The following is a 144,179-nucleotide window of genomic DNA, read 5'->3' as shown; positions in this document are numbered from 1 at the left end:
AAACATAAGGGAAATGGGAGATACACATGCACGTCACAGAGGCAACTCATCCATCTTTGAGCATGTTATTCAGATAAGACGTTGAATGACCCGCTGCCCCTTTCAGCTCTGAATGACAATGAAGGGGCGGTTCTGTTGTGCTCCACTGGGAGAGCAAAGGCTCCAACACAGATAAATTACATATGTGCACACATACACATTCACATATACACATACGCACGCACGCACGCACGCACGCACGCACGCACGCACACACACACACACACAAGTGTAGCATTGCAAGCTCATTTATCTGGAAGAGACATACTAACTATGCATTTAATGTCAAATTTATGGACACACACAACCACATGGACAGGCTGTCTAGACGCAACACTAATTTGATGCACTTTGGTTTCAAGCAATGGACAGCAGCCATTAGCCCATATGGAGGAGCTCTAGACTGAAACGTTTCAGCGCTGTGTGTTTGTGCTGTACACTGCTTGGCAAATTTATTTTTGCAGCCTTATTTAGTATGTTTCTTTTACTATTTATAAGTTGTTTACATTCTTAAACTTTTGTTTTCCTTTTTTTATCTTCAAGACCCAATGTTTTTGTAAACATAAAAATACATTAATATTCAGGTTATGTTTTTTTGCCTGTCATCTAACTTGGCGGCACACTTTGTATCTTCATTTTGACAAGTTTAGACACTGCAGCATGCATGACAAATGGAGGACTATCAATAACAACAATTATTTCAAACAAAGAAACCATCTATGGTCAAATTACCCGCAAACAATTGTGCTTTTATGCGAACAAGATGATAATGGACACTGATGTGGCCGGATACTGGTGGGTGTGATGTTTGGCATACATATGCATGTGTGAAAAGGAAGAAAGCTGATTCCTGTCCTGTCTGACAACTGTGTACAGCAACCCATTATTACTTGAAAAATGACAAAAAGATGACAAAACACCCTTGTGTGGGTGTGTATGTGTGTGTGTGTGTGTGTGTGTGTGTGTGTGTGTGTGTGTGTGTGTGTGTGTGTGTGTGTGTGTGTGTGTGTGTGAACTCGCATAACGGAGGAGATATTTTATCCTGGCTCACAGGGCAAGGCACTGACTCAGAGGCAAGAAACAAGATAGATTCTCAGCCATGGCGCATTTATCTCGATTACTTCCAGCAACACCAGGCATCTAAATTCTACTGATGACAGCCCAGGGACTTTATACCAGTTATCAGCATGATCCTCTCATATCAAATATTTAACACGCTCCTTGCTCAAACTTGGTTATTTTTTCAACAGAAAGGAGAAGATGGTCTTCCAACCTGCTCTTTACAAACTGCCGGTGAGACTGCCTTATTTACTCTTAAATTTAGTAGTGATGCGTGTTCAAGTCCCTAACATCCCTCCCGCTCGTGCTCAGCATTCTCAATGACCAACAACTCAAATTGAACACCTAAAAAATCAGGCACATAACAAGACAGTGGCTTTGAACTGGGCCTCACTAAATCCCATTGAAGCCACTCTCTTCTGTTTTATCTACGAGTGTGACCTTTTGAAGGACTATAACTCTACCTCTGTGTGTGGAACAGTCACCAATGTTAGAGTACTCTTAAACTGTCTTGCGTCACAAAACTGCTCACTTTCATTTTAAAGGACACAAACAAACACAAACTCATTTACATACAACAATACTACAATAAATAGAGTTGCAGAGTTTAGTGTCCGACCTACAAATGTTCCCAAACGCACCTCATTGCAACTACCGTACACTTTAAGATAAGCCCCCCGGTAAGCTCTTAGTTGTATGTTTTCCATCCATCCTGCTTTAATAAGATCAGCCACTTATGCAGAGTAAGAATGCTTACATTCATAAACCTTTATTTTACACACATCCATATTCATCAGATTCATATAGACACACAGATTCAGAACCTAGCTCAGCCTTAACTTTGATACTGTTACTGTCAGTATTGTCATTGAAGTGCATTTATCCTTAAGAATCTGAAAAGGTATTGCGTGATTGGTGAAAAGTACTCTATACCCAGGAGTAAGTGCTCTTGACCTACTGTCAGATGAATGATGAATGTTTATCCACAGTTTTGGCTATTTAATTCCAATACTGATACATGTCTTTGCCAACAGCTATGTATTATTCTTTTATTTTAGAGCCATTTTCAGTACACTGTTCAAAATAAGGAGTTTGTTTGTTAAACCATATCTGCTTCTATCCTAAATATCTTTTTATTGTTATTTATAGTTATTATGTAAGTTACTTTAGCTATTAATGTTATATATATTTTAAAAAAAATATTTTTAATCATGCTTTTTAGAAGGTCACTTACAACTTTTTATATTTGTAAAAGACATAAACATATCTGCCCGGTTTTTAAAAGCTATTATCACTCAAAGCTGTTCTTAACGTCCTTTTTTCTTCGTCATTTTCTTCTGACTTATTGTGCATGTCTGACCACAGATGGCACTTCAGTGTCATAAGAGAGCATCTTGAGACAGCAGCTTCAGTTGTGGCAGTCTGTGAAGAAACTGGTCTCACCCTCGTGAAGATACTTTACTCCAGTAACATGATTTCATTAGCATTGGCTCCAGCAGAAAAGTATTAGTGTCACATGTTGGTCTAAATGCTGTGGGTTGAAGATTGTTTTGAAGGCTTTTGATTAAATTATAATAATACCTGACACCATTGCTTTGATCCAAGAAACTTCTATATGAGCTCTGACAACTCTTACCAGTCTAATAATAGTACTGACACCCACCAGGGCAGGAAGGTCACTGGAACCCATATGTGAGGAAACAATGAAGAAACAGAAAACAGGGGGGAAAAATGTAATTGTCCTTTAAAGATAAACAGCACTACCTGTTGTAATCATCGTGCCAGGTGGTGTTTCGACGTCCAGGATTGCCCATGCCAACAAAGATCAGAATCTGTAGGCAGCGGTGGAAGTTGCTCTGTCTCTCCAGCAGGCAAAGGCGACCTCTGGCCCCTGGCGCCCGCCGAAGCGCAGCGGGGCCCTTAGTTGACCCTCCTCCCAACAGGCAAGCTGCTACTGGCAGTAACATGGCCAAGAGAAAATAATATCCCACATGGCGAAGCTGTTATGGAGAGACAGGTTAAGATAAGGACAAGTATGCATAAGATGTTAGGTGGCAACACTGTTCTGCGCGGCATAATGTAGTACAATCTATGTAAAATAGCTGCAGGTGGATCACAGAGATGAAGTAGAAAGGAGAACAGGCAGGGCAGAATAGATGTGAAAGGAATAAACACATACATCCCAGTATGTTATGTATGTATGTGATAAGAAGAGAGAAAATACTGTATGGTCTAAAGACTAAATGTATTCAAGGTCACATCCCATGGATTTGTAAAACAGCAAATCTGCATTCAAGGATATCTTCAGCCAAAGCCCACAGGGAGAGTTGGTCAACAATGGCAGGGGTAGCTAGGAGATGTGAAATATATGAATAGAATGGGAAAACAAAATGAGGAAAAAGCAACCAAAGGTTAAACTAAAACATGTTAAAGGTCATAGACACGGCAATTTGTGAGGGCGGTGGTGAATGGAGCTGCATCAAAACCCTGCAATCAATTAAATCAAAACATTTTTTTTGCACAGTGCATACGTACATTTACAAAGGCTGCAAGCCAATTTATTTTGACATCTTTTGAATTATATGTACGTTTTCACTTGTTAAGATGTTATCTTTGATATACCGCATTTTCATTGTGATCTCAAAATTAAGGAAATCTTTTTTTTCTTTTTTTAGTCTATGCAGTGAAGCCTTGCAAGTAAAGCACTACAGGACAAGAGACAGTACCATAGCAATGTCATGGATAACAAAAGGAGAGGAGGAGGACAAACAAAACAGACAATGCATTCCCACAGGAAAGATGACAGATAGGCACAGTTTGTATGACAAAAAGGGTACGGGCATGGGTAAACTGTGGAGGAGATAAAAAAAAAGAAAACATCAAGCATTCAGACAGTGTTTCAGATATATTCAGGAGTATGACACAAGTGGCAGTAGCAGCATGAAAACATGAGTTGAAATGGATGACACTGAACACTGACACCTATTCCAACAGCACGAGCCTGCAGAGTCAAGAATGTGGACTCCAATCCTGTGTGTGCAGGTGTGTGTCTGTGTTTGTGGCTCTGTGTGTGAGAGAGAGCAATTCACCTCAAGCAGGTCTCTGAACCTTTGAACGGAGGCATCAACCAGAACAAAAAGGCTGGTTTGGTCCAGGACCCAGTCTTTGGAGAATACCTGATGGAAATACAGATGATAGAGAGAGAGAGAAAGAGAGACAGTACAAAAGATGAAGAGGAGGAGAGAGAAGAGAAGTGGGGGCAGAGAGACCGATAAAGAAATAATGAGAATGTTACACTGACAGAGACATACACAACAAAAGTAAATAGAGAGTGAAGGAGAAAGAGCTGCACAAAAAGTCAAGCTGTCTTTCAAACAGATGAGCACCTCAGCATTTTAGAGCTGGGTCTCCAGCTGTCACAGAATTGTAAAGTGCACGAAAACAAAAAGCAGGCTGTCACAGTGGCAAACCGCCATCCATACAGGCTGAGGGATAAAGGTCAGAAAATGATCTGTCATTGGCATAATTGCATCCGCTGAAGTTGTGTATCGGTGGCCCGGCGTTTTCTCAGATTGCTTTTCACACTTCATTCTTCCCCTGATGGAAAGGTAATCCTGAAGACACAAAAGTTTATAGTTGCAGGCTGCTTACAGTAGAAATGGGGAAGCTGAAAGAGGGAAGAGATGGACTTCAATTGAAGCCAAGGTGACAACAGGTAGACTAGAATGGGTATGTCACCTCAGCAAGTTAATACACTAAGATATGACTTCCCAAATACATGTGAAAAAAAAGTGACGATTTTTACTAGGCTTACAGTAACTCGTGCAACAAAACAACATGCTAACACATTGTAATTGCCATCGAGTTGATGACCTTTTGCTCCACCCCCTGAATCGTTTCTTTTCACGAGTGCTTGTGTAGGCAATACTGAATGATTTACCACATATTTTATATTCTGTTCATCCTTGGGGGAGGCTTTATTTTTTAAGTAACTTTGTAGCTTGACAGCAGCCAGTCGAAGCAAAACAATATAGTATATAAGGAAAGTGTGCAAGTCTTCACTATACTGTCAATGTGCAAAACACAGGAACTCCTAAAATGCCTGTCAGGGTGTCCATAAACCTTTATGTTGCAGTTACACAGAGAAAGAGAATCACCACATTATAAGGCTGACACAAGGTAAAGATATGATGTATCATAACTGTATTAACATGTATAGCCTCAAGGCTCAATATACATATGACACATATACAGTGTTACATTGCATTTACTAGTAAGACTGGATTACCGAACAGGTAATGCAGGAAATTAACCCCGGCTCTCAAGGGACTCCGAAAGCACCAAAATCGACCGTGTCAACTGGTTTGTTATAGTTTTATCAATTATAAACTACATAAACTTAAGTAATATTGCACTTGTCCAAAGTAAAAAGTGTGAGTATCACACTAATGACCTAATGACGACTAAAAAGTAGAACATTAGTGTATTTGTAGCTAAATTTATGGTATTTAAAACAACAAAACCGAACAATAAAATAACTATTCACAGATCAAGAAGGAAGAAATAAAATACAACAACAAAAACTTAAATAAAGACCTAAGGCTGAAACTTTGGTTAAAAGGTCCACAAAACCCAAAGACAGCAGGGGTTGAGCAGTCTCTAGATAAAGGGTAAGGGAAGCTCATTTAATCACATCCTGGTGACTCCCACCACACAGCTAAAGCCTATTGTGAGGTTGCGTCTCCATGGCAAGTACTGGTTGATCAGTGATGTGTAGGGAGCTGAGAGAGTTGCTCAGGCACATGCCAACTGTTCTGCAAATCTCAAGTACACAAAATTAGGAACCGAAATTCCTTAACATACCTCGTTACATCACAGAGGTACTCCTCAGTGTCGCGCTCCTTGGTCCCTTTGGTTGGTCACTGGTTCCCATTAGCCATTAACAAGCATCTTCCTGAAACACTGCTATTCTGGTCGTACATCGTAATCACCTCTCTTCCCACCTGAGCCTGCTGTGGTCACGTGACTGCTTTTTCCCTTTATACCTTGTCTGTTGTGTGGGCATCCCCCCTTTGTCATCTTCCATTTACACTGTTGAGACTGTGTCTGTTGTCATGGTCACCATCCTCATCATTATTGTTGAAATCTTTTTTCATTATCCGCCTCCATGGTGGGGAGTCACCGTGGTCCTCTCGCTGTTGCTCTGGTCTCTCTCGCTGTTCTACACGCTCTCTTTCTGCCTCTGCTGGTTTTGTTTTCCTTATCTCCCATCCTACCGACTGGGGCACCCGCAGACTCCAGAGGAATACTTTTTGTCATATCTCACAGGTGCTTTTTTCTATTATACCAATATTTGTGTTCCCGATGACTTCATATTATTGTTTTCTGTTTCTGTTTTCATTTGTCCTTTTACAGAATTAATGTATTTGGGTCCTGGGAGACCACAGTCAAAAGTGCCCAATTCTGCCTGTGCAGTTTTAATAGAGGGAACTATTTATTGAGTTTATGTTGGAGTTCATTTGTGCCAAGGCTCATAATTATAAATATTACATATTGTCGGGGGGGATAGGGGCACTATGTCAGTCATTTTGAAGGAGACAGTGGTTAGATGACATTAATTGCATAACAGATAATGTTATGTTTTAAGATAAAATAAGTTAACATTTTGCTATGATGTTGTCTCTTATAGAAGTTTATTCTTGAGGTCCCTTGGTCAGTCGGATACAGTTTACAGGGTTTTTTTCTGGATCTTTTGGCAAAGTATAATAAAGTTGCTACATCAGATCTGCTGTGTTCACTGTACTAGATGATTATTTGGAGTAACAGGGTACATAAACACTGTAATCCCAGTGGCCCTCTATTGGATGATTCTAGTAATTAATTAATTCATTTAGTAAGTGTATTTGCTAAAAGAGAGAATAAAATAAAAACTACACCATACACTTTGTTCGGTCTCAGTGGATGCTACATTGAAACACCAGACGTCAGCACAACAGCGGGAAACAGATGACTTAAGTCAGTGTAATATAATTAATAAGAGTAATAAAACAGCCAATTTGAGTTGCTGTTTAATTTGCCCAGAAGCCTTGTATGATTCACTTAGATAAACTAAAGACTAATATTTTAGCTGAAGCAGTGTATAAGCAGATAAATGATAATCATGTAATTTAACACTCTTCTATCTCATCCCTTACAGTATATACAAACAGACGCATGGCCACATAGATGTGCTGCACGTACATTTAAGGTCGAGCAATGAAGAATGGGGCTTTACATTCATTTTAACAGCAGAGAATACATGGGGTATTAAGAAAATGTGCAGGAGAAATTGAAACAAGGGGAGAAGGTCCACATCTGTGACTATCCCTCTGTAACTGCAGATGAAAGGAAGTCGTTTGAAGTTGATGTGGTGCTATTTCTCCAATGACTCAGATTAAACACTGATGCCTGTGCCTAGCAGCACATTCATCACTTCAATGATACTTTTAGTGGCCGTTCCCCTGCTCAGGCGGAAATTAACAGCACTCTGGTGCCCTGTGTGTGCGCCAAACCTGCTCTCTCTCTCTCTCTCTCTCTCTCTCACACACACACACACACACACACACACACACACACACACACACACACACACACACACACACACACACACACACACACACACACACACACACACACACACACACACACACACACACACACACACATACACATGCACACAAATAAATGGCCAATTCTGCTCACATACAAAGACATGCAGGTGTTTTGGGTATGTAAAGGCTATGTTTGTCACTGCTTCTACAACTTTGTTCCACTCAAGGGACGTAATGCTTTTTTAAAACTGTGGCCTCTTTACACTCATCAGACTCATTCACCGGAGGAGTTCCAGACTCTTAAATTATGCCATTAAAGCATTATGATGAATCATTCACTTACCAGGTTGATTATAATTTAAATAACAGATGATGCTTGTGAAAAATGTTAACCTTGTTATGGAGAAAGAAAATGATTACTTGCCAGAATTTTCATCATAGGGGTGTAAATAGTGATGGAGGCTATGTCAAATACCTTCCAGAAACTGTAGAAAAAGTATAGTCTGGGAATTTTATTTTTGTTACATTTGCAAAATAAAATTATTAAAAGAAAAACAATCTACAATTCTGTAATTGTATCATGTCTATATGATCTTAAAATCTAAACATTTTCAGTGCACACTGTCATCTCCAAATAAATTTCCCCCAAATGCACCAGTGGGGGTTGTGCTTATTCAGTAATGTCACCTGATTTGGGGCTAATTTAAACCCTGCTCACAACAGTCTAGGGGTCAAAGCATGGTAATAAATAGCAAGTCTGGTCTAGTTCGGTGTAGAAAGAAGTCTGGCCTCTAGGGGTCTCTATTGCAGTTTTAAGGCCCTTACTCTTGTTTTAAGAATCAAATAACATATTTCCACCATTACAGAATGATGTGTTGTATGCTTGTGCACTAAAAATGTGCCCATGCACAGAGAACATGCAGTACTTAGCAGAGTAGTTAGCTATGCAGAAGTCTGAATCAGAGTAATTTGATCAGTGTGGCCTTAACCTCATGGGATAAATACCCAATAAAAGACATTTTGGCGTCTGGATAAGCGTAAATCCATCCAATTTGGGGCCTAATTAAGTGGGACTTACATAGCACACTGGGACAGTCGGTTATAAGAGACAGAAAAATGACCGGAGGCATCAACGTCTCTGCTGTCTCAGGAGAGCACTAGATCCAATAAGGATGGAAATAAAAGAGGGGTCACTGTGGCTTACGTTAGTGTGGAAGCACATCATCAGAATACGCTGACACACACACATAAACAGTAAGCATGCGCAGGCTGTAGCACAGACACAATGCCATATGGCAAAAGAAAGAGAAACGTTGACAGATCTTAGAGTGAGTCAAAGGTGCAGGATTAAACCTGCACTAATTGATTTTTGACATCTTTTGACCTACTCCCTTCAAGACAAAAGACAAATATTCCTTCACATTCAGAAACAGATCATCCCACTTATTTTTATATCGCCCTACATTATCACATCATAAGCTACAGCAGCTATTAAACTGACTTTAAAACACTATTTCCCATAGGCATAAAAGCACAGCGTGTTGCTTCCGCTATAAACAGCTACGGTTGCACACAAACATAAACTCCCATGATAAGCGCTATCTCATAATCATAAAAGCATTGCGGGGGGAAAAATATGTCCGCTCCTACATGGACAAAGATATGCATGAGTCACGTAAGGCCACAAAACAAATTAGTCTCTGTCAGAATCCCTTCAGATGTCTTCCTGTGCATTTCCAGATTTCACAGGCAGAGCGAAAAAAATAAAGGCCTCCTGCGATAGAAAGACAGAGAGCCATATCAGGAGGTCATCTGTGCTTCAAAAGGGAGATATATTAAATTCATTCATCTCAGTCAGTGGGAGTGCCAGTACTGTAGCTTCCATGTGATGAGGGATAGAGAGATCTCCCCCTCTCATTCGGCCTGCCTGGCTTCACCGCCTTCTGAGGCATTGTCTGGGAAAATATCCCCTGTAATAGAGCCAATGATTAAATAAAGACAGAGAGGTGTGTGTGCGTGACTGTATTTGAGTGTGTGCCGTGCATGGACGCATGTGCAGAGAACACAGCGCTTGGAAGTGCTCCTAAAGGAAAGGAAAAGAGAGGAGGAGGGTGATGAAAAAGGAAAACGAGAGAGACAGTGATGGAGAGAACAACAGAGAGAGCAAGAGAGAAAAAGAAGGCAACAGAGAGGCCACCAGGAGGACAGAGAGGAGGGGAGGGCAGACCGCGGCCAACCTCACATTCATCATGTGTCACCACGCCATGCTCATACAACACTTTTATTCACATACAAGATAGATCTACTATCTCACACACATACTGCCATACACACACATGCAGTGCACAGAAACAAACCATATCAACTGCCACCCCTGAGGGTTATATAAACTAAATAAACTGTTCAGCGTGTGGCTGCGCGCACATACTGTATCGCCTAATATAAACATATATGTTCTAACAGTAGAGGAGAAGCTGCAAGAGAAGCTAACTGTGATTCATGGCTGTTTTCATGGCAAAGTCTCAACTTTGATCGATCTATGAATGTGTTTTGCACTCCGGTGTCTCCTTGAGTCGTAAATTGGCTGTTGAGTGAGAGACAGAGAGCGGGAGAGTGCGCGGAGAGGAGAAGGGAGGTGAAGGAGACAAGGAGGGAGAGGAGAGGAAGGGGTGAAGGCAAAAGAAACAAAGGAAAGGAGAGAAGGGAGTGAAAGGGAAGGAAAAAATGAACAGAGGAAATAGTTCAGGGCAGATGAAGAGCTCAGAGCCTGGTTTTTTACCTTATGAAGGCGAGGTGTCGTGTGACAAGAGCAAAAGCTATTGTCTGTAGAATTCATCACCATGGCTCCTGATTATCCACTGCTTCATAGTCCTGATTTAAAAAAACAATACAAAAAAAAAACACATACATTAGTGCCCATTTCCAGAAAGTTATTTAAAATTGTATGTATGATTACATAGTAGGATTTATTAACTGCTTTGTAGCCTGAAGAAAATGGAGTAAAGTGAGTTAAAATGTCAGCTCTTGAGAAATAGGGATTCATACATCAAAAACGATTTACTTAACTGCAATTACAGCCTGTCCTGCTGATGTGTCCTAGAATCACTTTATTGCACTTAATACTGCGTGGGAGTGACCATGTGAAAAATGATGTGTGTATGAGTCTGAGCTGTGCTTTAAGAGCAGGAAGGTGAGAAGGACGCAAATGCTCCAGTCTGGCTACTGTGGTGCTGGTGACAATTTGCCAGTAGAGTTTCAATTTATGACTTTATTCCACAGCTTATTCAATTTGCCACAGAGGAGGCTGCATTCCCTGGCTGATACCTAATTCTGTGACGAATTCAGAGATGGTGGGATCCTTGGGGGACTAATAAATGGGTTTCCAAGCCGTCAGTATTGTTGTGTTGACATTGCATCTCACAGCACTTCACCAATTTCCCTGGATCGTGCTTTTCACTGCTGCAAATATGTACGGGTTCGCCAGTGTCAGAGCTAGTGAGGTGTATTCTGATGTAAAAGCCCTCTTTTGCTTATTCATACTGCATCCCTTCGATGCCGCCTTCTATGGCCTATCCAGCACTACTCCACTGGTCCTCTTCGTCTCTCTCCCTATTTCACTCGTCTCCCATTCATCTCTCTTTTTTGCTGGCAACTTGGCGGGAACTACTTGTCTCTATTTACTTATTTTGCATGTATTTACAACATTATATAAAGGGCAGACAGGAAAGTTGGGAGAAGGGGCTAAAACACACTGCATTGTAAGCATATGGCATGTGCCCTATTGCTCTGAGCCACCAGGACAAGCTATACTCACACATTTTTAGCCTTGTTGACTTCCCCCTTCTATTTTATCCTCCCTCCCTTCTGCTTTCTCTCCCTGCCCTGTGACTGAACCCAGTGTGTGGACTGACTGTGATATTGGCTGTGTGGGTGACAGGCTCGCTGGTGTGATATCTAAAGGGGAGAAAAACAGATCAGCGTCTCTTTACTTAACACTCTCCCCACCCTCACCAGCCGCTGATGAAGGAAGGACCGACTGGAGATACTGTAGCAGGGACTGCTGTTCATTTATTTTTAAAAAGATGGCTATCTTTATCTAAAGGCCTTGCTGAGTTCAAGGTCTCTTGTAAATTCCATAAACTGATGCAAAAGGAAACAATTCAGATTCTGAATGTATTATGACTCTTTATCTTTCTTTCCAATGTATCTCTCCTGCACTCAATACCCACAGCATCAAAAAGGCTTTCTCACATACACAATGTAGTGATGCAGTGATGTATGATGATCTACTCTGAATTCCTCTGCATGTGTGTACAAAACAAACCTACCCTTGGGGTCAGTCTTAGTCAGTAATGTATTTACAGTATGTTGCTGCAAATCCTTAGCAGAGTTCAATGCTTTTGATAACATAATTTAGACATCATTATGAAATGTAGTATTTAAATGTGATATTTTATGTCACAAAATAATTTGAGTGAGTGAATTAATGTCACAAATCGATTTACAAGTGGAATAATTCATAAACATTTAATAAAAAAAAAGTTTTATCAACACAATGGCTCTACAACAAAGTGATGCAACAGTCACTGATTTTCAAAATGAATTCCACTGGGGAGAGCAGCTGATGCCTTTGGCACATTAAGTGTGATCTTAAGGTGAGGAGCTTTAGATAGGAAGAGCAAATAAAAACTCATTGTGTCATGAAGTGGATCCTCCTCTCCTGCTGTCCTCATCTTGCCCCACCCCAACCTCAGCCATCGATCAGGAACTAAGCGCTGTCTTTAATTGGTTGGACGAGGTCGATTGCCCGTGCAGACAGCGAGAGGCCCGAAGGGGTATTGGAGAGCCTGGAATGTGTGTATATGTGTGTGTGCCAGCCAGTGAAAACACTGTGATCCCTTCAGACTCCCTCTTAGGGCAATCTAGTAATGAAGTGAAAACCTGCGGTTCAGAAAACCATTGACCCACTGATTAACTGACAAGTGAAGGAAACAAATAACTTGAAGCACAGTTTTTTGCTGGTCCCCTCCCACTGTTATACTTGTATTTTGTTTGTAATATCTGAATTGTTACATTTGGGTGTACAGTTTGTGTACTAAAATGGCTACTGTATGCAAATGAATTCAAAGACAGCAAGAGGAAGGTAACTAGCTGACAGGAAAAGCAGATGTTTGCAGTGATCTGCTGTCACCACAGTGCATTCTGTATCACTTTGAAGTAAGCAGGCGCTCACATCTTTTGTCATTATACACAACTGCTCTTCTAAGCTATCATTTAGTGAGAAGAATGTAGTTAAGAACATAACAATAAAATAAGAGCCATCACAACTCCTTTTGTATTCAGTACTGGTGATCAAAGTGGCTCAGTCAATAGTTACGGTGGTGCTTTTGCATTCCTCATAATTTTAAAATGCAGATTAGAGAGCCAGTTGATAAAAAAAAAATCTTGACTGACACCATATAGCTCTCCATCCAAATACAACATGTCGGCAAGCTTGTCCTAGCCATAACCTCGAGCTCAAAGGGTTGCTTTCCCTTTACCTGTTGTGATAAGTGATACTTTCATATGCAGTAAATGCGGTTCTAAACTTCCACTTAACACTGTCTCACATTTTCAACAGTCAGGAAAGTATTCTCTTCTCTAATCTTACAATAAGGGCAACATGACTGTGTCTCATGTAGTAAATTAAATTAAAATTAGTTCTAGAGAATGAGTTGAAGATGGCTAATCCGACACACAAGTTTACACTCCATGGCACCTTGTGTACTGATGGTAAACTGATCTCATGGATTATCTGATTGCTTCCAAACTTTTAGAAAACACAACAAAAAACCCAGCAGGATCAGATTATTTAAGAATAAACACAGTTAATGAAAGTACTGAAATAATAAATAAACAGCATGCATAAGAAAGGTTCTGCATATGGCATTTAGCCTGTCTAAACTACACTGGCCTTGTGGATTGGACGTGCATGTTAAACTTAACACGAGGAAGTGAAAATGCAGTGCAGCTGGGAACACACTAAACTATTTAAAATCCCACTGTAACCCCAATTTGGCTATGATGACTTTCTAGATTATAGAGTTTGTACTGGTCTGAACAAAATAGGGCCAAGGACAGTCGGCCCACATTAACTCTGACTGTGAATTCAAATACAAATCTCTTGCCTCCCAAATGAGTCCCCCTCCCCCTCCACACACTCACACAGACTCTGTTTTGCTTTCTGAAGCATTGTCGGAGTCTGTCATATATACTTCGTTGTAATATTCATAATGACTCATCACCTAATTTTATTTATTTTTATACAGGACCATTTTACTTTACTAAAGGCTAGTGGAAACTATTGTTGTACAGAGACCAATGGTTTTTGTGGTACTTCCAAGTCTGTAAAGAGTGTTACTCTGTTAGTCTGAATGACCTACATGTACAGTCTATATGCTGCATGTTTCTGATGTAAACTGGGGTCAGACCAGTCTCAGGCCTTCACACTTATGTAAAAAAAGTTATAGATTTTAATTAGCTGAAAACTGGCACTTTGAATGTGATTGTGTAGATTGTGCTGAAATCTGAATAGAGCATGTTCGGCCACAACTGTAATGTCAGTCATTAATTGTGATGTTCAGAGTTGATTAGGATTTTACAAGTCTCTCTATAAACTGTACCAGAGAATAAGAAAATAAATCCACACTGGCTGTAGTGTCCCATTGATTTACCATGGCTTTAACAGGGTTTATTTTTGGCTTACTTCCCAATTCTGCCTCAACTATCTATTTAATTTTACAGTTGTGTGAGAATGAAATTTAATTAAAGATAAATCTGTACAACACAGTGAAAAATTAAGACCTCTAATTACTATATTTAATACTGCAACGCTCTATACAGTTTTCGATGTATATAATTTAATTTACCATTTTAGACACTTTTTAAGGACCCTCAGTGTTTTCAGTCCCTACATGGGGGATATTTGTCTTACTTGTTTTGAATCTGTGAGGCATGCAGGTAAATTTCCTTCCAGGCCAGGCAGCACTGGATACAGTCGCTAAGGTTTTTCTTGCTGGATAACACGTAGCCCTTAAAGATCTTGTCCAGAGAGATGCTTTGGAAGCACAGGCGAATGATCTCATTACTCATCTGCAACACAGCAGAAAACAAACACTGTCTCGCACACTTGTCACAAATAATGAGCTTCGGGGGACCAAGTTACAGACACTGAGATTTACATTTATTACACGCTCAAGTGCTGAGCTATAATAACAAGTCACTGTTATACAAAACCCTGGATACGAAGTAGTCTTACAGTACAAAGTCATTAGCTACAAAAAGGGGACAAACAGCAGGCAAAACCAAGGTATTAGCTTATTCATTACTCGCTCCAGAGCACACGTTTTGGTTTTTATAAAGCTCAGCTGAAGAGACAGAAGTATCATACTGGTTGGAGTGGACTAGCTCAGTGTGAATTCTGGCTTTGGGTCCAGTAAGGTCCACTGAGAGTCTCAAGTTGCTTAGTGAGCCATTCGAGTTCTTAAAGTCAGCTAAAATGACAAAAACTAACAGACATTCCAACTAAATATAAAAGGCAAACCAAAATGAAAAATAATTTACCTAACTGGGAAAACAAATCCAACATTAAATTGGCTGCAACGCACCACAGCTGTTACTGTATCATTGTTCTGATCATTTCCACACTGATACAGGACACCGAGATGGAAAAAGACACGTTTAAGACAAAGTTCTGTTCCCTATCTGCCTGTCTTTCGAGAAGAATACACATGAACCAAAAAACACTCCGGACAGGCATCCATAGTGGCAAAAAATATTACAAATAGGCTCTACTATACAACAACTTCACAATTCACCAAATTAAAAAAAAACATCCTCAACAACAATGAAAATTAACAGATGAAAAAGTGAAGCTGAAATGGAAAACAAAATAAAATAAAAGAGAAAGGCGTAACAGTGTAATGCTACACTAAATCATGTCACTCCTCAGCTGACCCAGTCCTGGAACAGTGTTTGGGATATGTCATAGCTTGCATCCAGTCCTCAGCCTATGTGTATTCTCTGTAATTCCAGTGAAAATGGAAATTCCATAAAAATAGTCATAAAAAATGAAAGGGATCAATCTATGACAACTTGGATCTGGTACCTCTTGACTTTCACATCAAAGGTCACATACGGCATTGACTTAAATTGACAGACCTTAAACCTACTTTACACTTGAGGCCTTGCTGTGTAACACTTTGCTTGAACTGAATATTTGATCACTTTCATAAGCTTAAAGCCCCAGATTGAAGTAGTTAGTTGTATATATCCCCTGCAGGTTCAGTCTAACTGCCAGATGTGAGCCGAGTTGGGCTAGGCACATCTGTATTGATTCAAAAGGGGACGTTGCGCTTGCTTGCTCACGTGGGCACACACGCACGCGCACACACACGCAGGTGTGGCTTTATACCACAGAGGAAAAAAAGGGTAAGGTTTAAAGTGAGTGTAATTCAAGCAGGCGCACATTTCATAAAAGCCCCTATTTGATGTGCTGGGTGTCAGTCAAGCATGCTGTCTGTGACACACACACACACACACACACACACACACACACACACACACACACACACACACACACACACACACACACACACACACACACACACACACACACACACACACACACACACACACACACACACACACACACACACACACACACACACACACACACACACACACAGGTAGGAGGTTATAAGAGAGGAGGAAGTGAGGCGGAGGAAGGAGAGGGTGTAATTATTGAGGATGATGTGTATAGAGGCCTATGTGGAATGACAGCTTCCCTTTCATTTCTCTGATCACTGGTTTAATCCTAACAGAGCTACAGCGGGCCACGGAGCTGCTCTGTCTGCCTGCCTGCCTGGGCTCCAACACACTGCCTCTATATCTGTGTGTGTGTACTTGCACATCTGTGTGTGCACATGTGACAGGATGACACAAAGTAAATGTAGGTGAGTGTATCTCTGCGTTTGCTTGTGTCAAAGTATCGCTGTTTTTTTGTGTGTGCCTGTGTATTTTTCTGTTTATGTCTGTATATGCACGCGTGCAGGATGTGTAATTGTGTGTGTGTGTGAGTGCTCACCGGCCAGGAAAATGTGTTGTACAGGGTGATTGCAGTGGCAAGCAAATGCTGCTTTTAATGAAGGAAAGGGAGAGAGGAGAGGGAAACACAGGAAATTAAATTGATATGTAAATGACGGAAATTCTCATTTGAGCTGAAGGTTGAGAGTGCTACAGCATTAACCAGCTTATGAGTTAATAATGATTTTTTCCTCCCTCCCTCCTTTCCTTCTCAGTCTGACTCCCTCCCTCTCTCTCAGAAAAAAAGGATGGGTAGGAGAGGGAGGAGGGAGGAGATGAAGACAACATATGTCCCTGAATCCTAACTCTCCAGAGATTTCCCCCTAAGCTCTTGTATAATCAGTTTCCTCAGAATCTGGACCTCTTCAAAAAGCATACATTATAACAGGCCAGACTTTAGAAGTACATATCCACTGGACTTTCTGTTCTCCCCTCTCTTCTAACTACACATCTCATGTTTTCCCTTTGTAAAAACAACCAGATGGTGTTGAATATATCTCAGATGGACATGGAGGAGACGAAGGGTGTCGGACAGCTTGTAATAGTGGTGTAGCTCCATGTAGCGGGGAGTAACAAAACAAAGACAACATCAGCAGCAGCTACAGATAGCACCAGAGGCAAATGACTGCAGAATGATCACTGCAGCTATTATCAACCACTAGGGTTATTATTTTCTCTCCCCTCTTTTTGGTATTAGCTGGAACGAAATAGCTCAGTCAAAAGTCCTTGCCCTGCAGCCTTCAGTGATTGGAAAATGATATTAAACCAGACATTGTGTTCCCCAGTGCAAAAAGAGAAGAGAAGGGAAGGAAAAAAGAAGAAACACAAAGCTGCAACAAATGAAGAAAATGGTTGAGGCCCTGCAGGAGAGAGAGGGGGCAGTGACAAGTCACACACACACAAACTTGGAATACAATGCAGACTCATACAGCCACAGATGTGTACACAGAGAGACACACAGCCGGACACATTAACTGCATGCATTACACATCACACACACAAAAGACTCAGACAACCACACACGCTACCATGACACAAATGGACTCTGATTAGAAAGTATTAGCCAAAAAACATCAGACACAAATGGAAACCACATCAGTGATCTGGTTCTGCTCCAGAGAAGAAGGAGAGGGCCTTGTTGCCTGATGGATTCTTTTTTCTGCAGAAAATAAACAAGACATTTTCCATCTCTATTATTTCATACAACTGGAGGGGGAAGAAAGCCTCCCAACCATGAGAAGAGATGGAAAGCATAAAGTGAGCAATGCTGCAGGAGAGGCCGTGGCCATCTGAGCTGCATAAAACACGGAGAGCCACAGGTTTCCAAGTTCCTTCATGGCCAATGACAACAACTGCAGAGGGAGCAGTTGGTAAAAAAAAAATACACACACGCACTCTAATATGCAAACATACATGAATTGATCCAGGTCAGTGGTCATCAGTGAAGCCTGCAGACTGCTGACCTACTCAGCACACACAGGGTGCCTTTATCCGGCAGCACAGTCTCAGAAATGCACCCAAATAGCTGTAAAATGGCTTGCCTCCACCTCAGGTATGAGAAATAATGAATAAGTCAGAGGGCACAGAAAAGCCTTTCATGACACCACTGAAGAGCACTGGAAAAGATGAAAACATTAAGCCAGATGATGGACATGTAACCAGATGTGAGACACTCAAGGCTGGAGGTGCTGATATAGGTTAGGAAGCCATTACACCACTCAGCACATTTTCTGTCTTCTCAAACTGAGTAAACATTTCTACACGATTAATGAAATTCTACTCCACACGCCAACTAACTCCCCTGGAGTCTATCGTGGCAGAATTGGAAATGGAGTGCTCTGCATTGTCCTTGGTGTGAGTTAAGGGTACACATTTAGTGGTGCAAAAGGTTTAAAGCACTCCAGCCATTCTGGAAAGAAGCATCACCCTAACAATGCGTGGGCTGTCAGATCACTGCAGCCACATCCGCACTTATAATCACACCAAATGTTTTGTTTGAGCCAGTATGCCTTGATGTGTTATCAAAGGAGTAAGAGAGAGAGGGAGAGAGACAGTGCAGAAAGGAAGGGGATGAAGAAGCTGTTGAAATAGATGGACACATAAAAGAGTGAGAGAAAAAGAAAAGTCATGCAACAGGGCAGCAAATGATTGTAACAATGAGAGTTCAGAACATAATTATTTAAGGTTAAACATTTTCCCCATGGTCTGCGGAGCTGTCAATTGAAATGAAAAGAGTTGGGGTAATGAAAACAGTGATGGGGCCTTTTATTCATTGCACTCACTCTCATGGTATTGTAACTCTGTTGTCTGAGCACCCTGGATAAGTGGGAGTGGGCTTTAGTGAAGATGATGCTTTATCAGAACAAGACAAAAACCTAATCCAGCTGGAGAGCTGATCTACAGCTGAAAGGAGATTCTGAAAGCAAAAGGTTATCTGTTAATGTTGCTCCACTGACTTATCTGTGGAATACATGATTGCTTGTGTAAAGGAACTTGAAGTAGCACATCTATTAATTGTCTACAACAAAGATGTTTGATATATTATGGCTGGATTGCTGGACAAGGCTTGTGTAGTATATGCAGTATGTACGCATGAGCATCTGTGGGAGAGTAATGGGAGTTAAAGACATACAGAGCAAAATAAGATGAAGCACAGAAACCGTTGTGAAATGCAGGTACTTTGCCGAAGAGACCACTGATCCTCTCACTGGTTTTGTAGTGGGCGGAGTTGACCCAGATGATGCGAATGAGATAGACAATGTGTTGCAGACTGTGCCTGCAGAGAGCAATCCTGGACAAAACATAATACAGAAAGAGAAGCAATAAAATACACAAAGTATCGACCTACCCACTAGCAGGTAAAAATCAACAGTAATGTGTATCTATCCATCCCTATCCATCTCAAACATCTCTCTTTTCTGTACACTCTATCCTATGGACAGTTTCAGGCTGTAATCTACAGATATTTTGCGCTGTACCTCTAGTGATAAATGGCAAATGTCAAGCTCTGCTCCACACTTCACATAAAAGAGAAACATTGATAGAGTGTAGCGTGCTTCTGCCCCACAGCTTGCCTTGGCTCCTGTATGTGCACATACTGAGACTTTTCCGTTTCCCACCTAACTGCATTTAATAAACTCAAAACACTGGCTTCGTTCTACCATATACAGCAAGGTAACTGTGTGTGATTTGAGCATTAGCCAGTGTCATCAGTCATGGAGGGCCTAAATTCCACATCCAAGCAGGTGCAGTTGGACAGAGTTGGCCCTACAGTGTTAAATGGATTGTTTAGCTGGCTAAGCCAACTCAGAGCTGTAAAGCACAGTGGATAAAGCCTCAGTATTCACTGTTTACCCATAATTCATCATACTGTGCCTATATGGTGGGTTTATACCAGCTAGTATGCTGTGCTGGCCTAAGCTACATGCCGTGTCACACTGCACAATGTTGCAAGCCACACCTTGCATGCAATTTGAAAGTTGGCTAACTTCTGATAACGATCTGAAATGTTACCACTAACAAGGACACAATATAACTGTTAAACTGTTAAAGTGAAGACAGTGCAGAATAACATTTCCTACTCTAGGAATTATGGGTGCATTTTTGTTGCACAACCTTCAGCAAACACAGCAACTTGCAAAATACACCACTTTGATCATCCAGTATGACCGCAGTATATTTGCATGTTGTTAGCATATGTCACGTTTAATAAGAAAAATATATTTTGATGGCAATAGGAACAGAATTTTTTAGGAAATCAAGATGTGTACTGTCAAAGAAAACATTATCACCTCTGCAACTATAGTTACAACTCTCGACTATGTGTTATAGGCCTTTTAAGAACACAGTTCACAGTTCATGGATTTGCAGACTTTCTGTACCTGTATAACCTAAAACAACTTGAGATCTGCATGATAATCTTGACCTGCTTGACCTCTACAAACCTTTGCAGCTGTCGGCTGATGTGCCCAACAGATTGGCTCAGCAGCTCTTCCAGAAGCTCATCTCTTGCAGGAAACCATAATTATCCCTCATCCAAATCATTTTCTGAGTATTCAGTACCGTTTTGGTCTGAAGTGATGGAGGACAGGAAACAATGAGGTCAAATAAGTCTTCGTAGGCCAAAGAGAGCAAGGAAAAGGTTGAGATTATGTTGGAAACAATGAAAGGAAAAGCATGGGTTGAAAGTGAATGTTTAAAAATGGAAGGGGACAGACGATGGAGGTACAAAGAGCTGAAGACAAAAAAAACTATGAAGAATGTGGATAGGTGAAGGTGAGAGGTGGCGAGCCCAGTGCCTCATTAAATAAAAACTCTAAAGAGTCAGAGTCAGGAAGCAGATGCTGGAGCTTCAATGGTTTTTGAACAGAGAATCACAGATCAAAAGATAGAGTCTGTGTGACCTTTTAGACAGCGTCCCCAGAGAGACGAATGGAGAGACAAAGGCACCCACACAGACACACACAGACACAAACACACACACACACACACACACACACACACACACACACACACACACACACACACACACACACACACACACACACACACACACACACACACACACACACACACACAGAGCCCCTTAGGCTTACTCTCCATCCTCTGTACTGGCTTCTTGTCCTTGCTGGCCTCCTCAGGGCTCCGCTGTAGGCCTTCCTTTGGGATGTACAGCACTGTGTTGCCCATCTTCTTACACACATTATCTGTGCAAAAATAACATTATATGAAACGTTATACATCACACAGCCACATCAAGGCTGTCAATGGATTACACTGTGCTGTGAGATAATGCAAATCATGCAGAAAAAGGTTTGTGTTCCTTTCAAAATACAGCAGATGCAGTAAAAGTCATATATATCGTCTCATGAGAGCACTGCTCTCTGAGATTTTTATGCCTACAAAGTGCAAGAATAGGGACTGCAAAAGAGTGGAGAGCACAGAGAGAGTGGCACTCTTTTAGGTTTTCTATGTCTACAAAGCACTAGGAAAACAGCTGTTAAGTTACATGGAATGAAATATGCAACTTACTCTTTGCACGGAGATCAAATGCATTTCAATCTGCAACCCTCAGCCGGAGAAATTGAAAGTGTTTACAACTTCAGCAGCAATGGACAAGAGAGAGCCAAAGAAAAACGTACCTCTACTAAAAAGCACACCACATATGCAGTATTTACCACTCAGGGGTTTGAAATAAACGTGCAGAAGGTGAACTAACATGAATAAAACTAATGGTCATCTATAAAAAAACAGGTACACAAATGAAAACAAAGGGGAACAGTGTCTGAGGTCATAAAGAATAATGAGAGACTTTAAAGGCCAGTGTGTTGGTGAGACCACAGCTTCCTGCTATCAGTTTTCACTGAGGGAACAGTTCGGATCAGCATAAAGAACATAGCTGGGCATCATCAAAACACACTTTCATACCCAGTAGCAGCAACATGCAACCCTCCATTAGCGTTTAAACAGAGGAGCTAAACAAGACAAGGACAGGAAACGACGAAGGAAAAGAGAAAAATAATGAGCCAACTCAGAGCACAGAAGGTGAGCAAACGCACATAATATAAATCTGTGCCTATTCCTTTGCCAGCCTGTGGGTATCGTTTCATTCCCATAACTGCTTGTGTTGTATGTGAAAATATTTTAATGTTTCGATGTGTGTGCCTATGTGCTATGGTCACTTAACCTTTGTGAGCCTGAAGTGAATGGATGCAGACAAACTGATAGAGGTGCAGCATTGCTCAGAGCTATAAGTGCTTTGCATGATTGCTACCACTCAGTCTGACATGGGAGTGAAATCTGTATACCCACGAGCTATAATATTACCTGTGTTCTCAATTTACATACATATTTATTCTCAGCAGTCACTGGGGGCAAATCAGTGTGACTTCATTGTTATTGAATCTGGAAAGTTTAGAATAAAGTTTCTACAAAGCAACAAAAAAAAAAAAAAAATGTTTACCCCACAGGGCTGATTTAAGAGTCTAGGAATTTTAAATCCTTGAAAGGCCTTTGATTGTTGGTGTATTGACTGAAAATGATATCGCAAAATGAGAATTTGCAGGAGGCTGAGGGAATGAAAAGGATTTCTGTCAGGATTATCCTATCTTTGTCTGATTATCCGGGAAACATGGAGCTGTGTCAGGTAGAGGAGGTTGTAATTGTGGGTGTGCAGTTTCTGTTTACTACCAGCGTGGGTGTGTACACATGCGTCCGTGTGCCTGTGTATTGAGTGCGTGTTGCTTCTTTGAAAAGCAGTGGCGTTTTGTACACTGATTGAGATAATTAGCATGAGAATTGAACCATCACAACTCACCAGTACGCTATGTGATTACCCATGTGTGTTTTTTCAATTCAACTAGTCCGTCAGCATTTACCTTTCGGGCTTTGCGAACAACAGAGAGCGTCTCTCTGGCTGCAACATGAAAGAACAAGTCCAAATTGTAGAAGCGCCTGTTGTTCCACATGAAGCAGATCAATGGTTGGCTGTCAAACTGACATTTTGTAACAAGGATAGGACCATAACCTTTATTGCGATGAACTCCTCTTTCAAGAGGAAACGTTTTGCGCATATGACAGGGTAATTTTTAGGTAGCTTCAGGGAAACTGACAAAAGGTGCTGCTGCTGAGGAAGGTTTTGGCTAGGACATGGGATCTTCTAAGGGACTGAAAGAATGAATAAGAGACTATGTCAAAGGTTTAACCACAATAGCATGTTGGATTTGGAACCACACAGGGAGGGGTGAATCTAGGTTAACATTTTGAAATTAAATTTTTAAAACCATGATCACAGAAGTAATATTTTTGTATATTTTGTATAGCCCATAACTTCAGAAGATTCTATTCGCCACCCTGTTGCAGCTGACAGTAGAAACCAGCTGGAGGCCAAAAGAGTTAACATCAGAACAGTTACAGACCAGCCGGCAGGACAGAGCTGAGCTTCAGGAGGAGAAGAGCAAATGTTTATAGACGTGATGAATATCTTTGGCTAGTTAATGTTGGACAGAGGAGACCAATAAACATCCTCTTCAAAGGAATGAAGAAGCTTTTTTTTAGTATCGTTTGACTGTGAACTGTCTCTTCCACTGAGGTACCCACCTGTGAGGCTGATGAGGCAGTGGCACATGGTGGTGTAGCTGTCCTTGATGCTCTTTTCCCAGTAGGTGCTGAAGGCAACCAAGGGGGCATGCAAACCGGTCATCCTGCTCAGCTGTGGGTGGGGTCGCCCCGCACAGTGCCAAACTGTACGGCTGCATCAAACGTCCCCTCTGTGATTACAGTCTCTGACACGTGGATGTAGTAGCCCAGCTGCTCTGCCACCTGTCCATGTAAAAGAGTGAAGCAGAGGAGAAATGAATCAGAGTGGTGAAGCGATGCAGAGATATAAAAGGGAACACAGGGATAAATAGAAGGGGGTAAAAGAATTAAAGACAAGACAGAAAGGGCAGGGGGAAAATTGAGGAATGAGAAATTGGAGAGAAAGGACAAGAGAAATGAAAGAGTGAAGTAGCAAAGGGAGACAGGGGAAAGAGAAAAAGTTAGATCATAATGGGGATGCAAAATTTCCAAGAGGCACAATACATGCAGAAACACCCTAAAATACATAATTAAATTATGGCATTCAGTGATTCTCTTTTGTGATCTCTCGAAAGCAAGAAACCACTGCAGCCATGAAATGGGAGACATTTTTATTAATTCCTGTGGGCCTCTTTAGATGCAGCTCACTTGGTATTCAGGGACATCATTACCAAAATCTACAAAAGCTCTTATCAGTTATAATACTGCATAGCACTGCGCCTGTGTGTGTAAGGGTGTGTGTGTGTGTGTGTGTGTGTGTCTTTGACGCGGCTTGGCAGCAATCTCTGCTTCACATCTTTTGGCTTCTGAGAAGAATGGGCAGTCCAGCTTTTCTACAGTGTTTTTGACATTTCCATTAGTCAGGATGAAAGCTAAACAGGTATCAGACAAGCTGGACAAGGCTGCATAAAGAGCCTGAACAAAGGCATTCGAACATCTCTCTCTGATGGGGACATGCGGGTACAAGCATTCCAAACCAATGGCCAATTAAAAAAAACGCTAAACATCGTTTTGTCCATTTCTACTTTAAGCCACTATTTTCTCTATCAAAATGTGTTAGCTACTTGAACTTACTCATAGGAATTAAGCAGCCCCCTCCTGGGATTTTCAATGTCAGAACATTCATTATAGGGCTCAATGGGGCACAACTCTTTCATTAAGGGCTCCATAACACATGTCTCACTGGGGTTCAGTCGTTATCTGTCGGTGCAGCACTCCACTGCAGCTACATTTGGTTAGGGGCGGGAGGGGGGCTCTACCTGTGAGGGCACAGAGGACTCTAGCTGCCATGGCTATGATGGAGGTGTCCTTAGTGGAATTATACAGCTTCATTTTTCTGTCCTTCAGCCACAAGTCCTTGGTTACACCAGGAATAGTCCACAGAACTAATAACTTCTGCTGAATGGTGGGTCCAAGGACAAGAGAGAAGGTGAAGAAGAAGGTGGTTAGTTAGAGTGATAATGTCAACTAGAAACCGTGCACACTTCAGAGAAACGGCAGGGATTACACCCAGTAACATGTTTCCCCCAATTATAACGATGTATATCATAATTGGAGAAGGCTGTGTTCTAACTCTGTGAAGCCTCCCCACCCCCCAACACACCTGGCCGCATTCCTCACCAGAAATTTAAACATACAAGCAGGTGGTCCCTGAGCTACCTCCAATATTACCCAAATGATATCACTATGCAGATTATACATGGAGCTGTCTTGTTGAATAATGCTAAGAGGCAGGTACAGCAAAATGTGCATGTGCCAGTGTGTGACTGTAGGTGTGTGCATGTGTGTGATCTCTGCCCACGCTCAAGAGCTCTTATTTTCAAGAGGAAGGTGCATGTACACATACAAAAGCATACATAAACACTGCAGAGAATGCACTATGGGTCACCGTCTATAGATGCCAGCAATGTGTTCCTAGGCAGAGTGTGGTAATTAATTCTATTAATTCAATTGATGAGAGGACAGCAACTGTGCAGGTTCACTGAGCGCACACCAGCAATCTCAACCTGCACTCCATACTTTCCAAATCTGGTATTTTTCAGCTTTGTAAACCATTAAAATTTGAATGTCAAATTTGAAAGCTTGAAAAAAATAAAAAAAATTACCTACAGTACAAAGAGAACAAATACCAGTAAGGTATGGTAAATGAGATTAGATTAGAGGAGTTCAAAGAAAAAAACATGAACTGGGTTTGGTGTTGTATGAGAGTCACTGCTTTTACATGCACTTCAGTAATCAGATTTGTTCTGGCTTTCAGCTGTCACTGAATTTCTAAAACACCATGTGAAAGGAAAAACCTAATTTTGTCCATCAGGTCAAGAGATTAAGGGGAACCCAGTTAGCAGTGTTTGAACATAAGCCTAATGATTTGACCATGAGCACACTTTTAACAGAGCACATTTACACAACAAAGAGTCCAGACATCAACAGTATTGCTGTTACAGCTGTGTAGTGTGAGGAAGGAAAGATGACAATACAGTACATTGTGATTTTTGGAAGCTATAATCTACTGTTTGGCTTTTTTAGTTGAAATGACACTAATGTGATGCCTCATTTAAATCTTTGCTACTATATTGGGGCTTTTATTCAGATATATTCACAGTTGGTTAATAGACCAATTATTGCCTCAGAGTCATTTTTGTGTTGCTCAGTAAAATTATGTAAGGTAATGTATCATGTAACAATATTTCTAAATTATTGGTATATGTCATATCACAGTATATTGGTCTGCCTTACTTATATCACTGTTTTATGCTTAAGATGCTATAAAATCCAACTGAAACTGAAGGCAACTGTGTTAAGCTTCCTTTTATTAAGTATGGAGTTCAAGCATTGCATAATCTGATTTCTAGAGCTGAACAACAGGCCCTCTGTACATATAAATACTTTATCCAATTCCCTGCCCTGGCCTGATAACCTGCTGCTACCCTGAAACCAAGCCAGAGCTACAAAAGTAATCTCTAATGCAACCGATTGATTAGATTGTTTCACTGAGAGGTTAGGTAACAGGGTGACAACAGGAAAAACTTTCTCATTTGATCTCTGAAGTCATGTACAGTAGATTTTAAAATCAGTTAGAAAACAATGAAAATAATTTGCTTAGAAAGGAGGAATTATTTTCCAAGGAATAGGGACATATGTTCTGGTTCAGCACTGGTATTATCATTAAAAAACTCATCTGGTTCTAAAAGCTTAAACATCTGGTGGCTCACAAAATCCAACTTCCATTCACTACTTATGAAGCACTTCTAAAGACAGCACAGTGACACAGCAGGTGATTTCTGGAAGTCCGTTTTTTTGGCTTAGGATGAGAGTTGTTCATGTTCAAACATTGATTATACTGTAGTAGAACACAATAATAACATGTGTTTTCTTGAATTGAGTGGTATTGCAGTTAAATGTTGGTCTGTAATGTAGATAATGTTGTTCTAACCATGCAGAGTATCACTGTTGGTGGTTGGGAAACCTTGCCCATCACTTCTTCATTGCTGACAAGGTTTCCATTAACAAGTTGATGGCTTTACCAGGTTACTCATGCATTTCTTCCTCCACCAAAGTCTTCTCACTGCATTCAACTTCAGTTTTTCAATGGTTAACAGATACAGGCACAGAGATTTATATATATATAAAAAAGACTTTTGAAACACAGTGATATATTGAAGGACACCAATTTTCATAATTACATCTGGTTCACATTGTCAGAATAATCTTGCTCTTTTTTGTTGTTTTGAGCACAGTCATTATTTTTGACAGTAGTCTGGACTTCAGGGTTGATGTAATTGTGCTTTGACTTACTATAGCATAAATGAAAATATGAAAATCCAAATTCAAGGAAAAAAAAAATCACAATTACTTCCTCCCTGAGGTAATCACGTAATTGCATAATTTGGCATTTAGGAGAACGATACAGGATAATTACGTGATGCCTTGTCATTTGAAAGATTTGCTGGACACCACATCATAAGTAGATATTCATGGCATCAAGATGTGAAAAAGTGTTGGAAAGATATATATTTCACCTTGTGTGCACGTCATTATAAAACCTTTAATTCATTCATTCATTCCTTCCAAGTAATAAATAATTGTATTTGCACGTATATATATTTTCCATATCAGCATTATCCTTATATTAAATCACACACTCTTAATTAATAACCTTAGCATGAAGTATTGGAAATGAAACATAATTTATAGAGAGAATAAGGTTTATGTACAAATAATCACTTCTTGATCGACACAACGTAAGTTATGTTTGACACATGGAGTAAGTATGTCCCTGTATATAGCCATCATTATTATTGTTTACCCTCAGGCTGGACCTCCCGCAGTGAACATGAGAGACTTCAGGCCGTCAGAGAGGCTTCATTGTCTTCCTCAACCCTCATGAGTCAGCTTCAAAACAGAGGGGAGATGAAAGGTCAAATAACTAAAACTGGAAAACATTACAGCAGTCTTGTCTGCACTGCTGCAGCTTTGTCTTTTTCTAAGTAAAGCTGAAATGATTATATGGTATCATAATAGCTTTCATAGTTTTATCAAGATCCTGGCAAGTATCTGTGCACCTGAGCTCATGACAAACTTACAACTCCCATCTTCACCAACTCCTAATCCTGGGATTGACAGCTGGGGCCTGTGGGGAGCATGATGAATAATTTGTGGGTAGAAAGAGCTGCAGGCAGGCGGAAAATTCGGAGACAAAAGTAATAAAATGGTGAAGTCAACAGCTTCATGAACTATTTATCTTTCTGGAACCGATATGTCCTCCTTCAGTCTCATTCTGTACTGTTCCACTCTAGCCACCTCACTTGTCAAAGCCCACAGCAGTCCAGGCTTTATTGAAACTTTGATTCAGTTTCTCAAGTTGTCACTTTCTAAGGACTGTGTGCAATAAAGGAGACAGGTTATTGGGGAGAAGAACAGAGAAAGGGAAAAATGAAAAAAGAAACCTTTACTGGAAAGGAAAAAGCCATGAAAGCCCACAGTAGTGTGATCTGAGGTTGGAGGAAGCACAAAAGTTGACAATGATCAATAACATTAATATGGGCTGCTGCAGACAGTCTGCTTCAGGCAGATTAACTATCTGCTGCTGAGAAAGACAATAGACAATAGTGACAGAGTAAAGCTATTGTGTGATATTTAGCCTTCAAAAGTTTTCTGTAGGCTTGCGGTTTCCCAAGTGTGATCCCACTTATCACATATGGGTTTAAAGTTACATGCATTTATACAAAAAATATACAGTTCAAATAGTTCACGTGGTGGCACATGGAAAACTTTTATTTACAGGCGCAAACTCTTCCTGGAAAGTGTGTTGAGTGTTAGACAAAACCATACTGGTCAGGTTAGCCCTGCCAGTCACTGATAACAAATGAGAAGCCAGAGCTTGAAGATACTGCCACAATGGGAGTACTGTGGTTTGCCACCCAAATTTGTCATAGCTATATGTTTGAAAATCCTTAATATATATATCAAGCACTGAGTGAAAAGGTACTGTCTATAACCTGGATAACTGAATGTTGTGCAAGGTCTTCCAGTAGCATCATCAAGGTTTCTCTCTCTCTCTGATAACATAACCACACTCAATTATGAAAGAGCACAGGATTCAAGTGTACCCTGACTAGCAAGATACTAAACCAACCCATAAATGACATTTCACTCACATGTGTCAGTGCTGGGGCCGGTTACAGACTTGTTTTCACTGCAGACTTTCTGACTTGTCATAGCAGGAGAAGCACAGGTGGAACAAATGTTGTTAATGATGGCTCAGCTCCACCAAGTGTCCCAGTAAGCTACGTCAGTGAGCCAGCACGCACAATAATACCAACCCTGGAAGTAGCTCACCTGTATGGAATGGACTCGTTATATTATTAATTACACCTGTGCTGTTTCTGCTTTACATGCCGAAAAATATCTAGTGTGGAAAAGCTGTAATAATGCATGATGGTCATGTTCATGGTTTACAGGGAAACACAAGTGGAACAGAGCCATAATTAATATTATTAGTTATTAAGTTACACCTGTGCTTTTCCTTCCTTAAAGAGACAAAATGTCTGCCGTGAGAGAAGTTAGAGTAGTTCTGACATATTACCTTATGTTTTTCAGTTACTTGATGTGCCTTAATGAAGAATTAATACAAACTTTTGTTTTTAAATATTAAAAAATTATTGAAAAGATGTTTTCTGTCTTGTTCTTATGACTATATTTAAAACACTGAATCATAACTCCCAAAAACATATAACATAGTGAAACATACATTTTAGTATTACACACCTGAAATATAATTCCTTTGAATGTTACGTTAATGTTATGTCCAGATAATTATGAACTGAACTTCTAAATGTGTTCTTAAATGTAAAAATGTCTCACAAGCTAGTTTAGTTAGCAAACGTTAAAAATAGCTAACATTAGCTAGCTAGCTACCTCACTTGCTTAATACAATAAAACACAGAAATATTTAGTAAGTTATGTATATTCACCTTTTATAGCTCCACTGCAACAGCTTGATCGGTAAATTACTGTTTCACTGTAATAAAAACTGTAATTACTTGTTTATTAATATGTTGAATTTTTTTTCTGTGACCACAACAAGACGCTGATAATGTTAGCCTTGTAAGGAATGTACTTCTATTGGCTGACATTATATAAAGTGGCATAACTTGATAGATGTTATAATTAAATAAGAATAAATGATGTTACATTAAGGTTGATATCGAAGTAACGCTGCATGGAGAGACTTTCTCAGGAGGTAGAGAGGGTCGTCTGTTTATGGTTTGTCCTTGAGCAAAACACTGAACCCCAAGTTGCTTGTGGTCTTCATTTATCACATGCACCCAGACATTTCCATTCAATTATAGTCTACCAGTAGCATCAACAGGACTACACCAAGAAGTGTGTGTGATGTAGAGAGGGTGTTCCTGTCACAAAAAAATATTTTAGAGAAAATGCATTAATGTATTTATGTTACAGATCCCTGATCATTTCAGTCGTGGCACTAGTCTGTTTTAACAGGCATAGTTTTTGTATTTCTATCTCCATCTGTGTCGCTTTTCTTTCAATTCAGGTCAATATCTTATTTTTTCCATATCTGAAGGCTCATAATTCATTAATCCACAGCCTATTTGCTAAAATTACACATAACACATTAAACAATTCATACAAAATTAACTAGATTGGTTTTAATGAACTAAGTTTTCCTTGAGCCACTAACAGTACCAGAAAGGCATATCCCAGCTTTTTACCCAAATGTGAACTCTTGCTATGCTATACACACTTGTTAACTTTATTTATCTGAAGGCCATTTTGAGATTTAAATAGCTGAGAAAGTGCCTCTTCATTACAATCCTATCTGCCATTCCCCACGGAGGTTTAAATCCACATCTGAATGGAAATGGTCTGAAGCAGTTGGGTATCTGTGTGGCTTTACAGAATGTCAGTAAGCTGTCCCTACGGTCAAACACAAGCACAAAACATTGCTGCTTTTCATGTATCACAGGCCTGCCTCTTACTTTTGACCTATCTCAAGCTTTTAACAAGAGCAAGGCGAAAATGGAGGGGCCCCTGTAGCATCCCTATCAGCAAGTTGACCCCCAGTTGAGCAGAGCCACTTCTATGACTTCCTCTAAAGGGTAAGTACTGTACTGTAACTGGGATGACTCTGTGCTGAGTGCTCTTTCGCTGTCTCGCCCTCTTTTCTGCCGCTTGGATTGTCCAAGAGTTGAACCCATCACACCAGGCGGCAGGAACGACAGGAAGTTCATGGTCCCTCTTTTATCATGTTTTATTTAAAAACCCAGATTAAACATTAAATTCCCTTCAAACCTTTTTCTCATACGAGAGAGTGGGGGGGAAGTTACTGTTGGTGATAGTGTCAAGTTAGCACAGAGAGCTCATAATGCAGTTCACCTCAATTACCTGTCCAAAATATCGCTGCTTGCTGCTTGCCGAAGAGTGCTCCCGGACACAGTGTGTGCTGAAGAGAGACAAACACACAAACCGTCAATAAATAAAATAAAAAAAAACACTGCCTCAAAAACCACTAGGAATACAACTCATTTTGGAATATATTAAACACAGTGGCATGGCAACATTCAGAATGGCTTCTTTCAAAGACAAATCTATTTAATTATTTTGTGGATTACATTTTAAAACCTATGTATGTAGAACCTAACAGACCTGAATCTTACATAAGGTCTGTGTGCATTTAAAGGCTTACCTTCTGGCTTTAAAGTATTTGGTAGTGACTGTAAACAAAACAAAAAACAGCCTGTATCCAGTTCCACTCCTACAGCTGAAGTACATCCACTGCAGGGAATTGAGCACTAGCTTTTGGCCACTCTACATCCTGTACCTTGACAATGACACCAGCTGCTGCTTAAAAAAGTGGTACGACATAAACACTGGCACTGAAAGACAGAATAAAATGAAGCTCATATGTATTTATTGCTGCAATGCCTGTATAAAACATTGTATATTTTGACATTGGCATATATAACCTACGCTCATTCTTTGAATACTGTACATATAGGCGCTCTACACATCACTGAATTCTAGTTTTCTTAGCTTTTCTTTGTCAGTCAGATTATTGCTGGCTACATGTGGGTGGATGTGGACATGCATGTGTTTGTGAGTGTTCTGAACTGAATGAAATGTGAAGGTGAGTCAGCGGGGAGCTGATGTTGGAGTGAGCAGGATTGATGTGCGCACAGCAGACGGCCTCGGATCCATCATCAGCTTGTCTAAATTGAGCTCCCGGGTTTATTCAGTGTGGAGTATACCTGCAGTATAGTGCCCTTTACAAGTCTCCACTGTACAGGAGGCCATTGCAGAGAGGTCATTGTAGTAGCTTTGTTAACACATGAACGCATACATGAACAGTACACGAACACACACACATGCACTACACATACTGTTGCTGAGCAGACCTGTGCAGAGGGCTAAATTAGGAACAAAGCTGTAATACCGGGGTGTTACAGGAACAGATTCATTGAATGCTGTGTATCAGACAGACCAGCTGTGTGTCTAGACACTGTTACTTAGCACTATAACAGGACAGATGTTGCATGCATTTCCTTTTTTCCTTCAAGAAATACTGTATACAGCAAGTGTTTTGTGTGTGAAGACACATGAACAGCCAGTAGAACAACAAAGCACCTTTTGTACATTAGCTGGACAGAAATGTTGTAGTTATAATATCAAAGATACCAAAATGCTTAGAGTTTTAAGAGGGATGGCAAGGAGGGACTATTTTTTCATTCACTCATATCTTATATCTCAATTATTCATTGGTAAAAACGTTTGTTTGCTGAGAAGCCTTTGTGTGTTGACACAGCTGTTGCTGCACTTTATAGACACTACTAGCCTATTATGTGCTGCCCCTCAAAATTCAATAACTGGCTTTAAATCTGCTTACATACATCCATCAGGTTCAACAGCAGCCAATTCAGTTCAGGGTGGAGGTAATAAGGAAAAAAAATTGCCTTGTATCTTGCTGCATCAATCCCGTCAAGAAAGATGGAGGTGTGCCAATCCACACGTATTAATTGTACATTTCAATGGTTGATTGGTTTGTATTAAGATCAGGTTAAAACATTGATAAATATACTGTAGTGAAAAAAATAATTAAAACAAGGCTAGAAATGATTTATTAAAAAAAAAAAAAGCACCTCATCTAATATCAAACATACACTCAAACGGTAGCTACCGTAGTTCAAATATGTCAACCATCCACTCTTGTGCTTTAAAAACTAAATATACAAATACAAATTAATACCTCTTTGAATTGCTGTAGTCATCCTAAATATTAAGTTGTTACATTAAGTCAAGTGATGTCATTCATGTTTGTTTCCAGTGGCCTATCAGTGTGTCATCGATTCCTGATGGTATTAAGGGATTAAAAGGTTCCCCGTCCTCTCCGTGTTGTTGACAAGCGTTGTGACTCATTATGGCCATTAGCATTAAGCTGGCTCATCAATAAGCACTTGGCTGATCTATCAGTCTTCCTCAGATGTAGCCCAGGGGACCCCGCCACAGTCCCTGCCAGCTCCGAGAGCGGCCTCATGGGCACCCTTGATCTGTCGGTCACCACACACACACCCACACACCCATTCACCTACCCTGGTGTTTGCCTGACAAGGAGGATTCAAGTGTCACTGCGAGCCTCTCTGCGATAAGGTTCTTTGTTGATGCTGCTGTAAGTGTTGTGTCAGTGTAACCACTTCTGCTTGTCAGCATGTTAGTGTTAGTCAGTGCACTCTGGTTTGTCATTTTGTTTTGTATTGACTTGATCATCGAGGCCTTGAATGTGTGTGTGTGTGTGTGTGTGTGTGTGTGTGTGTGTGTGTGTGTGTGTGTGTGTGTGTGTGGTTGCACATGTGTGGGCGACAGAAAATGCAGGGAGTCTCTCCAAGTTAGTGTTTTGCTCTGTGTCCATCAACTTTAGTAATGTCTTGTACAGTATTTTCATTTAACGTCTGCCATGTAGGTGTCTGTATGTGTGCGACTGTGTAAGTGTCGGGTATGGCAGTGTCAGTGTCAGTCAGCGTGAGACTGTGCAGTGTCAATGTATGACAGCCAGCTGTAGTCTGATGCGATAGTGTGCCACTGTGAATGACAATGTCTCGACTTAGAAACCAGCGTGTAGTCTTTGAAAGGGAGTGTGTAAGAGACAGCACCAAAAAAAGACAGGAAAACTGGATGGATGGGTGGAGGGTGCTACAGTTCATCATGGAGGGCCTCTCCCTCTGCATGGTCCAGAGCTCCCATCAGCAGCAGGGCTCCAGTAGCGTTATCTCTAACGACGATGATGAAGGGGTGATCGGCGTAGAACATCTTGGGCTTGTCTATGTTCTCCTCCTCGAGTTCTGCGTCTCCTTTCCCAGCTTGAGCAGCCAGCTCCAGGGAAGCCCAGTGGAGGACTCCGCCAAGATGGAGTTTCCCCTTGCTCTTGTCCGACACCCCAGAGAAATCAGCTGCTTTCTGGTCCCACGCGTCAGTCAGGCCCAGAGCAGTCAACTGTTTCTGGAAAACACAGTGATGGGATTTATGGACTGCCCGTGAATCAGTTCTCCAAAAACATGAGACCGCCCCAAATAGAGACGTACCGCAAGTGTATGAGAACAAGCAGCTGCCAGGACACTGATCAATTATGCACGCAAGAAGACTAAACAACAAGTAGGAGGAAAAGCACATTTTAAAATTTCATGATGCTGTGACCTTCAGAAGTGGGAGACATGCGCTGCGCCTCGCCACATGCTTAACGTAAACATAAACATACCCTCCAAAACAGTCAATCAGTATCTTTTCTAAAGGAGTTTTTCACCATAATGTTTATTTACTTTCTATACCAAAAATTTTAGATGGGAAGGAGGCTGACAGTTGCCCTTGTTGTGAGCTGGCAGAACAAAGTGGGCGACAGGCAGAGAGGAGACGGAAGGAGGAAGCAGAGGATGAATAATTTAAGAGTGATGCCCCGTGACCTCAGCACCTCCTTTGTTTTGCCTCTGATATGAATTCCACAGAAAGTCGTCGTCATGACAGGTAGTTTATCCTCCCATGGCAGAGGGCCACTCACAGTGACAGGCTTCTCCAGGGGCCAGATGAGAGCATGTGTGGGTGTGAGTGTGTGACTGTGCGGACTTGTGTGTGGATGCGCGGAAGGCCACGGCTGGAAGAAAAGTTGCAGAGGAAGATGAGTGGGTGAGGATCTTGTTTTCTGGCAAACTTTAGCTGATTAAACTTCATTGGCAGACAATAATGCAACGTTATTTGGACGAGTTGTCAGGAAATGTTATGTGGATGATGCCTTGCTGGCTTTCTTTCCAAAACCACATTGTTATAGCTTAGCTCATGCTAATGGGCAAATGTAATAATCCATGTAGAATGCCTGCTTTCCTGCTTAAAAGTTGAGATGTGCACGCAACAAGAAGTTAAAACTGGATCATGTCAGCTTATGCCTGAACATGAAATAAGCAGATGTATATGCAGTTGTAGGCATCTGCCATTCTCTTTCCAATGTTTTCATGCAAAGCTCCCTCTCCACAAAGACACCACCCCCTGTTCTAATGCACTTCTATTGTCCTCATCCATTATTCCTCCTCTCTTCCTCTCTTCTTGCACCCGCTACCACTACATCACTGTCTTCCTCCGCTGCTCTGCCACTTCCCTGGCATCCCCATCCCTCATCTGCCCCGCGTGCCTCTATTTTATCCCACTCTGTCTCTCTCTCTCTGCTCCTAACTCAGTCTTTTTCCTCCCCGCCTCATCCTTCTCTTCCCTCTGACAGGCTAGCTCGCCCGGTTATACATTGCTCCCTCAACTTCTCGATCTACATCGGCAATGATTTCAAGGTTTTCCGCTTTTTATCTAACGGGGGAAACAGAAACAGACTTACGCCAGTGGATTCCTCAAATTGTTTAAGACAAATGTGTGCATGAAAAAAAGCAGCTGGTTTCTTTGTCTCTCTGTGTCACTCTCATCCTTGCTATTCCATTGTTCCTTGAGGATCCAGCTCACTTGGCCTACAGTAGTGCAGGTACAACTATGAAGAATATAAATAGTACCAACCAACCCCACATGACCTAGCACTTCTCTCCGACTCTCTTACTCTGCTTGTCAAGGCAAAAGCACTTGGTTAATTTTTTTTTTAAGCCGCAAAGTGTTTAAAAATTAAGGGACCTGGCTGCCAGCTGGGAAACAGGCCAGGGGTTTCAGAGGAGCCTATGGAGGCCTTGTGCACCACAGAGGTGTGGCACTGCATTATATGGGCAGAAAAACCTCCGGGAGGTGCTCTTTGGCTGCCCTTTCTCTCTGAAGCGCTACATGAATCTTAGATGGAACAGCACTGGGCGGACTGCTGATGCCTTGCACACAGCATCAACGAGCTATTTGTCTGCGAGTGAGAGCCACGGGCATTGTCAGCTGGTAGTTTCCTGTGTGTGTGTGTGTGTGTGTGTAGGGCTTACTTGGCCTACAGCGGTGTGACAGTCTAACCAGGCCTGAGGTAGCATGGCGTCAACCCTCAGGCGTGCAGCACTCCGCATCACATTATTTCAGCTCGATGGTTGGGCCCACTAAGTAGCTTGTTGGGTGTACCTGTGGGGGTTTTAAGTGGATAGGTTGTGGCAGCCAGGACATGTTACGGCTCCATCTGTGAGGGGTCACTGTGGCTGATGTTAAGAGACAGAGCAGCCTTAATAATGACAATGGGGAAGAAAGGAAGGAGAGAAGAAAAGCAGAGATCAAACGGAGACTACTGCTAAAGAGAGCTCTTTTATATTAGCTGCTGCTTCCAACTGTGGAACATGAACTGGGAAAATACTTTAACATTATGAAAACGTTGGAAAGACTACACACCACACATAATTTTTTTTGTCTACACAGTCAAATAGCAGCTAAAGTCGTAATAATGTATCACTAGGTAACTTCCAAAAACTGTGTATAGTCCTGAATGGGCTTGTGTAACTATTTCTTATAATAGTTTTTATGGTCTTATGGGACGTTTAATGTCTTTGAATTGCATATTGCATTTATTGCTTTTGGAAATGCAATAGAGCCATGTCCCCAAAGGTGCAATTAAGCATCTTCTTTTCCATTGTATTCCACAAGGATTTGAATATTTCTGTTCCTGTACAAAAACAGAAATGGACATCAATCAAAAACAGTCTACTTTGCTAATTACTGTTGCAATTTGCAAGAAGAGGCAAAGAGACGGAAAAGCACTACATTTGGATGAGATAGTGGATGAAGAGAAAGTGAGCGTGAGCAAGAGTGAGAGTGAACTCGAGCAAAGCTACGGACAAAATAATTCTCATGGCACACCGCAATATTATACTTAAGGCTGCAACTAGCACTTATTTTCCTTATTGATTATATTCTGGATAAATCATTGGATCTATGACATGTCAGATCATGGTGAAAAAATGGCCATTACAATTTCCCAGTGCCCAAGATGACGTCTTCAGATGGCTTGTTTTGTACAATCCAAAACTCCAAAATTTCCAGTATACAAAAACAGAGAAAAGCAGCAAATCCCCATACATAAGAAGCTGGAACTAGGGGCTATTTGGCATTTTTGGTTGAAAAACTACTAAAATGATTAATTGAATATGTGATGCCCGTGGTCTCAATTCTGTTGCAAATACCAAGTATGTTAGCACCCTGGTAGCCAAATGGTTACAGTGCATGCAACATCCCTGGTGGAAACTGTTGTTGCATGTCATGCCCCTCTTTCTCTCCAGTTGTTTCCTGTCTGCCTCTTCACTATCATTTCACTGCTGTACAATAAAGGGTGCATGTAAAGTGCATTTTTTAATTATTAATGAGAACATTGGGCATTAATGGGATCAAAAGGAAAATGGTTCAAATTCTTCAATGCCCCACATGGAATCATTTTATCTCCACACTGATCCTGACTAAAACAAACTAGGTCCAACCTGGTCTAATCAATTGTGACACCTACATTGTGAGTATAATCAGCCCAACAATCGTAAGAAAGCAGTAAAAATCTCCTTATCTACACTGCTTCTGCACAGTTTACACCTCCTGTTCCCTCTGGCTTACCAATCAAACCTACCCAATGATTCTTTTAAGGTGCTGTCACCTTTCACAACTACAAACATGTTCTGCTTAATTCAATACTGCCCTTAACATCCTGCGTGGGTGGTTTCAAGTATGTGGTATGTGTCACTGGCATCATCACAGCTCCATTTCATGGAAACATTTGATGCAGTCTTTAAAAAAAACTCCTTTCTTATTCTATCAGCTCTCTTGAGGCTTCAAAGCCTCTCCAGCTCTTTATTGAGTCTCATCAGCAAAACCGCTATTGGTATCTTATTTACATGGGCTTTTACCTCTTCTGCAGGGTCAATACGCTCTCTGTGTCTCATTCACTCGCTCATATATACACGAGCCGCCTTTTATTCCACAGGGCAATTTCACCACGAATGAAAAAGGAAAAAGAAGCCTTAGCTTTTAGTGAGATATTCAACTAATGGCCATTAAACACATCTGATTAATTCATATGATGCAGGGCTGTCGTGGCTGTGTTAAAACAGCTGTCCCTCGACACTGTATACTGTGGAGTGTGCTCTTGTAAATATTTGATGGCCTTTTGACCTCATTAGCCGTGATTGAGTGAGCTCTCCGGTGCACACTCATATGTCTTAGTCACCGACATGAGATACAGCCAGAATGGAGCTCAAGCTTGACCATTAGTGTGTACGTGTGTGTGTGGCCTGGTCAGCACTGGATCAGAGACAGAGGGAGAGAGCGATGAGGGTGGTTTATTCAGTGACCTCCGGGCCAGGCTTGTTAAGAGGGTTCTCCGTCTCTGGCTACAGACTCCGACACAGTCTGCCCTTCACCAGAGGAGAACACCACAAATAGGGAGACGTTAAGAAAGAAAAAGGCAGAATTCTGCAGCTATTTATAGTTCTCTGTGACACTTGTCCCCGAGCAATCATTGACCCCCCTCTCGTCCTCCTCCACCTCTCTTGCTCACTTGCCTGCCGAATGTCATTCCTATTTAGGTCAGCAGAGCCAATGTGATGCTGAGTGATGGCGCATTACAGTCACATGTGAGACCTACAAAAAGGAATTAGATCTCTGGGACTGATAAGACAGAGGGGACGGAGGTGAAAGAGGGAATGGGCACGTTTGCATGTGGCAAATCCATGCGACTCAGAGGTGCGTACGTTTGTTTGTTCTCATTTGCCTCACAGAGGACACGAGTGTTAGGGCTGACATACGCACACACACTACTATGATCTTTTGTTTGTCCAGATGCCGCCCTCTAATCTCAGGAATCCATGGCCATCCCAAGCACTGACAGACAGAGTGGTAAACAGTATTAACGCACGGTGATGAGCAATTATTTGCCCGACCCAATTGGAAAAATGATTGTCAGAGAAGACATGGCTGGCTGTCAGTGGCCAGAGGGGTTGGACAGACAGACAAAATGAGATCGGAGTGGGTTGAGGGTTTGTTCAGAGCATTAGCCCGTTCATAATGATTCCTCAAATTCACTTCTTTTTCTTGAGAGAGCAAACGGAGGGAGACAACACGTGACGAGTCGGAGAAACAGAGGTCAAATCATTTAAGTGCTTGTCCATAATTAGGTTACATAATGAGAGCACAGAACAGCTACTTCGGGTTATTTACAGGTAAAAAGTAAATGTTTTTTCTTCTGTCTGGCAGACTCTCCTGCAAGAGAAAAAAAGGGGATTTGTGCAACAGTATGTTTCCTGCTCTTTTCCCTGGCAAAGTCATTGCCGTGTCAAAAGCAGTTGTTTCAAGCTTTAGTTCTAGATTACAGCCTCCTCCCCAGAGTGTCCTGACAATGTTAATGTCAAAAGCTTGTTCTTCAGGGCATGGCTAGCAGAATAACATGGCAGCACAACTCTTCAGAGATGTTTGTTAAACTAGAAAGAGGGCAAAGTGGATTTCATCAGTCCATGATGAGGTTACAATGTACATGTAAAGAGGACATGGTATTAGGTTCCAGTCAGTGTACAGGGCCCTGGGGAAATGGGTTTTACTGGTATGCCCTCTGTATGTGTCAGGTTCAACTAACCTCTCTCTCTTTCTCTCCTTTTCTCGCCCTATGTCTTTGTCACTCATCCACAACTGTTATTCTACTAACTCCTGTATCCCTCTCTCTGAATCAAAGGGTGTGTTCAGACTGAACGTGATGCAAATTTAGAAGCCATGATAGCATACAAAGTCAATGGAAAGATGCAAGAGGACGCAAACAGACAGAAATGGCTCTAAGTTGTGAGGTGAGGATGCAATAATGCCATTTGAAAATGTTTAAACTTAATGAAAATAACCTGTGCTGATCCCAAGGTTGTATGGCTCTGCTTCATAACTGTACTGCCTTTACAATCAGAACACAGACTCTGTACAAAATAATCCAGTTATCAAATTTGTGCAAATAATGCAAGGTCACTTTGCATATTAAGGTCTCTTATTTGTGAGTAACAGCGAGTACTAAAGGTGTCCCGAGCCATATATTATAAATATTTTGATGGATCACCAAAGTCTTAAATACCCAATCTTTCTTTACTGTGTTTTGCTCATCTTATCCAGGCCCTGCAGCGTTCGCATTTAGCTTGCATATGCAAGAGAACAAGCTAACAAATCTGTTACAGAATCTTTTCTCCACTCTCTTTCTTATTAGCATAAAACAGGGGACAAAGCATTCATGTAGAAGCTCCTCATTTTGAGCTGGTGTTGACCATGGGTGTCACTTTTGCCAGTTTAAATGGCAAACATTTCCTTTGGAAGGTCATATCAGCTGCAGCTAATTTACAGGAATTCTGTAAGTAACTTGAAATTAAACTTGGCTGTTGTCAGGTTTGTCTGCTCTCTGCAAGCCGCTGTCTGTACGCTAATAATAATTTGTGAGGGAAGAACCTCCACTCTCCACTCTCTGTAACACCAATACACACCAACACCAACAGTGTCCATCTATTAAATCAGCTTCATAGTGTTAAACCATGACCATCAGCATTTGGATCATGTAGCTGATGAAAAATAAGGTATTCCAAATTTAGTAGACTGCACCTGTTTTTTTCAATGTTTCAAAAAAAAACTTGAGACATCCCCAGTGAATGCATTATTTGGTAAACTGCAAATGAAAAACCTAACCTGTAGAACTATGACTGCAACTAATGTCAGTACAATAAGCTTGGAAAGGAAACTTTCTTTTTGCCATGACCCCCATCAGCAGGCCAATCTCAGAGGCTTGGAGGCCTGTGTGATTCTAGCAACTTGTCTGTGCCTTTGCCCCTGCTATGGACCCTGCGGCCTGGACGAAAACGTGCTCTTCCTCTAGCTCGACAACTCTCCAACCTTCCAGTCAGCAGCCCAACACAGCCCCAGTTTGGCCTGTTTGAACCTAAACAACCCCTGTGCACTCACATTAGCATCAGAAGCCACTAAGCTACTGCCTGTCGGCTTGGTGCTCGTCCTGGCTTACTCTTTTCTGACTCAGGCCAGCTACCTGTTGCCTCTGGGGTTAACAGCAGCAGAAATACGGGCAGACTACCAGCTGGGCTGTGGCATGACCTTTGTGGTCTTGCAAAAGGAGATCTTTGGTAGACTTCTGAAGCCTACCGAGGAGCTACAGGCCTTGGTCATCCTCAGGCCCCTCTTAGACTCCTAGAAGCTAGGGTTTGATTCCCTGCTGAAGGCTGTTACAGCCCAATGCTGGGTGTACAGCTGTATGCCATCATCTCAAAGGAGAGAGGAAAAGTATGGCAAGGAGTGACATTCAGACTCTACTGAGAGAGTCTGCATTGAACTAAGAGGGACAAGTCAGGTCATGGCTTCACTTGCTAACCAAATTCCACCAGAAGAGTTACAGAAGCGACTCCACTCTGCCCTGCTTAGAATACGTGGCTGGTCTATTTTTGACGTAAGCCGCAACCCACTCGCGTCAAGCAGCACAGAGCAGATCGCACTGGCAGGAAGTCAGACACAGAAACAGCATAGAGATGGTCAATTTTAAAATGTCTGCAGACTCTGTATTGAGTTTCGTGCTAGATCAACATTGTGGCACCAGGACAGAAGTCAGAGGCAGGTAACAGGAGGTATATTTTTTAAGGACAAAATATACAAGTAAATAACGCTGGGCACAAAACACGCTCTGAAGACGCTCTGTTTCTGAAACGCTCTCGGCAGGATTTGAAAACACAAGGCTCACAGAGCCAAACTGCGTTGCAGACGTACACAAAGGCGTGCCCTGTGGAATTTGGGGTAAGAGCACTAAAGAGGCAGAGGACGACAGAAACAGTGACTACAGGTGAAGAATGCATGGAGGAAGAAATACACAACATAGAGGCAGAGCAGCAAGGCACAAGTACAGAGAGAGAGGAGGGGACACAGCCAAGTGAGGAGGAAGGGGAAAGACATATGAATAGAGAAAGAATAGGGGAAGAGAAAGAGAACCAAGATAAGCAGAGTGCAAGTCAGGAAGAGGAGGTGGCCAAGACAGAAGCAGGAAACAAAGAAGAAGAGACATGGATAAACCAAAGAAGAGGATGAAGAAGGCAAAGAAACAATGAGAATGATGACTGGATTTCTTGGAGATATGAGAAACCGTATCAGGTGAAGTGAAAAATGAAGCAGTGTGTGGAGACAGGAAATGAATGAAAGATAGAAACTAAAAGAAGAAACTACAATCAAGGCTGCATGCGGTATCCACTCTGTCAAATCCCAGTATGGTATTAAAAAGCTGAGCCACCACTTCTCCACTGCACATTTAATATGCTGTATAAGCACATCACCTCAGTCCACTGGTAAGTAGAAAAAGACAAACTGAAACAAAACAAGCAGTATGACTCCCACAGGAACACCTGTAGATGCCCCTAAAAAGAAAACACCACAAACCCCATTGTCAGGGCAGGTAAGGTGACTCTGAAAATTAGGCCAATTCAGGATGGGCTGTGTCTGGTGGGAATGGAGCACCTGGTTGTTCACACTCACTCCAAGGATTTGCCAGAGCCAGACAAGGCCTTGGGGGAAATTCAGGAGCTGCAGCCGTATGTGCACCACAGGGAGGGGAACAAGGGACGCAACAACAAACCTAGAGGATGTACCTCACATAAATACATGACCTAAAATGGAACAGGGTGTCACAGATGGGCTTCACTGTCAGTGACATAAAGAAAACTACTGAAGCCCCTCTGGTCACACTACAACAGTTTTTCAGCCCAACAGCCAAGTCTTTTATTCAAACATTTCAGAGTAGTTTCACAGATAACACTGTGCCTGCCATCCAACATAAGCATGATGCATTAGCCTGAACTATACAGTATGAGACTCAACATTTTATAGAGCCAAAAACATTACAATGTATTTTATATAGAACTGCAGAGTATCATGGAGCAAGTTGTTCAAACTTTGAGTTAATAATTGATGGAGGCTGAGGTCAAGTTTCTCCCATCTTAAAGGGTTAGTTTGGTTTTTGGGGTTGTATGAGGTAAAGTTTGGAGTCCTGGTACAGACACCAAACAACGCATTGCCGTGTAAGGAGAAAAACATATTTTAGCATCATAAAAAAGGCCCACTTAAAAATAGAAAAATAAAAATTATATCAATTTAAGTGTGCGCTATTTTTAGAACATTTCCACTGCTTTACTTTGCAGTTAGACAGTCCTTTCCTTTGGCACTGCATTTTCTCAACCATAGACCTTCCGTATTCCTACACGAGCCCAACTGTGTCACACACTGTATTACGCTGCAGATCAGCTGCGGTCCGGTCAGAAAGTTGCAAGATCAGATTGAAATCAAACTTTGTGTTGTGTTTTTCCAGGCTAATCAAATAAAGAAGTGTCCTGGTCACCATATAGATTTCACTGTGTTCTGTTGGGTGATATTGGCCTTATATAGCTGTGGCTGTAGTTACCGTGCTGAGACAGCACTGAGGAAATAAGTCTGGCTATGACAGACTATAGTTTCCCCTCTCTCTTTCAGCTGGTTCAATATCCATTTGCAAAATTTCTTCTTCTGTATACCTTTATTCTCTTGCCTCCAAAGTGAACGACATTTCATCGTCTCTGTCATAATCACTCATTTTTATTTTCCTGTATTTGTTTTCCTCTTCCATAAACCACTTTAAGTCTGGTCCAAACTGCTCATCTGTGGCGTAATATAGTGGGTGGCACAGTTGGGCTTATGCTTAGGAATACAGAAGTTTTATGGTTGAGAAAATGTAGTAATAGTACCAAAGGAAATGGCATGCACTTAAACTACCAAAACCAAACCATACTTGGGGCCTGCTGACCGCCACACACAGTAAAACATTGACTATGGATAACAACCCCACTTCAAAAAAACTGAACCCTTTAATGTAAGATGTCTTAATGCCTGTTTTACTATTATGACCGATGACTAGTATCACAATAACTTATCCTAATTTTAAATTCATCATTATAGTTTTGAGTTCTCACTTTACTTTTCAGAAGATACATGCAAGCATTTAGAAGTTTGTTATACTAACCTGCAGACTGAGTGTGCTGGTGATGTTCGCTATGGGCAGCGAGATAATCACACTAGTCATATTGGTCTTTTCCAGCCACTTGGACAGCAACTCAAGGGTCAGAAGCTTGTCCATCCTCGTCAGACTGTCAACATGGAATGGCATCAGGAGGACCACGCTGGCCTTACCTTCCCAGAGAGGCATCTCTAGAACCTGCACCATGTTTTCCATGTCTTCGTGGTAACGGTACTGACCTGGAAAAAAGGACAGGCAGAGGCATGCACAGAGTTGAGGAAAGATCAGATAGTCAAGAAGAACCTTTGCCATACTGTAACATTTTTGCAGCAGTAGTTTAGAGCAGTAGCTCCTCACAGCAGTTCTCCTGGAAGTTAGTTCAGACTTACATTTTCAGCTGTGTCACTGCCATTATTTGGTACCACCTGAGTTCTCACCTACCTAAATGAACTGAACAACAGGGGAAAACACTACAGCGTGGGATTAAATCCACTCAAACAATATGTGAATGCAACCTTACACAGGATGACAATGGATGACTAAAGTCATCTTTTTCATGAATTGTAAATGGCATCACATAACATTAAATAGAATACAATGTATCCTTCCAACATCTTTTACTGCTGCTGTCATAAAAGAAATTCACTCTCCCTTGTTGTTGTTTTAAGACAATACATAAAATATGAAAAGCGTGTTAAATAAATCATAAGGTACACAGTGATAAATAGGAGGGAAGCAGATTGGACCTTACAGATGTTCAAGCCATTTTAGAACTCAAATTGCTTTTCGCTGCATTTATTTGCTGGCAGGAGTACAGCAGTGACAGACTGTTTTTTACCTGCTCTGTGCATCATCATCACTTTGGTGTATTTCTTTCCCAAGAAGGTACGACGATCTGTGCTGTCCACGCTGAACTCTCTCTCCCACAGCCCTGAACAAACAGCCAAACAAACACAGAGGCATTTTGAATACCGAATGCCTGACATGGATGGGCAGTAAGAATATACCTAACGATTGAAATAGGCGAAAAGGTGGACGTAAGGTTAAACAATGCCATGTTCATAAATACATATAGACCTGCTATGCGGTGACACCTGCTGACACTGCTCGAGAATCATCAATATCTACTGCCCATTAAAAAATGTCTACTCGTTTCAAAGCTGCTGAGTTGAGAGTGCTATACTGAGGCAGTTATGAGGTCCTTAAGGCCACAGCGTCCCATTCTCTGTTCACCACATCCCACTTGGCCCTGCTAACCCCATGACAGCTGTCAATTTAGGAGGAGCTGAGAGCAGTGGAATTACTGTTGTAATAACCTCACAACACTTTCCCAAAGCCGCTGGCCCATTCAGTGGTGCAGGGGACCCTGGATGGAGCGAGGGGGTCAAGAGATTATGACTTGTACTTATGTCACTCTTTGTGAATGACACCTCGGGCCGGCTAGCACTGCAACTAACAATGATTTTCATTATCAATTAATCGTTGAAAAGATTGCCACACTCATGACACAATACTAAGGTGCAAGAAGACCAAAATGATTAAAGTCTAGAGACAGACTCCTTGGCTTTATCATTAAATACTTGCATTGGACAAAGTGTTCAGAGCCTGCTAGTCTCTAAATCATCGATATTCAATTAGTCTTTAAAATGTGAAATTGTGAAAAATACCCATTTCATCTTCTTTGGCTTGCTTTGTCGAACAAAAAATCCCACACAATTTAAAATACTCAATTTATGATATAAAATAGAGTAAATCTTCTCAAATGCCAACTATTCTCATTTTTTCATTCAATTGTAAAGCTAAAAATTGAATTTTCTTCAGAAAAAACAGAGCCACAGAAGTCATTATATAACTGTTTTTACATGCTGACTGGTATTCTTTATTACTAGTAAACTGAACTTTGTGTTAAATTGGAGCTGCTTTACATTGTTTGATTGATTATCAAAACTAATGAAGAGTAATTTTCTGTTGATCAATTAATGGACTAATTCCCAAAAAACCACCCAGCCTCCATTGGACCCAGCAAATCACAAGTCCCAACATGTGATTCTCCCTCGCAGGCATGCTAGTGCAAGTCACAGACATTCGCTCCGCTTCCTATAGCATCAGAGAGTGAAACATGATCACACTGGAATTTAAAAACAACTGGCTGAAGGTTACCTGAAGTGGCAGCCGTGTGGTTGAAATGATGTCCTAATGATGAATAATTTCTCCACGGTATATGTTCATATGTGTGTGTAAATGCCAAAAAGTTGTATCGAGCAGGGATTTAATGACCTCAGCAGCCTGCACAGCGGACTCTGTTGATCTCTGTGTGTGGCTGTGTGGGCTTTTGTCTAGACGAGCGAGCCTGCTTTGGGTTTGCACTACATTATCTTCTTTTATAGGACAGCACTGCAGCGGAGAGATCACTTGAAACCTGAATCCATTAATATCCATCAACAATAAACAATGAGACAATTGCACAGCTAAGAAATCCAATCGCACACAGACTTACCAATACATACTGTAAACTTGAGGCAACAACCAGAGGAGAATCAATGAGACAGACCGGCTCCCTCTCCTCCCTCATCAACTTTTGATTACAAGTGGTTGTGGTATTTCAGAAGCTATTATTAGAGGTTAAATATGTGGGGACTTGTTGTTCTCTCTCGCCTTTTCTTTCCTCTTCTACTTCCCCGTGTTGTTGCATTATCTTCTGTCGAAGTTTCTCTCTACTGTTTTTTTCCCCCCACAATCTTATTTTTCTTCTTCTGTCTCCAGTGTTTGTTTGTCTAAAACAGGAACAAAGCCTGAATTAATTAACTAGTGTGGACTAGCACTCCCTAGGTAGGCCTTTTACATCCCTCCACTATGTCTGTCAATCTCGCTCTCTCAGCAGGCCACCCTCTCTTTACTTTTCTCAGTTTTTGCTCTTTACTTTTCTCCCATTTCTTTCACGCTGCATCTCTTTGTCCCTCTTCCCACCCAGAAATCTCTCCTTACACTGCTCTTTCTCTGCAGTCCTCTTGCCATTCTCTTTGCTTTTCACATCTCGCTGCTAAAAACATGTTCCATTACTAATTGCCCCGACCTTCTCTTTCTTTGAATGCTGTGTACAGCTCAGGGAAGGAGGGACAACGAAGAGCTTTTTAAATTCTCCCCTTTAATAATTAACTAAAGGGAAGCAAACAAAAATGGGCAAGGAAGCAGATGCCTGATCGTTGCCAAAAGAAATTACAGCACCATCTCTGAAACATTACATTATCACACACTACGAATTGCCTTAGGACCCAGAAATCAAAGACAAATAAAAAAAAGTTACAACAAGCGAGGGGCAGCTAGCAGGAACAAGAAACAAACTATCGACCACTTTTAAATTATGAATCAAAACTAAAGGAATCCAATTTTCTGTAATCTAATTTGTGCGCTGCAATCTGCTGTATAATCTAATTTATATATTTCCTCCACAAAATTAATGAACCAACCAATGAGGGTTGGTTCACAGAAAAACTAATTTTGTAATGAAGTCAAAACATCAAACAAAGAAAATTAATTAAATTGCTTATCAATGTATAGTGTGTGTCAGGGAATGTTATTTTCAAAAAGCTGTCTATCTATTGGCAACCTGTTTTCACTTCCGCAGCCTTGCCTTCTTTGCACCTAATAAAAGGAATACCTGCAGGAGGAAACAGACAGAATAGAGGCAGATAGAAGCAGATAAGGATGTGAACAGGAGACATGTGGGATGAAGAAGAAGGAGAGGAAGAAGACAGGGGTAGATTAGACACGTGATAAACAATGACAAAAGCACAAAAAACAGAGAGAAAACGCCACAAAAAGAACAAGTGAAACAGAAGGATATATTTAACACATCATCATCTTTTGTGTAGACTGCAAACAAAAATGAGATACTACGTCAGCAGGCACACAAATGTTGGCTGTGCTCGGAGAAAGAGAGAGATGGTAGATTACATTCTTGAAAAGTTATCATGAAAATGGAAAATAAGCTATTTCTTTGACTCATGATGAACTAAAAATCTAGCTGTACGAACACGGACACCCTTTAACAGCCGAATAGAAGTTAAAATTAATCTACTTTTTAAAAGGGGCACAATGATGACTTCAGATCAGGATTATATGGATATGTTTTTGGAATGCAACTGTTCAATCACAGATGGGGCTTATAACTGACTGCATTCGTACTGAAACACTGACTAGTTTCCACCACTGCAGCCCGTCACAAAGAACAGATCTGAGCCAAGCTGTGCCGCCGCAGACTTGGAGCGCTCCAAGCACAGATGTTAGGCATGACACCGAGGGAGAGAGTCTGGACACTTGTTACTCAATTATTTAAGATGACACATCACCCCCCAATGGAAGATGAATAAGCTCTCAGTGATAGACCCCAGAATCATCCTTTATCTGCTGTGTCCACCAGCTGGAGTCCACCGCATGCACGCACACAGAAACACACACGGACACACACAGTCAAGCACACTGCACATGGGTGGGCATGCTGGCACACACAATGTAGTGGGCAAATTGGCTTGTAGGCTCTCCGTGCTGCCTGAACACTGAAAACGGTACATGTGCACGCCATATAAATATTCTAAGATTTCTCATCCGATGCAGCAAACAACTTCAATTCGGAGACATTGCATAACCGCAAATGACTCGACGATTACAAAGCACATCAGTCTATATTACAGCATTAGTCAGCCCAGCCTTTCTGCTGTGTTATGTGTCTACAGCCAACCAGTTATGCCAGTGGATACTCACCATAATGAAATATTCAGTTGGCTACAGAGTTGCTTCATTTAGGGTCACAGGCAGGACTGCTTTGGACACACTAATAAATGATGACATGTTTGCATACCATTTTAATATAATTTCCCATGATTACTCAACCAATGTCATATTTTCCAAGATGTAGTGACCGCAGACCAAACTCAGAATGGTGATCTGAGTGCAGGCAAGCCCACATGCAAACTACCTGTGTATTTTTACTCACCTTTAAAGCGCAGGGCATTGGCAAGTATCAGGGCTCCAGCCTTAGCCTGGATTAAAGCTGCTAAAGGAGCAACCTCCAGCCCACCGAGCACAGATTTAGCCCAACCATGGAGCTGCATCAGGTCAGCCTTGGAGTCTCCTTTCCCCAGCGGCTGATGCTGCAGCCTGAACTTGGCCTGGCTGTCCTTCACAAACGCCTGAGTGACCGCAGGCGCTTGCTTGGAAAACAGAGCTGAGGATGTGTGCAGGTGAAAGCTGGTCCCGTTGGCTTGAGTGAAACTCTTCAACGCCCCGGACAGGAGGTCCCCAGCGTGGGTTCCAGCCTTGGCAGGGGTTGTGGTCTTGAGGAGGTCTTGGAGTTGGCTAGCAGTGGTGCCCGCTGCTCCTCCCCCCAGCGCTCCAAGCGAGGAGGCCACAAGCAGAGGGGAGAAGAGGGTGTTCACTGAGCTGTAGTCGGAGCGGAGGGCTTGGTACAGGCGCAGACCCAGAGCCCAGCTGGGGTCACCCAGAGGAGGAGGCGGGCGGGGTGGAGGGCTAGCTGGGGCAGCAGGGGTCTTCTTGGACGAATCGGCTGTGTTGCCCTGCGCCAGGAGAACTGGCAAAGAAATAAGGATATAGACAGGAAGCCTGGGATGCATGGCAGATCTAGAGGAAAGCACAAATACAAAAAAAAAATAACTATTTGTGTGTGATACTAGGAATGAATCATATACATCCCTCTCTATTATAATACAAGGAATATAACTCCTCAATACACACATTTTTACCGATTTTTAGTAGTGTGGTTTTATTGCGCTGTTCATATTTGAGATAAAGCAATATACACACAGCCTAAAGGTCCCCTCTTTGCTGTCTAACACCTACTGGTGCAGACAGCAGCCCCTGCTCCTACAGAGCCACAGCAGTAAACCTGATTTTGTAAATTCCTCCCCACTTGACAACACGGTTATTATCTCACCCGCTGCGGAAAAAACAAGAGTGTGACAATTAACTTTGATGAAGTTTCAAAAGAAAGCACTTTAGTCTAGGACTGAAAAAGTGGGGGAAAGGAGAAAATAAAATACGTTTTTCCTATCTTGCCTCACAAACCCTCCTCCTCCTCCTCCTCCCGTACTCATTGATCTGCCGGTGACGGGAAACATCTGCTGTCTAGTTCAGCCTACTCTGTCATGATATTAGGAAAACCTCTCGGCGACAAGGAAAGACGGAAAGGCGTATTTGTTCAAATTTACCGTTAATTAATTCAATTTTTTTCTTCTTCCTCTCCTCCGCTGCTGTCCTTTAAGCTATGTGCTCCAGAGGAAGTGAGGTTGTGACTGGGCTCAGACATGGCAGCTCTCAGAGGAAGTTTACCGTCTCCCCCCTCAACTTCACCCCCGGTTAGCTGTCTGCTTCCCCGCGAAACTTCTAGGCGTCCCAGTGAGGCGGTGAAGGCTTTTGGGTAAAGCGATATTAGGCGGATTTATCTAACAAATAACACCCCAAATACCTCTGTAACCGCAGTGGGATACGGTTCTTATGAAAATATAAAAACTATACGACGGTTTAACAGTAACATACTGTGGAAAAGTCCCATAAAAGTCCGTGTACAAAGCTGAGTATATCGCCCGTGAATAAAACACTATGTAAACCCGTTTCACTGTAGTTACACGCAGCTAAATATACATCTCCGTGTATTAAAAAAGTACTTTGCTTCGGTTAGGTCACTTTAAAGTCAGTTGTGGTATCTGTATCCAACTGATTTATGCAGGCATAATCCATTTATTCTTTACAAAACCATAATTAAATATCACAAAATCCCTGTAGGGATATATTATAGCTGTTCCCAGGGAGTTTGGCTGTGGTTACGTGCGTGTAATGTTGGGGCCTGGTATAGGTTTTTAAAACGAACAAAAAAACCCACCGGTTGCAGTAAATGAGGCGTTTCTCCATACATTCAAAAGAGCGCTTTGTGGCTTTGCTTGGATAATCAGCCCTCTTGTTCTTGGCTCACTGGGGGTTGTAGTTCCCAAAGCCACTCAAGCGGGGTCGCTAATGGTCTTCTCATCGCCTCAGCTCAGTGACCCTGTGAGACGCTGCAGCATGTGGGCCAGGGCCTCCCAAACTTGACATGCAGCCCTCCCCAGTGGACAGGATATAGACCACAGAGCCAGCAGGAGGATGAGGCGAATCCATCTGAGGAGTTTTTCTTTTAAGTTATTATTTAGTGTGAAATCTGTCTGCATTTTGGGATGTTAATTAGGGAATGGGCTGTAACACTTACATAGTTTTTAGTAAATCAGATTAAATGTGCACGGGACACCCCCACACACCCACTCACTCCACCTCACTTTGCAAAAATGTAGTCTACTGTCAAGGAAAACTAGGGCAGACCACGCAAGCCTGTATTGCATCTGACCCTTCCAAATGTCCTCATTCTGTATTCCCCTCATTTTCCATTTTTCCTAAATTATTAGTACCCTCCCTCCCTCTCTACAGCAAGAAAAAGGAGTGGAGAGCAGATAACTTGTAACACATGGCTTCGGGATGGGGATTATTGCCCAAATTGAAGGATGGAGAATGGTCATATAGGGTCCTAATCAATAAATGTAGAGATAGACTAAGGAGGCTAGAGAAGGATCAGAGAGGGATATGGAGGGAGATAACTGCTCGAGACCACCAATGCTCGGCAATCAGGCCGAACATGACAGCTTGTAGACCCAACCAATTATTTACCACAGCCAAATCAATAGAGCTCTCTCCGAAAGATAACCATCAGCAGCACTATCTGGAACACATTCACAGCAGAAAGCACAAACACACACTGAGCACTCTCACTCTCTGTCTCTTTTGGAAACACACACACACACACACACACACACACACACACACACACACACACACACACACACACACACATCCCTTGCAAACACTTATCACGCTTCCTTGGTAATAAGACACAAATCATCTAATTATTGGACATCCACACTGAAATCAGGAACATTTAAACAGCATATGTCGAATCGCATCACAGTGTGACTTAAAAGAAATACACACACTTGCGCGCGCACACACACACACACACACACACACACACACACACACACACACACACACACACACACACACACACACACACACACACACACACACACACACACACACACACACATTTGTTAATGACAATGGGGCTGCAACAACATGCATGCTGATAGTGATGGGTTGATGTGTGCAACGTCAGAGGTCTTCACCCTCACCGGAGGAGTCGCCACCCCCCTCCTGGGACCCCCCTCCTGGGACCCCCCCGCACCGCACCGCATCACAGCCTGTCTTGTCTGTAATGAGCAGTGACACACGTTACAGTGCAGGAGATTCATAAAAAGCAAGGCTTGCGCCGCAGTTAAACGAGTCCCCTGGGGGAACTGTTTGGGAACCTGAGAAGCCCTTGAGTCAGCGGATTGTGCATCAAGGGATTTATAAAGGGATTGACTTTAACCACAGTGCACCTCCACATCTTACCTTTTACCCCCCCCCCCCCCAAGGACCTACCTGCACCCTCCCCTGTTCGCCCTCACCTCTCAGCACCTTGTCCAAGCCTCGAGCCCTGATTCAGTTTTCCAGCTCCAGATGTCATTGTCTTAGGCAGTAAATGTTGTATTTCACCTCACATGTTATCCGTTTATGCGGCTGTTAGCCATTGTTCTTGGCCGTTGTTGGGGTTAAACGCCTGTGGCTCAAGGGCTCGGCAACAGAATCAACACCTTGCAATGAAAGCCGTTATGTTCAATGCCAACTGGCCTAGAGCTATATCCACTCCATTCATGCCCTATACTTGCTCTCATTTTCTGTCTGTTTCTCCTCAACACACACTCACCATTTCACACATATTGTAGCGTTTATGTGATTCTCCCTTCTCTTCCGTCTTTGCTCTATTCATAATGAGATATGTCACTTCACACTACATTAACTCAGCTTCCTTAGACTCTTTTTTACTCCACAACTTCCTCTTCCCCTTCCTTTTTCATCCATCCCTCCATGTCTGTCCCTGAGGTTTGAGCAGTCCCTCTATACTTTTCCTATCTCTGGGGGCTCAGCACACACACACACACACACACACACACACACACACACACACACACACACACACACACACACACACACACACACACACACACACACACACACACACACACACACACACACACACACACACACACACACACACAGCTGTATCTATTTCCTCCTTATTCCCTTCCTGGAAAAGAAGTGACATTTGTAAGACAGGACATAAAGCAGGCAGAACCTTTAGTATAAAACCTACCTAAAACAAAAAGTCAAACTTTTCCTATGAATAGTGCCCTCCCACGGCGCTCTTTCCTCTCTCACCCTTTCCTCCACCTTCTCCACTGTCAACCCATTTCCTCTCTGCTTCTCACCTCCCCTCAATCTCATACTCCTACTCTTTTCCCACCTCCCCTCAGCTCCTTCTCCATTTCCAGTGCCGTCCAAACCTCTCCCCGTCCATCCATGTCTCACAGATTTTGGAGACTGTGCAGAACAAACAGTGTGTAACATGTGAGCCCCTGTTCTCGTCAGTTCTGGTCTGCCTGTCTGTCATCTGTTCTGGCCCGTTTCAACTCGTAGAGAGCTGGTTCAGACCCTGTCTGGACAGGCCCGCAGGGTCCTGTTGGTTTACATCAACTTCCCTCGAGGTCCTTTCACATTAAGGCTCTTACTTAATGTCTGGCCAAGCTGCTAAGCTCTGACCATGATTTTTACTGAGGCATTTCTTTAACCCCAGCTTCATCCAGGCTGGAGATCTGGTGCCAGACCTTGACCGTTAATCAAGGGGAAAAGCATAACAGGATAATTGACAGCATTATATAAAGGTCACCAGGACCTTGACTTTTGCAATTTTTATTATCAGAAGCTTATAATCTTGGGGATTTTGGATTCACATTTTATTCACTGTAATGTGAAAAAAAATAAAGAAAGCTAGATGAAGGCAAATAACTGGAGACAGAAGTGAAAGGACATACAAATATAAAGCAAAAAGTGCAAATAGAAAACAACAGCTACAACAGATGTTGAGGTGCTGCTTCACTAAAGAATAAAAAATTACACATTTTGGTGGAGCGGGAGATGAGTGTGGCCCCCTAAATGGTATACACCTCCCTTCACACACAGAGTTTGAATCTAGGGCAAAACTTTACAAGGCAACGGGAGGTATGGCTGGACAGATGGAAAAAGGGGTATATGTGTATTTAATCGATGCAGGGAAGAGAGAGGGGGCAGCGGTGGAAAGGTGAGGAGGGTCAGTGGCGGTTGGGGTCGGGGAGAACATGTTGAACAGTGCCAGAATCACAGACACATCTGCTGTTCATCTCCAATGTTCCCAATAAGCCTTAAATGTTTCCTGCAGCCCTGTGAAAGTGTACCGAGCTGCCAAGACAGAAGGGGGTTGGTGTTTGATTTTCTTTCTTTGTGCTGTTGAAATATGTGGTCTCTCACCTTTTTTTCATAAGAGGTTTCTATAAATTACCTAAACTTGAGTGCAATGCATCGAAGTACAAAAGCAAGGGTACACATCTCCACCACACAGCAAGAAAGGCAAATAAGTGGCTTTTAATGTGCTCAGTGAGTCAGGCAGAAAGCAAATGCCAAGCACCCACAAGAGTACACAGCTGCTTCAAGCAAGTGTTGACAACTATCTTTATAGGAATTAAATATTGCTCTTAACACCACCCCAAGTAACCGCCACACACCTGTGACTCAGATCACTCAGGCTCAGACTCCATGGCGTTAAATCAACATGTGACGCTTTTTGACGCATCACACTGAACACACGTAAACTCATATATAATGTGCTTTGCATGCAATCACACACACACACACACACACAACGAAATATGGGCACACATCTTCAAAAGACAGATAGGCTGACACCAACACACACACACACACACACACACACACACACACACACACACACACACACACACACACACACACACACACACACACACACACACACACACACACACACACACACACACACACACACACACACACACACAACTTATATCCTCTGGCTGTGAGTTTGCCAGCAGCCAGCTGGTACTGTCATGTCTGATAGGCTGGAACAGAGACAGAGACGGAGACGAGGCCGGGAGAGGAGAGAAGGAAGGAGGGAGGCAAGCTGGGAAAATGTCTACAACAGAATGCATTAGTGAGATTGGGAAAACTGTATCAAACCCTGGCAACTCATTACACTGTCTCATTTGGGTCCATAGGGAGTCGCCCCCCCCCCTCAGTCCCTCATCAAGATCCTTTAAACTACAGGACATTTTTGTTTGTCCTCCGCCGTCTTCTTTTCTTCTGTTTTTTTATCTCAATTTTGAACAACTTCTGTGATTTTTAAGTAAACTAAATATGATCATGACCATGATCAATGGCGCATTGCATAAGCGAGAGCGCATGTTTTTGTACCAGTTGGTCTAATTGTGTATAAGCAATGTTGTTTTTAATAAAAGGGAAATGAGGAACATTTTCCCTGCCCTGCGAGACAAAACAGCCGTGATTAAAATGTTGTTGATCAAGACAAATCACTCAGCAATTATTCCACGATGTGATTTCTGGCTTTCAAAAATAAGCTCACACTTCAAATAGCCAAAAAAGCACAATACAAAGCAGTGCTATTATTCCAGTATTTTGAAATGTCTTAATTTGTCTCCAGACTAGACAATTCTGACTGGGTAATGTGGTGATGTGAAGTTGTTGTTAGGAAGAATTAATGGCAACATAGATAGAGGCTGATAAAGGCCATAGATTTCTTAATGCAAAACCAACTGTCCATTGAAGATAAATGGTCCTTGAAATTCAGCATCTAGTGTCATTCTCCTATTTCAAACTTCAGTGCCAAGGAGACATGGGCATATCGACTGTCTATGGGACGAGACTTAATGGAGATGTGTACAAGTTAATGCTGTTACCAATACCAAAAGTGCCCTGCAAGCGACCTCTTTAGGTTGGCTCCCGATAGGAAAATAAAATGCCTTGCACATCATTAAGTCATGCAGACAGATGTCAGGGGGAATAATGTTGTGCCTGGTAAAGAAGAGAAAAAACTCCTACTCACAGCAAAAAAGAAAAACCAAAACCAAGGCAAAACGAAAGAGAAACAACTGTACTCTGCAGTGTTTCAGAACTGAAGACAACCAAAATGTAACCGCTCCTCTCAAATAAAATTGGTTCTAATTTCTTTAATCTTGTTTTAATTTTGTGGTGTTGCGTTGGAAGAGAAATAAAACTGGTGTACTGAGAAAGAGCTGAGGTGTGCTGAGTACTCGTATAAATAAAGACCAGGCAACATTTAACAAGTCTGAAGCAATGCAAGCAGCTCTGAGAGGCTGTAATGTTAATGCAATGCAACATCAAGCACCCAATGAGAATGTAAGCATGCCGATGTTTAGCAGGTTTAATGTTTACCATTTCAGCATATTAGTTTAGAATGTTAGCATGCTTTTTGATACTTAGCACTAAATACAAAGTACAGTACAAAGCACAAGGTATTTTAGTCTGGAACAAAGTGGAGAATGCATGGTCCTGTTTCTGTTCAGGAACAAGTTAACTTACTACAAAACAGTTGAAGTGCTGCTGGGCAAAGCATCTCACCGTAATCTGCTTGAAATGGAAATGATCAGTGACAAACAGCAGATTGCTTATTGCAGTAGCAGATAGTTTACTATGTATGATTAGCAGACATTATCTTTGGGGCATTAGCTTTTTTTGGACATAATATGTTTTTAATTTAATTATTACATTTTACAAAGTGAATTTCTTGTTTACATTTTACTCATTAGGAAATTATTCCATATAAGGGATTAATTGGTCAATCTTTCAGGTCTTTTGACAAAAAAATCTAAATCAGTGAGAAGGTCCTGGATTTGATTCCCAGCTGGGGCAGGGCCTCTCTGTGTGGAGTTTGCATGCTCTCCCCATGTTTGTGTGGGTTTCCTCCAGGTGCTCGAGTTTCCCCCGGCTCCTACTACTAAGGATGGGCTAAATGCACAGTACACATTCATTATACGTTGTACTGTATGATTGTATGTGACAAAAAGTTGATTTGATTCGAGCCTGTGAGTAAGTAAGAAAGCAATAAGAGGTCTTATTAGGGGCAAACCTTTATCTAATTTCTGACACATCCGTAAATCAACTAAAAACTCCAAATATTACCACAAAGTACCAAAAGAAAATAGAGAAGTAGTTGCATATTCACCTCACTACTCACACTAACACTGATGTATCCCAGATATGTTAATCAGGTGTTTCAACTGGGAGAAAAGCCTATCTGGGTCATTATAAGCATGTTAAGATGTTTACATCAACAAAAAAACACCAGTCTATCAAAATGAGTGATGTATCCAGAATTGAAAGTGGAAAGAATTGCATGTGAATGTCCTCAGCAAAGTTCTGAAGTTTTATTATAGAGAACTTATTTTTCAATTATAGTAAATCTTTATTCCTAAACTTTTTACGGTTGATGGGTACATTATATTGTAGAACTTACCAATCTCTTTTACACAGACAGAATATTCATATATTCAAAATTCATTGTTATTGTAATGTAATTCCTAACATAAGGAATAGTAATACAGCTCACATTCACCTGAGCATAACTTGCAGAATGCAGTGACATTTGAACAGGATATTGTGAAGTCCTCACAATCACAGCCAGGTAACAGCCTCGAAGATTAACATCCATAAAGAGTATAGTAGAGCTACCATCACCTGTTCCCATGTTTTATTCACAACCTCTCCCCGTGCATTACCATACATATTTATAGAGATAACTACATTTATATGAGCATGTACACACACACACACACACACACACACACACACACACACACACACACACACACAGAAGTTCAGCCTATCCCTTAGGGCTGTAGCTGTCATTTTAGTCCTTCACAGCAGTTACTGTACGCGTGTATCCAAAGGAGCACACACAGAGATCCATTGTGTGTGTGTTCAGACTGACTGATAGATGATGGCTGCAGGGCAGGTGGGCACTGAGTCATCTGCGGGTGTTGGGAGGTGGATGGATGGAAGGGAAATGGGTGGAAAATTTCAGGGGGCAGGGAGGGGTGGAAGAGATGAAGTTAGGTAGCCTGTCGGTCAGGCTGCCACTCAGCCTCATGGGAAACTGGCTACACCACCGCTTAAGGGCACGCTGATGAAGGGAGGAAACCGGAATAATGTGGGAAAGGGAAGCAAGGCAGAAGGGGAAAGGGTAAAAGGTCAAAATATGGGGGCAGAGGAGGGGATTTGACTAACTGAGAGATGCAAATGAATAGTGTCGCTGTTTTATTAATCACTCTGCCTGGGAAAGGTGGAGAGTGCAATAAGCTTAGGGGAAATCACAGGAACACACATAAAGATACATCCAAAAAGAGGGGGAATTCTGGTAAACAACAGGCAAAAACGAGAGAAAGGAGATGAGTCATGGCACAGGAATGAAAGATGCGGTGAGTGGCGTGCACAGGCAGAATAAACATATAAAAAAAGAGCAAAGAAAAGGAGTGAGAGGTGTAATATATCACCGTGGCTCTGCTACCAAATCAACAGGTGATGTCATTGGGTTGAATGCAACGCCGTCATGCTGGGTTTGGGGCGACAGAGATGAGCTCGGAGACAGGGGTCTTACTGCAACCTCGTAAAAGAGAGGAAAAAACCAGCTCTCTCCATTCTCATTATCCCATCATCTCTCCCTCTCTCTCTCTCTCTCTCTCCGGTTTGTATCAAAGCTTCTCTGTCTCTCTCTCTCACTCTCTCTCTCTCTCCCTTCCCCTCTCGCCCCCACCCCCCTTAAGCTGCTCTGCTATTCGCTCCGGCAGGGCTTAAGACGGAGGGATTTTGCCCTCTTCTCCCTCCATGTCGGTTCATTGGCAGTACAGACTGCTATATGCAGAGCCTGCATCTATCAGCAAGGAGATATAAGCTGCTCGGAATGTCAAGGGTCAACTTGTGATATTATTCTGCTGTTAATGGCCCACCGTGTTATAGGGCCTCTAATATCCCTGGAAATGACTGCTCAGACAGCTGCACAGTGTGTGTGCGCGCGTGTCACATCAAGTGGCCGTGAGACCACCTTGCAGTGAGTCATATGACAGCGACTAATAAAGCTCTTTCAAATAAGAAGCTGGCTTCAAACTCAAAGAATTTTTTGTTTGGCCATCCATTTGCACTTCAGCCAGCCACTGTACAGTTTTGACCTTTAGTTTATAGTTCCACTTTGGCCCTTTACTTTCTCTAAAGAACTACAAACACAGCGATTAATAAAAAAACATTTAATGGCATTACGCTGAAGAGTGTGCATGTGTTGGGGGCGAAATGCAACCATGCATTCATTCAGTTTGCATCCATCAAAATTACATTATTTACACAGCGTGAAGTCAAAAAATGTACACCGAGAGGCTTGTAAATATGACTTCACTGTAATTCCAAAGTGGCCACAGGTGCAGCCCTCATGCATTTATTAAAAGCACATTTGAATTTTTAAACTGTTGAATTGCATTGTGTTGTGATGCCGATCTGCAGATTCAGTTCATGTCTCTCCCTCCAGCTGAGATGAGCAATAAAAGACTCACAAGCAAGGATTTTAAAGGGGGGCACTGTCCGCCACATCCACATTTTTCCTCAGAGGCGAGATTTAGAGCAAACCTTAAATGCAGTATGATGTAGGTTTAACCTTTTCTTCTTGGGGCTGGTGAGACCAGTAGCACAAGACTACTGGTGCCATGTGGAACATTTTAACATCAATAATTCAGCCATAAAAACAATTACCATAAATAAAAAAAACATTACAGTTGGGCAGAATGCTGGCCTTCACTGGCCTCGGTGCTCCATTATACATCGTCTTTGCAACTAAAAGTAACAGCAATTATGGGAAATGTGGACACGTGCTAAAAATACACGAGATGGAGATGACATGAGATGGCAATCATCTCTGCTATTGTCTCAATTGATTACAGCATTTATACCAAGGTACTGTATGCATTAATTTGATGTCCATTTATTAATTAAGATCTCTACATGAAGCCGTTTTAGATGCGCATGAATACAATTTAGGAGAAAAATCTTGATTTTATATTTTAGTAGTAGTTTTTAAATGAAACTGTTCAAGCAATAACAGATGTCACAACTATCTGATTGGGTCTGACTCATTTCTTTTGCCTGAAGTAGCCCTGCTGCATTGTGCTCCATGCAGTTCTCATTTCAGAAGTTCTGTTTTTCATTAATCAATAAATGCAGTAGGAAGACCAGTGGTGGGGGAAAAAATATTAGATCTTAGATCTTTTGTGTAAAAGGAGCAATACCACAGTGCAAAAATACTTCATCGCAAGTTAAAGCCCTACATTTAAACTAAATGCATGGTAAGAACATGTAGTTACATATCAAAAGTTAAAACTTATTTTGAAGAATTGCCCTTTGGAGTATTACATTACTGATGCATTGATCATTTTAATGTTGTAGCCAGTCAAAGTGGAGCTAAATTTAACTACTGTATATACTATTTGGTAGGTTAACTTATTTTAATATATCATATTTATGGAGCTTATTATATGTTTTGCATATAAACTCAAAAAACTGCTCAGTAACTTGTAACCACAGATAAAGATAAATATGTAAGAATATATAATAACATTTATGTTATTATGTGGTTGGTTTGAATTGAGTAAGTTAAAATACTCACACTCAAATACAAATAATATTATATTCTACCTCTGCAAAAACCTATTAGCAAACAGGATATGGTAAAACCTGGTGAAACAGCGAGGGCCCTTACAATATTTTAGAGCTGTCACCATCATGGTGGCTGCTAAAGAGGCTAGTATAGATGTTGCTAGCATAAGTAATATTAGAAATGGAGAGTATTTCTTCATTGAAAGACAAGCAAAGAACAACACAAAAGGCTTTTTACCGAGGGAAAATGTTTTGCTCTTCTCACGACTGGCTTCAGTGAGAGTTTGATTACACTATATAGTTCATTGATGTGATTGGTTGAAAGTCATCTGTAAAAGACGGTGATATACAGATTCCAATGACGACTTCCCTGGTGGTGCTGTGTAACAAACCACCTGGCACAGTCAGGTTATTAATGGCCAGTATGGACAGAGGAATGATTAAAGCAAGATCCTATTCTTTCATGTGGTCACATGACAAAAAGTGGCCACAGAAAAGGGATGACGGAAACCCCTATCCGGGTTCAAGGATGGTCTCAGCCTCCTTGATCTTTCTACAGCCATCCACAGTCTGCTAGTCGATGACCTTGACTCCCTCCAGGTCAGCCACTTTGCCACTGGTGTTCTCACTGATGCTATCTGCCTCTGGTGTTTATTTTGTCCAGGGCCCTCGCTGTGTACCAGCAGTGATGGTTCCTGACTGGTTAGGTGTTCCAAAAGTCCAGACATAAAGACTTTGTTCAAAAGTTAATCTGCTCTTCATTGGGAATGGATTCACGTGGCTGCTTACAGATGACTTTCTAACAAACTAATGAAAAATGAAATACATTTTTAATCATGGTTCAATGTAAAAGTAAACCGAACTGTAATCTAATGTGTTTTCGAGCGTGGGACCACCTTGCAGGCCATCACATGACACCCTCTGAGAATAAAGCAACCTTTTTAGAAAATGACACCAATTCTAGTTTTTCTTTGCCCTCATCCTGTTGCACTACCTGGCTTGATTTACGGTCGCCAAGGTAACCACTCCATTATAAGCCTAATAGCTCGCACAGAACAATGAATGTCATCATTTTGACAAATTTCTGTGTGGCTCACTGGAAAATCCTTGTCACCATAATTGCGATTACATGTGTGTACCACAGCGTGAGCACGTACCTGGGCTCCTGGTATATATTTTTTAAACGGTGCGGTTCTGACAGCACAGACAAAGAGGGCAGAATAAGCTCCATACTGAAATCTTTTCTATGCAGCTTTTTCTTAGACTCCCACTGTTTGCTGTAATTCTTTTTGAAGGCGATTTAATTTTTTTCCCCCCTTAACAATTTCTTATTCAGACAGCAGGAGGCTGACACAGAGGCACAAGAGAGATGTTCTGCACGGTCAGGACTCTATGAGCTACAATGATACACACCAGTGAAATTCAAAAGGAGCAGCTCCTTTGCAGTGGGATCATATTCCTGCTTTGTAGAAGTGATGAGAGCAGCACAGAGACATGGTAATAAACCAGGAGGCTGTAGTATTAGCTATGCAGAGGCCTCTTGCATAATGAACAGTATAATTATTTTCTGTTCCTGTACTGTATTGTGTTGGGTGTTAATCCTAACAGATGAGAGCTCAGGTGGACAGAAGGCAGTAAAGAGCGGAGAGGCTGTTGCAGGGTTTAGTGTACTGTGGCCTCAGCTGTAATGAAGCAGGTGGATGCAGTGGAGTTAGAGGAGGGAGCTGTAATCTGGGAGGCTGTCTGCTTTATTACCCCACTGTCTTGTCATGAGGGCACTGCACACATATGAGGAAAAAGAGCAGAAAGACAGAAAGGGAAAGAAAGAGGGAGAACAAATCTGAATGTGTGAAGTAGAGAACCAGAGGGGGGAGGGAGGGAGGAAGGGGAAGCAATCAGCCGCTTGGTCCTAATCATGTTCCTCTCTCTTTCCTTTTCACTGAAGCCCTGCTCCCAGCTCCGCATTTGGACGCATTAAGTTGCCAAAATTATTTCATAAGCATCTCGGCCTTCACCACCAGCGAAGGAGGAATGCAAGGGAATGATGTACAAGGCACTGATTAGACCTAATTATGAATCCTGATTAAGGCTTTTAATTAGTCGAGCCAGCACTTCAGCTGGAGAGGGCGGCAGAGATGGAGAAGACAGTAGGAGAGAAAGGAGGAGGGGGAGGAGGAGGAGGAGGAGGAGGAGGGTGGGGGATTTGAAGGAAAGTGGAAGAGTGCACGGAGAGAGGAGTGAGGTGAGGCGTAAAGTGAAAGAATGCAAAAGGGCAAAGGAGAGCGAAGGAATATTGGAATATGAATATGATACTGACACTACTATTATTTTGAATATATAATATTTGAAAGCAGAGAATGGGTGACACGTGGGGCAAAGAACCTGAGACAGGAAGGACAAGAGCTCGACTAGGCTTGATCTGATCTGAGCATAAAATATTTCAGTCTAAACAAAAACGGATTCAGCAGGTCACCGTTTGTGTGATCTCCTACTTTATTTTAAAATAGCTGACATTGACTTATGAGAGATACTGATAGAAATCTTTTTCAATAATACTCAGAAAGCAATTACTGGATGGGGACGTGAAAGAGGTGGCTCACTTCAATGTCAACACAAATTAATGCAAAATATGATATCATAGTGCGGCTATTTTTATCAAACAGCTGGAGACTATTTGGAAAATTGTCAGAACAGTGGAAGCTACGCTACCCCGGAAATAGTTTGGCTATAGCAAAGCTGCCACTGAGAGAATGAAGCAATTAAGTTAAAGCTATTTCTAGCTAACTACTGAAGCTGAGCCTGACAGTTGGCTCTTGAGCTAGAAATCAGCAGCGGACAATCTTGACTCATGGTCCACTTACTCGCTTGTTTCTAAGTTTTCCACTGTATCCAACAGCTATCATCAGCAGGTGGAGTTTGCTCGACTCACAGTGTAGAGTCATAGATGGGATTATTTTTGGATCAGCAAAAAAAAAAAATAATGTGTATAATCATCTATTATATATTATAGTATATTATAATACACTATATGGCATAATAATACTACACTTTGTAGTCCCGCTCAATGTCTCGCCCACAGCACGATCTGATTGATCACACGTCACAGGTGATAGCTTATCAACACTGAAAGCTGAGAGAGAGAGAAGACGAGGGTGTCGAGGGAAGGCAGCGGATATTTTTGCCATCACTATCTCATGATCTATTTCTTCAACGACAAGCATGTCCAGTTTTTCCAGTTACACCACTGACACCACTGACAATGCCGAAGTCACAGCCTACAGGTTTTCACTCAATGGAGGCGAATGCAACGGCTTTTTAAGCTAGTCGCCCCTATAACCCAATCATTGCTCTCCAGAGTAAAACACAACACGCATCTGTCCATCTTTTCACTCTATCTCTGCATTGAGATTGAGGGAAATATTTACTGCCCCACCTGAGTGAGGAGCTCACAGTGGTGTAAGGTAGTTGTGCATTGCACAGTCAGCAAACAGCCTTATTACCTTTATCTAGGATTTTTCCCTCTATGATGTACAATCCATACATTACTTCTTGGAAGGTTGGATGTTGACATTATCCATTTGGCAAAGCATGCTATTGTCTTCCATTTTTACATTAGCAAAGACAACAATATCCATGCTTATTGAGTGGGAAATGGGGCATGCAGTGCATTTTAGGAATGGCCCCCAGTGTAGTAAAAGCCACAGCCAGTTGCACTTATACAATACAATAACAATTTTGAATTTAAACAGATTATTCAATATTTAAATGTTTCCTTCCAACAGTAGTTGAAACTTCAAATAAACATTGTCAGCCCTATCTGTCAGAACCTTCCAACAAGTCCTAAAAGTGCTGAAAATAATGGAAAGTTTTAACATCTGCAGTCCCATGACAACTGAGCAAACTGCATCTGCTGAGGAGGACAGTGTGAGTAAGGCAGACACACTATTTCTATTAATTTTGTAAGTACGATCAACTGATCGACCACAGCGTGGGGGCTTACCCCTGCTCAGTTTTGTCCATTGACAATTCCAATAAAGTTTATTCATACAAGACGACCACATCCTCTTCGTTGACAAAAAGAGAGAAAACAGCAGTTCTACTACAAAACACAGAGATGCAGATGCGGAGGATGATGCAGACAGTATGGTCTGTCTGTTCTTTAGTGCAGCTCAGTATCAAATCACAGCAGTCTCAGTCAATACTACAATTTGACAAGCTACAACAAGTAATATACTACTCTGATTATATTAAAATAATCTCACTACAGTTTAAAACAGTCTATTCGGACTGCTCAAACTGCAGGACAGCTGACCAAATATCTGACATGCCAGAAATATGTTCGAAAACGTTTATTGTTCAGGCAATTAATCAGGCATCATGACTACCCTCAAACTGCACATCAGACAACAACTATTCTGGCAGAAATTCGTCCTGAGTAAAGACATATATAATTTGGCCGAAGTCTTACAGCGTCCTCCTGGCTTGGATGTTTGTTACCTTAGAATGAGCATTTTATATCTACAGACACCAGAGATGCAATCTGTAACTACGCAGCTAGATGCCACTAAATCCTACACACTGGTCCTTTAAGTTATGATTGTTTTGTTAACTGTACAAAAGTTACATCATAAAAAGATTCTTATTCCACAGGAACATTTCAATAAATATGAAGATGTATTGGAATAAAGAAAGAGCACGGACAGCCTTTTTGCATGTTTTAAGCTGATCTTTCTCATAAACTACTATTGCTTTCTAATGTTGATCTTTGTGTTTTTAGATTATAAATACATTTCTCCTGTGTGAGTGGTAGTAAATTAAACAGTTAATTAATATAAAAGCCTATTTCTGCTGCTGGGGCTGTGTAAATTAATGAGTAGCTTCAATAGTTAAACCGCCACATGCTATTGGAAACTGCAGCTAAGATACTAGCAACTCTGCTAATCCCCTGAACAAGGAATAAAAAGATATTTTCAGAAAAGACAATCTTATCTAAGTCGTCATTTTGGAATATATTTACTCAGGTTTTTAATCAGTACAAGTACTTTTCAAGCTGGCCCCAGTCCATCAGATCTAGCAGTCTCATAGGATTTTCTCAGTGGAGGATAGGGACATATGTTAAGTATGAGAAACACATCTGTGTCTCTCACCAGCAAAATTTCCCTTTGACTTTTTCACCAGTGTTTGCATCCATCCTTCTGATCTTCCTCTGCAGGAGAGCCCTGATTTGCCTCCACGCTGTTGATCTTCACATTTTGACAGATCCTCGTTACAAACATAACCTCTCAGTTGTTACGTTCTTCGCCTCTCATCTTCCTCCTTTCCTCATTTTCTTGTGCCTTCCCTTTGTTCTGCTTCCCATCTGGCTTTTTTCTCAAAGTACTTCATACACTCTCCCTGTCTCTCTCTCGCTCTCCCTCCCTCCTCTCCCTACTGTAGACCATTTGGCACAAACCTCATCTCTCCTCCTCTCATCCCTCGCTCTCACCTCAATTTTCGGCTGTTGCATAATTAATTAGCAGCACTGTTCACTATCAATGCAATTACTCCAGAGAATGGAGAAAGGGAGAGAGAGGGGGGAGTAAAATGGGAGAACAGGGCCAAAATGGAGATGCCATGAAAAACATGGACTAAAAAGGAGGCGAGAGAGAAAGGGAGAGTGATTTTAGCCCTTAAAGGGATGGAGTCAATATGGGCTGAAATCAAAGTGGTAATTTTGACAATGCAAAATCCATTTGGGCTCAGGGATCCAGATGGAGACAACACGGGTTTGGTTCAAAATGGAATATGATACACACCCTCATTTTAGAAATAGACTCTCACAAGCAAGATTTTAGGTTTGTAAAATGACACACCAACAGGCTGTTCTTCTTCCCTGGGCCAGATGCTTAATACACTACGTAGATTCAGGACTAAACATCTGCATATGCAGAAAAGTTGAAATATCTATTCATCACGGCTGATTTATACATTTATATATCTGAGTCATTGTGAAAGCGTGTGTGTGTGTGTGTGTGCACGCAGGCCTAACGCCCATTCCCAAAATTATTTATGTCAACACTCCCCTGTTTAATCTCGTTTGGACATAACCCAGACTCATTCCATTCTTCATCTGGCACAGGCAATGTGGATGGTGTTACACACAGCCATATGTATCAGTATACTGTCTATTGCAATCCATAATAGCCTAAATAGGAATGATGATACATAAGTGGGTCAAATTTATGATTACTTTTATTCCCACAATTCTGTATAATATGGGTGGCTAACTATATAAAACAATCTGCACATGCTGGAATAAAATCAAGCTTTTAGAAAGAGCTATTTATTCACACAGCTATACATGCTATCAAAAGTGAGTTTAGGCTGTTGAAAGCTATGATGTCATGAAAAAGGCTGTGGTTTCAAATCAAGCGTCACACATGGTGTAAAGCACGCGTGAAGGCATGCACATTTTTAACAATAAACAGCAGATTCAGTGTCGAGAAGTATTTTTCTTTTGTCCAAATACATAATTTGTACATGTGGTCGCTGCTATTTCTTTTATATCTCAGTGACTGGCCCGAGGGGAGGCTCTACAATTACAGGTCAAAACAAGGTGACATATTTGTAAGTGATTGACCCAGAAGAGTGCAGAAGCATTTGCTGGAAATGACATTTCTGCTGTTGTCTGGTTTGTAACAGGTCCATCAGCTGCCATATTGCTACACCAGAGAAGGCATTTCAATTTACTAGCAGTAAAACCCACGGTATCACCGCCCGAAGATGACAAATTATTTATTGTGTCAAGACTTCCGTTTTCACTCCGTGCCATTTACTAAAGCCCCTTGTAAAAAAAAAAAAAAAGACAGAGAGTAAAAAATACCACTGTAGGCCCTTGTTTCATCCCATGTGGGAACTTTGATCATTTACGTGTAAATGGCCTTTAGCTGAGATTTAGCCAAGACCCATTACTTCCTCTGTGGCAATTAACAAAAAGCCAGTGCATTCAAGGATCGATGTCATTTGTCTGTCATTAATTTGTTAGCCAGACATCATATTACACTGTTGGGATGCTGGAGTCCAGTACTTCAACCGTGACTGAGGGATCTGGGGAGTGTGATGCATATGGAGAGGCTCACCATACCAAATCACCAACAGAGAGAAGATGTTCTCTGGGGTCTGACAACCCATAAATGACAGATGGTCTAATACGACTTAATTCCTTCCGCCTGTAATTCTTTGTCCTGTTCTTAACAATGTAATTGCAATTCAAGGCTGGATATATTTTCACATACAATGCAACTTGTGTCATTGTATGCTATTCCTGGCATTCTGCCACATTTCATTTCCACGCTCTGTCATGAACTGTCTGTTTGAATCCGTCTTCCTCACACTGAAAATAATAAATAGGATGTGTTTAAAAACATGTCAAGTAAAGAGAGACAGACATACAGAGAAAGCTATTTCAGTGTATCCTGTTTCCCTGTTCATCTGCGGCCCATTCAGCTTCATTTGATTGTAGTTTCTATGGCTTTACTTTCAGACATCCATTACTGAAATAGCAATTGTATGAGCATTAATGAGTGAGTCACACAAAAGGCCAGCAAAGTGGAAAGGAAAACAGTTTTAAAGGAATTTATTAAGACAACACACATACACAATGGTTTGCTCGCACACGCACATACACACAGAACTAACCTAGAAGGTATTCCTAATTACAGGCAAATGTATTCATTGATATTGTTGCAGCACTTTATCATCGGAGGATGTGATTTGCATTGAAATGTTTTTTTGCTGTTGTGTTAATTGTTTACTGTGGGCTAATTAAAGCCCGCCTGTCATTAACGATGATCACTGCTCTCTGCAGATGGAGGCAATGGTGACAGACCCCGACAGAGGGAGGACAGGGAACAAAAGAGCCTGACACAGGGAGGGAGGGAGGGAGGGAGAGGAGGAGGAGAGGGAGAGAGAGAGAGAGAGAGAGAGAGAGAGAGAGAGAGAGAGAGAGAGAGAGAGAGAGAGAGAGAGAGAGAGTGTCGACATTGTGGAAGGATCCATAGTTTTTTTTAGTCATGCTAGTGGCTCTGGGGATAACAATGTCTGTCTGTCTTGTCTGTCTGTCTGTCTGTCTGTCTGTCTGTCTGTCACCTGACATATCTCAACAACTATTGGATGGATTGACATAACATTTTTTGCAGCCATGGTCCTCAGGGGAGGAATCTTGTGATCCCCTGGCTTTTCATCTGGTGCCACAAGCCGGTCAAAGTTTTCCCTTATTTTTGGACAGGCATTCAAGGTTTCCTGATGGTGAATCCTAATGACTTTGGTGACCCACTGAGCTTGACATTTGGGGTTTTAAGTGAAATGTTTGAACAACTTTTGGATGGATTGTCATGAAATATGACACATAGATTCATGTCCCCCTCAGGATGAATTATAATATCTTTGAATATCCCTTAATTTTACCTAACTACCCCTTATCCTTTAACTCTTAACACTAGCAACAGGTCAGATTGTTTATTTGTCCAATACAGCCTCAACTGTACTTTGTATTTAGTTCTGACTAGCAAATGTAAGCCGTCTAACATGCTAAACTAAGATGGTGATGAGGGTAAACATTATGTCATCATCATTCAATTAATGAGATGAGCGAGCTGGCCGAGGGAGATGTTAAATAAATTATTTTGTAGATAATACTGTATATGTATCCTTCTGCACATGATCATGTTTTTAGAATAGAATTCCGAGCATGCACCAAGCGTGAACCTTTTGTGGCGTCACCCATTGGTTTGTGGAGTACTGTTTTGGAGTTTGGCGTTATGGTCGTAGCCATGACAGTTTGTCTGAGCCTACAGATGTGACGTACTGCGAGTTGAGCTGCTCTCATTGGCACGCCAGGCTCACCTGGTCACAAACAATCTCGTACTACAGCTAACAGAATCTTGCTTCACATTTGATCAGCACTGCCTTGATCTGAGTTTCATGAAGTGAGCTGGCTGGACTCACTGAGAAGAAGTCAATCACAAGGTAGCCACACCCTAAAGCATACCCTGCTTTATAGTCTATTTTACTATGAATTGGGCCATAATTTAATAAATCAAGTGAAAGTCAGGTTATTTCTCCATAAGACTGCATGGTATAGTTCTTTACTACAGCTAGTGGAGCTGACCATTACATAGAATGCAGATTTAAGACACTTCCGCGTTGGCTTCACTTTACAGACCCGGAAACTCTGGCCCTTATATATCCTGTCAATGGTGTGCTCGGACAGGAGGGGCTATTCATAGACGTTGTCAATGCGTATGTGAGAGGAAGAGAGAGACAGCGGACGAGAGCGGGACAAGGAGGGGCTGAACGAATCAATGTGCTGCACACAGCTCTACCATAAATTTAGATTTTACCCATTTAGAAAAAAAAGTCAATATGTGGTGGTGGCTGTTGATATTGATGCTGCCACAAATAAATCAATGTCTGGGAAACACTGGAGCATGTTAGCACTGTAGCTGTGGGTATGTTGCCATGCTAGTGGCTCCAAAGTACCACTGTGCGTAAGCTCACCTGGTAGAGTCCTCACTGCAGCAGCCATGGGTTCAACCTGTGGTCCTTTGCTGCGTGTCATCCCCTCTCTTTCTTCCCCTCTTCAATTGTTGGCCTTCATAGCTAATTAAAAAAAAAGAAGGAAAAAAGCCACCAAAAGATATTTAATAAAAATGAAAAACCAAATTCCACTTTGGAAATTGAGTCTTCATTTAAATTAACTTAAATAAATTAAGATAAACTGACATTTACAGCTCCAGTAAAGTTAGAGACATACATTCATAATACTATTCATTCATTCATCCATTTACCATACGACACTGCAGTATAACACAAAAGTGGAATGTTGTTTTTTACATTGCAATTTCCAATTTTAGATACCAGTCATACACTCATTGTATTCATTGTGTGTGTTTGTATGGTGTATTACGACCTTGGAATCATAAAGTCCTGTCTTGGCAAAATGTAATTCAGTGATAAACATCAAAGATTTGGCAGCAGTTGAAAAAGAAAACAACGCGTCTTTTTAACTATTTAATCACAGAAAGTGCAATTGCAGCTGTTGTAATAAGATGTGTGGAGTGTGTGTGTGTGTGTGTGTGTGTACTGATTGGGTGATGTTTCTGCACGCTGGCCTGTTTGTGTGTCTGACTGTGTGTAAAAGACAGAGAGGAGATGTGTGCGGCTCGTGTCAATCACCGTTAGCCCGAGTGGATGTGTTTGTTAGTGCATGTCTTTCTCCATCACTGAAAGTCCATCCACATTAGATCCTATGGCAGGATTAAGTGGCACTGCTGGAGGTACATGGCGGCCAGGAGTGGTTATATCTTCATTTACCGCTGGCAGCTGGTGATTTGTTCCTGTGCACATCTCACAGTTCTGTGTATGTGTGTGTGTGTCTGTATGCATGCATACACACAGTCAGGAGTAAATGGGGAGTGAAGAGATTTCAACTCAAGCTGATCGACTGTGTGTATCGCATGTAGCAATAGATATGCGTGTCTTTGCATGCGTGTGTGCGTGAGAGTTTGGAATAGATGGAGTGATAGATGGTAAATGTGAGGAGAAGGCTAATCTCTATTGATAAGAGAGGAAAGATCACAGGTGAAGGTTGCTGACGATCAGTAGAAGGCAGACCAGGTTGGTTCTCTAAAACCAATCAGCAGGAGGCACTTGGGAATGCAACTTACAAATGAAACCAGAGAAAATTAACTCCACAGTGGGACAGAGTGTTTTACACCGTGTGTGTAGATTGGTGTCACCTTTTAAAACGTTAAGACTCAACTGTATCACAACATATTCTGGCTTTGAGTTTCCATTTTATGCTACCTTATACTTCTACTCCACTGCATCTCAGAGGCAAATATTTTACTTTTTTTTACTTTATTTGATAACTTCAGTTAGTAGTTTCTTTGCATTTGGGCCATTTAGCACTTTTACTTTTGGTACTTTAGTATATTTTGACACTAATACTTTTGTGCTTCATTATTATTATCACTATCCATTAAAGGCACAAAGAAATCTGTCCTTTTTTTTGTGCCTTTAATGGATAGTGATAATTGAAGATAGAGCGGTAAGGACTATTTTAACACAGCGGTATTGTTACTATTGCCTAAGTTAAAGATCTGAGTACTTTATGTTTAATTAAATTCTGTAAAAGATTAGTTTTCAGTGTTATCTAAAAATAAAGATCACTATTACTTGCGACAAATAACATCAATATAATATCAAATAGTGCTGTGGGCGGGACAGACAGAGAGCTGCCTCAGAGCATGCATCACAACCGTCAGTGGTTTGACTCAAGCTGGCGACCTTTGCTGCATGTCAAACCCCTCTCTCTCCCTCCGTTTCCTGTCTGCCTCTTCACCTGTCAATATCCAATAAAAAAGGTAGAAAAAAAATAAATAAATCCACACCCAAAAAATAAAGAATTAGTGAGCTTTTGAGGTGCTGTTTCCTCCTGCTTGCAGTCTTTATGCAAAGATAAACTAATCTTTGGCTGGCTGTAGCTTCATATTTAGGCATACAGGCATGAAAGTGGTATTGATCTTCTCATCTAACTCTCAGGAAGAAAGCCAATAAGCGTATTTCCCAAAATGTCAAACTATTTCTTTAAAGGTAAATTGGTGTTTTGTTTGAAACACGGGAAATTAGTCTAAATCTTGGTCTATGCAGGATAGTCACAGGCCTTTTTCAGTCAGTACAGGACTGGTTAAACTGCCACTGTTACTGTTATATACTGTTGTATACAGTATGTGTATGCATATGCACCTTTAAGAGAGAAACATGAAGAAACACGCACGGATTGTTTTTTGAAGCCATCTGCTAATTTTACCGCCCCACGGCAAAAAACTAAATGACTATACATAAAAATAAATTCAACGGAATTATACCCACTGATGTGGGATATAAATTACACAGTTTGCAGCAGATGAGCCAACCCATGTTAATTTGGACCCAGCCATGCCTACCCATGTATGTCCTTCCTCGTCCAAGCTTACGATGCCAACTTCCACCAGCACCTGCTTCATCCCAGCTCCTGCCTGAACTAACAAAAACACTTTCACATCAGAATCGGGTTGTGTGTGACTTTTAAAAGGGAACAATAACGGTATGTAGCAAACACCAGGCTGATAGCAATGGCAAAGAAACGTTTCTTGTAATATGTTGCTGTACCAAAAATGTGCAAAAACTTCATTTCCCGACTTAAAAGCTGGGTAAACTATGTGCGTGTATCGTCCAACTGTGCCAAACAGCTCTTTGTCTATCTCGCTGCCCCCAGGGGTCCTGGCCCATATGCCTGCCTAGTCTGCTAGCCTGGTCACACAGGTCAGGACCCTGCCAGCCTCACTGGGACATGAGACTGTGTGTGTGGAATTGTATGCGTGTGTGTGTCCATCTGTTACAATTGAGGTGGGTTGTGTGACAGATCACCCCCTGACCCCACCCCTCTGGGAGAGGATGTGTGTGTGAATTGCTCTAGTTACACACTACAGATGTAGAGTGTGTTCACATGCGTCCCTCCTATGAACATGCAGCAGGCCCCATACTTCTGTATCTATCTTTATAAGCAATAGACGCTCCTGACCCCCCCCCCTTTAACAGCAACATCACCACCACCACTCCTTTCAACACACACTCCCCCCCTCCTCTCGTCTATCTGTGTATTCTGAACCAGATGGGGTGCCAGGGTCACCTCTGACCCCCCACCGCACTGTGACTGATGGGACAGCCCAGCCCTGTCACCCCCCTCTATTGTACCCTGATGGGCATCTGACACTGCTTGGGCCCATTTATTAAGAACACTACCACCATGCACCTGAGCTTCTTAATAAGTCTGCCAATCAGTGTTATCCTATGGGCAATACGTTTCAGCAACTCTTTGTTGTTCCAAAATTTATCAGAGGGGTATAATCAGTCATCTGTCATGTGGCACCTGAGCTTTATAATAATGCTAGCAATCAATGCATTCGGCATTAGGAAGCAACTGACCTGTAGTTAAAGGGTTGATTCACCCAAATGACAAAAAAACATTTTCTCACTTACCTCTAGCGGTACTGAGCTACGCTGACATTTTGGAATATCGATATCTGAGAGTTCTGCTTCCATCCCAACACCATGGGGGTGCATGCTATATCGTTTGTGGTTTTATTTAAAGGTCAAGTGTGGAACATTCAGGAAGATCTATTGGCAGAAAAGGAATAATATACATATCTATGTTTTCATTAGTTTATAATCACCTGAACATAAGAATAGTTTATAAAATAGTTTTACAATAGTGTTATCATTACCTCAGAATAACATGTTTTTATCTACAGAGGGGCCCGCTTTGAACCACAATGTTTCTACGACAGGCCAGAATGGAGAAACCAAACACTGGCTCTAGATAGGGCGTTTTGCAATTGTCACTAGTTTTGCTGCCATAGTAGTGTTTCCTTGGAAGGGGAGGGTGAGGCGAGTTGGTTGCAATCTGAAACTACATTGCTAAATGCTGCTAATTTCTACACACTGGTCCTTTAAAAGAATACATAAAAACCAACTGACAGCCACGTGTCTTCCTAGAAAAAGTGTCTGAATCACCCAAGGACAGTTTGACAAAGTGACAGTTTTATAGGGACTAATTCTTCACTGGAAAGTAGTTCCTTTGAAAGTTGTGATGTGTGTAGATTATCCATAGTACTGAGACACTTAACTGAGATGGGATAAAAAGAGATTGAGAAAGAGAACATTTTTCATTTTTGAATCACAATTCACAAAAATGAAAACTTAATTCACCTCTGTTGCCGTGGTTCTCAACCTGGGGTCCGGGGACCACCAGGGTTAGAGGGTTCAAGGGGTTCCCCCGAAAATGGGGAATTATTACACTGGCTAAAAGTTAGCCCAATGCGAGAATGTATAAAAGGTCAAACATTTCACACTCCTCACTGTTAATCTGCCAATCTACAGTATAGATGGGGATCCCTGAGACTACATCTAATCAAATACAGATCTGCAGCCTGATGTGTATCTATTTGGGGGTCCTTGATACCAAAAAGGCTGAAAACCACAGCTCTATTGGACTAGGGTGTTGTCAGAAATTCTAGGGATCTCAAAACCATAGCACATAAAACTAAAATGATCTGCATACAGGTATAAGTGAGAGAGATTTCATAATTTTCTGTGAACTGACCCTTTAAACTAAGAGTTAAGCTGTAACCCAAAAATCCCTCATCTACAGACATACAACGTGGCAATCTATGTTTATAGTAGCTTTATGACAGTTTCTACCAGACATAACTGCATTTTAATCAAAAGAATGCACTTCAGTCTGTCTTTAATAATTCTCTGTAACACTACATTCATCGCTGCATTTGTATCCATATCTTTCCATGTGTCCGCATCATGAACTCTTGCCAGGAGGTGGAGCGCTGCTATTTTTGTGATGTAAAGTGTACATCAAGAAGGAGGTGGATGTTTGTCTCACGGAATGTGAGGGAATGCCTCATGCTAACGCTCTGAGACAAATTAGCATACAGATTCAGCCGTGGCTGTTGTAAATCCATTTTTCTCCTTGCAGATATGTAATAAACACCTTCTCTGGTTATGAGAACTATTTTTTTCCCTTGTGATGATGGCTTTTTTCCCTCAGTGTGGGGAAATACATCTTACAGTATTATGCGATTGCTACAGCATGCTGCAATATTAGGTGGAATGTGTTTTTTTCTTTTTTTAGATGATCGCTATCAGTGTATCGGGTGAGATTGAAATCATATGGTTGCATGGGCCCAGTAGCGTGCAAATCTCTTTAGGGCAGAGGTGATAAGCCAAAAAAAAGTTATTTCCTCCAAAATGCCAGGAAGGGTTGAAGAGGTCAATCTGATTCCTTAACAGAAAAAAATGATTATCTCTGACTTTTGAGAGGGAGAGATGGTTTCCATCCATTATAAATGTGCAATTCTTTAAAAGTGTATTAGCCTCCATGTGTACATACCATATGTATCCAGTACAGTGTGTGCCCCAGTTTTTCTTTTCTTATTATCTTAAACAGTTGCATTGATATTACAGGGAATACACATATAAAATTACAGACAAAGTAATACAAAATGCACATGGCACAAACTGTGTGGCAACAGCAGAAGCATGACTATGTTACAGATGATAAAAACAACACATGGAGCTATTTCCTTTTCAGAATGATTGACACACACTGTAAGAACTCTCAAGAAAGAAAACAGACTCATGAGTTTTCTGCTTTTTAGTTATAAGATAAGATGTTCCTTTATCTTTTATTTATAAAAGTCCGCTTTCGATTTGTTTTATTCTAAAAACAGTAGGTTACAAATCAGGTTTTGAACTGGACTGAGAGCGCTGGGGAAAATATGAATGAAAACAATCCAAAAAGCTATTTGCCATCTGCAATCCATATCCTTTGGGGAAATGTGCATATGCAACAGTGAAATAACTGAGGAAAAACCATTTGGGGCTTTAAAGGTCAAATGTTGACTGTGAAGCACTGTCCATACTCAAATGAGGCCCCTGGGGCCATGTTTTGAAGTGAGCGTTTAAAATGAGTACAGTGAATAGCACAACCAGTCACCTCTCACATTCTGAAGGTTACATTATTTAAAAAGGGCACCCTGTCCCAGAATGAAGGGCTTTCAGGACTGCATGCCACATACAGTAGTTCTGAATTAATCCAAAGTACAAAACCACAACTGCTCTGACTACCTAGCGATGGCATTCCAAGGTGTTTCTGCAATTTGACCTTCCTACACTGGTCTTGACCTTTACATTTTAACATTGGTATGTACGTCAGCACACATGTTTTACTCATTAGAATTCAACAGAATCCTCAAAATATGAAATCTAAACTGTAAATTAATGTACGATTTTATTTCTAGTAGTCTGACTGTAACGTGGTACTTGGATGTAATTAGAACTGCAGGGAGGCTTTCACAATATAATCCATCAGAGATTACTGATTTCATGCCAAAAATGCTAATCAGTATCCAGTGGACAATTTCTCTTACCTCAGTAACATTTGGACTACTCTGCCTCGAAATTAAATTCTCATCTGCAGCATGATCTTCTTTCTTTCCATATGTTCGATTTTGCCACATTTACACTGGCGGACGTGGGCACCTTATGATTTATTAACCTAATGCACGTTTATGTTTCAAGTATTGCCTTTCCAGCAGATAAACAAATCAGTGTTTCACTCTAATTTAATCCCAAGGATTATCTCTAGAGACGAGAGAAATATAATAGGTCCTCATGCTGAGCAGCTAGATGAGCCTCCTGAATTTGCACCCAAATTACTATCAAGCTTTCATTGGGAATTTCCACAGCAGCCTCTGTATGTCGCTAAACCAAAACAGAAATGTGCAGAAGAAAAAATAATTCACCTTGAACAAATTATCAATTGATCAGTGTCTTTGGCAAATTATGGCAATCTGATGGAATTTTACAGATTACAGACATGGCAGATTTGTACGGGATTAAGAACACAGACAGATGGTGCAATTATTGCAAATTCCAGCGTGGCCCAGGGTGATACAAATTCTGTGCAAAAAGCGAATTATTATGATGCTAAATAGACAACTTATTCCAAACAGATTAGTTTGAATGGCATGATAATTTTTATCTACTTCCACAATTAACCTTTGTTCAGGTTGCGTTAAATGACTGCAACTCTAATCTCACAATCAAACGCCTTTGGTGCCGCAAGAAAATTGTTGCCTCAGTGACAATCAACATCATTGTTTCATGAGGCCTGATTTGGATCTAAAGATTTGACTTTGAGAAAACTTCTGAATGATGAATAGGTTAGAGGGTAGTGGGTAGAGAAAAACTGTGACTGAAAGTCAGTAATGAGGTTAATAATTCCACAGTGATACATCTAAATGCAACACCAGTTTCCTTTACAGTAAACCTAAAGCACTAAAGGGTCTTCCACACCTGTTTTATTACCTTTTCCCAGAGTTGCTTTTTGCTTCAGATAACTCTTAACTACCTTTCGAAATGTTTGCTCAGTGCGAGAGGGACACACAATTAAAGCAGACATTGGCTGCACCCACCGTACAACTCTGGATGACCCTAACAATATGTGTCTCATTCAATATTCTGATGGCTGCAAGCATTGTTAGATAGAACTGCATTGATTTGTAAGTGCTGTTTGTAAGTGCAAAAAGCTTTTACAAATAGGGCCTGATAGGAAGGGCTGACCGCCTCTGGCCAATTAATTATTTGGTGTCACACATGTCATCAATCCTGACACGCAAACCGGCTCACAGACCCTTTTTCGACAAGCTCTGGGGCCTTGTGTAGTGTAGTGTGTATCAACATGATGAAATATTGAATCTGAGTTAGTGAGGCTGACAATTTGTTGCACACAGAAGGATATTAGCCAGTTTAACCCTTTGCTACTTGTGTGTTGGGATTCAACAAGCGTAAAGCGGTCAAGTTTATTGCTTTGTTTGGTCCTGTTGCAACAATGCCAGTCAAACTCAGATGGCCCTAAATAACTGTAGATGCCATACAACTTTGTTGAGTTTTGTGGCCCTCAATGCGCACGAAATGTAATCTGTCGCTCAGTCTTCACCTTGATCCCATCTTAATATCTCAACTACTACATGGACAATATCGCAATATGCATCAAATTGTAACCCGTATCGTATCGCCAGACTCTTGCCAACACACAGCCCTATCTAAAAGATAGAATGGCACAACATTTCGTACAGACATTCATGGTTCCCAGACAATGTATCCCAAAGACTTTGGAAATTCCTTCAACTTTTCCTTTACATAAAGGAGACAAACTGGAAACTTGGACTGACACAAGTATCAAGCTGTTTCTTCATATTGTTTTCATAACTGGTGTCATGCCAAATAAGAACAATTTGGTGACAAGCACAGACAGGTACATCAACACACGCCATAAACTCTGACTTACTGGGATGACAGATTACTAAAACTCTGTCCAATAAAGCCGCTACTAGTCTGTGCAGCTTGTTTTCAGCAGGAGGGAAGGATTCTAGCTGTTCCTCAGCAAAGGACAGTCTGTGGCTTTACATGGGTGCACTGGGCAAAGAATAATGGTTTGAAGAAGGAAATAGTGCGTAATGTCTGTTTTCAAGCCACAGCTTACTGGTAATGAGGTATTGTCGACCTTAACAAAACAAATATAATGAAGCAGACTGTGGTTTGGACACCAGAAAGCAAACTGTAGGTGTGATATTAGTCTTACTATTTATTCCAAAGAGCACAAAACCCAACATGCAGTGCAGTAAATATTTCTTCTCTTGGTAGTCTCCTCAATGAATACAGTGAAAGAAATATCTATTCGTATAGCCAATGCAATTTCCAAGTAAGGGACAGCCTGTGGCTCGAGAGCAATAACTGCTCGTACTGATGATACAGCCTGTAGTCAGTGAGATAGAGAAGTAGCCGGCCTGGACAATGATTTGACTCATTGTTTGTGTTCCAAAGACTTGCTATGGGAAATGTCCACTCTCCGCTTATTCCCATTCTGTGGCCTTAAAATCATTGTTTGTCAGTGTTACTCATCCTTTCGCCCCCTTTCCCTTACACTCATACCTTTCCTTGGTGTCCTCCTTCACTATCTTGCCATGTCTGCTTTCTCCCAGGCGACCCCCAAAGTCCTCTTGATCTCAAACAAAGGTAGAGCTCTTGAATTGGCTTTTTTTTTTGGGGGGGGGATGAAGACTAAGAGAATGTAATGTATCTGTTTCTATCCAGGCAGCCAGTGGGAACAAATATTGACATGTAATTCTTTTTTTCTCTCCCCTCTCTGTCTGTGGCCAAACCTTCACTTCCATTACAGCTGTGAGGGAGAGTGGGTGGGAGAGTCGGTGTCACCGGGGAGACCGACATGAATGATATATTTTTTCGTTCTTTTCTCCCGTTTCTGCCAGCTCCTTCTTTTCTCTCTGTCTTTTTTATTTTTCCCGTGGCCGCTCGGCTTTTGCTCACGTCCTGTTGTCCATCTCTCCGGTGAGAAAGCGAAGCCCTTTCCAACAAGGTAAATAACCATTAGCTGGTGAGTGAGTGGGAAAGAGGGAGACGGCAAGGCAGAGGCACAGAATGAAACAAGCAGAAAGACAAGGGGAAGAGATGAAACTTGGAGAAGGTCATTTGTTGCTTTTTCAATATCCTCAAGGCCCCCCCCCAATCCCACCTTTTATTTTATCCAAGTGCCTATTTGTCTTTGGCCGAATTGTGTCTTGACTAGAGCGAGACAGCGAGGGCCTTTTACTATTCACAACTTGCAATATAAGAACACAATGGCTGCTTCTCACAAGGTTGAGATTCCTCATTACATCTCTTTATTTATCTTGCCGGCACAGAGACACAGAGGGATGAGGAGACAAAAAGACAGAGAGTGATGTGAAGAGAAGGGAAAATAAGTGATTTATTTTATTATTTAGGCACAATATCCTGTTCCAGGAGGCGTAGTATTTTGCAGTGGGTGGCAGCGATGCAACATATCCAAGGCCTGAGCCCGGCTGGCGCTCTGCTCCGCATATCACACATTGGACGCATATTATTGATCACAGATGCTGCTGGTTGCCTTGGTTGCTTTAACTCAGTTTGCCCTCTGTCTTGCCGTCTGCCTTTCTTCCTCTTTGTGTCTGCGTCTCCCTTCCTCTCCGTTTCTTCTACCCTCAATCCTTCTGCCTTTCCCAAGCGCCCCACTTCTCATCTTCCTCCATCTGCCACCCCTCTCCGCATCTCCTTCTGCTTCTGCCACCATCCCTCCAACTCTCTTTGTCTACGGCAGACCCTCTCTCCTGTCAGACATCCCTTCTCTCCTCCCTCCTCCTCCTCCGTCTCTCTGAGTGTCCTTAGGAGACACTTGTAGACGAGGCAGGGGCTCATATACTTGGAGGTTATGAAGGAGAAACAGTGAATCAAGTTCAGGGCTGTCCAAGTGTTTGCTCGGCATCCGAGCACCCTTGCTCGTTTGTGGATTTCATGAATAATTGATTAAATAATGGAAAATGTAATGAGGGAGATGTTTTAAAATTCAAATTCAAATCAAACAACTAGCCGTGGCATTCGCCCGCTCTTCAATAAGCAGATCTCTCCGGTGATTGGCTGGAGGATGGGGCTGTGTGACTACAGTGTTCACTGGGGCATGGAGGGAGGAGATTAATTTGAAGATATTTTGGGGAGTTGCAAAACACACAGGTGAGTTTGTGTGGTGCACAAAACTTGCTCAAGTTCGAGCAAGTCAGCCTTAACGTTTTGCGTCTGCGCCGCTTCATCTTCGAGAGTAATTTCCAGTGACATAACTGCCTCTTCCTATAGGTCTCCCACGACCATGATGCATGTGTTTATGCTCGGTGTGTCATGTGCGTGAGCGTGTTAGGAAGAATCTGTCTGTGCCCTTGTCTAAAAAATGCATTTGCACGTCTGTTCATACAGTGCCTCAGTGGTTCTGACTGGATGTGTAAATGAGTATATGTTCGTGTATCTGCTCTCATGTGCCTGTTTGTGCCATGCATGTCCATTAATGTCACGCTCCGGCGGTGGTGACATGATGGATCAGACGCCGGTGTTTGGCACGGGACCGAGGAAAAGAAGCCACATTCGAAAGCAGTACCATATGGAAAATGCATGTCACATCCATGTTCACTCAGTCTCCCTGCAGCGCCATCCTTCACTCTACTGCACCGCTTCCCTCATTTATCGTCCCCTCACTCTTTTTCCACTTACTTTTATACCACTTCCTCTTCTTCCCCTCTCCTTCTCCTTCCTCTGTCTTCCCCTGTTTCTTTCCCTCTCCATCACTCAGTCCATAATTTCACCTCTGCTCTGCATCGCTCCCCGGCTCTCTCTCGCTCAGACTTTTTCGGTCCCTGCCATGGCACAATGCAGGGATCATTAGTGACTTAATGGAGGTAGCCATTTTCTGCAGGGGGGAATAACAATGGCAATGAGCAGTATCCACCACTCCTCTGCCCTCCCCTTCCACTCCGCTTCCCTCCATCCTCTTTTTTCCCTTTTCTATCTTGTTGACTCTCTGCTTCTTCGCCCTCTCTTCTCCTGCAGTGACAGTGACACTGAGTGTTGTGTGCACCCGGTGTAAGAGTCGTCCTCCTGTCTCATTTACACTGATATTGGACTGGGTATCAGGTATCTGTGTGTGTGTGTGTGTGTGTGTGTGTGTGTGTGTGTGTGTGTGTGTGTGTGTGTGTGTGTGTGTGTGTGTGTGTGTGTGTGTGTGTGTGCGTGTTTGTTTTGACATGGGAGCGACCATCACTGCCAAATAACTGCATAAGCGTACTGTGGTGTGACACATCGGCAGGAACAAACGCAGGTGGGATGCTTACACACGCATACACACACACATACACACTCATGCACAATATTTTCAGTTCATATTTCTTCATCTGAGCAACTCTCTGACAGTTTATTTTGGGTGATATTTTTGCATGGAGAGGGGGAGAAAGATGGTGATTCAGTGACACATGGCTGAGGCCTTATGGGAAAGAAAAGGAAAATGTAATAAAAGTCACACACTTTTTCTATATACGCAAACAGACGCACGACCTGCCTGACGTCGGCATTTTTTCGAATCGTGATTATCACTTGGAAATCGTGATATATGCTTTAACTGTAACCAACTGGCTGAGGGGTCTTTAAGAAGTTCTCCTCATAAAACCCAGAAAGTTCTGAACATTTACATGTAATGAAAGAAGACTGTTAAGGATATATGTGGAGTTTTAGGTGTTTTTTTAAAGTAAATATATGGCGATACATACATATAACAATAAAGAACACAATTTCTTACTCTTGTAGGTCTGTGATGGTTCAAATTTGTGAAAAAATTCCAATGTTGACATTAAAGAACTAATAATATATCATTATAAGACAACTGCAGTGTATTAAATGACTGTCAGGTGATTCTTAAGCGCTAACGTCAGTGATCCCTTGTGCGCAGAAATAAATGGCAATGTCACTATTGATTTGGTTTTAAAAAACTGCTTCTCTCATCTAAATGTTGCACACATCACATTGCTGATTAATGATTCAATTAAACTTGCTTGAGCCCTGACACACACGGAAAGATGAAGACTATACATACATGGATGCTTTCCCTAGCCTCGGAATGGACTTTCAGAGTTTTTTATAGATTGTGAGCTTCATACAGATGGGCGGCAAATTAAAAGGGAGAAATGAGTGGAGTAGCATAACAAATGCAGATGCCTCCGTGCGGGGCGCAAGGTGTTAATGAACGCTTTGATGAGCATTAGTACATTAATGTGAATCATATGCTATGGCCTTCACATTCACCCGATCTCAACCCTGAACACCTGCAGTGTGCAGAGTGTTCTCTCCACCACCATCATCATCAAAACAATAGATTAAGGGATATCTTTTAGGAAGAGTTCTGTTCATTCCTCCAGCAGAGCTCTGCTGAAGCTGCTGGGGAGGCTCATGCTGGAACAACACCTCACTAACACACTTTATGTTGGTTTACCTTAAATTTGTGACCTATACACACTCTCATACATACCAACTCCTCCACTAATGTTTCACATTGAAATACACTTGGCACCCAGTCACAAATTGTTGGCATTAAATTTTCATTGTATAGATTTGGCTCATTAATATGAATGAGGTCTGCTGTGTGTTTGCAGCAGTCCATCTGTGGAAAGATTCACAGCGGAGCATGTGTGTTACCATCCACACACACACACAGACACAGACACACACACGCACAACACACACACACACACACACACACACAACACAGACACAGACACGCACAACACACACACACACACACACACACACACACACACACACACACACACACACACACACACACACACACACACAGACAGACACAGACACAGACACAGACACACACACACACAACACACACACACACATCATAAAATGTACTGACTTTTAGCAGGTCTGTGCACACATACACATGCATATGTAAAGACACAGGCGTAAACGCGCACACACACACACACACACACACACACACACACACTTCGGCAGGCACAGTGTATATGGCCTGACAAACTGTTAATACCCAACTCACATCCCTTTATTTACCCAGCAATGTGCCCTGTGTCCCTCCCCGCCTCTCCCTCCATCCCTTCTTTTTCTTCCCCTCTGTTAATACAAGTCTATCCTACAGTCCACCTCCTCCCCATCACAGCCTACTGCCACAAATCACAGCAGCAGATACACTGAATGGACAGAGGGAGACATTAAAAAAAGAGAGAAACGAAAATGTTAAAGGGAGGGGAGGCATTAGTGGGGGGTCTTTCTTTCTTTTGCTCCAACAAAAGACCAGTGGGCATCCATCTCAGGCCTATCTGTTGACACAGGGCCACTGAATGAGCAGCCAGCTGGCTGGATCAACATGGATGAAAAACAGTAGAGCAACAGCAACAACAACAACAAGAACCGCAGCGACAACTATGACAACAGTTGATCCAACAAAAACAACAAATACAAACAACCAAGACATCCGCGAAAAAAGACCACCAACAACTGCGTGCAACATCAAGGGCGGCAATCACAGCAATGAAAACATCCAAGAAGAAGAAGAATCACACCTCCTGCTACAACAGCTAAAATTCTTCTTCTACAATAACAACCACCTACACAACAGCACTACTAGCAGCAAAAATACCAACAAAAATAGAATAACCTGCTCCAACTACGGCCACGGTAAGAAAAGCATCCCCATCCTCCACCGCCGCCGCCACCTCCTCCAATTGCGGTGTCTGCTACAACTATTATTATTTTTGCTACCACTCTGGGTTTTATGTCAGTTTGTTATTTTTTCTCACTTGTCCATTCTACTTCTACGTGTCTCTCCCACATCTCTCTCCCTCATCCATTTCGCAGCTGCAGCGGTGTGAACATCTGAAAACCCTAAATCCGAAATTTGTGCGAGGGGGCAAACAGCACCCTGTCATTTCTCTGCCGCACCCGCTCATCTTCCCTCTCCATCTTGCCTCTTTCCTTCTCTCCTCACAGCCATCAACCACAGCAATCAACCGAGATCTTCTCCGAGCGCTGAAGGGGGGGGTGCAGAGAGCATGAAGAGGAGGAGGAGGAGAGGGAGGAAGATTAAGGAAATTGATGGTAGAGTGCAGCTGCTTGACATTTAAGACTAGAAATGACTGGACTTCGTGGGCACTGATGGCACTGGCATTGATTTTGATTCAGGCTTATTTTAAATATATACGGGTCGTACTTCAGCCTGACAACACTGTTAATGTAATAATCTGCAACATTTTTTAAAATATCAATATTCACAGTTTCATTGCAGATTCTCCATTTGTTGTTGTACATACTAAAAGGTGAAAGAAGTGAGAGGAGAGGAGAGGACTGGTGAAACTAAATTGTGATCTCAGCAGTTCATAAACCTGCGCTTGTGTTGTCAGATAATACGTCGATTTTAAAATGCCGGGTCGAGGAATGCAACTGATGGCAGAAAATATGCTCTGTACTCCTATCAGTTATGATAACATTTTATAATATTTACTAGTTTAATTGCAAGGAGATGGAGTCATGTGGACTTTATCTAAATTACTTTTCTTGGGAGTGAAAAGAAAAGGTCCAGTAAATGCATCTGAATTTATCATTGCAAAATAGGAATACAAAACTAAATACTTCAGGTCAGAACTAGCTTTCCATAATCAAAACAGAGTTTGGGAAATAATTTTTATTGACCTTTAATTTCACTTCGAAATAAGTGATTCAGATAATGGACCTAAATAAAAATAAATAATGAATAAAACCTGTTATAGCTGATGGGACATTCTTTAAAGCTGCATTCCCCAGTTTTATTAAAGCTGTGTCAGTACAGTTTTTTGGACAGTTGGGGAAAGCGGAGCAAGTTAATAACACAAAATTGACGTGATCACCTGTTTTTGAACATTTCCAAACAATAGTCTATTTACACATTCACCTGACGCGGTGCAACATTAGATGTCATTTAATGTTGCACTTCTGCCCACCTGACAAATGTTAAAGGTGTCTGGTCTGTCATTCTCGAGAAACTGTTGTTGAGTCTCATTCCCTGGTTGTCAAACACAGACATTTTGGCAACCCAAAGCGATGGTATTTGACAACCTTGGGGCATGAACACCACCTTATTTCCCATTTACTGTAACCCAAAGCGTTTAAACTCTGTGTTTAAATCTCTTTAGCTTGCTAAATGCTCCACTATGTTAACAACCTTTTTTTTTCATTTTTGGTGCTCGTACAGAGGGTTTATCAGAGCTTTTTAAGCTGAAAACACCTGCCTGATGCGGCCTCAATCGGGGGTTGTAGAAGAGTGGAGATGCAGGCTGTTAAATCAAAACAACGAGCTGAAATACACTAAACCTCTTCGCCGAGCTGCGGTCAAGTGCAGAGTTGGGCAATAATTCTGAATGGGTTCTTTACTACAAATGGCTGCTTGAAAATTACACATCCATTGTTAATATGAAAATATTGATTGGTCCAACTTAAAAAAATACACTCAAAGGTTCTTTTAAAATGCTTAATAGCTTCCCCAAAACCCCTCTATTTTCTCCAAACTCGCTGTCGGTGTTTTAAATCTCAACTGTGAACTATTCTGACCTCCAAACATCAACAATAACTTCAAGGATTACCACTTCAGAAATACTGCCAGGACCAAAACATTATTAAAAATGACCTTAATTCATTTTAATGTATTTCATTTCATTAAATGTTAGCCATGCATGGGGATCGCAGGAGAAAATACCCTTCAGACAGAAACTGGCCAGACCAAAAATTTTCTAGGCCGAGTGTTGGTGGAGATGGCGGAGGAGAGTGAGTGATGATGGAGAAAACACAAATCAGTAGAGGGAGTGAGGAGGTGCAGAGGGGAATGGAGAGGGAGGACTGAGATAAGACCGGTGAGGGAAGCGGAGAGGGCCAGAGCGGCGAGAAGTGACGAGAGCTGATCTCTATTGATCACCACAGACAGCTTCATTATCAGCACTTACTGGACACACGGTGAATTCTCAACCACTTCCTTCTGTGTGTGGGTGGCTGTGTGTGTACCTGAGAGTGTGTGTCTATGCAGTACTGAGTGCATTACTTTTTAAATGTAGTCTGGCAGAGATTCTCCAGCTGACAGTATCCATCCGATTATTCTGGGTCTGCTTCCTTCTAAAATCCACTCTATATTTCAGTTTGAAAACTTTTGAATGAAGGTGCTTTTTATTGTAATCAGATTACTCTTAATCCCATTACACTGACATCCTTTTGCCCTGACCCTTAACGTTTGTTTGTATTCATATCATTACGTGTACCTGCACTCGCTGTGGATGTATCCCTGCGGTCCTCCACAACAGTGAGCACTTTCAGTACATTCATGAATTAATGAGCACGGCCGTTGAGACATCTCTCTGACAGAGCCGGAGAAAGTATTGAACGATCAAGGAGGACCGTGAGAGAATGAGGGAGGAAAGAACAAGAAAACAAAATGGTCTTTTGTGAGCAATAACAGCAAGGCCTCCCTCTGCTCCACGCTTTTTTGTAGGGTTTTATTCTGAATACAGTTTTTGAAGGCCAATATCAATATCAGAAAATATGTTGTTCCATATCTTTAGGTTTGAGTATCTCTTTTCAAAAAATACTTATTTTATCATTGTGACCAAACTGAGCAGTGAAAAAGCATATTTACACAAGTTCTGTTCTAAGGTACTTGTACTGTGTGTAATAACATTAATGATGGCTCTGCTCTATGCACGTGTGACAGTGAGCCAGTCCTGACACTGAAGCAAATCATGTTATTATTTAAACCTGTGGTTTTCCTACACGTCAAAATGTCTCTCATGAAAGAAGCCATGAGGCTGCAGGCCAATATCAGCAATGCTAATAGTTAAGAGGAGATCTCTTTTTGACTGCCTGCACACCTTGAGGTGAGAATCTCTTACAGTAGCATTATGATAACCTTAATTGGCGTATTAGCCTGATGTAGTGAACGCGAGCCGACACAATTTGGATGTAGCTTTAATGTTTGATGTTTACTTTATTTCCATAGAGTGTAACATTAGCTTGCGTACTTGTTTTTCCAAATTCCATTTGTATAACAGTACTGACATCAGGGCTCTGGGACTGCTCAACATTAGTGCCAAAGTGCCAGCTTCACTTTAGCATTAGCCCTGATGGTTCCATTTTCTTCATGCTAAGATAATATAAGCAAGGCTAACACTGTCATAAGCTATCGGGTTCATTTTGGAACGTGAGACATTTAGCCCAAATGGACCTCTGTTACTTATGATGTAGTTAAAAGGGAACACTTGTTACAGTGCCGTTAGCCTAAGTATGTGGCTTGAAACCGGGGCATATGCCAAGCTCAGTGAAAACAGCCGAAGCTGAATTGAAATGAACTGATCAATGAAAAGATCAATTTATAATCCTAATATCTAAGCACTGGCTTTTAATTGACCAAACAGCAGTGGCACAGGAAGAGCTAAAACCACATACATTTTTCCTAGCAGATGGGTGGCAACGTTTGTGATGATTTAACATTAACTATATTAACTATCTGGTTCCATTTCAGAATGAGAGAATTAAGGGAGAGCGAGGGACTTTTTTCTTTTTTTTTTGTAAGTGCCCTTAACTGATGTCCCCCTTAAATTACATTTGTAGCAGTGAGTTTACATTCATTCTAAGCTCCTAAGAGTTTTTACCTATATCCTCGTGCTAAAATTGACTGTAAATCCACATTTTAAAGCTGATAATGAAACATGTTCTTCCCCGGGGAGGGGGCATGCACCCATAGAGGGTTTGCATCTTTGTTGCCTTCTTCACACCCGATGGTATGAATGCCTGAATATGGTATTTTTACACAGAGGAATGATTAAGTAAAGGATCTGAATATCTCTTCCACTATGATGAAAACATAACTCACGCAGTATTATCAGAGCAAGGCTAACTCTGAGGACTGAAAGGCTTGTCAGTGAAGGCGACATGCACTGCATTAGCTCTGTCTCTCTGTTTACGGGGCTTCTCTCATTGGTTTCCTGCAATTAAACCAGGGAAACATCGTCCACTCCACATCCAACCATTACATCAATGAGTACACTATCTGAATGCATTGAATAGTCAATAGGATACAGCAGCAGATAATATGGCAGAGGGAAGGGAAACAGGGTATAATGCATGTTCACTTCAAATCTTCTTTCTTTCCCTTTCAGAAACCCCCCCCATCCCCCCTCCACTTCATATCTTCCTTTCATTACCTGGAGAGGAGGCGGTGGAGGGGAGGAGGGAGGGAGGGAGGGGTTGAGATTGAAGGTAGTTAGTGGTTGCTGGAGTTAGAGGTGTGTGTGTGTGTCTGTGTGTGTGTGTGTGTGTGTGTGTGGTGGGGGGTGAGGAGAGATGGGAAGAAAGAATGAGCGAAGGTTGGCGAGGAGTTGCCTTGGCAACGGGGAGCGGGGCCCTCGTTAGCCCAGCAGGTGCTAATAGGGATAACGAGGGGGTGTTGGGGATGTGGCGGGGAGGGGGCAGACAAGACCTTTACTTCTCCCAGCATCCTTTGCTCCTGTACTCCCCTGCCTGCTCCTCTTCCTCCATTGCTTTAGACCTCGTTTCCTTCCCCTTTTTCCTCCTCTCTCCCTCCCTGTCCGTCTCATGCTCCCCCTATTTCTTATTCTTATTCTCTCTTTTTTTGCAGCTATTCCACTTTAAGCATCTCTTTCCATTTCAGCTGCACCGGTTGCACTCATTTCAACAACTACCGGCCCCATCCCAATCCCCATCCCCATCCCCCCCCCCCGTCCCTCCATTTCCACTTTTCTTCTCCAATCCATTTTTGCCTCCCTCTTAAAGGCTCGTCCTCTTTTCCATCCCTCCATCCTGTCCTCCATCCATCCTTACAGTACTTCAAGATGGATGGTAAATAAAGTCCTCCAGTGCCTCTCTAGCAGAAAATAAAAGGCAGAGAGACAAGGAAATAAAAGCTGAGGGGATGGCGAGGGCAAAGGAGAGAAAGGGGAAAGAGGGAGAGAGAAAGAGAAACATGGGAGGACATTCAAATCAATACTTGTGTTTGTCAGGTTGTATTTTTCTGCTGCCTCGTGTTTAGTCCTCCCCCTGTACTATTCTCTCTCTGTATCTCTCTTGCTAAAAACACACACTCGTGCTCCGGCCGTGAACCCAGCAGCCGCCGCCATTTCAGGTTGTTTTCTCTTGCTCAAAGCTCTTTCTCCTTCAGCTGCCCTGGCCATTTTGCCGTCTCTGACAAAGCCTCTTCATAAGGCATTCAGCAAAAGGACAGATCTTACACCGTCGTTTCATGCATTTCGAGCTCATACAACCTGATGCTAATTAAAATACAAGTGCCCAAGGCCTGGCCACTTATCAGCACAAAGAAAACACAGGGACTCTACTCAGCCACTCCACATCAATGCAGCCAGATATGTTCAAATGCGAGGTGCTCTGCTACAAATATGGTGTACATCCTGTCTTACCTGATAGAATTATTATTTTTTTCACAATTTCCCAAGGTCAGTTTTTCTGTTGAGAGATGATTATTGTGATATACTGTAGCAGAGTGGTAGAAAGTAAGACTGACCTTTTAGTAATTTAGTATATCTGATGCAGACTGCATACACAGAACTGACAGGATAGCCTAGGGTACATGTGCACCTTTACCCAAATAAAAATCTGTCCCATCCTTCATTTTTTTTTTCTAATGCAATAGCAGAAGCTCCCTTTATATACATATAATCTTGGCGTGGTTGTAAACTGGCTCACCCATTATCCTTAAAACAACTCAACAACACGCCACACACTCAGCCCCATCTGTTGACATACCTGTCAGGTCTCTGTTTCTACCCGTGAAACTCACATTCTGTGTCTTAGCTGGAATCTCAGGGCCATGAAAGGAAAATCTCATGGATCGTCACACCACCAAACTAAATAAAAAGTGTATGTTGTAATCTTGGCTCCGTGACACAGTGCTGTGCTGATGCACCGCGGAACACGCTTCCTGGCTTCAGTGTTCTCGGGAGAGGTGGCAATCACACTGGGGAGCAGTGTAGCAGGGTAACTTCCATTGTCTGCTATGTTTCATGCGTCATATGGCTGACCTCGAAAGTGTTCTGCAGTGGAGCTGAGAGCGGTGTGTTGGTGCGGCTGTGGTGCTTCAAGGAATAAAAAAAAGTCTGATCACAGTTCCTAGAGGTTTTACATCACCCTACTTCCAATTTCCATTGCACTTATGTTGACAGGTATGTGTTAAGCTGTGGTTAAAATCTTCTGCTTGCCAATAAAGGGAAGCAAGACATTGATTGCTACCTCAAATTGTAAGCCGACTCATTTGGTTTGATATTCTTAAATTGACTGGCTTTGTCCACAGCAGGTTTCTCCCATAACATAACAACTCTGCGTAGAAGTCGATGAGTCTCTTCTTCTGCTTGTTTAAATTCCAATGTTGTTTGGTCGTTAGGCTGTTTAACTGCCAACAGAAAACAGACACAGGGAAGTAGGACATAGACACAGACAAGAGCTTAAAGCTGGTATTCATGATTAATATATTCTAACAGCACATTAACCTTAAAAGGTCCAGTGTGGGACATTTAGGAGGATCTATTGGGAGAACTGGAGTATCATTTTTTCCAGGTATGTTTTTATTAGTGTATAATCACCTGAAAATAACAATCGTTGTGTTTTCATTACCTTAGAATGGCTGTTTTTACCTACAGAGGGAGCGGGTCCTCTTCTACGGAGGCTGCCATGTTGAGCCACGAAGCCCAGAAGCGCCAAGCCAAACACTGGCTTTAAATAAGGCCTTCCACGTTTTTCACAAGTTTTGCAGGCGCCATAGTTTCTCCTACACACTTGGAATGGGAGGGTGAGCCCACTAAATCCTTCACACTGGTCCTTTAAGGGGACATGTCCTGCAGAAATGTTTTTGATCGCATCCGTCATGGCTAACAGTTTCAAAATATAGCCAGTACACTGATTTCACACTATGTCTGTACTTTCACAGGAAAAAGTGTAAAAATATTATACATAACTGACACATAATCAAATATTTGCAATAGCTGATTTTCTCCCACATAGTTTGCACATTTGAATTACATCTCACCACTGGAGAGACTGACATGTTGAACATACTTTTTTTCTACTACTTTAGTGTTTTTCCTGCATTAATAGAAAGACAAGTGAACAATCGCTGAGTTTACCTGGGCCATGCCTACACTTTGGGATGACAGTACATTTTTGACGATTCCTCAGTGTACTGCAGATAGGCTTTATAAAATTCAAACTATATAACTTAGAATCATGATAAGTCTTCCAATCCTATTAACATTTTATCAGCCCTTCCTCCACTCCAACACTCACCTGTTGGCTCGGATTGCAGTTTACCCTGAAGGTAAGAAATTTATTGTCACACCTTATTCGCACTCAGGCAGGCTTAAGCGTATGATTCAGGGAGGGATGAGGTCAGTGTTCTGTTCACAAATTAATAAAACCTTTCCATATGTTTGGCTGTGTGAGCATCATCATTTTAAGTAGGAAGCATCCAGCACAACCCCTACCCACAGATTTAAGATAATGATAACAGCCTATTATCACTGCTATAGGCACAACAATGACATCATTTGAGATGTAATCATCAGCAGGATCTAAATGTAAATGTGTGCTGCATAGCTTTAAAGCAATGATATCTACAGTACCTTCTTCTTAAACTGTTGTGAATTTGTATACAGGCATACTACTGCAAAGCACTCTGGATGAAAGTGTCCCACCAAATGGCATATTATGCATATATTGTGTATGCATACAAGATAGAGGACACATAAGTAAGTGCAGTGATGCACAAACCAACGAGGACAGAAGCACACACCGTACACACACACACACAAACACACACACACACACACACACACACACACACACACACACACACACACACACACACACACACACACACACACACACACACACACACACACACACACACAAATACACACTTATGCAGCAGATCCTGAATGAATAAACTAGTGATGCAGAGGACTAACTCAAGGACTATCTCTCTCTGTTTTGTCTCTCTTTCTCTCTCTCTCTCTCTCTGTTTCCCTCTCCCGCTCTTCACAAAAATAAACCAGGTGTGCATCTGGCGTTCCCTCCTCCCTCTACCTGTCACCTCAGGGATGAAGGAATGAGTGAGAGAGAAGGAAAGGAAGAGAAGCGGGTGAGAGAACAGGAAATTCCCAGAAGAGGAGACAGGAGTACAGACATTCCTGGGGTGTGAATTGTAACAACCCCTCCCTTTTATCCCGCCCTAGTAGAATCAGGTCCAAAATGCCCCGGGGCAGATATGACCCTGAAACATACACATACACAGACGCACACATACACACAAATAGCACAAAGTCTTGTGAAACAGCTGGATAAAGACATCATCTGTCACGGTTGTCAGCTTACGCCCCTCGCTTCTCAACACCACCAAAATATACATGCACGCCGGCGTGTGCACGGGCACCCCCAAAAACACACTGGCTGAAATGTGTGTGTGTGAGATAGTTGAAAGCCACCCTCCCACCTCCAGTAAATCACATGGACAAACACACATTCGTCCTTCGCTCTCATCTCTCTATAATGGTAGGATAGAGACGTCATCTGTCACACTCAACTGTCAACTGTCCAAACACAGCCGCCCAGCTGTCCACACACACACACACACACACACACACACACACACACACACACACACACACACACACACACACAACACACACACACACACACACACACACACACAGAGATGCAACTGCATCCCCTCACACATCATAACATTTCTGTCTGTAAACACGGCATTTACCTGAGAGCAGCATGGGGTCTGGGGGGAAATTGCTGCTTCATTACCATAGTAGTTATTATGTTAACCCACGTGTCAGAGTCATGGCCACACACACACACACACACACACATTTAATGACGGGTTCCCGCTATAGGGCAGACTGCACTTCCATAGGTGGATGGAGATCATTAAAGCAAAATACATGCATTTAGTATGAGAGGAAAACACATGTACTCATGATAATAGGTATTAACTGTACAAATACAGAACAAAGTGCATGTGTGTGCGTATATTTGTTTAGAACATCACTACTGAAACGCCCAGAAAAATTTCATTTCATATGGGAACATACTTGCAGACGTACTGAACAAGCCGCTTCCATTTTGAACAAAACCAATTTTAGTCTAACAGTCCCAGCTGCTTGTACAACAGCAGCCCCTCTCCGTAATGCATTGTCCAATATTCTGTAACTATGTTAAAGACCAGCTCTAGAGTGGCTAAGCTATTACTGCTAAGTGGCTAAGTGCTTCCTAATACACTTCATCCTGTGCGCTGGTTGTTTAGAAAGACAAATCAAAGTAAGTAAAGGAGAGCAGCTTCAAGAAGAAAATGGTAATTCAAGAATTGTTGCAGCTAACAGCTGGTGGACTTTTCTGTCACTGTTGGATGCTGGGAGCTTTTAGTCTTGTTCAAATACTGACAAATGCTGGGGCTCTTTTATTCTATTTTATGATTTTAAAATCTCTCTCTCTCTCTCTCTCTCTCTCTCTCTCTCTCTCTCTCTCTCTCTCTCTCTCTCTCTCTCTCTCTCTCTCTCTCTCTCTCTCTCTCTCTCTCTCTCTCTCTCTCTCTCTCTCTCTCTCTCTCTCTCTCTCTCCATTTCCCAGCCAGCACATTCACAGCCTCTTCATTAAATCCTGGACACCTGCATCTGGTCAGTGCAGGTTCAACAGAGGATAGTTTCCCAGAGACTGTGCTCATAAAGCAGGCAGTTTTGGACACCTCCCTGGACTGTGATTGGCCGCAGAAATATACTCCTTTATTCCCACTTGACAATGACTTTTCACTAGTGCTGGCGCAGCGTTATAAATGAAGTGAAATTGAGTGTAGAGAGAGCTATGGCTCAGCAAGATCTACTTTTGAGGGGTGTTTAGCCTGCTCTGACGGTGTTGGCACTGTCGTCCAGTCAACGGATTTAGCAGGCCAGACACACATTCAATAACATCCTGATCACCGTCCAACCCTAATATGGGCTCTATAAAATGCTCCACTGCCATCCCCGCTCATAACGTTCAACACCGCCACCGGGAGGACCAAGGAACGCAGGGATCACATATTTTCATAGTCCCCTGACCTTGACGATTGAAAGTTATTTGTTTTAGGATAATTCTCAAGTGTATTAACGGGCCCAGTGTTTCACAAGGTTGGTGGTATAAACACAAGCTGTGTTTAGGTTTGAATGGGCCCGAGCATTCCTGAATGACAGGAAAAGGCAAATAGCGTGGTCAAAGCTGCTGGCAAGCGAGACAGTAGAATAGAATATTGAATCTGCCCAAATATGGAAACAGCCATAAAACAATCACATCAACAGCAGGACTCTTTCAGGACAAGCGTTTTTGTGGGCATCCAAGTGAGGGGATTGAAATGGCACACATGCTTGTACTCGCACACACACTCATTTACACAGGCACAAATGCACACACTCATACACACAGTGTTGGACAGTATCTCCATTTAAACAGGGGAGTAGAGGGAGAAAGCACATAATGGCAAAACAAAAAGCACCAGAGAGACAATTAGCTCTTGCATATAAAGTCACAATGGAGTACGTGTGTATTCGTGTGTATGTGTACTCATGCATGTTTATGTGACTGTTTGTGTAAGTGTCCATGCATGTGCCAAATTGTGTGTGTGCCTGACTGTGCATGCATTGCAGCCGGCTGTATGTATGCATGCCAGTCTACTTGTTTGCTCACCAATCAAACACACGCCACTTGTGTGTGCATTGTAGCCGTCACTCTTCTCCTGCCCAAAACACACTTACACACACACACACACACACACACACACACACACACACACACACAGGTTGGCATCTGGGTTGGCATTTGCATTGGCAGCATGGCACCCGTGTCTGGTATCCACACAAAGAGGCAGAGAGCTGTAATCCAGACCCAGCCCTTGGTGAGTTTGAGGGTTTGTATGTGTGTGTGTGTGTGTGTGTGTGTGTGTGTGTGTGTGTGTTTGTGTCATCAAGAGACTCAGTCGTCGTCCTTAGTGGGTTGCGTAACAGCACGCTTCAGCCTTGCTTTCCTCTTTCTCTGGCACAACATGCCACAGTGACAGCCAGACAACTAGCGCTCCGGCCCGGAGAGGTGCGCCTGGCCGGGACTGTGTGTGTGTGTGTGTGTGTGTGTGTGTGAGTATGTGTGTCTGCATAGTTGTGGTGAGTGCGTGTGTGTACTTTTTTATGTGACTGGGTGTGTAGAAATGTGGCATAACTGTATGAGTCTGAAATCCTCCCAGGTGTGTATAATGTGTTCCAACTCAGACTGCGTGATATCACACACAGATACACACAGCAACCACTGTTGCACAGGTGTTGCAGTGCTGATATGCTTTTGTGTTCTCACACAAGGACAGATTTACACAAGTTACATATCTTTCACACTTTAAACGACTCACTATGTGATCTGTGTGTGTGTGGTAGTATGGGTGTGTGTGTGTGTGTGTGTGTGTGTGTGTGTGTGTGTGTGTGTTTGTTTGTAGGGAAGACTCAGGTGTGGATTAGCAAGCTGGGGCTCAGGGATCGAGCTCAGCACACAGCCACTCCTGGGGGGGTTGGGTGGGGTGAAGGGGGTTAATTAACAACGGATACAACAACGGATACACATGCACACCTGCATTTACACACATGCGCGCAAACACACCTACACACCACTGACTATAGCAGGAGACCTGTGTGTTGGTTCATCCCCGGCGGAGAATAGGTGTAGGTTTAAGGAAGGCATGTGTGAATGTGAAGGTGTGTGATTGGATGGTACAGATACAGAAAGTAAATTGGAGTCAGACAGACAGGAGGAGAGGTAGAGGGACAACATGGAAGACAGAGGAGCAGACAGACAGAAAGCAAAGGTCAATAAACAGAGAGTAAGAACGGCAGAATGCAAACAGATGGAGACAAACAGGGAGAGGAGCAAATACGCCAAACTAGATTGAAACTAGAGAAAAAAAGATGGAAACTTCAGGGTTCAAGATATCATGAGATACTGCAAAGGGAGCCGGTACCAGCCTAACACGGGTAATCTGTAACAGGTAACATCAAAAACAACGTCCCTCTCTACGAAGGTCAGACTGATTATTGGTTTGCTGATATCTGAGTCAGTCCTTTCAGTGACATCTTTATCTCATGCTGATGCAGTTTGATTGATTAGATATCTGAATAATTGATTACACATTTGTATTGATTGGAACAACATAGTCAAGTCAGGTTTATCTTTATAGCCCCATATCCCATTTGCTGTCTTAATGGGCTTTATATACCCATTATATCGTCATTGTCCAGTGAAAAACCATTCAACCTCTTTGGTGATTTTAAACAAACTCACGGACTAAACACTCCATTATGAGTCTGAAAAAACTCTCCCGCTTTGTCGACTAAATAAACTGTACAAAATCCTCTGGATTATCTGAAAACTGTACTGGCACAAATCTGAAAATAGGCTTGTTTTTCTTAGCCCATAAAAAGTTGGTTTGCAACTAAAGTGATTGTAACATTTGCAAAAAATAGCTAAAATGCACATTCACCAAAAACACGTTACTCATACATAGTACATGACATGCATGCATGGTTAGATATAATACAGCATTTCTATTATGAGTTATAATAGTAAAAATAGACCCAATAACAAATAGTATATATGAATGCAATATATAAATATCATCTGATGCATCTGAAGTTAAATAAACCATAGAATTACAAAACATGACATCACCAGGAGGCCGTTAAAAAATGTTTAAATGCCACTATTAAAAAGGTACTCCACTGATTTAGCATTGGACTCCATTATTAGTCACTATGTACAGTAAACAGATGAAATAAAGTCAAAAAATGGATGATGCAGAAGCAGAGATATCATCTTTTTTTATACTATACATTTCTCTTTCTTCTCAAAACCTGCCACCTACATTACCCATAATGCAACTACACTGCTGACAGTTCAATCTGAGGTTGTGGTGTGTTATGCTGGTAGTGGGTAATGTTGCCTCAAACCGCTAGCCTCAAGCAGAGATGAGGAGTGGACTTCCGAGGTCTGGTATTCTTTTCATTTTAAAACTATAGCCTTTAGCCCCAGCCGTCGCTGACTCAGGTGATATGACTTGAGGTAATTTATCAGACTTCATGCAGCTCCCTTTTGGAGCTGCATGAAGACATCAGACTCCAGCTGACACACAGATGACTCTGGTGTGTAAAATCAGTGGATTTGCCCTTTAAGATAAGTTTAATCCTCAAGAAAGATGACTATTCACCAATATTGAGTAGTGTCCAACTCACAATTACACTCCTGTTTGGAGCAGGGTCATGGACCCAAGTCAGCTGATGTGATTGTAATCAGATGGAAGAACTCAAGTCTGGATTGAGTGTAAGAAGACGAGAAAAAAAACTTTGAGGAAAAAAATTGGAACAAACCTCTGGAGAGGAAATTTAAGGAGAGCCCTTTATTCATTCAACTGGGTTGTAATATTTTAATCAGAAATTCTTCAAATGTACATGCATTAATTAATACTATGATTATCATTCTCTATATCAGTAGATTTATTTCAGCGGACCATATCTAATGCTGCTTCAGAAGCATTTCCAGTCTGGTACAGTTCAGAGGGAAACTCTGAATATTGATTGGATATAAAGTAGTGAATATACAAAATATCAGCTATTGGCATTGGCCATTAAAGTCAAATTTAACCCTGCTCTCTACTTTTATTCATATTCAATCATTGATGAAGAACTATTGATTCCCTTTCATCCAGTGACGCCAGACTAACAGTCTGTGTCTGCAAAGGTCAGTAAAAGTAATGAATTGATCAGTGCTCATTATCAGTAGAGACAGAGAGAAATGGCGATACAGCTGGCCTGAGTGACGGATAGACTTACTGTATAAACAGGAAGACCAGCATAAATATGGGCGGTGGACAGACTATATTGAGGTCATGGCGACAAAATGGAGGTGATTCAGGCATACCATCTCATATAGGAGAGCACAGATAGAGGGAGAGAGCAGGGGAAGGCACAGGCAGATAGCAGACAGTCAGTGGGGAAATTACTGAGGGGTGCAGAGCGAGAGATGCCGGCCGCCACTGAGAGAACGGTAAAATGTCAACTCAACACACACATTATGAAACACACAGATAGAGGGAGGGAGGGAGGAGAGATGGGGTGGGCAGGGGGGTCTGCATAAACATGTGTGTGTGCACTTACACATACATCACAGTCATCCTTTCTAAAGTAAACTTATATGCAAAAGTATATATTTAAGTTATGGGGGTGTGCCTAATGTGAAGCATCAGTCAAGGCATATAGCGCACAGACACACACACACACTGTACGCATTTCGCACACACACTCACAGTGACAAACACACACTCTGTAATGGCAGCTCCAGGCGCTGCAAATGACAACGTCAAGAGCGCCCAATTACCACGGAGACTGATCTGACTACCATTTTGTCTGCCTCTGTCAAATGCGCTCTGTCACACAGCCACCTCCCCTAACTTCAAATACACACACACACACACACACACACACACACACACACACACACACACACACACACACACACACACACACACACACACACACACACACACACACACACACACAAACACACACACACAAACACCCAGAGATGCAGAATGCATAATGAAAAAGACATGCAAAGATACATCCATATGCAGCAGATCTCTCCTTCTTTCCCCACTCCTAAAAGAAACACACATACACAGACACACACACAGACACACACACATACATGCATGCACACACAGAGGAAACCCTTCTCCCTCTTTCCACCCACCACAGCAGCCTTGGCATGCCGTAGAGAGAGGCAGGAGGCCACATTTAGAAAACAGAAGGGGGCTGTTGCTCTGCTTCGATGGAGAGCTCACACCCAAATTTAGCCAAAATTCCACTTCTCTTTTCTTCTTCTTCTCTTCCCCATATCATAGCACGCTGCTTAGGGGGTTTCTGTTGTAAACAGAGCTGAGGAGTGCTGTGTTACATAGTAAGGCACAACATTTTGGCAGGCAGCTCCTGTCCTGATTAGATTGGTAATACATGATATCTTTGTTTGGTTTTTTCAACATTTTCTCCATCTCTGGCACTAAAATAAACAATGCTGTGTTGTTTTGGCATTACAGATCCTACTCGTCACTCAAGCAGTGTTGGCAGCAGCCTACCGCCATGTCTTTTTCCTTGGAGTTTCTCTTCATGAAATCTAATTTTCCGTAGGAGATGTTCTTTCCTTGTTTGCTGCTCAGCCATGGCATTTATCACCTCTCGTGTTTACTGCCCACTTTTTTCCCTGTTTATTCCACTAACCACTACATTATTTCCATAAGGTTTAAAAATAACATGAAAGGAGGACCAGCTAGGAACAGCAAAGAAAAATGCTCAAAGTAGCATGAAGCAGCTATAGGTTGAATCAACAGGTGTTACCTACAGAATATATTGTGGATAATACCTTAAAGGCCAAATTGGGTTTTTGCTTTCACAACAGCACAATTCACTGAGGTGGTGGTGAGAGGAATTTCATTTGTTGCACTAACAGCAGTGTGATATCACACAGTCTGAGCTGGGAAATATAAAGCGTATCAGGAGTTTCTCTTTTCCTTGTTACTCTTGTAATCCACAGAAAACACTGTGCAGTGTTTTCATACTCAAAGGGACTATTTCTTTGGTAAAAAAAAAATCCATTCACCTCCATTGTATTTAGGTAGAGGCAGAAATCTTAGACACGGATATCTCAAAATTTGGGCAATTTCAACCCATTCCATCTGTGTGGCTCTGTACGACTTGTGTTAAAGTGAGAAAAGGTTTTTTTGTAGTCTGTGCTCTTGACTGTATGCATGAATGGGCAAACAATACAGAATTCTTACTTGATACGGCACTTATCACAAAAAACATATAAATGGATGAGGTCAAACTACGAGCTAATAACTATGAAAACTAATATATTGTGGTTTTTCATCGTCAAAATAAAGGCTTTTCCAGGTTATTGTGAGTGGGATTTCATGCTTGTGTGAGCCAACTCCCAAACTTACACACTCCTTGGATTTCTTGAATATTAATAAGATGTTGGCGTGTGTGCAAACTCAGTGAGCATTGTTATGGAAGTGGGTTCAGGAGAAAAATGTGAACATATGGAGAGAAGGAAAATATGCCAGAGACCGGAGAATAAAGTGGACTTAATAACGGCCAGGGGTGTCATTTGAGACACGCACAACCCTCCAACCCCACACCTCCACCCTCTCACACACATGCCTACACGCACGCACAAACAAATGTGAACGCTGATTCACACACACAAACATTCAGGACTGGCCTCATTTCAGTTGCTCGCTTCTTTCTCTCTTTTTTCCTCTGTCTCCATCTCTCTCTATCACACACACACACACGCACGGACACGCCACACACACGCACGGACACGCCACACACACGCACGGAGACACACACACGCACGGAGACACACACACGCACGGAGACACACACACGCACGGAGACACACACACACACGGAGACACACACACACACAACGGAGACACACACACACACACACACACACACACACACACACACACACCTCTCTTCTCTGGCCAGGCAGTCGAAGCGGGGTCAGAGTTCAACTCGGTAATGGAGTCTCTCCCACCTGGCGGTGTCAGGTAATACACAGAGGGGGAGGTGTGTGATTGCGTGTGTGTGTGTGTATGTCTGTGCGGTGTGGCTGAAATGGGGCCGAGCTGAATGACCCAAATTGTGGCGGCAACCTTGAAGAGCTCAGGTGGTACACGATGAAAAATAAAAAGCAGGAGTTAGGGGGAGAGGGGGAGAGAGGCAGCAGAGAGCGTACGAGAGAGAGCGAGGAAGGGGGAGAAGGGGTGAGGAGGAGGGAGGCACACAAGGAGCGCTGTGGTAATACGTGTCCTTAAACTGATTTCAGTTGTTTTCAGAACGAGGTGTGGTCCTCTCATCTCTGCGTGGCAGTGCTGCTGATTGGAGGCTGTTAGAGGTCTGCGTGAGTGTGCGTGCTTGTGCTTGTGTTTGTGTGTGTGTGTGTGTGTGTGTGTGTGTGTGTGTGTGTGTGTGTGTGTCCCGGTGTGTGTGTGTGTGTGACAAACAGAGAAAAAATGAAGAAAGAGTGTGTGCGTAAATGTCTTTTGTGTGTGCACAAACGCATACATCATGGGCATTATACTTGCTTCCTTACCTAGATGCAATCACACTTTTTTGGTTCTCTGTGTGCATTCTGCTCCACTCTTGCGTGTATGTGTGTTTGTGTATGTGTGTGTCTACAGAAAGCCGTGATAGGCTGAGCAGCTGGCTGTTTCTTAGTGTGTCTGATTAGTAATCAGTCAGCATTGTGCCTGAATGCAGATTGTTAACAGGGCTGGATGGCGAGGTGGCCTTAACACCATGAACCTCATCAGAGCCCCAATCTAGCCTTTATTTGGCCTTATACATTTCTGCTTGCGTATATTCAAATGTATTCTGACAGGAGGTCACATGGTTGGTCAACGGACACTATAATCAACTGTTTGTGTCTCTGGGTATAGGTCAAGTCCTATATGCTGCCAATTAAGCTTACATTTAAATTGTACAGTAGTGAGCTAGAATCACTCAATATTAAAAAAATTATTTTGATATCATATCAAGTCCTATTGTGGAAATTAATGAAAAGTTACACAATCAAGGATACTTTTTTTTAGCACCAAGCTCCTAAATTTGGTGGCCAAGTTACATTTTTGCTGGCCCAAGTGTAGGCTTATGTAAAACAAGTAGATATTTGATATATAACATACATCTCAATATACAGGTTTTCTATAAAATAACATAACGTAAATGATTCAAGAGTGCAAAGATATGATGTTCTTTCAAAATATGATGCATTGCTGTAGATTAAACAACCCAACAGTATAGAAAGTAGTAATTATTCTCAACCTTAAACATCTACAGCTGTAAAAATCCAACATACATTAATATAGCATGAATATTCTTAATCTAAAAACATTATATATACATATATATAACAGGTAAATACTGAGAGGGAACATTTTACTGCACAATGACTACTTGAAGTCAAGACTGTACATACTTTTTTGAGTTTTAGAATGCATAACCTTGACTTGTAATGGAGTATTTTCACAGTGTTATTAAGTAATGGATCTGAATACTTATCCCACCTCTGGTTAGCACACCCACAGCTTAACAGTACCTGTACATAGTGCCACATGCCACCATAATCTAAAAAGGCTTAAATAAGCTATACAGTTGCTACACCAGAGCAGTAGAACTATCCATTACTGCCAGAAACTGTTTGCACTGTTTGTTCACTTTACTGCTACTTAATCTTATTTATTGTTTTATATGTTTGTTTGGGTTTTTTTCAAAACCATTTTTATTGTTTTTGTAGCATTGTTGTTATCTTGTTGCCTTCCCCAAGGTGGTCTTGCGGGCAACCTGTGCAGGTTTGTTTTCAAAGTGAGTCTTTCCTGGTGTGTGAGGGGTAGTTACGCTTCTTTGGTCGGCAATAAAGTGTGTAGATAAGCTCATGTTGCAGCATAATAGTTACTGAAAGGCTGTGTCAGTCAGTGTCCAGGCAGGTCACTGGACCATGAATAAACATAACATCTACAGACAAAATGCACACGTGCAAGGTTTTTTAGCCTCGCTCCAAAAGGTGCTTGTTAAAGGGCAAAGCTAGGTAAAGGTAAAAAAGGGAGTTTTTCCTAATCTGATCATTTTTTTAAGGATAGAGGTTGCTGACCAAATGCTAAAACTCTTTGTGAAAGGCAAGTTCAGGATTAAGGGTTAATTGACTTGACTTGACTTTGCATAGTTTAGTATAAAGTACTGCACCTGAGCAACAAGTTTGCTTTTTAGCTGTTATAATTTACACAGTTACTTTGGCATATTGCTTCCTTAGTTATTATTAATTGCTTGATATCCCATTTTTCCAGATGGCAAATTTTCGTGTCTGCTTCAAATCCTTATGAATAATTCTGGTTTATTATAACTTGGGCCTTACTGTCATAGTTTTTGCTATCAAAGTGGGCGAATGATTTTACTGTTTACCGTTGTTTTTGCTTCCAAGTAAGTTTGTCTTATCTGGAAGTTTCTAATTGTCTGGCTGCTCATATGTCCTGCCCCGGCAGACCTCTTTTTAAGTCATGTCGCCATTACGAGATCTCAGCCATTAACTTGGTGACTACTGTGTTGTTATTACTGATAGGCAGGGTGGTAAAAACTACAACCATCTTGTGCAAAGTATTCTTCAAAGAGTACATCCTCCACAAAGCTTGTATCTCTATAAAAAAAAACCGCTCTGTGAAGCTTACGTAATATACTGAACCTACTGAATGTACATAACACAGAACACAGAACACAGCAACATGAAATAGAAACTATATGCCTTCCACACTCCCAGCAATAGTCAGCTTCAATTTGGGCTGTGATGAAGTATTTGTTTTGAATATATTTTGGTCCATTATTTAGGCATTTTTCACTGTTGAAAAACATATGGCCATATTGATGAATAGGACCTATTGTTGGAGGCATTATTTGTCATTCTGACTCGCTCACGGTGATGGATGTGAGTGTGCGTGTGAATGTGATTTATGGCACTGGGGGTAGTATATGGTTGTGTGAGTGAGTATGTGTGAGAAAGCAAAAGTCTATTAAGATGACCTTGAGAGGAACTCCCAGAACTGCTTGTACATAAACTAACGATGAAAACTGAAAGTGATGAGCTGACACAGTGTGTTTATGTGTCTATTTGTGTGTGTGTGTGTGTGTGTGTGTGTGTGTGTGTGTGTGTGTGTGTGTGTGTGTGTGTGTGTGTGTGATGTCTGGCAAGGTGTAATGCCAGGTGATATTGTGTTCTGAATGATGCAATACTTCAATACTGTTGCAGTGATCTGGGACCTGCAATGTTAAGGCTGTAATTAAGACATTTACTGTGGACACTGCATATATTCACTGCCCCCCTTTGTCTGAAAGCCAGTGTGTGTGTGTGTGTGTGTATAGTGTGTGTGTATATATTAGTAATTTTACTACTTATCTTTTGTCTTCTACTGTTATTTTCATTTGACTTTCTTTATTATTCCCTTGTTTTCTCTTCTTTGCTGTCATTATACCTATCTTCTCTGTTCCTCCAAATTACTTACATACGTCTCCCTCTCTGTCTGTCTGTGATATGTGCTCTTAGTATATGGCCTAGGGAGGTCTGTCCGTTAACCACTGATCACCCGGTAATAAACACACTTCATTAAACCACAGACTTCCATTCATCAGTAGCCTGCTAGCCCCCACTATAGAAGCCTGGCTTAGACACACACCAATCATTTACCGCTAGATGCGTGTGTGGCTTCCTCCTGGTGGGACGTCTGGGCCCAACTTGATGATTTATTTACAATTCTGACCATGTGCTTCTCTGGTAAATGCTTGACTTTGAACGGAAGGATTACTTTCTGAACAAGGGCACTGGGCAACAAGCCTGGGTGTGACTTGGAAAATGTCATTGTGAGGTGCATAACAGATGATGGAAAAAGCACCATTTAAATTTTTTTTTTTTTTTTTTTTTTTTTACTTTTTACTTGTTGCCAGTTATTTTGACAAATAGCCAATCTACATGGCCTCAAAATATTGGTTAAGTAATATGAAACATGTTCCTAGATTGCTGGACAGAAATAGTTCTTCTCAAATTTGCCATTTGCCATGTTTTTTTGTTAAGATTTGGTTCAATATGCCTTTACTCAGAGGCCTGATACACTTTAAATAAGCACACATTTCTATACTCTATCTAAAACACAATAAAGACATCCAAAAACAATGTCTGTTCCCTCAGAAATGCTTTCCACAGAGGCCACTAAAACAAACCCAAGCAGAAACTTGCAGTGAATGACGAAAATAAATTACCTTAAAGGAACAGGGAAAATTTGCCATGAATAATATAGAAGCCACTCAGAGAACACAGACGGATTATGAGCTTGAGATTGACAAGGACGCCTCTCAGCGGGGTTATTAGTTTAAAAAACCATACTGGCAGTTTTGCACATTTTAGTCCATTAACTACAAATCACATATACTTCACATCAGTGCTGACCATTTTCCAATGCACACTGTAAGTTTGAAGATTGATTTCCCACCCCTCTACTAATGCAGTTGTGAGCAGGTCTGCTTTTATAATTCTTCCCTGTTGGTGCATTGAGGCAAACATTTCACCAGTTGCAGTGTAGGTTACCAAACAGCAAGACACTGTTCATTCATATCTTATCCCATGTTGTGCATCATTATTTAGTGTTTGTTTTTCTGGGGTCTGATTGTTGACAACACAGCTTGTGAACATGAAGATTTTCAGACTCTAGTCTTGAAGGCACAGCTAGAAAAATCACTGGGGTGCATCTTAGTGGGGCTGAATCCAACGATTGCTTTTGTCATCAATTAATATGGAGATTGTTTTCTCAATTAATCCATTAATTGTTTTGTCAACAAAATGCCGAAAAATAGTGAACATTCCTGGTATCATTTGCCCATGGTGATGCCTTCAAGGGTCCTAAACTGAAAGATATTCCATTCACTAACATGTAGGACAAAGAAAAGCAACACAACCTCACATTTGAGAAGCTGGAACAAATCTTTAGCTTTTTGCTTAAAAAGCCCTAAAATAATTATTTGATCATCAAAATAACTGCAATGAATTTTTCTGTCAATTAAACTTTGCATTGCAACATTGCATCTGTACATCTTAGCTTACCACAGTCTCCTAGAGCCCTTTCAGACATGGACCTTGTGAAATACCTGGTAACAGACTCTTAACATGGCCCAAGTCTGAATTGATTGTAAAGTCTGCAGCAGCACAAGGTTAACCACAAGAAAGAGAGTTTACATACCGATGACAAAAAGTCATCACTTCACTGCAATATTATGTATTACAAAAAGTCTTAGGAAAGGGCTCCTGCTGCTGTACGGGCATGTAGGTACTATAAACTGTGCTTCATAGTTGATGCCTGTCAGTGAACAGCTTAAGATTGTTACATAAAAGTGTATTCTATTACAGTGTAGGAATTATGTGTTGCATTACTGGTATGGGTATTACACTTTATGTGTTGTCTATATGGTCTCTAATCTTCCTTTATAATCTGTTTGTACAGAGGTTTGGACTTGTCTATTGAAACCAGGCTTTCTGCACCATTCACATCCTGACATGACGCATAGGCCTGCTTTGATTGGATAAAATCTGCCTGAATGGCGTCATTGATCGGGGTGGGAAGATGGATGGTGGTCAGACAGCCATTAAACGTGACCCCCCCCTCCCCTCCCCGGCCCGTGTCAGAGTCGGAGCCCATGGTAAATCACAGACTCCGCTGAAGGCAGCATAGATCAACGCTAACAACACTGCATCAACAAGTAGACAATCACAGAATAAATACCAGAGGAGACAGAGAGCAAAGTTAATAAACATGTTTTTCTTTTTTGATTTTTCGTTGCAAAAATGTCAGTCTCTGAAAGGTCATCTAATGTTTGGATGAGATAGTTTCATTTTCTTTTCAGATTGTCTGTTCAACTCTTAAGAGTTTAACTTGGATCAAATTAACATATCTTGAATCACAGTTTTAGATAGAGACGTTCAGCAAAGTCCTGTATTTTTCTTTCCTGTTTCTCATATCACAATCCATTCTGTAGGCACTGGGATTCTGTAATCTCTCTGCTTACTGACTGACAAATCCCATTTTGAGTATTTTTCTTTCTGCGTGTTCCTCCCAGCTTGTCATGTCTGTGTAAAACATTCCTGTCCATCATAATAAAATATCATTCAGAGAATACATCCCTGGGGTTGTCAAAGATGACGAAATGTAGTCAAAATCAATACTGGTTATGCTCCATCGTGTTTCGTCTATCTAAAGTCAAAAAAACTATAATCAAATCATATTGTAAAGAGGTGGCTTTTTAAAGCTAACTGATTGAATTACATCCCTTTTAGTTTGTTCTCAGCAACATGGGAGCCAGACTGCAAGAGCCTGCTCCTAATACAAGCCAAAGCTACTCATATGAGACAATGGCATCAAATGCTGCCACTCATCCATGATGCTATTGAGAAAGCCTTAGAGAGCGGAAAAGGAATATTTAGCGGAGGGTTTCTTTTTGTTTTACCAGAGTAGGTTTCCATTCCGTTCTCTTGGAAGGCAATAAAAACAAACTGGATGTTAGTGGGCGGGGGAGCCCCATCAATTTATCTTGTTTATGGAAGCGACAGGAGACCGCTCAGCTATTGTGTCTGCCTCTCTGCCACAATTGGTACAATACTCAGGACAAGGATTTAACCAGCTCCATCTGCCTCCTCCTGCACTCCACTCCGTCTCACTCTCCAACTCCCCATCCCAAATCATCTCTCCAATCCTGCATGAGTGTAGGCTGTAAGTTTATGCCTTTCTGCACTCATTCTCTCCTCCCCCCTCTCGCATCCATCCTCTTCTCTATATCCATCTCTTTTTGACTCTCTCACTGCAGCAGCTCTGTCCTGTATCTCCCCCTTCCTCTGTTCCTCCTTCCTTCATTGACTCCAGTGGCTCCATCATTGACTTCTCTGACCCTCTGACAGCCTTGACTTGACATTCAGACATCGTGTTCATCTCCTGTTTGTCTCCGTCAACACAGCCCAGGGTATTTGATCCATGCACAGACTGTCAATAGGCAACACAGCGTGGCCTGTCCACCTCTGCAGACGCTCTCTGGAAGACATCTATACTTTAAACCGGCAAGAACCTAAATCCCCTTTTCATACAGCTGTGAGCTGCTGCCACTTGTTTTCTGTGTCGGAGGCTCATCTTTGTACAGCTACAAGCTGAAGCTACGGTTTGCTTGTGCTTGGTTCTTATTGGTGCATTAGCTACTAGGATTGCTGTAGTGCGTACTTGAATGAAGGCTGTGTTTTGTGTCAGCTTCTGTGACCTGAGATGTAGTGGGGAGCTAACCAACCAAAGCTATGTTAACTTACTTTTCAAATTGCAGAATATAGTTTACCAATCTTTTAAGAATGATCATGGTGTTATCATTCTATAAACTTCTGTCGATCAACGTCATGGTTCTGAGCATTCAGTCATTAAAAACGGGAAAAAAAACAGTTTGGTCTCATGTGATGCGTAACAATGTGCAATACACTTGATTATTATTATGTTATTCTTGTAATTATTCAATCATTCCTTGTAATTATCTATAACTTCTGCAAGCCACAATCTTAAACTCATTGCTATTTAATTTCTGTCACTGTGGAATATGTTTACATTTACATTGTATATAGGCTTTTATTTTTTTATTATTTTTATTTCCATTTTTATTTCTATCATTACTTTTACTTATGTATGTACCTATGCATACATTTCTATTCTGTATATTGTGTTAGATATTGTATTATTTTTTATTCTTTACCATGTGTGAGTCGATCAACTGTAACAAACACATTTCCCACTGGGGATCAATAAAGTATTTCTGATTCTGATTCTGATAATGGTAGAATACACTTCTTTGAAAATGTCAACATATTGTTATATATGTCAATATGTCAATTCCGGAAGTTCTATGAAGAGACATCTTTAAAGTAATAAAGATTCTTTCTTTAACCTTCCTTATTTTTTTTACCATCGCCTCTAGGGCTGCCACTAAAGATTATATTAATTATCGATTAATCTGTCAATCATTTTCTCGATTAATCAATTCTTTCCAAAGCCCAAGGTGATGTCCCCAAACCAAAGATATTCAGTTTATTTTCATACAGGATTAAAAGAAATGAGAAAATATGAAGCTGAAATCAGAGAATTTGGATTGTTGCAGCTCTAATTACCTCATCACTATTGCTGAGTGAGATGCATCATAGTTAACTATTTATCACAGTTACAAACACCTCAGCTCCAACCTGTAGTCACAAATACTAGAGTCAAACAGATTGAAAAAAAAAAAACATCTAAGATTAACTAAATTAATCTATTTGGTCTATTTGATTGTAGTCCAATCATTCCATTTATTGTAGTCACCCTATGATAGTTGTTTGCAGATAATCCCTCTTAATATCTTGATAACATCTTAGACTTAAAGTATGTCGACACATGAAATCTAACACAGTGAAGTAGACATGATCTATGTGCACTAGGCCACATTCTTCCTCTGGCTTGCTGGATTCTTTCCTGCACTTGACTTGCCCGTCTGTTGCCGTGCACCAAGAGGAAGAATGAGAGACGCCATTGACTCAGACTCTCCACCTACAACAGACTCCGCATTACACTATTGATTGACATCATCAGTGACTAAAGTACCACAGCCGAAGTGTGGAATAGCAAAGGTAACAGGTTGCAACACGTGCCACGCTCTGGGCTTTCACCTTTAGCCAAGATATCCAGAGGGGATCCCGTTTTCTGGTAAAAATGTCTGCGAGTGGTGAGTATTGAGAAAGACAGACAGTTAGTCATGGCGGCGGGAGAGGCAGACTTTGAATAAATCTTGTCGGATTGAGATAACTGTTGGAACGAGCAACCCTATTGCCAAACAGATATATGACCACTTTTTTTCAAAGATTAACAACAAAGGGAAGTTTAGGGCACGATACACTTATCGCAAATTAGATAAGGTTATATGTCTGATTAAGGTTAGGCAACTACTGTACCTTTTTTAATTTAGGGAAAGGTTGTCGTTACAGTACAAATCAAACGTAAACTCCAGTTTCCTACATCAAGGTTGGATGCTGCACACGCCCACCCTTCCTGCCTTTCCTTACACTTCACCTTGCAACATAAAGGACACAGGACTTTCTGTATTGGCAATAAACAGGGACACTGGATGTAAATCATGGACTGCAGAATATTTCTAGGATACTGGGCTGGGAACAACAACATGCTTTAAAGCAAAAACACTGACAATTTTGTCCCTGATCACATTTTCACACGTTTGAAATGTGCATGTGTTGAAGGATATACATAATATTTATTCACAAAGAGGCAACAACATATTTTCCAAATCATTGTGGCATGGCAATTGCTAATAGGAAAACTTCAAGCTTTCAAAAAATGTTGTAAACTGACATCAGTGAGTTATTTAGGCCAAGATTCAACAAAACAATGCAGATAGCAGCCAAGATCTCAACCCCTATTTTTCCATTCAGCATTAGTTCAGCCTGTCAGATTTATATTTATTCCACATTAAAATATTTTGCTTGTTGTGTCAACAGCTAAACTCCAACAAGAAACATGCACGATAACAACTGTTCATATTATTTAAGCAAAACATATCTCTACAAATATAGTAAGACCAAACTCAGGTGGTGTTTATACCTCCTGAATGCATATGTGAGCTGTACTTCCAAGCAGGGAGCTTGTACTCTATCTGCCGTCTTTCCCATACGATAAAATGCAGCATGATAAACACATCGACTCGCTGACTGACACGGCAGATCAGTGGCAAGACGAAAAGACATTTCTGCCAAACAGCCATGAGAGCTACAGGTAAATACACCCAAGATAACAACCTCCATCTCTCTCTTTCTTTCTTTATTGCCACCTACTCTACCTCCTCCTTTCTCCCATTTCTGCCTTGTGTCCCCCCCCCCCAAACCCCACACACACACACACACACACAAACCCCCCTCACCTCCCTGTGTGTTGTCGTGGCAACGCCGTGGCCGCCCCATTATAATGCCTGCGTGTTTGTAAGTGGAGTTGCTGCTTTGCCGCCGTTGGTTTCACCCTTTTTCTCTCTTTGTCCCTTTGAAATAGAGAATAAAAAACGGGGGCCGACAGACGGGGGAGAAGAAGAAGAGGAGGAGGTGGTAAGGGAGGTAGGTTTGGAGGAAGGGGGGTTGGGGGGGTGATGCAGGAGCTCTAGCAATCATTTAGCACTTCCCTCTCTTGCTTTTATCTGTCCTTAGAGCTGCTTTCTACATTTCCTTTTGTCTCTGAGGCTGGAGACTGCTCACCGCTCCTGTAAAAAGCAGCTGTGTGAGAGAGCAGCCATGAAGTTTATTAGGTTGATCACGCACACGCACACATGCGCACTCACACTTTTTTTCTCTCTCTCTCTCTCTCTCTCTCACGCACATATTTCCATTTCTAGCTCTTTCTCTCAAACACACATACATACTTTGAAACTCACAAACACACTCACCATTACAGAGAGACAGAGTGTATGGAGCTATTAGATGCATTGATGAGGACGCCCGTATCAAAGGGAATCCACAATGAGAACAAACATACAGAGCAGATGAAACACCTCCTTTATGTTAGGCTCCAGGAGCACAACACCTTCTAATCAGCAGGTACGTGCAAATGTGTGTGCACGCGCATGTGTGTGATTAGTAGATTTCTTGTCTTATATTTGTTTTCTGCACACGACGAGCTCCTATCTGTTCAGAGTTGTGTCTGGCAGTGTGTCTACACGAGCCAACTGACAGGTAGGTGTGTGTGCGTGTATGTGTGTGTGTAATCTCCCAGATAAGGTAGGCAGATAGAGCGAGCAGATAGACAGGGGTGTTGGGGATGAGATTGCAGGAGGGGCTTAGAGCTGAAGCTGTAAATCACTTAACCTGGGGCTAATGGGCTTATAGGCTGTACTACAGTACACACACACACACTGATACAAACACAAACTCAATCTCAGTTGCCCTCCCAAACACACAGGCACACACAAAGTAACTAAATTTCTGCAGTGTTGGGGCCCGAGGCCTCAATAAGTCTTATCTGAAATGTTAACTATTAAATCATGTCCATGCAGAATGTCAAATTAAAAATGGACTAATTTAGAGGATGTGTGTGTGCCGGTGACGTACTGCTCCACTATGCGTTTAATAAACTTAGTTTGTGTTGTGTGTTATGCACAACTTAGTGTGTGTGTGTGTGTGTGTGTGTGTGTGTGTGTGTAGGTACGCCATTCTGTTTTTGTTGTCCTGCATGTTTATTCATCATGGTTTGCCTTGGTGTTGCGTCACAAGGTGTGTGTGTGTGTCTGTGTGTCTGTGTGCATATGTGGGTGTTTCACATGAATATGCAATATAAGCTTTCATCCGACGTACACATGAATCACCGCAAAAGTTCTGTCGGACGAAAATGAAGTCAGGCCTGATGTATTAGTCAGTGTTTTTTAGGACCTGCATGTGACTCATCAAGTTGCGTGCATTTTTCCTAAAGCACACTTTTATCTGTAGTCGCGCTGCAACCTGATAGGGCGAGCTAACAGCTTATGCAGGCTCTAAGGGGGAACACACACACATATAACATGAAAAAGGAAATTGCTGTGAAAAGCGAGGTGTGTGCACGTGCAAGCTGGGAAACAAGCGAGCTGTCACTTGCCTTTCGTTTAGACACGCCCACGCCCACGCCCACACACACACACACACACACACACACAAAAAAAAAAAATAAGGTACACAAACACATCTTTCCTTCATGCAGGGTCACATATGGTGGCCCATTCTCCTGGTCAGTAGCTCATTACATTTCTCATTATGTCTTTACACACATTTGGCCGATCCTCTGCACCTGTTGAGGTGTGATATACCGGCTCTCTGTTCACACCTGCTCCTCCTCCTCCTCCTCCTGTTCCTCCCTCTATAGCTCTATCTCACCCTCCTGCCCTCCATCTCGCACTTCTCTCCCTATCACTCCATCTGTCTACCTGTCTCCCTGCCTGCCCGCCTCATCATCCTTTCCGTGTATCCGATGGAGACCACGCTGTTGCCAAGGCTACGGCAGCCATTGTGTACCCGGTTGCCAGGTGACTGGTCGCCGTGGCAATGATCAAGAATTCTGAAGCGCCGCCACCGCTGCCACTCCTCCTCCCCTCGATAAATAAATCTTCACTGCTTTTTCCCTCCTTTCTCCGCTCCGTCGTTGTCCTTCCCTCCCTCCTGTCGACACTGGTAGAAGAAAAGCACGGCGACCTTTAAGGGGAACTGAGCAACAATGAAGGGATGGGATGGATGATGGCTTGTTTGTTTTCATTTCCTACGCCTCTCTCTCCCACTCTCTCTTTTTCTCTCAACTCTATTTTTCTTTTCCCTCCATCCGTCTCGTCTCTGGCTGTCCAGCCTGCCCAGTTTAATAATGAATTGTCTCTGCTTTCTTTCTCATTTCCCTCTCTGCCCGCTTGTTTGATCACCCCTCCTAATTCTTCATCACACTCTCGTTCTCCATCCTTGTGTTTTATTTCACCAAACAGCAGACCATGAATGGCCCTCGCTTGGACCCTCTCCTCCCCGTCTTTGTTCATCCTGGCACTCAGGGTAATTCAACCTTCATCAGTCTCGTACCTCCTCCTCCTCCTCCTCCTCCTCCTCCTCCTCCTCTTCTCCTACCCCATTCGTTTTTAAAGCGCTAACCTTCCATCCTCTCTGCTCCCTCTTTCCTTTTCCCTCCTCATCACTGGACAATTTTGTCGGGCTTGTGGTGATGCTCTTATCCTTTTAATATGCTTACTCTAATGTGATAGTTAATTCCTGTTCCCCATCACAAAGAAAGATGATGGCAGATAAAATTGGTGTGCAGTAGGGTTTGAACATTATGGGGTTTTTTTTTTGGTTTTTTTTTTTTTTTAGCACTGATGAGTATTTTTTGGCATTTCCATTTCCATTAGACTGTATTTGGGCTGAAATTCATTTTACGTTTGACAGTCTTCAGGCCAAAAAAGATAAGAAGTATCCAGTTTTTGCTCCCAGAATTTTATTTGTGGCTTGAAGATGATGTGCCGCTAACCTCTATTGGAAGCAAAGATGATGGTGAAGAAGAAGAAAAAGAAGACATATCCACACATGTGGAAACTAATTAAACTGTGAACCATATCTCATTTTCCATCAAAGGCCTGAATTGGTTCTCAGCAAGCTGATGCGCTTGTTCAACCCAAGTGGGTATCAGACCGAAAGATAAGGGTAGTTACAGCAATACTTGAAACATAAAGTATATTTATACACAGGGGTGCTTAGCAGGGCTCAGAAGGCAAAGCTGAAAGGCCAGTGGTGTGTTTACTGTACATTACATTGGTTTTGGAGGCTAAGAGAATCAAATGTACAATTGCTGGTCAATCGTATGTGGACACCCAAATGTGATGGTTGAACATGTCAACCATTTGCTCCTTCATGAGATTGGGCACTGACGTTGGGCAAAAAGGCTTGGCTCACAGTCAGCATTCCCATATGATACTATGATACTAAAACTAAAACTAAAACTACAACTCTAGGCAAGAAAGCAAATAAGTGAATTTCCCATTTCTTTTAAATGGGCTTTAATAAACCCATTATGAAACAACATTAAGCAGTTAGAGGTGTCCACATATTTTGTACATCAATCTAATTGGGTAATCTTGGTGTAATTAAATGAAATCTTTTACAAATCTGATGTTTTCAAGCAGCAATCAATGCAGCAGATTTTATTGTGAAAGTAACCTTGTCTGCTCACCCATCCTCTAGATGTACTATCTTCAGCCAGCTGGCTGTGTGTGTGAGAGTGTGTGTGTGCGCCGTAGTGTAAAGGGCAGGTGATTGCAGTTTCCTGTGCCTGCACGTCGTGATGTGGTGAGTGTGTGTGTGTGTGTGTGTGTGTGTGTGTGTGTGTGTGTGTGTGTGTGTGTGTGTGTGTGTGTGTGTGTGTGTGTGCAGCCTCATCGCGTGTGTGACCAGGCTTGTCCCCTGATGTGTCCCCAAGCTTAGCCTGACGCTCCATTGATTTGTATGGAAATACTGCCTGTTCACACAGCAGGTCGAACGCCCTCTCTCTCTCTCTGTCATCAGTGCCCAGCTGTGGGACACTCACTGTGTTCTTTCATTTGATTGTGTGTGTGAGAGATCTGTGTGATTGAGTGAGGGTTACAGTATGTGGCTGAAAGGATGGGAGCACAAGATTGTCTGAATCACACGTGAGCTCATCAATTGTGTGTGTATATGTGTGTGTGTGTCATACAGATTCAATGTGTTGGTGTTTATAAGTGTGTGAACTCACATCTGTCTCTTGATGATACTGTTGATCAATCTTGTTAACTCACAGACACCATCTCTCTCTCCCTCTCACACACACACACACACACACACACACACACACACACACACACACACACACACACACACACACACACACACACACACCATGGTGTGAAATATAGTGACCAGAAGCACCATTCAACATCTTCCTATCATCATCATCCATCCTTTTGTTTACCACCCATTCTTCCTCTGATCCTCCTCTTCCTCCCTCATAAGATGAGTCAGTCCTGCCCTTTTCCTCCTCTACATCCTTCTGTCCTCCCTCCGTTTCTCCCTCTCTCCTCTCCCTCTGTCTTTCCCCACCATCTAAAACTCTCCCCCCTTCTGTCTCCCCCTTTTCCTCTCATATCCAGTCTCTCTTTCCCTCCCTCTTGCAGCCTCTCCTCTATCTCCATCCTTCCTTGTGTTCCCTCCCTTTCTCTCTCAGTATTCTGTTAAAGTCACGGCCCTATTCTGTTCACGTGCTCATCACTAAATGACAAACCAGAGACAGCTTCCGCCTCTTAAAGGCCAAAGCGAGATGTGTGCAAATCTATCTCTCCCTCCCTCAGCCCTTTTACCACTCATACAATATGTGTTTTTTGAGCCACCCCGGGCTTCACTCTGTCTAAAACTACGAGTAATGGCACTATTCACGACACCGCGCAGAAAGAAAAGGTCTGGCTGTAGCCTGCATGTTTGCTTTCTTCTATTTCATTTTCCATGGTAAAACACTGACTGGCAGTGTGTTCTCCTTTGTGGCAGTGGCAGCCATTTTCAGCTTTTGATGCATGTTGTACACATCAAAATGAAAGCCACCTAATCTCAGTATACACCTTCTTACTTGCAGAATAGAGTTTACTCGCCTTCAGAGGCTGACATAAATATTTATGGGATAAATTTGTCGTCTACATCACAGTGCGTATCATCAAACAGATGGAAGTTATATGAAGATAGGCTGTTTTAAGGGGGGAAGAAGAAATTGAATTTTGTTTACATTGGTTGTTGTTGGTCTCATGATGCCCAGACTTCTCCATTTTCCACTACATCACTGAATAAACCAAGTTATAAAAACTCGACTTTAATGTTGGTTTGTTTTTCAGTGAACAATATGATGCGCTTTTCGGAAAATTACACAAGCCTATATTTTTTCCCATCCCATGTGAAACCAATCCAAGTGTTGATTCCCACAAAAACATTTACATGAGCGCTACATAAAATGATCAGATGTGGCATCCTGTCTACCTGCTCCACAGTAGGTAATCAGAAAGATTCTCATTTGCAGTTGTTTTTCTTCAACCATTCACTGCAGGCAAACCTTTGAAGAAGATGGACCTGTATTAAGTGTTTGCAAGCGTTATTGCTTTACTGCTGTGCTTTGTGCTGAAGCAACAGTTCGATCTGAATATACAACTGCTCCTGCAGTTATTAAACGGGAGAAGGTGAGCTCACAACAGCTCATCTCGTGGAATCTCATAAGCCTCACATGGGTTAGAAAGACACAAAGCTTTGATCGATTATAATATGAAGGATGAGATAATTAGCTCCTGCTGGTGGCATCACCTCCTGAAGTCATCATGACATCACCCCAAAGTGATGTCCTTCAAATTCCCTCCCTTAATGCTGAATTCAGCCTGTGCAGCTACATGCAACCATATTTATGACTACGCATGATGACATCAGAAAGAGATTTTCTTTATGGCTCAATTTTATGCTACTCCTCCTCCTCCTCCTCCTTACTCCTACAAACTGTGACGTGTACGCAATGGGATGAAGTATAAGACAAATATGACCCTACGTGAGGCTGTGTGTGGCTGTGCGTGGAACTACAGCATAAATTGAACCATCATAAATTTTGTTTATTGTGCTGTGTCGGTGTATGTTTGTGTAAGTGTGAGTGGACTAGGTTTTTACTATCCTGTGACGCCAAAAATGCCCCCGTGGGAATAGATAACCCTAAAACAGTGGTCGCCTGTGAGTCGTTTATCCTGCAGTTTATTAGAAAATGTCTGTTTTTAGGGTTGGGTGTACAGGTTAAGGGCGAGGATAGTCCTCACTAGTAAATTAAAATGTGCGTGTTTACTTTAGTTGAACAGAAACACATGGCATGCAACCATTTGATCCGAAATAGGGTAAAAAAAACAACTTCACTTTCACTGTGGACTATGGTGTGTGTGTGTGTGTGTGTGTGTGTGTGTGTGTGTGTGTGTGTGTGTGTGTGTGTGTGTGTGTGTGTGTGTAGTATTAGCTGGTACTAGCTGGCAGCCATGTAGCTCAATAGTGGAATTAGGGTGATATTGGATATTGGATGGACTGTAACACATTACTCCACTTCACTGTCATGGACGGCAGAGTGCTTATAGCAAACATCACTTACTGCACACACTCAAACAGACACATGATAACGTCCATTTCACACACACACACACACACACACACACACACACACACACACACACACACACACACACACACACACACACACACACACACACACACACACACACACACACACACACACACACACACACACACACACACACACACCTTTTATGATATTTGGAGCTTGAAAGAAAACGACAAAAGAGGAGGACGTTTAAGGAAATGTTTTTGGGGGAGATTTAGGGAAGGAAAGTGCGTACCGCACATTAAGCACGTTCTTTCCTTTATGCGAGTGTGTATAAAGCTCTTTTATATCATTTTAGATAATTTCTTGCGCGTACAGGCTCCAGCTAAAGCATATTTCTCTCCTTTTATCAGCTTTTTTATCGCTCCATCCTCTTAACAAGCATTTTTCTGTCTCCTTTTGCTAAGTATGGTCTTTTTTTCACAGCCTCTCTCCCTTTCGTCAATCTTCCCATTTTGCCAACTCTTATTCAGTCATCTCTTTTTGTCTTTTCTTTCATCGTCGGTCCAGTCCTCTCTCAGCATTTATGTACTTGTACACTTTGCATTACAGACATGATATAGTATAGGTGCAGCACACTATCTTGAATCAGTCGTGACCTTTGGAGTGCATAACTTAATCTTTGTGATGTTTTTATGTTTTTAATGCATTCCTGTGGTTAGTGGTGCCTGGGGAGGAATAGTGTTGATTGAATTGTAATGTTTGAAATTGAATCTCTTCTCTGTTTGCCTTCTTATCCTCTTTCCCAGCCTTCCATACGTCTCTTGAGACTTCTATCTCCGTTTCGTCTGGTTTCTCCTTATGGTTTCACTGTCTCAATCTCATTGTTTCTTCACTACTGCATTTTGACTCTCTATGTCATCTTAATTCACATTTCTATGCTGCCGAGTTCAGCTAACTGCTGCCGTCTTGGACAGCAATTGTTGTTTTCTTGCTACTCTTAAGTACCATGCACGTTAAAACAACAAGAGTAGCAGGTGGCACATCATTTCATTACAACAATACTCTATAAGTAACTTGACGACAGGCCAAAATAAAACGTTTTTATCCTTGCTTTCTATAGTATGGGCACTACGGGATGGTTAAGGTTAGAGAAAGATCAGAGAACAGGCTAATTTTAACTGAAGGGACACAAACATTGGTCTCCTTCAAGGAAGTCACACACTCTACTCACACATCCACCACCTGGACCTCCACACCCTTACTTTCTGCTTTCGCTACAGGGCACACTACTTCCTGCACTGGCACTGAAAGTTGGCACTGGACATAGTTGTCTAATGTGGATGTAATTCCTCGACATATAAAGATATTTTGTTTAAGACTGAAACAACACTGTACATTTGGTGGTGGAACAAAGTGAGACAAACAGAATGATGCCATTTCACCTAAAATTTCATACGTATGAACAATTTAATCTGATCATCTAATAGTTATGATTCTGGATGCAGGGTGTTTGAGGTAAGTAGCTTGTGTAAAAAACAAGGTGTGCAAAATCAAGTGAGCTATTTATTCAATGCGTCAAATTCACATTCACATCATTGTCTAGCATTTTTCACTGTAGTTTTCTGCCTTCTGAGCAAAAACTCAAAGATTGAAATGAGATCTGCAATCAGCCTTTGCTGGTTATCTTTTTTTTACATTACTTATAAAAGTTGAACGCTGGAGTGGATTTGATAAGGCATTCCAACAGATTTGGATTCGATAAGCAGGTTTCACATTCAATAAAGTGCTATTGAACCCAAACTCTACATTTACACACATTCTATCTTTTGTGCCCTGTACATACATACATACATACATACATACATACATACATAGAGATGTTTGAATTTGGCCTACACTAAGTTTCTAAAAGTTTGTGCCATGTTATATCATCATCTAGTGGGTATACCCTCTGCATCTCACAAACTCTCCTCTTCTTTTTTCACTTTCTCCTTTATTTTTTGCTTCTTATGTTTCTCTCTCTCTCTCTCTTCCCTCTTTGATAAGTAATACACTGACCTTCTTTCCAGGCCTGGATTTATTGCGGGACTTTTTCTCATTTGCCCCCCCTCTTTCTCCCTCTCTATCATATCTGAAGCAAGAGGAAGAAATGGGGCAGACACTGCATACATTTACCGTACTGGCACACACCCATAAATACACACAGGAAGTGACAGACAAGGGAAGCATGGCCACAAGGGATGGGGGAGAGAGAGAAAGGCGGGGGGGTGGGGGTGGGGGTAGCTGACACCAATATGGTGTTCTATTTGTATGTTCATATTGGTAAACACCACCTCATCTGGCTTTAACGCTGTTTTCACGGTGACACCCTGAGCGTAATTATGACACATTGTCCTGCTTCTTGCCATTTTTCTTCGGCAGCTACCACATGCTCATCATGTGGACACACACACACACACACACACACACACACACACACACACACACACACACACACACACACACACACACACACACACACACACACACACGGTCGGACAGTGTGGCAAATCTGCACGCAGACCCACTTTGATAGAAATGGGAGTGCAAACACAAACACCGACGCACACCTAAACAAACTGACACACACACAGTGACTCACACAGACACACAAGCGTGTCACACTTGTCTTGCATTGTGTTTGCTTACTGGCTTTGTTCCATCCATCACACCATGACAGCCAGTCGCTGTTGATTAGAGCCATGTCAGCCTCAGCAGAGAAATCAATGGTGAAATATATAAATAAGAGCACAATTAAACCGATTGAGAGGAGGGGAGGCAACAAGTGGCCCATTGAAGTGACTCTTCCGGCCAGCAGAGGGCAGTAATGAGCTTCCCAGCCTCAGTGGAGGGAGAGAGGAGGGTGGCCTCAGGTTTCCTTTGTTGTTAGTTCTCCATCATTTTCCCCATTCCTTCAACTACGATGTGTGTATGACTGTAGGGAAATATACTTGTACGTGTGTTGGCAGTGCATGAGCTTGATAATGACCTCACCCTCGCAAATTATTTTCATCTGAACTTGAAAATAGTTCAAGTGCATCCGTTACAAAAAAACACAGCCCTGTTTCTCACCATCGATCATTGCACAGAACTGAAAACACACAGTTGGCCCCTGGAGTCCCCAGCAGTGTCATTCAGAGGCCTGTCTGATCATGAATAAAAATGATTCATGTGTTTTGGGGCTGGTGGAAAGTGAAGCATCCGGCCTTGGAACTCAAGGAGGTCAGTGAGTTTTTTTGAACCTGGCAAAAAATTTAAAAAATAAAGCAGAAGATGAAAAGTCACGGATACAGCACAAGACAGGCAGACAGTGAGAATATGAACCAAGCAATGCATAGATGAATGCAGAAAACTAAAAATAGAGGAAAAGACTTGTGAAGAGGCAACTAGAGTGGCCTGAAAAAGGAGCGAAAAGAAAAGGAAAAAGAGAGAAAATGCCGCCAGCTGCTCCTGATTCCTCAGCGGAGGAGTTGAGTGGCATTTTTATGAAGAAAAGGCACGCAAGCCAGGACGTCGAACTGCGCCCACTTCACGACAGCCTGGCACACGCACACACGCACAAACACACCCACACACACACTCACTCACTCACTCACTCACACACTCACTCACTCACTCACTCACTCACTCACTCCGGGGTAAAACGGCCTGCACCGATGCACACACTACAACTGCTCTGTGCATGTGTGGAAGTGGATGTGCGTTTGTGCAACTAGGAGCAGGAATGCACTCAAAAATGCTAATGCAAACCACATCTCCATAACCTGCATTTGTGTGTGTGTGTTTGCGAGTGTGTGTGTGTGTACATTTTTATTTCTGGCATTTCAAAGCTTCTTGTTTATGGCTCTCAACAAGTCACTTTCATGTCAAATCTCAAACGGACACACACACACAAGCTCTCTAAGTAACACCCCAGCGTGGTGTTGCTAATAGCACTAATTAATAGGCTAAATTCTGCTAATTGAACTCGCTTATGCTGAACCTCTCCCTTCCTCCTACTCCTACACTCCTCTTTCATTCTCTCTGGACTTCGGGACCAAGCTGTTAGCTTTAATTTAAATTTGCACGGTGATTACATGACTGTTCCATAGACTAATGCAATCTCTGCTCTTTCATCATTACTGTAAATAATTTCTCAACACTAATCCCGCGTTCACCTATTTTCAACCTTCTCTCGTTTTCAGCATTTGCTCCCCCTATCTTTATGCCTCAGTATCAGCCACTCCAACACAGACACAGACACAGACACACACAAACACACACAAACAAACACACACACACCTGCTTCTGTTTGAAGCCTCAAGGAGGAAAGAAGAGCAGGAGAAGAAGAAGAAGAAGAGCCAGTGTTCAGTTGAATGAGCAGAGTGTGGAGGAGAGAACGGGGTCTGGGAGGGACGTGGGGAGGGACAGCCATTAGCCACGCCAGCTGTTTCCCTTGCATATTAATACACAAGCAGGCAGGCAGGCAGGCAAACACACACACACACACACACACACACACACACACACACACACACACACACACACACACACACACACACACACACACACACACACACACACACACACACACACACACACACACACACACACACACACACACGCCAACTGACATGCAAAGTCATACTATGAAGACAAAATCTGGTGAGACAGGCAGAACAATCTGACATACTGTACTCCACATTAAACATCAAAGCCACGCGAGAGATTTACAACAGAGACGTATGCAGCAGATTCGTGACATATATGTGGACATGCATACACATGCTATAAAAGGTGAGTGGAAATCAGAAATGCATGACACAGAGATAAAAGGACATGCATCAGATTTATAACAGATATGTCCATATTCATAATAAGTCCACTGGCATGCCAGAGCACACACACTCACACACGCACAAGCTACAAAGACTAAAAACAGATGCGTGAGATTTACGTCGTCGAGACATGCTGTCCAGATTCACAGCAGATACAGTGGAACACGCGCTCGCACTCACATGCACGCACTCACAAACAAACCCAAGCTATCAAGAGGAGCGTAGAAATCAGACATCTAAAATATATATATATGCATAAAACCCCGAAGAAAACACACGCACAGGAGACACATGCTGTGCAGATACATAGCAGATGTGGCAGCGCGCACACACACGGGAGTCTGCACGAGGAGGAAGAAAGCATGCAGTGCAGTATGATGGGTACAGAGAGGAAGAGAAACAAAGAGAGGAGGAGAGAGAGAGAGGTAGGGCAGAGGGTGGCGATGATTGTGGCTGTGGCTCAAAGAATTCCCCGAGTGAGCATTATATATTGAAAAGGGGATAAAGTGCAGAATTGCCTCTTCCCTTTTTCTCTCTGTTGTGTTTCCACCAGAACGAACAAACACTGTCACATCCCTGAAAGCTTCTGACAATGTTATGTGCTGTATACTACGATGCAATATGATGTACTACACATAATATTACATAGTATATAGGACACGCAATAGCATTTAAACATTGTGTAGTAACTGTGGAATTTATATAGATTACATATGAATTTATTATTATTAAATGAATAATTAATTTATTCATATAGATAGGTAGACAAATTATTAGAAACAAAGCTTAATATAAAGCAATATCAAACCATAAAATTGAATTAATACTTGATTTATCATAGGGCTGTTATACTAGACTGAATTAGTTTTAGCTTGGTAAAATACACTAAAGTGTACATAATGTACAAAGCAGATTCTATCAAGCCTGTTAAGATCATACTGAACATAATTAAATAATTAAAAGTTTGGACAGGAAGCTGCTAAAATCTCACTACAGCCATCTGCTGTTTTCAAGAAACTAAATATGTTAACTTTAGATGATTTCATTATATTTAGCGCTAAAATGATTACACAATTAATCAATGAGTTAATTCACAGAAACTCAATTAGTAACACTTTAAGAATCAATTAATCATTTAAGTAATGTTTATGCTCAAATGTCAAAAATTTGGGTTTTCTAGCTTCACAGATGTGAATGTTAAATATATGTTAAAAGTCTTCTATGATAATAAAGTGTTTGTTGGTTGGACACAAAAAATAAATTGTTAATAATCAATAATCAATAATTAAAGAAAATCATGGGAAGATTATTTGATAATCATAATTAGTTGCAGCTCTTTGTTTCTCTGTTCATGGAACAATATGTAGAACTTCTTAACCACATAAGTCATAATGGTAACCAAGTGTATTTCATTAGGTTTTTCATGGTACTTTTGCAAAGTATTACCATTTGTGTTTTGATATTTTGTGTGTATTTTATTGTTGAACTGTGCATATTTATATAAAGGCCTATCTAGGGACTAGCGAACTAGTTTGGGCTATAAATGGTATATAACATTAGCTGCTGCTATAGATCAGTAACAGTGAAAGTTGACTGATAAGTAAAAAAACATTTCAGTTAATGCCAAATGATATGTCTGAGGTCATTTAGAAACATTGTTACATGACATAGTTTAGTTAATTGTTTAGTTAATGGTGTGAAACACCCCATCCACTTCCTATCATAAGAGCGAGAACCAAAGAAAGAGCCTTCAAAATCCAGCATCAGTCAGGCTCTAATATAAACATGTATATGACAGACTGGGACATATAGCTCAGGGACGATACAAAGAAAAAGTCATATGCACAGTGGTAGCTACAGGAGAGGTTCCCCCTCATGTATTCTCCTACATCTATAATGCATTAGTACTGCAGACAATTCTTTCTTCAATGTTGTATAGTAGAGGTAGTAGAGGCAGATAAGTATATTGAAATATAAAACTGAAGCTTCTCTCAGCCTCCTATCGGGCTATTTCTTGTGACTTCTGACAGCTGAAAGGAGAGGAAAGCCTGTTTTTACCGTGCAATCGCTCATGGGGATGGTACAAAAGTGCAGCATTAGTTCAGATATCACGCGGCAGATAGCATCAAGGCCTTCGAGACTGCACACCCTAATGGCAGGGATACCTGGGCAAAACAACTGCATAAAAGACTGAAATGGGGAAAGATAGACAGATAAATATGGAAAGATAATGTGTCATCTTACCCCTGACAACAAGCAGACAGGCTTATGAAACAAAGGACAAACAGAGTGACAGGGAGAGAAATTCAAAGGAACACATATTCAGAGACTCTGAGTATGTTCTGAGATGGATGCACGCAAACACACACGCACATAAACATGTACACACATGCTGCAGAAAGTAATAAGTGTTGTGACATAGACACTGAAACACTGAGACAGGGAGAGAGATGATCGTAGTGTTAGCAGACATACACACACACCCACACACCCACACACACACACACACACACACACACACACACACACACACACACACACACACACACACACACACACACACACACACACACACACACACACGTCTCCAGTGTTAGCTTGACTTATGAAATCCTAACTGTGGCTCAACACCGCAATATTGTCTGAAAATGTCAAGGCTTCGATGGAAGCCCCACTGGGACAAAATGTACTGTCAACACACACAGGGCTCAATCTGTTCTCGCAGAGACATATGGCTTTCATTTATCACATTCTATGCTGAGACAAATTGTTTTCCCAAAACCTCGACGTGCAACACAACAAGAATGGTAAAGATGAGGTAAAGAAGAAATGTCAGAACAAGAGAAAGGAGAGTGGAGAGCCCAGTCAGACTGCAAGACCAATACGAGATGTTCTTAGGCTGTGCTGCACCACGATACTTACCCAGCTTAAACGAGCACTAGACTGGAATTTTTTATGTGAAGATGTCTATGACCACATTATTTTTTTCCTTTGGTATGAACCAGCTTGGAGGTTTTAATGTGCTTTATTTTGATACACACTGCTAATTACAGGTGAACCAAAGTTCAATGCAATTAAAAACAACCCAGACTAAACATCTATTAGACTTCTGGTAACTTCCTACTAGGTTGGATATGTGGCCCTTGGGCAACAAAAAACAAATCTGATTCTAGTCCCTTAAACTTCAGCTTAGCATAATAGGTTTGCGCGCTTATAATTAACCTTCTCTTCTGTAAAACCAGTTAAGAATACATACAAAAATAGAATCTGAGCATCAGCCCAGACTGCATCTGCCCTCGGTAATTTTTTTCTGTTATGCTTTCCAAGCATCAGTGACTTGGCTTTAAGACGTTATAATCTGTCTCCATATACCCATAAACCCTTGCGTTCCAGAGCAATTTCCTGTTCAGATTATGTTCTCACTCCTACCACAACATGCTGCAGTTGTCTGGGAGGAGGAAAGAGAGAGAGCTGCATTTTAAGGTATCTCTGTGAAGCTGAACACTCCGTTCTCACCTGGACAGATGAATGAAGGAGTTCAAGAGTTCAAATAAACTGCTTGATGTGAACGCATCCTAAATCATGCCAGTAACTCATCCAATCTTCAAATGAGGTTTTAGGCTTACTCAACAACAGGAAACCTTTAATCTTTCAGTTTATTACATACAGGAGACATGTGGGGTGTGAAGGAAAAACTGCTGAACATATGCAGCACATTAAGTCTGACAGCAGTGATAGCTTTACCTGAAACACCACAGGGATTCAGACATACACTACATACTGCCAGCGAAACACACTCACATGGGCCATATGTGCAACACACATCTCGATCCCCAACTTTAATTACAGTTGCCTATATTTTTCTACTGTTTCACACTAATTAGACAGAAGTGGTCTGTCGCGAGATAAACGATCCCATGTGGCACCCTTATTTTGACTTTTATCACAGCGTCACACCCACACATGCACACACAAACGCGCACAGTCAAAATACAGCAGTCAGAGTGTGCATCTACACAAGTGTGAACACGTGCTCACTGGACAGACATACAGATTCATATGAGCATGTACGTGCCACATGCACAAGTGCTCAAATATGCATACGAGCAGTGGATGCTAATTAGGACGTGCTGGTTTTGATGTTTATAAAAAGAAAAAGAAAAATTTCCATCAGCAAAACCTCAGTTTCCTGTTAAGAAGGGCTGCAGGATTTTAAAACATCTTTACAGGCTCTCATGGCAGGGAAGTGCGACACGCTGGGTGCATGACGCCAAGCTCGTAAGGCTCACCGCGGCGCTGCCACTGTCGCCACCAGCCTGTAACCTGTACCTTCTTCCCCTCCGCACACCACCCCGACACTGGCCACAGGACCGCACCCTACCCTGGGCCTCTGTTTATAGATGGGAGGTGAGTGCCGTATATGTGTGTGTGTGTGTGTGTGTGTGTGTGTGTGTGTGTGTGTGTGTGTGTGTGTGTGTGTGTGTGTGTGTGTGTGTGTGTGTGTGTGTGTGTGTGGAAAAGCTTTCACTTTCTCTCCCTGGAGCATAGTCTTACATTGTGACTCCCACCTTGTGAAAGCCTGCGGTGTGGCAAGCAAGCCACCAGAGACCCAGAAATGGCCCTGGCACTCAGATTTTATTTGCCCTCAAATTGATCCAAGATGGCAGTGAAGATTCCTGACTAAAAATGCAGATGTGGGCCACTGTTGTTCATTAGCAGAGGCCATATTAGTTTAGCCCCAGGTTAAGGCACAGGGGATGACGAGGGATATTAACTTTGGGCTCCTTTTCACTGGGGTCTTAACCTTCCTCCGCCCCCATCTCCCTTCCCTGTATTCTATTCTTCCCTTTCTGCTGACCTCTCCCTCTGCCAGTTTCACTTCACTCGACCCCTGACCTGTCAGCTCCACCCAGCCAAACGGTGGGGTCCTCCGTGTCAAACACCGTCTGTGAAAACACTGGTCAGATAAGCTGAGGAGAGAGCTGGGCCAAACAGGAGACCACACTGAGACGTAGCAAACTGCAGCAGGGTTCAGAGAGCCAGCAGCCCTCCTCTAATGTGGACAACACAATGAGATAAGCCTAGTGAAGTATCAACACTGTGGCAAAACTGATTCAATTTTGAGAAAACATTGCACTGAGATAAGATGAACAAACTACCACACATTATGACTGTGTTTATTTCCAAGTCGCAGATAACAAGATGCTGCTGGCTGGAAGATAAGCTGGTGCAAGTAGTAGGGCAAACATATAGCTGCAAGCTGTGTATGCATAAACTCAGAGTACAGTAGAGTGCTGCGGGAGGTGCTCAGGGCCAGTCACATGATGAGATACACTTCATTACGGGGATTAATGAACATTTTCAATTTCAGCTTTGACTTAAAGCAGAATTTTGCCAAACTGGGAGTTGGAGATGTTTCTACTACTTGGGCTTTAGTCTAATGTCGGAATATTATCACTTTTGAAATGAGCAAACAGAATGAGTCATGTGTCACTTTCTCAGATTTACAAGCCCAACACTGCTCTCTGCTATCCCCTTTAAAAAGGCAAAAATGTCCAACTCTCTCCTTCTGAATAAGGAGACTCCAACAGGTTTCTGTCACTGGGATGAAAAACCAAAGCCCAGACACTCACCGCTCTCAAATAGAGAGCCTTTTTAAATCCTCTGACAATGAGCGAGACAGATAAGGAGAGAGAGGAGAGCGACAGAAAGGGAGACACACACAAACAGAGGGAGAGAGAGATAGAAAAGGTGTAAAATGGAGAGGATAACGAATGAGTGCGCCGCTGAGAGGGAGCCTTAATGATGTCAATGTGATAAGTCTAAAACGAGGTGAAAATTGAAATGAGTGCTGCCACGACGGTGGTCGGCGGGGAGAGTGAATAGGAGTTGTGCCGCCACCGCCGCTGCATTCATTCCCTTAGATTAGCTGGGGGAGAAAATGGAGAAGAGGTGAGAAAAAAGTGAGGAGGAGGAGAGGAGGAGGAGAGGAGGTGGAGAGATCTGTGAACCTGTAAACGGAAAAAGCTAAATGAAAAACCTGGTGATGAGGAGGGGACAAAGGGAGGACCAGTTAGAGAGGGACAGAAGGTAAAGATAGGAAAAGATATGATATAGAACAATAAGAAAGAAAGAAAGAGAAAGAGAAAGAAAGAAAAAGCAAGAAAGAAGGAAAGAAAGAGAGAGAATATGGGTGCATGAAACAAAGGGAGAGTGGGAGTTCAAGCCAAAGTCAATTGAACAACTAATGTGAATCGATTTGTTGCCTCTGCTTTTGCTCTTTCGGGAGTGAGTGACATTTTAAAGGCATATTTTATTATTGGGAGGAGGCGGGGCTGTTTGCCTGGCAACTGAACACACTGACAGCCTGCTGACAGCTGGACGGAATACACTGAATAGAAGAAATACTGCAAATGGCCTGTGTGTGCTCGGGGATCCATTGTGTGTATGGTGAAGTGTGTGTATGTGTGTGTAATGTGTCAGATAACATACAGAGGGGAACATGGAAGAGTGTGGGAGTGCACGCCTGCTTCTGTATGTAGGTTTGTGTGTGTACATTCTTGCATAAGTACTGTGTCTGTGTGTTTACCTACATGATAAATAGTGCAAATGGCCTGTGCTTTACTTGCATCATTAGTAAGCATGTTGTGTGCGCGAGTGCGTGTGCATGTACAACGGTCATATTTTATTAGGTAGGTGAGCACACTTGCCTCCATATGTCCACTGTGGGTTTCATGCTTCCTCCACGCGTGTGCTCTTGCATGTGCGTGTTTGCGTACAGGCATGTGTTTGTGTGTGTATGCGAGTGTGAGCATGTTCTGTGAGAATAATTCATGGCAGTGAGTGAGTGAAATGTGGTGGCCGTCCACAGGCAGCCTGGAGTTCTGCCAGCATTGAGGGCCAGCATTAATAATTAAAAACACTTTTACAGGGAGGATCTCTGCAGCGTCTGTTGTCGGTGGCTCTCTTCAAGGGCACGTTCAGGACAATCACACAGGAAAAAAAAGTTTGGAAACATTGCACAGAAAAAAATCCCAAAGATAGCACAGTGTTATACAGAGAGGTCATCACGGGGCATGGCTGCAAAACATCCATGAAAAACAATTTTTAGTGTTTTTCCTCCACAGCTATCTGGCTAACTGGATGATCCAGCCTCTTTTTTTTTGTCTTTGTAATTGATTCAAGGTGTTTAGTCTGCTCTTTTCCACCAAGCATATGATCATTTTTGGTTCAGGATGATGAAAAGAAGCATCTCAGGAATTCACTCAGTCGCAAGGACCTACATTCATAAGCAGGGCGCCAAAATAAATAATTGAACAGTCTTAGCAGACCTCAGCAGGCCTCATCTTTCAGCAGTTTTTGGTCAGAATCCAGTAAGTGTAGTAAACTCCTTTTCATGGTATATGTAATCCTGGGGAAAGTCTTCCAAACAACATGCTGTGCTGAGGAGTGGATCAAAACAAACAAACCAACATAGCTGTTCACCAGCGTGGCTACGTTCCAACCCAAAGGAGTCATCCTTAAGCCCAAATGGCTGGCCAAGTATCTTCACTGGGCCAATCCACGGTTATTGGAAACTCTAATGACTAGCAAGGGAAATCAGCTTTTGCCTATTACACATTCTTAACCACACACATTATTGCACATTGCGGACTCTTGCACATTATTTTTTGATAAGCAGTTAGAAAAACTAATTGGGACACATTCTCCTTAAAGTCACAGCTTTTCAGTGTTGTCTTGTAAGTCAACACATCTCTATCTGAAACCAAACGTTGCAGCATAAATGGCTATTTAGTATATTTTATTGTATATATTAAAAGTGATTCTTTAGTGACGCTTTGCACATAATCTATCCCGACTCTAAAAACAAGGTCAGTATTTAATGCAAATGTCAGCCTTTTTCTTTTTATTCTTGAGAGCCCACCAAGCCATATTAGGCCTGTGAAACCACTCCGGAGCTAGACCAATGTGAAACTACAGCTACTTTAATAATAAAACTGGATACAAACATGTCATGTTTTCCAATTATTAACCACAGTTAATTCATTAGATTTTAAAGCTGGGACATTTTAGATGGAACAGAAAAGTTCAAGTTTAAGCAGGCGACAGTCCAAATCCACATCCACACGTTCCCATAGCGTAATGTTCAATTCAACACAAAGTCTCCATATTTGCTGCAGCTAACTGCTTTTACTCTCCAGTAGCTGCTTCTGTTAAAACGGAAACCCACTACCTGCCCTCCAAGCCTTCGGTCATACTGTATATTATTCTGTTTAAAGTATTAGAGCTGCAAATCAGGTTTGTTGGTGAATGTACATTAGCCACTGGCTAGAAAAACAAGTCTGTCATGCATCAGAAGCTGAAAACAAAAACCCACAAAACCTTCAGTCATGATATTGAATTCATGATACTTCTGCTACTGTTGCCAGCCACCGCTGCAATGAAACCTGATTCACCTGACCTTACTTGACCATATCACTATTTGTATGATATTCAAGATATTTGAAGACATACGTCATCAACTAGCATGCTGTCAAAAATAACTCAATTTTGTTTCCGCAGTGTCTTTTACGCCTGGAGGGAGATGTGCTTCTGCACTGCCCAGAAAAGCACAGCGTTCTGACAGTAAAACAATTGTGGATGTAGTGATTACACCAAGGTGAATTGTATTTGCCATAATGATGATGTGAAATTTTATACTGAAATAACACTTCCCCCATGTGTGTACTGTTCATGATTATATCAGTTTTAGATGGAGACTGGGCTAAACATGGAGCAAATGTTTCCACAAGGACATTCAGGTGAACACCATGCTCCACCTTTCATCTCCAACCTTCTCTAACCAACTGTTCTGCTTGACGTTCTCTGGATGTCTATAAGGTTGAGACTGAGGAGGGGCTACACGAGTTTAAGGTCATATTGACTTACTGTTATCGACACATCAGTAAACTGAGTCAAAAACTGTACCAGTGCCTCAGTACATCGTGGCTCGGAGCAACTCTGTCAGGCCTCTTAGTTGTGAGTGTGTTCAGTAATAGGCACAGATGTTTGTCAAATGTGGATCTCGGGAAAAGACAAAAAAAAAAAAACATGCCAACATGTCAGTGCTCAGAGGGGTGTGATAGAAAAGCTGAAAATGAATCCCTTTTGCGCGCACACACACACACACACACACGCACACACACACACCCATTACCCGCATCCCCTGCCTCCCTCCCCCCAGTCTCGTGGGTGTCGGAGTGAGAAATTAAATTTTTCTGATGAGAAAGTTTTTCCTGCCCCCATTCCTCTCCTCCTTCTCTCTCCTCCCATCCATTCTTTAATTTATTCGCTTATTTATGAACTATTAATTTATGCACTGAGAGAGAAATTAACAGTTGTGCAGTCAAGTGTTCGGGCTGCTGCCACGCTCACAATAGATGATCATCACAGAGGGACTGGCATGAGTCACGCACACACACACACATACAAAAACACATGACACCATACACTCGCTCAAAGGAAAAGCAAGGCAGGTGCTGCATATCAATTGGTACTCAAATAACTGTCCATCAGTTCTGTGCAGGGAAACAACAAACTTCCATTTGGTTTTAATTGTTACATCTAAGTCTGAGCACTCCCAACCACTATTCTGACAATGTGAGAGCAGGAGGTGTGTAACATTTTGAATGTGAGGAAAATAAATTGAATAAACTGTTTCTCCTACACTGATCTATTACATGCTACTGACAATGTGTTCAGTATCACACTTAAGGCAGAGTTGTGCAAAGAACTGCACTGCCAACACTTTCTAGGTGAATTAACACAAGGAAAGGTAATAGAGTAAAACACACAGCTTTGGGTTTTGTAACATTAACAACCATTCATTTGCTAAATCCTCTTTATTGCCATGAAGTTTTTTCATATTTTTTTTATTTTCTGAAGCTATAAAAAAAGATTATTTTGATTGGACTGAATTAATTTTGGAAATTGTCTAATGAGCATTTAACACTATTTAGCCCTACAGCAAAGCTGTGCATCTCTACAGGGATGTTTAGGAAACATTAAATGGAGATGGAAAATATCATGATTACTGCAATTGGCATGTAGGGAGCAAAAGGCCACCACTCAGAAATAATTACAAAATACTATGAATGCACACAGGAATATCAAAAGGCCGAGTCTTCCATAGCTACAGCGCCACTATGCATCCCTTCGCACTCCAGTCTAAACCCACATGCTTTGCTTTAAGTTCCCACGCCCACGCTATCCCAGCATGCTACATGTTTATCCAGTCAGTCACCCAGACGGTCAGTCAGTAATTCAGTCAGTCAATTAGCAGAGGCAGTCCATCACGCAGTCAGCGTGGGCGGGAATAAAACTGACACACAGACAGGTCGGCCAGCCCCACGGGGGCAAACGGAACACGACATGACCCATGCCGCCTCATTAGTAGGTTAACTGGCACGTGTGGGCGGCCAATGACTGTGTTTATGTGTGTATGTTTGTGTGTGGGAAGGCAGAGCGGATGGGCGGAGCTACAAGTGAGTGACAGCGGCGTGGGAGTTGGGCTGTGTTTCGGTGGCCGGAGAGAGCCCCAGGGAAGGTGACAGTGTGTGTTTAAGTGTGTGTGTCTTTGAGAAATTGAGTGTGCGGCAATGCGGTCAGCTGCGGTGGCGTCTACAAGGTTCTCTGTGAAAAAATGCCCGTGGGTGGACAGGCTGTTTGTCGAACACTCTGTTTCCATTTAGCTTGGACAAGCGGACCACACAGGGCATCAAAATGACCACTAGGACTGAGTGCTGACCCCCCTGTGACATGCCAGAGACTGAGGTCGGTTTCAGTTGGGATGAATTTGCACCTTTCGGTCTGACTTTGAAGCTTGTGTACATTCAAAAGCCTTGGTTTCCTTTGTTACAATCATTTAATCTTCAGAAATGTAATATTCCCCAAATAATTACATCAGATTGGGCTTTGCACATGGTTTTGTGGAATCTTGTATGCAAGACTGAAATTCTTCACCACTGGCCTAACTGTGTTTAAATTTAAGACTTAAAAATTGATAACAATGAGCTAAATGTTTAATCTAATTGAGACATATTCGCACATATTTTAGCCTGCCAGACACTATATTGCACCTGGTATTTAAATAAGCACCACTTTTGCAATAACACTGACATTTCCTGATCACCAAACAGGATGTTGCTATTCATCTGCCTCGCTGTCGCTCAACCTTGAGTTTGTTTTGAAGAGCAAAGAGAAAGATAAGACGTGATAACGGCCCTGCAGCCTTTGATAGTGAATATACATTCTGACAAGTGAAGTCACTGTGGAGCTGAAGATATGCAGGTAGAACAGTGGAGGCAAAGTCAAGTTTTATATTATTTGAGTTCCTAATTTGTGACTCAGAGCGGTCTTGCAAATTTGACCTGATATTCTAATATTTATATTAAAAAATATGCTTTGGACTTTCATAATGCCTCAAAAGTGGACATATGACTTGAGGGATAATTAAACACAAGCCTTTGTTGTGTTTATTTAAATATTCAAAATGTACAAAGATGCTGTTTTTATTATTTAATGTCTTTTATCCACTTTATAAAGCTGCAGGTGGTCGCCTAATGGTTCTTTTGTTCCAACCGTTCCAATTACTGGACCACATGGGAAAATTTGGATGATAAAATGTTCTAACCTCCCTCCACAATTAATGTCAAAGTGCCCTTGAGCACAGCAGTTAACCTAATATTCAGTGGTAGGGGATTGTGATCGTACTGGGTAGTGACATCATCCAGCCTGTGTGTGTATGTCGATGTACACTTTCCCCCCAGTGGTTGACCTACAAGGCAAATAAGAACGTTTCTTAAGTTATCATACCTGGTTAAATGAGGATTAAAAGGGGAAAAAAAATCTGTCTGACTTCAGAATTATTGACTTTGACCGACCTGCTCCTATTGACGTACCATTATTGGCGGGGATAACAGGGAACATGAACTAATTGGTACTCACACACGCACAAGACAGATGGACCAAGCAGACACATAATATCTCATCGGCATAAGCACACACACACGAACATAAGCCCCCTCCAGCGTCCTAGATAGGCTGGGCCAGACTGGACCTGTCCACACTTTGATGATTGACGGCTTGGCCTAAATGAACTGCTGCAGAGCTCTGTGCATGTGTGTGTGTGTGTGCGCAAAGCTGTAGGGGGCTACCTTAGTCAGTTATTGATCCACAGGGCCCCTTAAGGCTACTAATCAAATGAGGCGGACGCTGAGGGGACACAAGAGGCACTTGAAAGTTTCTCAAGTTTCTTAGACTTGTACACAGCCACACACACACAGGCAGTCTGTCAATCTGTTGTTCAGTTTGCTTCTGTGTGTGTGTGTGTCTACATGTACCCCAACAACCTCCCTGTCTGTCTGGCCCATCCATCAGCCCCAGTGACTGATGGGTTAACTCCGGCAGGTCCAGCTCCGCAGATGGACTTTTCCCTGCCGCTGAAGCCCACAGGGAGAGGCCTTCACTGGGCCAGGCTTCTCAGAGAGGCTGGGTGTCTGGACAGAAGCCCTGGAGCTTTGGGGGGGGTGACAGAGAGAAGGATCAATGGTAGACTTTAAGGATCTCAGGCCTAATAGAAGATGTGATGTGTGTGTTTTTGTGTATATGGGGGGATGGATGATGATGGGTGGGAATGTGGTATGGATGGAAGGGAAGGATGGATAGAAAGCAAATCTACAAGACAAGAAGACAAAGTTAATTGCTACTTTATAAACAGCAATACATTAAAGTGTGGCGACGAAGGAAATCATGAATAGCAGCTTACAGAAGACTACATCTCAATGCAAATACAAATACGTCACAGGATCAAATTTAGCTTATGACTCAGCTCCGTGTCATTCCATTTCTTCAACCTCTCGGCTACAGAATAAAAGGAGAAAAGATTTACAATAATCTTCAGAAAGAATGGCAAATTGCAGCCATTTGGGAAGGACTACCCTGTGTGTTGCAATATGCCAGGGTGCAGACCAACAATACAGCACAATCACTGTTCCCACATCTGTTGCCAGGGTTAATCAATGACTATACAGTGACAGCGAATAGACTGCTGATTCCATATGCCCGGCAAAGAATAGACAATCATTGACTAATCAGAACTTGATAGAAGCCACATAGTGTGGAGAACAGCTGCTGTGCCCAGTGAGCCCGACTGTAATCACATTATATATTATTGATCCGCTAAACTGAGGATTATGGGGCCTGATATTTCTACTGGGAACGAGAACAGTCACAATTTTCAAGGTCATTGTCACATTGCTGGGACTGAACCGGCGATCTTTGGGATTGTCATCAACCCATAGTTAGATGTTATATAAAATATAAAATAAACAGCTATATACATTTCTGTCTGGCATCATGAAGGAATTCTAAGAACTTCATAACCTTCACCTCACACATATATTCCAGGCACCAACCCTCGCGACAAACTCACACAAAGACAGACACTCTGCCATACTGATTAGAGGTGGTGCTTCAGGCATTAGAAGTGTAACTGCTGCAAACTGTCCACACTGCACTGCAGAGATATTGATGTCTTAATACAATAAAAAGCAAAATAAACATTATTATCCTGATCGTTATAATTATCTTCAGCCCAGAGGCTCAAACTGAATTATTCATAGAGTGCTTAATTAAATGGGTAGAGTAGGCTGTGAGTGTGAGTGTGTATATGTGTGTCTCTGTTGCCCGATGTCTTTTGGACAGTAACATTAAATGAGAGTAAATATTCAATCATTCTGGAGGGACTTAGAAAAGAAAAAGATGATGCTGTGACAGACACTGAGGGGGGGGGATGGATTACACACACATCCTCGTTCGCCCTTCACTATGGTCCCTGTCGAGAAACAAGGAAGACAGACAGCCGTTTAACGCTTCAGAGCGACAGGGCTTTTCTATACTCTTCTTACATTTAACTGCTGGCACAATAAGCAACCACTCACTGCACTCCACAGCACTACTCATAAGGCCTTAACACACACACACAGACACACAAATGTGTAATGAAGCTCAATGCGACGCCTCTAATGCAGTCAATAGTGAAGTCAAGGCCACAGTAGTTAAATGGCAGCATAGCAGACAGTTATTACTTCTCCCTCACTGTGATTACTGTATCAACCGCTGAATGAAAGCACTTCCTTTGGTCCTGCCACTGATATTACTCTTGGAAGATGTAGATGGAGTCACAGAACCGATGCAGACACACATACACAGTATGCACACACAAATAGAGGCAAGCAAACTTGGATAAACAGGAACTTCTTGACGTGTACATGCAAAAAGGACAGACACATACATCTACTGCATGATAATTGCATATGTACATATGATCACACACATATACATAAATACAGTATGCACACATTAACATTGGCCTTCATTTGACCTCCATATTTGCATCAAGAAAATGCCATTTGAACACAAATGAAAAGTCCTTCTCTCTCTCTCTCTCTCTCTCTCTCTCTCTCTTACGTACTCATGCTGGCGTGCTGACAGCGCTAACTTTGTTTCCGTCATCTTTTTTTTCCTCAGACATTTGATGTAGGGCTGCTACACACACACACGCATACAAACCAATGAAGTGCTGATGTGCCAACAGGCGTAGTCTGGACACTGTGGTAATGTAACAGCCCATTCACTTTATTATGCATTAGTACCAGGGCTGCTTTTTCATTACACCCTAATGACATTTGGTAGGGTCCACTAATCAGCCTCGCGGGACCCCTGCTGACTCCCCAAACCTATTACACACTTACACACATGCACATGCACACACACACACACACACACACATGCACACACACACACACACTTTATATATATATATGCCCACACTGTCAGTTCAAGCATACATATATATTTCTGCACAGACAAATACTTAAACATGTGTTGCCTACAAGTGTAAGCCATTGTAGACTAAAGAACAGACAGAGAAAAGGACACAAGTGCGCACATAAACAGGAGAGATACATTTATGTGTGTATGGCCTGTAGAACATATAGCTATTTCAAACAAAAAGTAATTTTGAACTGTCCTCTCAAGGCTAAAGTGCACATACTGTATACAATGAACAAACCCAAAAGCGGTGGGGTGACTTGAGATGGAGCCCCTGGGCTTGAGTCATTATCCAGTCCCTACACCATGAAATGATACATTACCCCTCCTCCATAAGAGAACTACCTTGCCAACAGGATCACAGAAACGCTGTGTTACTGTATGTTAAAGTCTCTTAGTGGGCTTTACTTGACAAAAACAGCTACTACACACAAAGACAGGGAGAGAGAGTAACCAAACTTAAACATAGACACTAAAGGATCTCAGATTATGAGTAGGGAAAGACATAATCCAAAACTTTAATTAAAATGTATCATGCTTTACAGCGCAACTTGAGGAGGCTAAATTAGTAAGAAATCCCTCAGCAAACAATATACACTATGTCAAATCCCACAAACAGTACACTGTACGACAACCATATCCTCCAAATGTCTAGCTTGAGAGAGGGTGAGAGAGCGAGATAGGGAGCTCAGTGAGTACAGAGGGTGGGTGATGGCACAATCAACGACACGGATAAAAATAAAGTGTGGCAAACTCCTCCAAACACAACAGACACACCGTTCAGCAGACTGTCCGCAAGCGTAAAGTAGGCCACAGAACATCATTGAACAAGTCAGTAATATGGCCCACAAACACAGCAACAGTCCAAATAATGCCCATACCATCATTCACTTACCTTTCAGACGCGCTGTATCCTGCACTTTAGCTAGTTCCTCTCGGCCAGTTAGCAGCGTTTTGTTCCTACGTGACAGCCGCTGAAGCGTCAAAGAAAGAACAGAAAACAGTCAGTATGAGTGTTTTTGAGTGTCATATTCACATTACGATATTTAGTTGTTTCTGTATTTCTGTATTTATATACTGTCAAGGATTTCACCTCGCTATATTTTGTCTGGCAGGAGCCAGCTTCCTCCAAGATGGCTGCCAACCTGCATAACCTTTGCCCTCTGATTGGCAAAGCCCAACCAATCCACAAAGAGCGATTATGATGAAAATGCACAGAAACACCAGTGTGAACATCCAGCTAGAGAATAAGGACTTTTGGTTTTGCTTTAAAGACACCGAGATGGACGTGGCTTTTATTTTCTTTGTCCAGTTGGTTGAAATAATGTGAAGAATTCATATACATAAATAGAAATGGATAGACTCCAAATTGAACTTCAAACACTTTTGTTTATTTGATTATGGCAGCACAATTAGATATTAAAAACAAGAAGACAGTGAAAACTAATATTTTTGTTAATTGTGGTATCTGCACATGGTGTAATATTGTTATTTATTGTTTTATATATTATCTATTCTTATATCCCTAGTATATTCAGTTTTGTTTGTATGTAAGCTTTGATCTGATAATAGGTAGAAAGGTTCATGTTAAAAAAGTTACACACACACACACACACACACACACACACACACCTACCCACAGACTGAGACCAGATACAGGCACCCATAGGAAAACACATGCAGTATTTAAGCACACATTCCAGCAGTTTACTTTGATGCTTCTCTACACCACAGCTCAAGTATCTTCACTCAAGAGTAAGAGAGCTCTTGTATTGCAAAGGTACGGAGCTTCTGCGTACATACAAACATACACACAAACACACCCCCGCATACACAAGAAAGAAATGTGTGGAGGGATTAGGTTGGTACTGTAGAGTGCGGGAGTGTTGGTTCCACTGAGTACTGAGTGATTAGGTTTAGAGTTTCAACCTTGGGGCAACAGTGGGCAGGGAACATAGGAGTGTATGTTTGTGTGTGTGTGTGTGTGTGTGTGTGTGTGTGTGTGTGTGTGTGTGTGTGTGTGTTGTTTGTGGTGCCCGAGGCCAGAAGTACCGGGGCTGGGGGTATTGTTTCAACCCTGAAGTGTTTCTGTACACAGCAATCTGTTGACCGCTACCTGAAAGCTCTTAGAATTGTTTTCAGCACCAACGCTTTGGCACGCTTTCCCATAATCATCCAGAGAGAATGCATCATTTTGAGGGCAATTTCACCAACGGAGAGGACCAAGGACGTTCTTTTATTACACCTTTATTCCTCTTCTGCCCTCTTTGTTGTCGTTGTCATTAATTCTGTCTGCGTTACTAATGCCCATGCTTACTGACAGCAATGTTAGCACTCTATAATGTATTATTGCTTAACTTTGTTACCTTATCATTTACTTTAAATTAACTTCACTACCAATTACCGCTATCAGCTGTTAACTTTATTACCTATTCCCAATAATGTAGTGGTTTATAAAAAAGGTAGATAACCAACAGCATTGAATTGGACTTCATTAGGCAAAAACACACAGTTTCTACTAATGGAATCATTTTTATATCACCTTTAGGGCTTATTATTATTATTATTATTATCATTATTATTGATGTGTCTTATGAATTACATAAAAGCCATACAAATATTCTGTGTATCAGCCACAAATGTGCCATTACTGCTTTTCAGTATTATACTGGCAGGTTTGGCACTTAGTGAACTAAGTTTTGCAAGGTTTACCCCTCCTTACATCCTTTATTATTAAAGCCTTTTTTTTTATTTTTACAAAAATGTTCGTAATCAGAGCTGTAAATTCAGTTGTGCTTCTACAGAGCAGAGACACTGACCGCCACAGAGTCAATATAATCTCTCGCTTTCCAATCTGCCAAGACTGCCCTTCTTATTTTACTCACATAGTGCTATAGAGCTAATCTAATATTAGCGCTGCTCAATGGAGGTAGATGACCTTTGAGTCAGGGTACTTTTAAGTCCGCCATGGCCTGATCAACTAATGGTGTATGTATAGTCTAAGCAAGCGGGCACGGACAGCTTCATTGGCTACTTAATGGTGGCTGTTTAATCGAATTCTTTTTCCCCTCTCTTAATTCCTTGTGTCTTTTTTTATTGGTAATGTTTTTCAAAGGGAAGAATCCATTCAGTGTGTGGAGAAGAAGGCGGAGGTGGGAACCAGATGTACACTCTGAGTGTGTGTGTGTGTGTGTGTGTGTGTGTGTGTGTGTGTGTGTGTGTGTGCATGTGTGTTTGTGTACGGGCCCCCGTGGCTCAAAGGATAAGACATGGATAAGACAATGGTGTTTGCTGCTGGCACTAAAGGCTCATCATGGGCGGCCCCTCCTCGGCTGACACACACAAACACAACCATGTACACACTAAGAAATACACACTCCAGCTGGGACGGTACCCAGTGACAGGCACTAGGACTCACAGATGCCCAGGTGGCGCAGGAAACCCTGGAGCTATGCCCAGACTGGCATAGGAGAGCCTGCCTACACGCTTAAAAGAAATGAGCACACACACACACACACACTCACACATATAGAATTGCACACATATACAGTTGCAACGGCTTACACACACCTATAAAGCTCATGAACCCGTGGACTCACACACACACACACAAAAGCACACCCTTGCTCACTCCCCACCTTCTCACAATTAACACTGCTCCTATAGCTCGAGGCACAGAGGAAATGAGGTTTTGGTTTTGTTACTGTGTGTGTGTGTGTGTGTGTGTGAGAGAGAGAGAGAGGGGGAGAGAGTTGTAAGAGGTAGAAGGATTAAGGAGGAGGTGGGTGGAGGGTTATGGTTGGCGAAGGAAATATAATGTGTGGCATGGAACTATGTACTCAGGGTACGGTAATGACTGTGCATGAAGGGTTGTGTGTGTCAGCGTGTGTGTGTGTGCACCCGGATATGTGCACACCCGTGTGTGTGCATACGTGCGCCCACATTAAGTCGTTCCCACCCATTCCCTCTCTAAGTATCATGTTCAGAGGCTGCAGTTCATTCCTGTCTGTCTGATTGTGTTGTTGTGCAGTCATGGCTAATTACCTTGATAGTCTGTTGACAGCGCTGAGACAATTAAACAGCCAAATGGAAAACAGGAGGGGGAACTTGTCTGAAATGTCCTCTCTGAGAGTTGAGCTAAAGAGTGATTCATCTCCAACATGTGTTTATAATAGGAAATCGTTTACAGGCAAAAGGGATGGAGTTTGTTTAGCAAATTGTAGGATGCCTGCTCCGATGTTAGCTTCAGAGTTAAAGAGATTATGGTTTTGTTTGTCTTGCCGTTAAGGCCTCTCAATGTATACATCTCAAGCTTGTTGGAGAACAATTTATTCAACATTATCATGAACTCTTGCAAAATCTAATGTTATCCATTACATTATACCCAGTACAGTTGACCACCAGATGAGTATAAGTTAAATCAAAAACTGTTTGTTTTATATGGACTAACAAACACAAGCACTTTATCCCAAGCGTATATTTAGGAATTATTTGAAGCTTTCGTTTCAGTTTGAAATTGTATGTAATCTGACATCTGTTTCTGATGATATGTTTAATGATATTGTAATATTAACAGTATTTGTATGAATATTTTGACTCATTTGTTGTTGTTCTGCCATGTATTGTTTAGCTTTTTGGCCGGCTCTATGGATTACAGCTCTGGTCTGTTCGTGCTCTAGCACTGGACTGGACTTAAATATCTTAACAACTATTAGATGTATCGCCATGGAATTTGGTAAAGACACTCATGATCCCAAGAAGATGAATCTTATTTAAATTGGTGATGCCCTGAATTTGTATGTAGCACCGCTGGCAGGTCAGAGGATTCACTTATCCAGGGACATATCTCAAAATTTACAAGAAGATTCTTTTCTTTTTCTTTTTTACTGAAATTCATTTACCCCTAAAGATCATTTTTCTAGCACAATCATTAGGTCAAAATTTTAATCAATGCTTTGATTCATGACCAAAAACTCATGACATTCTCATCGGTCTCAACTATAATTATTTATTGCTGTAGCACATAGTGAACATTATACCTGCAAAACATTAGCATGTTGGCATACTGATGTGAGCCTTTAGCTCAAAGCAACGCCTAAGTACAGCATCAGTGTGCCTCTATGATGGCTGTCTCTTAGTCTTGGTAATTGTTGCCTGGTCTTTAATTATGCAAAGACTGAACACACCTCAGTTCTTTTTCAGACCACCATTTGAGAGCTTTGTGAAAAAAGCCAGTTGTGAGTGATCATAGTAGCAATGCTTCTACCAAATATTTTGGAGTATGATTATTTTGCCAACCTATCTTTAAATATAAACCTACCTCAGGTTACAGTACATTCTTTACATAATCAGATTTAGAGGCCTATCTCGTCTGAAATATTAAAAACACATTTCTCCCTTCTGCAGACTCCATATATAAT

At 41.9% G+C, this 144,179-nt stretch overlaps 1 protein-coding gene across 7 annotated transcripts; it reads right to left on the bottom strand.

Moving 5' to 3' along the window:
- Positions 1 to 32,300: 32,300 nt before the first annotated feature.
- serpinh2 (serine (or cysteine) peptidase inhibitor, clade H, member 2) lies at positions 32,301 to 139,908 on the bottom strand. 7 transcript variants are annotated; one of them, XM_051428722.1, is made up of 7 exons: positions 139,853 to 139,908; positions 139,655 to 139,733; positions 71,134 to 71,235; positions 49,871 to 50,514; positions 45,716 to 45,808; positions 44,884 to 45,116; positions 32,301 to 34,901 (listed from the first exon to the last, which is right to left on the bottom strand). In XM_051428722.1, the coding sequence occupies exons 4-7, from the start codon at positions 50,505 to 50,507 to the stop codon at positions 34,596 to 34,598; spliced, it is 1,269 nt and encodes a 422-aa protein (XP_051284682.1). In that variant the 5' UTR covers positions 50,508 to 50,514; positions 71,134 to 71,235; positions 139,655 to 139,733; positions 139,853 to 139,908; the 3' UTR covers positions 32,301 to 34,595. The 7 variants fall into 7 exon arrangements, with proteins under 7 accessions (XP_051284682.1, XP_051284684.1, XP_051284683.1 ...); XM_051428724.1 differs by lacking the exon at positions 71,134 to 71,235; XM_051428723.1 differs by lacking the exons at positions 139,655 to 139,733; positions 139,853 to 139,908 and adding an exon at positions 112,329 to 112,385.
- Positions 139,909 to 144,179: the final 4,271 nt, after the last annotated feature.

The sequence above is a fragment of the Dicentrarchus labrax genome, unplaced genomic scaffold (assembly GCF_905237075.1).
Source record: "Dicentrarchus labrax unplaced genomic scaffold, dlabrax2021, whole genome shotgun sequence".
Lineage (NCBI taxonomy): Eukaryota > Metazoa > Chordata > Actinopteri > Moronidae > Dicentrarchus > Dicentrarchus labrax.
The sequence above is the reverse complement of the archived record's forward strand: the minus strand, read 5'-3'. Positions and strand labels throughout refer to the sequence as shown.

Excerpts from the sequence above, each read along its gene's own strand:
- serpinh2 (XM_051428719.1), bottom strand. The coding sequence starts at position 51,801 with ATGGAGAAACGCCTCATTTACTGCAACCG. Across the intron at positions 45,809-49,870 it reads CAATGCCCTGCGCTTTAAAG|GGCTGTGGGAGAGAGAGTTC; the intron begins GTGAGTAAAAAT and ends CTGTTTGTTCAG. Across the intron at positions 45,117-45,715 it reads GATGATGATGCACAGAGCAG|GTCAGTACCGTTACCACGAA; the intron begins GTAAAAAACAGT and ends CCTTTTTTCCAG.